The 144,179-nt window shown below is 44.4% G+C and overlaps 1 protein-coding gene across 2 annotated transcripts; it reads right to left on the bottom strand.

The window, feature by feature from the left end:
* Positions 1-38,565: 38,565 nt before the first annotated feature.
* On the bottom strand, positions 38,566-99,303 carry ddo (D-aspartate oxidase). 2 transcript variants are annotated; one of them, XM_059982942.1, is made up of 5 exons: positions 99,116-99,303; positions 86,320-86,494; positions 79,010-79,118; positions 71,707-71,883; positions 38,566-39,515 (listed from the first exon to the last, which is right to left on the bottom strand). In XM_059982942.1, the coding sequence occupies exons 2-5, from the start codon at positions 86,489-86,491 to the stop codon at positions 38,942-38,944; spliced, it is 1,032 nt and encodes a 343-aa protein (XP_059838925.1). In that variant the 5' UTR covers positions 86,492-86,494; positions 99,116-99,303; the 3' UTR covers positions 38,566-38,941. The 2 variants fall into 2 exon arrangements, with proteins under 2 accessions (XP_059838925.1, XP_059838924.1); XM_059982941.1 differs by lacking the exon at positions 99,116-99,303 and adding an exon at positions 98,814-99,109.
* Positions 99,304-144,179: the final 44,876 nt, after the last annotated feature.

Below are 144,179 nucleotides of genomic sequence, written 5' to 3'. Positions count from 1 at the left end.
GTGTGTCTCAGGGGTAGCGTGCCAACCCCTCTCTGTTGGGACGTTGTTGGGTGAAATTCAGACCAAGTTCTTCTGTCTATCATCGGTGATTTCTGTTCATCAAGATTCTGCACGGCTTGTCTGAGCTCCTGTTAGCTTTTCGGGTTAATTTATGTAATAACTCTTCAGTTTTGTTTGAATTGCCGCAGTCTCTGTGATTCCCGCGCTTGAGAGTTCGCGAGTGGTCCTCACAGCGTGCTTGAAATGCTCCTGCTTGGGTTGAGGTTCCTTATGGACAAGAGGTGAGATTGGGCAGCACAGTGGTACAGCTCCAGTGACCCAGGTTCGACCCTGTCCGTACGGTGTTTGCACTGAGTTTCTCCACGTGCTCCAGTAGCCTCCCGCATCTCAAAGATGTGAAGGCTGGTAGATTAATTGGCCCTGGTGTTTCAGCGACTGGTGGAATCTGCAGGGAAGTTGAGAAGATTCTGGAGAGAACAAAACATTAGAAAACTATCATCCCAGACCTGCTGACTGAAGGCCCCTTTTCTCTCCTGCATGACTCTGTGGTGATGAGTCTATGACAAAGATTAGGTCAGTGACAATTATTTTCTTCTCATTCACACTTGTGTGCTGAAAATAACATTAAGCATTCGTGAATCTAGAACTGAGCATGTCTCTGTACACATGAGCCCAAGGTCCAGCGTCGGCAGTGGGAAATGGCACTTCTTCCAATGAACTGATGGAAGGCTGATCTGGGAAGTTTAGCAACTCATCCCAGTGGAAACCAGTTAAGTAAATTTAATCCACAGTTAGCAGATGAACTTTATCAGCTTGTTTTATGAGTCAACGCCGCCGTTTGAATTGACTGTGAGTATTTGCTTGTGAACGTTTGCAAAAATGAGATCATAGAGACAAAATGCTTCTCATGTTAAAATAATTCTTGGCCAGTGGTTTGACCCTGATAGCAAATTCAAACAAAGCTATAGAGAAACATAGTGAGGTAGGATTTCTGTTCATCCAATTCAGAGTCTAATGTCGTTCCCCATTGCACTACAACCATTTGAAACTTTCAGCAGAGAGAGTTTGTATAGAGATTGTCAGAGCAAGGGGGCCACTGTGAGTGCATGCAAGTTAATCACCTGGAACTTCTTTTTCCTTTTAGTGTGAAGCACCGATGCCCAACTAGAAAAACACAATTCATGGCAGAAGGATTATCTCTGGACAGTGATAATTCTACCACTGCATTAGAACTGCAGTCAACCTCTCCATTCCCATCTGATTAAAACAAGTTCAATGGTTTCAACAGCTCTGCCTAGTAGGTCAATATGCAAGCTGTTTATTGAATGAATCCACCTTGGGCTGTGTATGCGACAAATCCTTACCACTTCTGAAATATATATAAAATATAAATTCTCAGGATGGAGATGATGCTGGTGCAGCTACGTGGAGTGTCCTACCGGATGGAATGAACATCTATTTCTCAAACTTCTGGTAATTGTCCTCCTCCTCTCCTTCACCATTCCCCATTCTTGTTTCCATCTCACCCCTCCTCTTCTTACCCACCCATCACCTCCCTCTGGTGCTCCAACCCCCTTTCATTTTTTTCCTTGGTCTTCTGTCCTCTCCTGTCAGATTCCCCCTTCTCCAGCCCTTTATCTCTTTCACCTCTCAACTTCCCAGCTCTTTACTTCACTCCCTCCTCCTCTCCTGCTTTCACCTCTCTCCTGCCATCTTGTATTTCTTCCTTGCTTCCCCCCCCCCCACCTTCTTAATTTTGACTCCTTTCCCCCTTCCTTTCCAGTGCTGGTGAAGGGTCTCGGTCCAAAACGTCGACTGTTTATCCCCTTCCATTGGCCTGCTGAGCTCCTCCAGCTCATTGTGTGTGTTGCTCTAGATTTCCAGCATCTGCAGTACCTCCTTGTGTCTATAAGCTACATGTACAGCTTCCTTCTGGTACAGATAGAGGTGATGGCTTCTCAGCAGTCTGCAGTGGAGATGCCTCTGCAAGAGTGCGAGTTGCAGGAATACAGCCAGTGATGTTAAAGGAAGACCTGTAGATGAACGAGTTAATCTTAGGTGCTGGTTGGAGAGGAGCTTGGCTTTCCTCAGACATTGGCCCTTTTACCCCTCTTAATGGCAAAATCCACAGGAAAGAGAGAGGCCCTCAAAATAACTGCAACTCCAAAACAGAAAAAGCAGGGCGCACTCAGGAGATAAGGTATTGACAGAGAACCAGGGTTTCAAGCCAATGACCCTCCATCAGAACACATGAAGGACCATCAACCTGAAACATCTCTCTGCTTCTCACTTCACAGACGCTGCTTATCCTGACGAGTATTTCCAGAATTCTCAGATTTTGCTCCAGATCAGCAGCATCTGCAATTGTTATGCCCCAACTCAAAATAACCACTTGGAACTGCAAAGGCGGATCGTGTACACGGTACGTGCATTAATACCTGGATACTATTTTATACGTAGTAACCAAAACAGAAATGCTTCAGGGTGGCCCGGTGACACGGCTGTTGGATCTGCTGCTCACAGTGCCAGAGTCCTAGGTTTAATTAAACCAAAGGCGACGTCTACATGGGGTTTGCACATTCTCTCTGTGACTGTGTCGGATTCCTCTCGATCTACAGACCCCTCGGTTACTGGTATGTTTCCATGGCATTAAAAAGGTTGGCAACACCTGCTCTAGATGGTCCGGTTACCTCCTACATCCCCAAAGGCACCAAGATCAGTAGGTAATTGGACAGCTGTGACTTTCCCCAAGCGTGTGGGTGAATGGGAGAACCTTGGGGGTGAGGCGGGCAAAATTGAGAAACGTGTCAGGAGAATAAAAATGGGATTAGTGAAGGATTAGTGTAAACATGTCCTGACGAAGGGTCTCGGCCCGAAACGTCGACAGTGCTTCTCCTTATAGATGCTGCCTGGCCTGCTGTGTTCCACCAGCATTTTGTGTGTGTTGTCTGAATTTCCAGCATCTGCAGATTTCCTCGTGTTTGTGTTTTCTGTGGTTGGTTTGCAGCTGATGGACTACAAAGCCAGTTCCTATGCTGTGTCTCTCTACAGCTCCATGACACTAACTCAACCAATCACACATCTGTGGGAAAAGAAACCAGTTATCATTCTGGGTCAGCGATTCTTCCCCAGAACCCGGGGAAGAGTGGAGTTGTGTCAGTTTTCTAAACAGAGCTTGGCCAAAGGAGTAAGGTGTAAGACAAAAGACAAATCAGATGAAAGGAAGTGAGAAGACTAACTGTTAGCAAAGCACTTTATAGTCATCAAAGTCTTGGACCTGCAGAGTCATGTCAATCGGTTTTGATCAATTGACAACTCGGTTTGGTATTTTTCTCAGAGGGAAGCCGAACGGCTCCTTGAACCCAACTTCAGCTCCAGGCAATGTAAGTAATATGTCCTGTTGGGTACTATAAACTGATAAAACGATGTGAATGAGTACAGGGCATCTCAGATGGGTGAAGGTTACATTCTCAACCCCATGTGCACCTCCATCAGTCAGGGAAAAGAGAAACTTGCGGTGTGCCTGAAGGCAGCAAGTGCTTAGTTACTCACTGATCTGCTGGAAAGCCTTTGCCGCAGATCTATTCCCAGACTGCACAAGCATGTTTCAGGAAAGGAGCTCAGATGTATTATACATCAGAAGCACACAATAAATAATTAGTATACTTCATGCGAGCAGACTTTGCTCACTCTCGTTCTCCAGCTGCCTGCGTTTGAGCAGGATTGGGCAATAAATCCCATTTGTCTATAAGCCAGCTTCACAATCAGGTGGTTTTAGTAAAATTCACTCCGACCACTGATCATTATTTTATTGCCTTCTCATCCTCCTCGTTGAATCAGAGAAGCACTGGGAAAGGAAAGCCAGGCTGAATTAGAGTAGATCTGCACTTTGCTAGTCTTTTCATCCGTTTAATTAACCTCTTGGGATAGCTGAAAACCTGAGTCTCCAGACCTCCTGCAGCTTCTGACCCCCAGACCCGTCTGTGTGGAAATCTCCCTGTGACCACATGGGTTGTATTGAAGGTGGAGGTTGATAGCTTCTTGATTTATCAGGGGAGAAGGCAGGAGAAAGGGTTTGAGAGGCAAAACGTATCAGCCATGATGAGATGGCAGAACACACTTGATGGGCCAAATGGCCTAATCATGCTCCTATCTCTTATGGGTTTCTTCTGGTTTCACCCATTTCCTTCCACTTCCCAAAAGTATGGGGGCTGGTGGGTTAATTGGTCACTGTAAATTATCCCTAGTGCATAGATGGGTAGTAGAGCCTAGGGGAAGTTGATGGGAATGTAGAGTGAATACAAAAGTGGAAGATTAGAGTTAATGGGTGTTTCATGGTTAGCATGAACTCAGTGCACCAAAGGGACTGGTTCTGTGCTGAATATTCCATGATTTTATAACAATACCCTGACATCTAAAACTTTGACAAACTTCTATAGATGTGTAGTGGAGAGTTTATTGACTGGTTAGATCGCAGCCTGGTATGGAAACACCAATGCCCTTGCACAGAAAATCCTACAAAAAGTATGGATATAGTCCAGTCCATCACCGGTAAAAGCGTCCTCATCACTGAGCACATCTACATGAAGTGCTGTTGTAGGAAAGTAACATCCTTCATCAGTGATCCTCACCACCCAGGCCAAGCTCTTCTTTTTTCACTGTTACCATCATGTAAAAGGTACAAGAACCTCAGGAATCGCACGACCAGGTCCAAGAACAGCTACTACCCCACAACCATCAGGCTCTTGAACAAAGAGGGCAACTATACTTATTTGCCCATCCATTGAGATGCTCTCACAACCAATGATCTCACTTTAAGGACTCTTTATCTTGTTATCTCATGTTATTGCTATCTATTTATATTTGTATTTGCACAGTTTGTTGTCTTCTGCAGGAGATTCTAGACTGGGCTTTGGCAAGCAAAGATATTGTTATCAGAGGTAATGTTGTGTGATTATTTTTAAGCCAGTCAAGTGGGCAGAATTGCTGATATCTTGAATGGTTTCTGTGCTGCATAAGATTAAAAAGATTGGGAAATTCAAGCCCACGGAACAATTGGAAAGCAAGGATGCAAGTTTTAAAGGCATTGTTTAATCAAGGACCAATGCAGGTTAGGAGGGACAGAGCTAAAGAGTGAACAGCTGGACGGGTAAGGGCAGGTGACAGCAGCAGTGTAATGGATGACTTTATTTACAGAAAGTAGAACTAGGGCAGCCAGCCAAGAGTCGGCCAGGTGGAGAGAAAGCAGTTTGCTTTATTCATTTCTTCACATGAATTGAATTTCAGTGTCCAAAATGTCAAATATTGTCTTCCTCAAAGTGTGACTTAATCGAAGTTCACAGGGGTTGAGTTGGTTGATGCATGGCATTAGGTGATTTTCCTTCTCCCTCTAGAATCAGAACCAGGTTTAATATCAGCAGCATATTTCGTGAAATTTGTTGACTTTGCAGCAGCAGTACAATGCAATACATTTAAAAAAGTTATGAATTACAGTAAGTATATATGTTAATCAGTATCTGTCTCTCTCTATTCATACACATATAATAGTTAAATTAAATAAGTAGTTCATGGGTTCAATGCCCATTCAGAAATCAGATTGCAGCGGGGAAAAAACTATTCATGAATCATTGAGTGTGTGTGCTTTCAGGCTCCAGTACCCCTCCCTGATGGTAACAATGCAAAGGGGGCATGTCCTGGGTAATGGGGATCCTTAATTCTGGACACCGCCTTTTTGAGGCATCGCTCCTTGAAGATGTCCTGGATACTATGGAGGGGAGGCTTGTGCCCATGCTGGCGCTGACTAAGTTTACATCTCTCTGCAGCTTGCTTCGGTCCTGTTTGGTGGCCCCCTCCCCCACCATTCTGGACTGTAATACAGCCAGTTAGAACAACTGTAAGAACTTGCAACTGTTTTTGGTGACATACTGAATCGCCTCAAACTCCTGATGATATACACCTGCCGTCCTGCCTTCCTTGTAACTGCATCGATATGTTGGGATCTGATTAGATTCTCAGAGATACTGACACCCTGGAACTTAATATTGTTCACCCTTTCCACTTCTGATCCCTCTATAAGGACTGGCATGTCTTCCCTCGTCCTACCCTTCTTGAAGTCCACAATCAGTTCCTCAGTCTTACTGACATTGAGAACAAGGTTGTTGCCCCAACATCACTCGACTAGATGATATATCTCACTCCTGTACGCCTGCTCGTCACCATCTGAAATTCTGTCAACAAAATTGTTATCGTCAGCAGTGAGGAAGAGCAGCAGATGTTCAGACACCCAGACCACCAGGTTTTTCTTTTCGCCCTTGTTCCAAGGACACCTGTGTCGTGAAGGTTTGTCGCAAGATGTCAAAATCAGACTGGGTCTGGGAGCATGTTAGAGCTGGTGAGAGTCTATTTCAGAGTCAACCAGATTGCTGTGGATCTGGGTCACACACACAGCCTTGATTAGTAATGACACCTGATGTGCTCTACTGAAGGTTATTAATGAAGTAGATAGGAGTTTCCTATATTTTAACCATAATGGATAACAGCTTTATAATTGCAGATTTATGTCGTCACCGAATTTAAATTTCCCAGCTGCGTTGCTGGGACTCCCACTTACAGCTCTAGATGCTGGTGTCAGATGCTGCTTTTTCCCCATGTACATAGTTGACAATGTTGACATAGGGTGGGAGAACGCAGGACTGTAGAGACCACATTTTGCTCCAAAACAGCGGAGTAAAAAAATCCATGGTCTCTACACACGAACCACCCACTGTTCCTGAAATCTAAAAGGTACAGCACATTAAACATTTTTAGAATATTGCGAGCAATTTTGGGCCCCCAACCTAAGGAAGGATTTGCTGGCCCTGCAGAGGGTCCAGAGGAGGTCTAAAGGCTTAGAATACGAGGGGACAATTTACGATGACCAATTAACCCTCCAACTGGTACGTCTTTGGAAACCCGAACACCCAGAGGAAGCCCACGTGGTCACAGGGTGAACTTACAAACTCCATACAGGCCATGGAGGGAATCGAACATGATTCGCTGGTACTGTGAAGCATTATACTAACCACTACGCTACTGTGTCACTGCCATAATGAAGTACAGAAGGATGAAGGAGGATCTCATTAAACATACTGAATATTGAAAGGCCTGGATAAAGTGGACGTGGAGAGGATGCTTCCTGTATTTATTTATTTCTTTATAGAAATCGAGTGGGAGAGTCCAGGATCTGAAGGCATAGTCTCAGAATAAAGGAATGTCACTTTAAGAGTTAGATGAGAAGGAATTTCTTCTGCCAGGGGATGATAATTCTGTGGAATTTGTTGCCACAGAGGGCTATGCAGGCTGAGTCACTGGGTGTATTTAAAGTAGAGATAGATAGTGATATGTATTTAATATTTCAGTAATATTGTAAATACATTGTTTGATTAAGCATTCTTTGTTGTTAAATAATTAATTACGGGTTATATGTATGAAGTATGTGAACGGCTTACATCAACTTGCCCCCCCCCATTTCATAAGTGCATGCCTCGCTGAACATGAAAATGAAAAGACGTATTGTTCTTGGCTCCGTGTTTTTGCTTTCAATTAGCTTCTTGTTCTAGAGTTATGAAACACAACAGTGGTTATGAGTAAGTTTTAAAAAGAATCTGAGACAACTGCCTACCTGTTGAAATGCATTGAAAGTGCAGTTTGTTTTAAAAACAAAGGCTCAGCAAGACGGTTGAGATGTTCCTGCACGCAATTCCTGCAACTTGGTTGTGTCTTTCGGTGTCTGCAGTCCCTGCCTGCATCTTGCACCCTGCTACTCTGTGCTGGATGATTTCAGTGGATCCTTTGCAAAGTCTGCAGTTTGGGCCTTGTCTGGTGCAATGGCCCCCTGCTTCTATTGCTCCTGTGCTCAGCGCCCATTCTTGTGCCACCATGAGCAGCGACTCTGTGCTGTCCCTCAGCCCTGCCATTTCTGGCCATTGGCAGGACTTTCTTATGTCAGCCACCTCTGATATCTGGCGATGGTACATCCCGTACAGTGGCTTGTCCTGCCATGGCCTCTGGTCCTCTGGCTCTGCTTCACCCACTTCCACTTCCATGTCCCCTGCCTGCTGTCTGAGGTATTCTCCTAACAGGTCGTCCTTAGGGGCCATCTTCCTGACATACTCATGGATATTTCGCAATTCTTCCAGGACTGCGGCCTTGACACTTCCAAGTCCCCATCCTGTTTTATTCCATGTTTGTACAGTCACTCAATGTTGGACTTTGGGCACAATCCTCCATGTATTGTTAGTAGTTTCTGGGTCTTGACATCAGCAGCTTCCAGATCATTCCTTGGCCAGCACGCTATTGCAGCTGGGTATCAATTCCTTGGGAAGACGCTTTCAGCCCCGCCAAACTTGTGAGATTGAGGCAGCTCGTCCCGCCCCAAACCCTGGTTTGTGTGGATGCTGTGTAATTTGCTACCCTGTCACAAATTGGTGCCACAAAATAACAGACAGTACACTGCATACGATTAAAGGTATTATATTTATGAATCTTAACTAAAGGGTTAATAAAGAATAACAATAAGAAAGGGGCTCATTGTAATTAAACAGTCAAATGTGCACAAATTGGAGCTCATCTTGAACTTCTCTGTCACTCATGCACTGGGCCCTCGGTCAACGTAAAAGCCCACACCACCTCCTGAACGTCACTCACAATCCATCTCAAACAAACGGGTCTCCCACCGGATCATATCCTACGACTGGTTCTCCCCAGCGTCGTCTCTCTTCTCCTGCCGAACCAAACAAAAACACCAAGACCAACCTTAGTGTTCCTCACCTAGATAACCTCCCCCTAATTCTACCATCCTAATTGGAAGGTACACATTCCTATCTTCAACAATAACCCCAGCAGGCTGCCAGCAGAACAGACTGCTGTTACCGAACTGCCAAACGAAATACATACAGCATAACATTAAAATTATGAACCAGGGCATTACACTCTCTGCCCACCAAACTATTCATGTCCTCATGACTTGGAAATAATTTGTCATCCCATCATTAAAGCACAGCTTTCAAAGGGATTTCGTGGTCAGAACCTCCAATCCGGTGGTAGTGACATATCTCACTAAGGGGATAGTCATAGCACGTTGTAGCCCTGGTGCTACATAGGCCAGCCTATCTGGCTCTTTGAGACCTCCTTATCCCATCTTCTACTTCTTCAGTTTCAGACGCTGCTTGGGATACTTCTGGTCTACCTGGCGAGGCCTCCCCCCCCCCCCATCTATTAATCATGCCTTTCTGCCACTCGGCTGAGCCCAGCTTCATTCCCAGTTACTCCAGACCCCAGCTCCCCCTCCTCTTGTGGGCCAGTTGCAAACCTGCCTGTCCGCTGCTAGTCACTCCCCCAATTTCACCTGCCTCAGTGTGAGGAGGGTTGGGAATCTCTTCCCCAGTTAGGCAGCATATACCACACCCCCATTTCCTCGTCCTTTCATCCCCACTTTCTTCCCCAAGGGAGGATAACCGCACAGAAGTGGATTTAAAGGGTGACTCACTCCGATAGTACCTACAGAACCTAAGGAATGAATGCAAGGCACTCACAGTCTGAGGCCTTGGCCATGTGGTCACCGCCTCTATCTTAGACGGATCCATAGCTACTCCATTCTGTGAGACTATTGGCCCAACATAGTTGACAGACGTCTTGCAGAATTGTCCAGGGAAAGTTTTAACTCTCCAGCTTTCAGGTGGCCCAGCACCTTCAGCGAGTTTGCTTCATGTTCCTCCAAGGCGGACCCAAACACTGTGAGATCATCCAGGTACACCAATACCTCAAGCAAGTTCACATCCCCCACCATTTTCTCTATGACATGCTGGAAAAGGCTCCTGATATGCCTTGGGGTATCCTGTTGAACTGGAAGAATCCCAGTGGACATATGAATGCCGTTTCCTCTTTGTTGGCCTCATTCATGGGATCTGGTGATACCCACTCCTCAAGTCCAGCACACTGAACCACTTTGCACCACTTAGACAAGCCAGTGCATCCTTGATCCTCGGGACAGTATACTGGTCAGGGGCTGTACCCGGATAGTGTGGCGAGTACTCCTGGAACAACCAACAACAAACTTGTCAATAGAAAAGACATCTTCTCTATCAACCTCCAGGCACTGGGGAGTCATCAAAATGAATGACTTGGCAGTCAATGTTTCCCTTTTCAGAGAGAGTTTCTACCCTGCTTGTCTCACAGAGACACTAGACATTACCGTCACCATTGACATCCCCTGCCTGAGGGTGTCCTCCGCTCTGAGGTGTTCCTGACACTCACTGTCATCCTGTTCACCCGTTCAACCGAGGGCTTCAGCAGTCCGGGCCTCACCAGTACCCCAGCAGGTCAGCAGGACTTCCCACCAAGAGAGCCTCGGCATCAGGCATTCCTAGAAATTTGGGGTTCCCTGTCACTCTAGCCACTTCCCCAGGCCATAACTCGACCAGTTTGGACTGGGTGTGCCACACAGTCCCTCGTTTATGTCCATCATTCAGCCCAGTGCGGCCACACATTCCTCAAAAGGAGATCAGCACACAGAGTGAATGGACAATGTTTTCAGAAAGCTCTCTCCAACTTTCTCCTTGCAGGCTCCCACTTGCCTCCTCACAATAGGGCTGAAGCTTCATCCTTCCCAACCGGGTCTGGACAAGCCAACACTGGCGTATCAAGGACCTCAGCTACTCCCACGTCTGCCTCTGAAAACCAGCTTCGATGACAAGTAACCACTGTAAGGATAGATACACTGGAGCTTGGCCCCACTAAGCCTTCAGGAACAGGGTTTTTTTGCTTAAGGTGTTCCTTGGTATATTGTTGGTAACGTGTTGCTCCCGAGTTGCCAGGCCATTCCCTCACTGGCTCTCTCTGTTTCAGTACCCCGGGGTTTCCCATCCTTCACACTCCCGCCTGACGTGTCCCTCTTCACCACAGTTATAACAGACAATACCAGTCGTCACCCTTCTCGCAGGACCCCGTTCACTCGCAGCCCTCTGCTTCGTCCCTCCCCTCAGGGTGTCTGGCTCCCTCTTGGCTTTATTGTGCGAGGTGGCTGCACCCAGCCGATAACAACTGGGACATCAGACCTACACTCTGCCACGTGCTCCTTCACCACTCCCCAGGGTGGGTCATCCGTGGTCACTTCAGCCAAGGGGAGGGATCACTACCCAGGACTGTACCCCGATGACAGAGGCCTCCCATGCCTCCATCCCACTCTCCTCCTCTCTTGCTTCTCTGATCAGCTCGACAAACGGTGGGGAGGGGGCGCATCTTACGAGACAGTCAGAGACCCCAGGTGATCAGGTCTGGTGACTGGGCGCCTTTCGCCTCTTTGTCCATTCTAAACTGATTCACTTCAGCCGTTTGAGTGGCCTCCCTACGCCGCAAGCAACTCAGCTGCCCCTCGAGCCGAAAAATGTAGGTGGAAAGTTCCCCCACTTCTTCTGAAGCATGTTCTGAAACTCCATCATAAGCTCCATTGGGCTTCCCGTCACGCCAAATGCTTGCACGTAGCCCGCAGGGGTAGCAAAGGGGTTCTGTATCTTTAAGGATCTCCCTACATCAGCAGCCGGCCCCTTCAAACTTTCAACCAATCGCTCTTCCCCCTCGGGGGTGGGCTTTGCCCCAAGAACATTCTCAGCTAGGCCCCTCAGCCTGTGCACTGGGCCATTTATTTGCCAGAGAGGTAGTGGCTGGTACTAACTCGGAGTCCTCACTCCTCACTGGAGGACTCATTAGACATTTCAAATCAGACTCCTTCCCCTCACTCCGCAGAAACGAGGGCAACCTGTCTTTAAAGTCTCTGCCCCCCAGCTACGGGAGACTCGGCCTGCGATTCCGTGCGCTCGCCTACACTCCTCTCCTCCCAGAAAGTATGGACAGCCCACGGCCACCCCATCTCCCGGGGTCCCAGCGGTACCAGGCAGTTCCACTGCCCTTATGTCAGCACTAATCTGAACGAGAACAAAGCCTTTGCCTGCCATTTTATCCAAGCTCCGCACAACCCTGCAGCATCCATAACTACACACTGTAATCACTTTACCGGACAATAGTTTAACACAGACTTAAACACGCAACCCACTGGATCAATACTCGGCAATCACACAGCATCCAATGAAATCAATCCCAGATAATATCCCCACAATGAAACACCCCGGTTTCCTTGGCTGTCTAAGTCTGGGGAAGACAACCTTTGGCCCCCGCAAAACTCATGAAACTGAGATGGCCCATCCCACCCCAAACCCCAGTTTGTGTGGATCCTGTGTAATTCACCGCCCCGTGACAAATTAGTGCCACGAAATAACAGACAGTGCACTGCATACGATTAAAGGAATTATATTTATGAATCTTAACTAAAGGGTTAGTAAAGAATAACAAAAAGAAAAGGGCCCATTTTAATTAAAGTCAAATGTGCGCAAGTTGGAGCTCATCTTGAACTTCTCTGTCACTCAGGCGCTATGACCTTGGTCAGCATGAAAGCACACACCGCCTTCTGAACATCGCTCATATCCATCTTGAACAAACAGGTTTCCCACCAGATCATATCCTACAACCGGTTCTCCCCAGCGTCTTCTCCCTCAATCTCCCACCGAACCAAAAACATCCCAAGACCGACCTTAGTGTCTCTCACCAAGATAACCCTCTAATTCTACCATCCTAACTGGATGGCACACATTCCTATCTTCAACGATTACCCCAACAGGCTGCTCTAACAGAACTGCTAAATGAAATACATGCAGCATAACATTAAAACTATGAACCAGAGCATTACACACACATACACACACACATTTATATAAAAAGTTGAGATGCGATCTATATTGAGTTGGAATTTATAGCTCAGTAGGGAGGACTGTTATGTATTTACTATTTCAGCAATATTTGAATGATATTGTAAATATGTTGCTTGCTTAAGCATTCTTTGTAGTTTAAATAATTCATTACGAGTTATATATACAGAGTATGTGTATGGCATATGTTTTCATGCCACCACATCATATGTGCGTAGAAACAAAACTAAGATGCGTCATTCCTGGCTCTGGGTTTTTGTTTTCAATTATTTTCATGTTTTGGAGTTACAAAACGAAACAGATAGGTTTTTAATTGGGAGCAGGCTTGAAATGATTATCAACCATGATTGAATAATGGAACAGACTTGATGGGCCAAATGGCTTAATCCTCCTATATCCTATGGTCCTATGGTATAAGCTTAACTCATTTGGACTTTTAAAATTTTGAGGAGAAAATTTGAAGAAAAGTTACAAGGGTGTGCAAAGTAGTAATAATGAGGGACTACATTTTTGATTAAGATAGCAATAGCAAACATGGAAAAGGGGAGGGGGTGGTGTCTTTAAGTGTGTTCAAGAAGACAATTTTGATCAGTAAAAACAAAGAAGGCCCTTCTGTTGGACTTGACCCTGGAAAATGAGCCTGGTTAAGTGGAGTTAGCATCAGTAGAGAAGCATATCAGACAGTGAGAAAAATTTTGTAAGGCATGGAAGAATGTGGTAGGCCAGTCCAAGATAAAAATAGTCCATTGGTGATGGGCCAGTTTCAATGAGATGAGAACAGATCTGGCATTGAATAAACTGGAACTAGGTGAACAATGGCAGTCTTTATAAATGAGATGTTACACCGGCTGTGTGGGAAAACAGAAGGGAAATTAAAGCCAGAGCTCCTTAGATGATAGAAAAGAAAGAGCGAAAAATAAACTAAAGAGCAAGGCAAGGTAACGTCAGATAGATGGCAGTTGTTAACAAAAATTGAAACCAGACCGTAAAAGAGGTAAAGAGAGAGCATGAAAACAAGTACTGACAGCAAGCAGAAAGGTATCTGGAGTTGTCATATTGGCATGTGAACATCCAGCAGGCTGTAAGAGAAGAGATGGCACTGATTATTCACCAGAAGGGATATACACTCCCAGAGACAGAGAGCGTGGCAAATGATGACTTCAGAATCAGGTTTAATATCACTGGCATGTTGTGAAATTTTGCGGCAGCAATGCGATGAATTACTGTATATATACCAGATGCTGTTGCAACCAGTTAGAATGCTCTCCATGGTACACCTGTAGAAACTTGTGAGAGTCTTTGGTGACAAGTTAAGTCTCCTCAGACTCCTAATGAAACATAGCCACTGCCACGCCTTCTTTGTAACTGCATCGATATGTGGGTCCAGCATAGATCCTCAGAGATGTTGACATCCAGGAACTTGAATCTGTTCACCCTTTCTACTGCAGATCCCTGGGCTAAACATGCACATTTGGTGTGCGTCAATGCCGACTGAAGGAGGTGTTACTTCTGATTCACGCTGGTTGTGGTCTCCCGATGAGGAGGTCAAGGATTCAGCTGCAGAGGCAAGTACAGAACCCCAGGTTTTGGAGCTTGTTGATCAGTACTGAGGGTATGAATGAGATGAACGCGGAAGTTCAATCAATAACCAGCAGTCTGACATAGGTATTGCTATTATCCAGGTGATCCAAGGCCAAGTGGAGAGCCAGTGAGATTGCATCCACTGTAGACCTATTGTGGCGATAGGCAACTTGCAGCAAGCCCAGCAGTTTATACTGGCCATGACCAAACTCTCAAAGCACTTTGTCACAGTAGCTGTGAGTCCAACTGGGAGATACTCATTAAGACAGTTCACCCTGTCCTTCTTGGGCACTGAAGTTTGTCGCCCTTTTGAAGCAGATGGGAACCTCCGACCGCAACGCTGAGAGACTGAAGGTGCCTTTAATCCCTCCCACCGGTCGGTTGACACAGATTTATAGTGCCCTGTCAGGTACACAATCAGAGCCCGCTCAAAAGATGTTCTGACGTCAGCCTCCGACACGGACGTCACAGGATCACCAGATGCTGCAGGAATTCACACAGCTGTAGTTTTATTCTCCCTTTCAAAAGGTGCATAAAAGGCATTGAGCTCATCTGGGAGTGGAGCATCATAGCCATTCATAATGTTGGGTTACACACTATAGGAAGCAATGGCCAGCAAACCCTGCCAGAGCTAGCGTGTCTCTGATTCCGTCTCAAACTTCAACTGGAATCTTTACACTTTTAAGATAGTCTTCCATAGGTCATACTCTTGTATAGTTCTAGATCACCAGTGTTGAAAGTGATAAATCGAGCCCTCAGCAGACGATGAATCTCCTGGTTCATCCATGGCTTTTGGTTTGGATATGTCTGGCACGTTCTCAAAGGCACCCACTCATTGCTTTGCATCAAGTAGGAAGATGCTGCTGGAATGTCAGCTTAGGAGGAGGTCACTGTGATTCCTAGTAGAATAAAATATGGTAAAAGGAGAAATTAGGAAGTTCCACTTAAAAATGGAGAAATCACTGTGTCCAGATGGAATATGTTGTATGTTGCTGAGGGAATGAAGGGAGCAAATTGTAGAGGTCCTGAAGATTCAGACATTTAGAGATTCACTGAAAGTTGTTGCAGAGAGGAAACATTTCAAGTATTAGACCCTGAGGAGAGTGATACAGGAAATATAGTTGACATGGACTTCCAAAAGCCATTTGATGAGGTAACCATATAATAGGCTTGTCACCAAGATAGAAGGGGATGAAGCAGAACACTGAGAAAATTGGCCGGACAGTGTAGTGATGGAAAGTCATTTTCTGGATTGGATGGAACTATACAAAGGAGTTTCTCACGGGTTAGTACAGGGACCATTACTTGCCATGGTAATGACTTATATTTGAGTGTAGGGTGTAATTTCTATATTTTCATCTTACACCAAACTGGAGGCATAGTGAGGTGGAAAATAATATAATTCAACGTGGTAAAGATAAGCAGGTGCAATGGACATGTGTTTAGCAGATGAGAAATCAGAAGTGTAACATCTGAAAGAAAGAGTAAGTCAATTTTTAATAGTTCATTGGAAGTGACAGGACAAGTTGAGAAATTAGTTCAAAAAGTATTAAGTATTATGATTAGTAAGTTTGAAGGTGATTAAAATAAACGGGGCTATAGACATTGAAGATGGTTATCAGGAGCCGCCAGTAGGCAGGGTGGTGATGGAGGTTTTTGGCACGCTGGCTTTCATCAGTCAGTACACTCAGTCTAGAGGTTGGGATGTTACGTTGCAGCTGTACAAGACATTGGTGAGGTCTCAGTTGGAATCTTGTGTTTCATCATGGTCACTCTACTAGAGGAAAAACGCTATTAAGCTGGAAACTGTGCAGAGGAGATTTAAAAGGATGTTGCTGGAACTTGAGGTCCTGAGGCTCCTGTACCTTCTTAACATTTTAGCCTTGGTAGAACTTGATAGTAAAAATCACACAACTCCTGTCACCTTTAGAAACTTGTTAAGATCTGGGATATATTGCTGGAAATAATAGTAACAGATTCTGCTGTAGATCTTTAAAGGAAGCTGGCTAAAGGAAAAGAACCCAGAGAGTATGAGAAGCAGGCAGGGAGTGGAGAGTTCTGTATTTTAATTACATAGACTATATACGATAGACTGAATGGCTTCCAGTTTGTGATCATTTTATGATACTGTGAATTTGGTTGTCAGAATGAGTGTACTACTTATAAGAGAGTTCCGTGAGGGAATAAAGATATTCATTGACAACGAGAATAAAATATCAAAGGAGTTCTGCATTGACAGTGACCGAAACAAGGCACTTCAACACACATCTCCTATACTTTGTGAAAAATCGATCAAACTGGTCGAATTTTGTTCAACGTTGGAAGATTTTGGAGAACCATTTCCTCTCCTCGTAGATGAGTCCATATTGGTCTCTAGCTCACATGAAGAATTGCAATTCATGACGAACAAGTTTTGATGCAAACATCACATACAGCATCACAATGAGCATTGTAAAACCAGTTGAATTGCCTCTTGGATGAATATGCCACATGAAACCTCAATTATGGAATGCTGGAACACCAGTCCACCCAACATTGATAAAGATCTTCATACAAAAAAATCATCAAAATTCCTGTTCCATTGGAAACTCACTCTCCATTGCTGAAGGAACAAGTTACTAACACTGAAATTCTGGAGTCCAATGATCAGGCTTATGTTTGCCACTCCTTTTCTAAGGCTGAGGAACCTAAATCACATATTCCAAACAGAAATACCAATTGAATAGCTACTAATCTCAACAGAACACTTGGAGTCACTTTGAATCAACAAGATCTTTGACAGAACTGGCTTGACGTCAACACAGAATGTTCTGAACACTTCTTGGCTCAGTTAGTATGGCAAGCCAGTGGTGGTTGGAACCAGGCCTTGCGTTTGTTAATGAATGGTCAACTCAAGACCCAGCCAAAGCCCTGATGTGCAGCCAAGTCAAGGAACATCACAAAGCGGTTTAGTGTTTTCCTCTGCTGCTGGGAGAGGCCCAACAACCGATCACCACTGCTCAGTCTGGTCACGACTTGGCCAGTTACTGTAAAGATCCACCAGAGGGCCAGGATGAGGACAAAGTCAAAAGTAAAATTGATTATTAAAGTACATACGTGTTACCACAAACTACATTGAGATTCATTTTCTTTCTGACATTTGCAGAAAAATAAAGAAATACAACAGAATTTATGAAAAACTGTACATAAACAAAGACCGACGAACAACCAATGTGCAAAAGAAGACAAATTGTGTAATTAATAAATAATACTGAGAACGTAAGTTGTAAATTCTTGAAAGTGAGTCTTCAGATTGTAGAAGGAAGAGTTGTGGGAAGTGACTAATTTGCTCTATTGGTAATTGGTGTATATAATGAGGGCTTAGAAAGGGTAAATGCAAGCAAGCTTTTTCCACTGAGGTTGGGTGGGACTACAAGTAGAGATCATGGTTTAAGGGCGAAAGATAAGAAGTTTAAGAGGAATATGAGGAGAAACTTCTTCACTCAGAGGGTCGCGAGAGTGTGGAATGAGCTGCCAGTACAAGTGGTGCATGTGAGCTAAATTTCAACAATTAAGCAAAGTTTGGGTAGATGCATGGATAGTAGGGATATGGAAGGCTATGGTCCCAGTGCAGGTCGATGAGAGTAGGCAGTTTAAATGTTTTCTGCATGGACTGGGTGGGCCGATGGGCCTGCTTCTGTGCAGTACTACCCTATGACTCTATTGTCATTGTACTGAGAAACAGTGAAAATCGTCATTTGCATGCCATCTACACAGACCTTTTCATAACATAAGTACATATAGGTACTACACAGGGAAGGGCAATAGCAGAAAGCAGATTATAGTGTTACAGGGAAAACGAATAAGGTGCAAGGGGTGCATGAGGTAAATTGACAGAACAAGAGATGATTTAAATTGTAAAAGAAGTTTAGCCAGGAGTCCTATTACAGCAGGATAGAAAGTGTTCCGGAACCTGGCAGAGTATGTTTGCAAGCTTTTGAGTCTCCTACCCCACGGAAGCAGAGGCGATGGGAAAATGATCGTGGAGGGAGGGGCCATTGTTTATGTCAGATGTTTTCCTGAGGCAAATGGGACCATAGACAAAATCGGGTGAGGGTGCGGCCGGACTTCATGAAGGACAGGGCTGGGATCACAACTCACTGCAGCCCTTGGAGGTCTTGGGCAGAGCAGCTGCCATACCAAGCTGTGAAACATCTCGACAGGATGCTTTCTGTGATGTATCTCCAAAAGTTTTTCAGAGTTAATGGGGGGGGGGGGGAGGAAGGGCTGAATTTCCTTCTGTGGCGGGCTTTCTGCAGCCTCTGCCACTATAGGGACGATCACTGCACCAATGTTAGATTCCCCATTTATATCACTGCCAGGCCCCACTGACTGGTTTTTATTTACTGTGACACAGCGTGGAATAGGCCTTCATTGAGCCACGCTGCCCAGCAATACCCTGATTAAATTGGCCTAATCACGGGACAATTTACAATGATCAATTAGCCTGCTGACAGGTATGTTTTTGGTTGGTGGGAGGACACCCACGTAGTCACGGGGAGGACATACAAACTCTTCATGAGCAGTGGTGGGAATTGAATCAGGGCTTTCTCTGCTGTGAAGAGTTGTGCTAACCAGCACACTACCACACCTCACCTTTCACTGACCCAGTTCCCTCAAAAAGCCAAGTTAACACAAAACATAGAACAGTACAGCTCAGAAAAAGACACTTCATCCTACAATGTCTATATCAAATATAATGCCAGATTGAGCTAGATCTCTTTTGCCGAAATGTGATCCATATCTTTCTACTCCCTGTACATATGCATCTCTATCTAACAGATACTTCAACATCACCGTCATGTCTATTTCCAGCACACATTGCCCCAACCCACACAACCTCCAGCAGCCCATTCCAGGCCCTGCCATCTCCTGTGTTTCAAAAAAACTTGCTCGGCACGTCTCCTTTAAGCTTTCCCCCTCTCTCCTTAAATACGTATCCTCCTGTGTTTGACATTTCTACCCCAGGAAAAGGATTCCGAACGCTGTAGTCTTATTCAGCCTTGGGATACTGAATTGGATCCACAGAACCATGCGGTCAAGCATCACAGAAACAATCGCTTCAAGATGCCAGGTCAATTTATGTGGTCTACTAACCCAATCTGAGCTCAGCCTAACCCAAACCCATCTCGACAATTCCCATTCACCAGCCCTTTCTGCAGGACGTGGGCAATTCAAGCCTTCATATACAGAAGGTACTTGTTAAATTGGAGAACCACAGACACCACCCACCATCTCAGAACATTGCTAACACCATCCCCCCCCCGGCCTATTCCAAACTCCACTCCCCCCCCCAGTATATTCCAAACTCTAACCCCCACCCCCTTGCCTGATGTCAGAGAGGCTGTGGGTGCCTTGTAATTCATAGCAAAACCTGACATGACATGGTTCATGTTATTTGGGAGATTAGCATCATCCAGGGAAGGTAAAGAAATTTGAAGCCATTATTCAGCTGGACAAGGGAGCTTATATGTCACATTGTGCTGGAATTCATAACCATCAGTTCAGAAGGTACAAGAGCCTCGGGACTTGCACCACCAGGTCCAAGGACAGTTGCTACCTCACAACCATTGAGCTCTTGAACAAATGGGACTACTGCAAACGTTTGCCCGTCCATTAATATGTTCCCACAACTAATGATCTCACTTTAAGGACTCTTCATCCTATCATCTCATGTTTTTATTATTTTCTGCTATTTTTTTATTTGCTCAGTTTGTTGTCTTCTGCACTCTGGTTGATCGTTCATTGATCCTGATATAGTTGCTATTCTATAGATTTGCTGAGTATGCCCACAGGAAAACAAACCTCTGTGTTGTTTATGGTGACAGATATGTACTTTGATAATAAAATCTACTTTAAACTTTTTTGAACTTTGAGATCTGCAAGAATTAGAGAATGCTGTCTCAGTCTACTAAATCTCTCCATGCGTTATCTAATCCCTCACTATCTACCAAATTCTCTCGTTTGTAAACAAAAGTAGACAATCGGACATTATATCATACCTCTGATCTCACTGCCCACTTATTTAGCTTGTCTTGAAGCCCTTTACATCACATCCCACCCTCCCTATACACAGCCATGCCAAGTCACCTTGGAAATAAGCCAAATCATAAACATAGTGAGTAACTCACATTCACATCAACCCCTAGTCACAGCCTGCCGACCTAACAATTATTACCGCTCTTTGTTTGCTGTCTGATAACTGATTCTGTACCAGTATCGATATATTATCGGTATTTCCAGGTGCTCGAACCTCACTGACCAACATATCCATCTGACAATCTAAGTAAACCACAGCCAAGGACCCCCCCCCCATGAATTCAACTAGTCATATCAACAAAAAGCTCAAACATGGTTTTCCTTTCATAATCCATGCTGACAGTTCAATCTAATGTTCTTTTTGAGATGACCTATAAACACATCTTTCATCATAGATTCCAACATTTTGCCTACTTTTAGCTTTAGACTAACAGGTCATTGGTTCACAGCTTTTTCTCTTCTGCCTTTCTTGAAGTCCCATTAGTCACCTTCCAATCTGCTGGAGTCACCGCACAATCTGTAATATTTAGAACGAAACCCACAGCGTCCACCTCCTTCAAATCTCTGGGATGTAGAATATTGGGATCCTGGAATCTATCAGCTTTCAGTCTCAACAAATTTTACTCACTGTTTTCTTTTTCCATGAAGCAGACACAAAATATTTCTTTAATTTCCCTGCATGTTCCTTTTCCCCATTATGAATTCTCCCGTCTCTGTCCATAAGATACCTACATTTGATCTCGCTGTCTTTTTCTCTCTCTCCACACCTACAGAAGGTCTTACTCTCTGCTGAACATTAACAGTCCCTCCGTAGAGATCATTAAGAGCACCAAATTTCTTGGTGTTCACCTGGTGGAGAATCTCACCTGGTCCCTCAATACCAGCTCCATAGCAAAGAAAGCCCAGCAGTGTCTCTGCTTTCTGCGAAGGCTGAGAGAAGTCCATCCCCTGCCCCCCCCAACCAATCCCCACCACATTCTACAGAGGACGTGTTGAGAGCATTCTGAGCAGCTGCATCACTGCCTGGTTTGGGAATTGTACTGTCTTGGATCGCAAGACCCTGCAGTGGATAGTGAGGTCAGCTGAGAATATCGTCTTCCCACTATAACAGACATTTACACCACGCGCTGCACCTGCAAAGCTAACAGCATTGTGAAGGACCCCACGCACCCCTCACATAAACTCTTCTCCCTCCTGCCATCTGGGAAAAGGTACCAAAGCATTTGGGCTGTCACAATCAGTCTGTGCAACAGTTTCTTCCCCCAAGCCATCAGACTCCTCAATATCCAGAGTCCAGAGAGATATCTATATCATTTATTATTACAATATTGTAATTTGTCCTCTACTGTGCCTATTGTCTTGTTTATATAATTATTGTACTGCCCTGCACTGTTTTGTGCACTTTACATAGTCCTGTGCAGGTCTGTAGTCCAGTGTAGCCTTGTGCTGTCTAGTGTAGTTTTGTGTTTCATGTAGCACCAGGGTCCTGGAGGAACGTTGTTTTGTTTTTACTGTGTACTGTACCAGCAGTTTATGGTCGAAATGACAATAAACTTGACTTACGGCCTATAGTCTAAGACCACAGTGATGATCTGCCGCCGTGAACCAATGCAGTCCCATAGATGAGACACAAACCAACATACCCACTGCGCAGAGTAATTAGAACCATCAGAATGTGCGAGACGACCGTTCTGGGGAAAGTGGAGTTCAACTCCTTCTGAACCTGAGAGGTGAAGCCAGGAACAGCACTCGTTTCAGACAGGGACTAGTTTACTAGTGATTTTAGGAAAGATTTTCCTGGCTGCAGAAACTGGCTATCGAAGCTGTTATTACTTTGTGAATTCCACCTTGATTCTGGAGCACTCTGCATCTTGAGATCCTCAATTTAAGAGCCAAGGTACAAAGGAATCAGATTCAGAGTCGGGTCTAATATCACTGACATTAGTCGTGATAACTTTGCGGCAGCAGTAAAATGCAACACGTGATAAGTATGGAATAAAACTAAATTACAGTAATTATATATATATGTATTTTACATAGTTAAGTTAAAATAAGTAGTGCAAAAATAGAAATAAGTTTTAAAAAAGTAGGGAGGTGGTGTTCATGGGTTCAATGTCCATTTAGGAAATGGATGGAAGGGACGTTCCAAGTCACTGAGTGTGTGCCTTCAGGCTTCTATACCTCCTTCCTGATGGTAATCGCGAGAAGGGGACATGTCCTGGGTGGTGAGGGTCCTTAATGTTGGGCGCTGCCTTCCTAAGGCACCACTCCTCGAAGATGTCTTGGATACTACGGCTCGTACCCATGATGGAGCTGACTAAATTTATTACAACTTTCTGCAACATTCTTCAATCCTGCGCACTAACCACCCCCTCCCCCAACCATACTGAACGGTGATGCAGTCTCCGCAGAGCATCACGGGAATGCGAAAGCCTAACAAAACGGAAGCCTCAGGTCCAGGTGAAACTACACACGTGTAAAGCGGTCACCAGCTGGCTTGAGAATCACCGGATTACTTTAGTAAGCTGGGGTAATGATGAAATCTGGTGGATATCGCGCCGATCCATTTTCTTATGAAGAAAAACACCATTGCAGCACTAACACAGCTGAAAATGAGCTCCCGTTCCATGTGCATGGTACAGAGTGGCTAGCGGTCTTCAAACCTGACCTGACAGTGCACCTCAGCAACTGAATTGAGACTAATGACACTTTCTGCCTCTGGTTTCTGACTTTCCAGCTCAGCCATTTCCATTTTCATTAAGTGCAGTGCTCCATCCATCAAAACCATGCACTACCACTGTCATTTTCAGACCGTGGTAACAATGAGGGGTCTCCTGCAGTGCAGACAAGTCTGGCAGCATCTTACATGTTTACATTTATCTAGATTAATTGATTTGATTTTTGCTGTTATTTTACTGCAGGCTGAAGTTTGCACAGAAGTTGTGCTTGGGAATTGCTTTGTTAAACTTAACAACCGAAAAGTCACCAGATTTTCCTTGGGATTAATATATTCTATAAGAGCAAGACTATAAAATATAGGAGTATTTGGCCATCTGAATTTGTTCAGCTGATTTTTTTTTAGAAACACAGAAAACCTACAGCACAATACAGGCCCTTTGGCCCACAAAGCTGTGCCAAACACGTTCTTACCTTAGAACTACCCAGGCTTACCCATGATCCTCTATTTTTCTAAGCTCCCCGTACCTATCCAGGAGTCTCTTAAAACCTATTGTTTCCGCCTCCACCACAGGCCCATTCCAGGCACTCACCACTCTCTGCGTAAAAACCTACCCCTGACATCTCCTTTGTACCTAATTCCAAGCACCTTAAAACTGTGTCCTCTCATGCTAGCCATTTCAGCCCTGGGAAAAAGCCTCTGACTATCCACCTGATCGATGCCTCTCAATATCTTGTACACCTCTATCAGGTCACCTCTCGTCCTCCATCGCTCCAAGGAGAAGAGGCCGAGTTCACTCAACCTATAAGGCATGCTCCCCAATCCAGGAAACATCCTTGTAAATCTCCTCTGCACCCTTTCTATGGTTTCCACGTCCTTCCTGTAATGAGGCGACCAGAATTGAGCACAGTACTCCAAGTGGGGTCCAACCAGGGTCCTATGTAGCTGCAACATTACCTCTCAGCTCTTAAATTCAATCCCATAGTTGATGAAGGCCAATACACCGTATGCCTTCTTAACCACAGAGTCAACCTGCACAGCAGCTTTGAATGTCCTATGGACTCAGACCCATCGATCCCTTTGATCCTCCACACTGCCAAGAGTCTTACCATTAATGCTATATTCTGCCATCATATTTGACCTACCAAAATGAACCACCTCACACTTATCTGGGTTGAACTCCATCTGCCACTTCTCAGCCCAGTTTTGCATCCTATCAATGTCCCACTGTAACCTTTGACAGCCCTCCACACTATCCACAAACTTCGTGTCATCAGCATATTTACTAACCCATCCCTCCACTTCCCCATCCAGGTCATTTATAAAAATCACAAAGAGAAGGGGTCCCAGAACAGATCCCTGAGGCACCCCACTGGTCACCGACATCCATGCAGAATATGAGCCATCTACAACCACTCCTTGTCTTCTGTTGGCAAGCCAGTTCTAGATCCACAAAACAATGTCCTCTTGGATCCCATGCCTCCTTACTTTCTCAATAAGCCTTGCATGGGATACCTTATCAAATGCCTTGCTCAAATCCATATACACTACATCTACTGCTCTACCTTCATCAATGTGTTTAGTCACATCCTCAAAAAATTCAATCAGACTCATAAGGCATGTCAAGGCCATGCTGACTATTCCTAATCATATTATACCTCTCCAAATGTTCATAAGTCCTGCCTCTCAGGATTTTCTCCATCAACTTACCAACCACTGAAGTAAGATTTGCTGGTCTATAATTTCCTGGGCTATCTCTACTCCATTTCTTGAATAAGGGAACAACATTCGCATTCCTCCAATCTTCTGGAACCTCTCCCGACCTCATTGATGATGCAAAGATCATCACCAGAGTCTCAGCAGTCTCCTCCCTCACCACCCACAGTAGCCTGGGGTACATCTCATCTGGTCCTGGTGACTTATCCAATTTGATGCTTTCCGAAAGCTCTAGCACATCCTCTTCCTTAATATCTACTGTACATGCTCAAGCTTTTCAGTCCATTGCAAGTCATTCCTACAATCGCCAAGATCCTTTTCCATAGTGAATACTGAAGCAAAGTATTCATTAAGTACCTCTGCTATCTCCTCCAGTTCCACACACACTTTTCCACTGTCACACTTGATTGGTCCTATTCTCTCACGTCTTATCCTCTTGCTCTACACATACTTGTAGAATGCCTTGGGGTTTTCCTTAATCCTGTCCACGTAGGTCTTCTCATGGCCCCTTCTGGTTTTCCTAATTTCCTTCTTAAGATCCTTCATGCTAGCCTTATAATCTTCTAGATCTCTATCATTACCTAGTTTTTTGAAATTTTCATAAGCCCTTATTTTCTCCTTGACTAGATTTACAACAGCCTTTGTACACCATGGTTCCTGTGCCCTATCATCCTTTCCCTGTCTCACTGGAACATACCTATGCAGAACTCCACACAAATATCCCCGAACATTTGTCACTTTTCTTCCGTACGTTTCCCTGAGAATATCTGTTTCCAATTTAAGCTTCCAAGTTCCTGCCTGATAGCCTCATATTTCCCCTTGCTCCAATTAAACGTTTCCCTAACTTGTCTGTTCCTATCCCTCTCCAATGCTATGGTAAAGGAGATAGAATTGTGATCACTGTCTCCAAAATGCTCTCCCACTGAGAGACCTGACACCTGACTGGGTTCATTTCCTAATACCAGATCAAGTACAGCCTCTCCTCTTGTAGGCTTATCTACATATTGTGTCAAGAAACCTTACTGAACACACCTAACAAACTCCACCCCATCTGAACCCCTCTCTCTAGGAAGATGCCAATCAATATTTGGGAAATTAAAATTTCCCACCACAACAACCCTGTTATTATTACACCTTTGCAGCTAAACCTATCAATCTCTGCTTAAACACACCCAGCGATCTGGTCTCAGCGATCTGGTCTCTGCAATCCTCCATGACAACAAATTCCACAGATTCACCACCCTCGGTTCTAAAGGGGTCTCTCTCCCCCTGCGCCCCCCCCCCAGGCTGTGCACACAGATCCTAGACCCTCCTACTCAATGGGAACATTCTCTCAACATCACTCTCCCCACTCCATTCAGTACTTTCCGGATGAAGAAATAAAGTAGAATGAGCTTGAGGCTCAGTTGGAAATTGGCAAGTACAATGTTGTGGGAACAACTGAGACATGGCTTCAAACGGACAGGGCCTGGGAAATTAATATTCAGGGATATACATCTTATCGAAAGGACAGACTGACTGGCAGAGGGGGTGGGGTGGCTCTGTTGGTGAGGAATGATATTCAGTCTCTTGCGAGGGGGGACATAGAATCTGGAGATGTAGAGTCAGTATGGATAGAACTGAGATATTCTAAGGGTAGAAAGACCCTAATGGGAGTTATCTACAGGCCCCCAAACAGCAGTCTGGATGTAGGGTGTAAGTTGAATGAAGAGTTAAAATTGGCATGTCGCAAAGGTAATGATACCGTTGTCATGGGGGATTTCAAAGTGCAGGTAGACTGGGAGAATCAGAATGGTACTGGACCCAAAGAAAGGGAGTTTGTGGAGTGCCTCTGAGATGGATTCTTAGAACAGTTTGTACTGGAGCCTACCAGGGAGAAGGCAATTCTAGATTTAGTATTGTGCAATGAACTGGATTTGCTCAGGGACCTCGAGGTAAAGGAACCATTAGGAGGTAGTGACCATAATATGATATGTTTTAACCTGCAATTTGAGTAGAAGAATAAGGGAAAATCGGATGTGTCAGTATTACAGTTGAACAAAGGGAACTATGGAGCTATGAGGGAGGAGCTGGCCAAAGTTCAATGGAACAATACCCTAGCAGGGAAGACAGTGGAACAGCAATGGCAGGTATTTCTGGGAATAATGCAGAAGGTGCAGAATCGGTTCATTCCAAAGAGGAAGAAAGATCCTAAGGGGAGTTAAGGGGTGGCCGTGGCTGACAAGGGAAGTAAAGGGCAGTATAAAAATAAAAGAGAAGAAGTATAACATAGCAAAGATGAGCGGAAACCGGAGGACTGGGAAGCTTTTAAAGAACAACAGAAGATAACTAAAAAGGCCAAGAAAAAATGAGGTACGAAGGTAAACTAGCCAAGAATATAAAGGAAGATAGTAAAAGCTTCTTTAGGTATGTGAATAGCAAAAAAATAGTTAAGACCAAAATTGGGCCATTGAAGACAGAAACGGGTGAATTTATTATGGGGAACAAGGAAATGGCAGATGAGTTGAACAGGTACTTTGGATCTGTCTTCACTAGCGAAGACACAAACAATCTCCCAGATGTAATAGTGGCCAAAGGAACTAGGGTAAAGGATGAACTGAAGGAAATTTATATTAGGCAAGAAACGGTGTTGGATAGACTGTTGAGTCTGAAGGCTGATAAGTCCCCGGGACCTGATGGTCTGCATCCCAGGGTACTTAAAGAGGTGGCTCTAGAAATTATGGATACATTGGTAATCATTTTCCAATGTTCTATAGATTCAGGAACAGTTCCTGCTGATTGGAGGGTGGCTAATATTGTCCCACTTTTCAAGAAAGGAGGGAGAGAGAAAACAGGGAATTATAGACCGGTTAGCCTGACATCAGTGGTAGGAAAGATGCTGGAGTCAATTATAAAAGAGGAAATTACGACACATTTGGATAGCAGTAGAAGGATCAGTCCGAGTCAGCATGGATTTATGAAGGGTAATCATGCTTGACTAATCTTCTGGAGTTTTTTAAGGATATAACTATGAAAATGGACAAGGGAGAGCCAGTGGATGTAGTGTACCTGGACTTCCAGAAAGCTTTTGATAAAGTCCCACATAGGAGATTAGTGGGCAAAATTAGGGCACATGGTATTGGGGGCAGAGTACTGACATGGATTGAAAATTGGCTGGCTGACAGGAAACAAAGAGTAGTGATTAATGGGTCCCTTACGGAATGGCAGGCTGTGACCAGTGGGGTACCGCAAGTTTTGGTGCTGGGACCGCAGCTGTTTACAATATACATTAATTATTTAGATGAAGGGATTAAAAGTAACATTAGCAAATTTGCTGATGACACAAAGCTGGGTGGCAGTGTGAAATGTCAGGAGGATGTTATGAGAATGCAGGGTGAGTTGGACAGGTTGGGTGAGTGGGCAAATGTATGGCAGATGCAGTTTAATGTGGATAAATGTGAGATTATCCACTTTGGTGGCAAGAACAGGAAGGCAGATTACTATCTAAATGGAGTCAAGTTAGGAAAAGGGGAAGTACAACGAGATCTAGGTGTTCTTGTATATCAGTCAATGAAAGCAAGCCTGCAGGTACAGCAGTGAGTGAAGAAAGCTAATGGCATGCTGGCCTTTATAACAAGAGGAATTGAGTATAGGAATAAAGAGGTCCTTCTGCAGCTGTACAGAGCCCTGGTGAGACCCCACCTGGAGTATTGTGTGCAGTTTTGGTCTCCAAATTTGAGGAAGGACATTCTTGCTATTGTGCAAGAATTACAGTGTAGGTTCACAAGGTTAATTCCCGGAATGGCGGGACTGTCATATGTTGAAAGATTGGAGCGATTGGGCTTGGGATTGAAACATATAAGATTAAGGGATTGGACACGCTGGAGGCAGGAAGCATGTTCCTGCTGATGGGTGAGTCCAGAACTAGAGGCCACAGTTTAAGAATAAGGGGTAGGCCATTTAGAACAGAGATGCGGAAAAACTTTTTCACCCAGGGAGTGGTGGATATGTGGAATGCTCTGCCCCAGAAGGCAGTGGAGGCCAAGTCTCTGGATGCATTCAAGAGAGAGTTAGATAGAGCTCTTATAGATCGCGGGGTCAAGGGATAGGGGGAGAGGGCAGGAACGGGGTACTGATTGTGGATGATCAGCCATGATCACAGTGAATGGCGGTGCTGGCTAGAAGGGCCGAATGGCCTACTCCTGCACCTACTGTCCATTGTCTATTGATTTCAACCGTTGTGTGGAAAGAACTTTGCACCCACGGAGTTCAGAGGAATAAATCTCATTAAGCAGAGTAGCTGTTACTTGGAAAAACCAAAATTCGGTGAAGTTCCAGAGAAATCACGGCTGCATGACGCCCTCCCGGATAACAAAAGTTCCAAACTGAAAGGGACGCTCAATCCTTCATTCTGAAACCAGCAAAGTCGAACGATCGTACCGTGATTTTTTAAAAAAAAACTAACCCAATCAAAATTAGCGAGATAGCTATCTTAGTTCAAATTAGCGTAACGAAGCGGTCTAATTGGCGATATAACAGCGATACTCCGCGGCATGATTAGCATAATAAGCATTCCAATTATCTAAGCGTTGAGGTTATCAATCGAGTTAGTGGTAAACAAATACCATTCCCTCTGCACTAGACTAAACAGCTAAAGCCAAGCGTAAATACCGAACTACACAACCCACGTGACAGATTACCAAAATAAGCGCGCCACAGAAAGTACTTGGCTCTTACTGACGGAAAAAAAATAGATGGTTGGCTCCTATAATTAGCAGTTGGAGGATGATTGATAGGGGAGATGCTGAGAATTTGCCTCCTATGCTTGGAACATTTAGAACGGAGTGCCAAAGTCCCAGGATAATATTGCAATGAATTGCGGAGAAGATTGGATCAGCGGAGGGATTACCGGATCAGAAGGGGGAGAGTTAGTGGCAACACAAGAGGCTGTTGATACCGGAATCTCACTGGAGCAACAAGCATTCTGCTACAGGAACTCAGTAGCAACATCCATCGGGATGTTTTGAGGGTTTTGACCTCAAATATTGGCAATTCTATTCTCCCCGCCACCCTCCCCTAGTGCTGCATAAATTCATGCAAGTATGGAGTAAATGGGGAGGAGTTATTTCCCTCAGTCCATTTGTTATGTGCCACGTTGTTCTACATGGACGACTGCGGACTTTCCGTGAATGCTCTCGGAAGGTTTTTCCATGGGAGTGGTTTGCCATTGCCTTCTTCTGGGCAGTGTCTTTGCAAGACGGGTGACCCCAGCCGTTGCCAATGCTCTTCAGAAACTGTCTGCCTGGCGTCAGTGGTCGCAAAACCAGAACTTGTGATGTGCACCAGCCACCGTCTGCCCCCACTGCTTCATGTGATCCTGATCGGGGGTGGGGGGGGGTTAAGCACCTTTCCCAAATGTGACCGGCTGGCTAGCGGAGGGAAGGACCTCTTTTGGTAGAGGTGTATCTCCACCATCCCATTTCCCTCAGTAGATGGGTCAAAAGGCCAAGATTTATAGAAGACATATCCTCATTTCTCTTTACTAAAAAGAGCAATGAGGATATGTCTGGTGCTCAGAAGACGGCAAAAGCAGATTCCCTCATCACACTTACGGCAGATCTCACTTGAAGCGCTGTGACCTGCAGGGCTGGACCCCTGGCACTGGAAGGTGGGATTAGACTTGGTACCATCAACATGATTAAACGAATGGCCTTCATCTTTTGGCATATGTCTCTCAACCGGCAGGATTGCAAACCTTTGGTATTCTGAACTCCGGGGCACTGAAGCTTATTTTCCAGGCCAATGCTGCTGGAATTTTGGATGCTGAGGTATTCATTAGATAAAGTATTGGCTTGAGTTACTGAAAGGTGGAGTACGTTTGAGAGGCATTGTGCCTATACTTTGAATACAGGAGCAGGGATGTGATGCTGAGGCTTTATGAGGTACTGGAGAGGCCTCACCTTGAGTGTTGTGAACAGTTTTGGGCCCCTCATCTTAGGAAAGATGTGCTGGCAATGGAGAGGGTCCAGAGGAGGTTCACAAGGATGATTCCAGGAATGAAAAGGTTGTCATACGAGGAACGTTGGATAGTTCTGGGTCTGTACTCGCTGGAATTTAGAATTTAGAGGGGGGAGCTCATTGAAACCTTCTGGATGTTGAAAGGCCTCGACAGAGTAGATGTGGAAAGGATGTTTCCCATGGCGGGAGAGTCTAGGACAATAGGGCACAGCCTCAGGATAGAGAGGAGTCCATTCAAAACAGAGATGCGTCGAAATTTCCTTAGACAGAAGGTGGTGAATTTGTTGCCACATGCAGCTGTGGAGGCAGGTCGTTGGGTGTATTTAAGGCAGAGATTGATAGGTTCTTGATTGGACATGGTATCAAAGGTTATAGGAAGAAGGCCGGGGAATGGGACTGAGGAGGAAAAAAAAGTTCAGCCATGATTGAATGGCAGAGCAGATTCCATGGCCTAATTCTGCTCCTATGTCATATGTGTACAATGCCCTGTGTATGTTACTCAAAATGGCTTCTTTGGTTTGTTACAAACAGGAATGCTTCTTTGTCGGATAAGTGTTTCTCTCGCTGTTGTTTCGCTTTATGGTAATATGGTAATTGTATTCATTTGTTAATCAATGGGGAATGTTATTGTGTCTTGTGATGCTGGGAACTTGGGGGAGGGGTTTTCGCGGGTTTTTGGTGTGAGGGGGAGGCCGAGGAAGGTGGACGTGTGCTGGACTGCTCGTAAGACCACCAGGGTGGTCCCAGGTGCAACGGCGTGGCGGTCGGATGGGTCGATTGGTTCGTTGATTGAGCTCCAACGAGTGCACTAAACAGACTGAACTTTGATAAGTTGGCGCCTTTTGTTTTTTTTCTATATATATATATGTCTACTACTCTTTTAATTTTAGTAAACTCTTTAAAGTGTATTTCATAATGGTATTTGTTGTGGATTTGATATTGTTGGCGGGCGCAAGGCATAAACTCGATTCTCACAGCACCTGCATGTACAGGAGGTGGGTTGGTGAGTTGCTGGAACTCCGTTTCCCCTAGACATATACCAGCCTTTTGGGTAAGTGTTACATATGGTCTTATGGACATCAATGAGGATGAGAGTGGAAGGCGAACGGGTGTTCAACGCCACCTGCCTGCATTTGACTGGTCTTTCTCCCTCTCCCTCCTGTCAGAGGAAGGTGCCGGAGTCTTGGGTAAGATTTAATCAGTATGGTTTGTGGATTAGACTCGTTTTTAGAGGATTCCACAGTTTACGCTGTATGCATTTCTGGTTACTCTTTTTGATTGCTATTTTGCGCGATTCTGATCAGGGTGGAGTGGCTCTGTGGCCTACAGTTAATGAACAGCACAGCGTTAAATTGAACTGAACTAAACTGAACATTCCTAGACTGACTCAAGGACTCTGCGGTTTGTTGTTTAATATTCTGTGTGTTATTTGCTCATTTTTTCCCGTTTACATGATTTGTTTTTTTGCACTTTGGGTTTTTTAAACAGATACCATGGTGTCTCTTTGTTTCATGGCTGTCTGCAGGAAGACAAATCTCAGGGATGTATACTGCAAGCATACTTTGATAATAAATACACTTTCAATTTTAATCCCATTGAGTCATAAGGGGTTGTGGGTAGGCTGGGACTGTTCTCCCTGGGGTGAAGGAGGGTGAGCAGACAATAGGATAGACGGTCAGAATCTGTGCCCCAGGATAGGGAAGTTTAAAACTAGACAGCTCTGGTTTAAAGTGAGAGGACACAAATTTAAAGGGGATCTGAAAGGGGGCAAGCTCTTACACACAGAGTGTGGTGGATACATGGGATAAGCTGCTGGAGAAAGTGGTAGAGGCAAGTATAATTGCAACGTTTAAAAAAGACATTTGGACAGGTACATAGGTAGGAACGGTGGCAAAAGTGAGGTTAGCACGGATAAGCACTTTGGTTGGCTTGGACAAATTTAACCAAAGGGCCTGTTGCTGTGTATTTATTTATTACTGGGCCCTTAAACATTTAAATACTTCAACAATTTGATGAATAAGTATTAAAGGGAAAACACGAGGAAATCTGCAGATGCTGGAAATTCAAACAATACACACAAAATGCTGGTGGAACGCAGCAGATCAGGCAGCATCTATAAGGAGAAGCACTGTCGCCGTTTCGGGCCGAGTCCTGACGAAGGGTCTCGGCCCGAAACGTTGACGGTGCTTCTCCTTATAAGTATTAAAGGGCAACTGCTCCAGGGAGGTCAGTTCCTGTCTAGAGGCAACACTATAAAATGAAAAGTGTGACATCCTGCTCTTTCATCGGTTTGAAGCCAGAGCTAACGGCGTACATCGACCTACAGTATGAGTGTTGCTGTTGTGTCTCAGCAACAAGTCCTGCGCCTGGGGGGATGATTACCCATTGGTAGCAACCACACTTATTAGCATCCTGTCCCTAAAATAACAAGAGCAAGCAGTGGCCGTATGGTCCCCATTAATCATAGAGTGATATGTAATGGAGACAGTCCTTTCAGCCCACAAAGGTAGTACTGACCATCAACCACCCTGTACCGATCCTACTTTAATCCCAGTTTATTCTCCCCACTGTCTAATCTGCTCCCCCAGTTTCTACCACTCATTTCCACAATCGGGAAATTCACCATAGTCGATTAGTCTTAACAATTTGCTCGTGGATGTTGTCTACAGAAGCTTTAGGCAGGCTTTTGACAAGGTCCCCCATGGGAAGTCGGTCAGGAAGTTTCAGTCGCTCGGGTTTCAGAACGAGGCAGTGAATTGGATTAGACATTGGCTCTGTGGGAGAAGCCAGAGAGTGGTAGTGGAGTGTTGTCTCTCTGACTGGAGGCCTACCGTCTGATTGGTGCTGGGCCCTTTGTTGTTTGCCAACTGTATCAATGATCTGGATGAGAATATGATTAACTGGATTAGCATATTTGTGAATGACCCCAACCTTGGGGGGTGTAGTATCAGTGAGCAAGGCTATCGTGGCTTGCAGAGGGATCTGCATCAGCAGGAAAAATGGGCTGAAAAATGACAGGTGGAATTTAATGCAGACAAGTGCGAGATTTTGCACTTCGGTAGGACCAACCAGGATAGGTCTTACACAGTAGATGGTAGGGCACTGAGGAGCGTGGTAAAACAAAGGGATCTAGGAATACAGGCACACAAAGAGGCGTCACTTAGATAGAGTTGTAATGACAGCTTTTGGCACATTGGCATTCATGAATCAAAGTATTGAGTACAGAAGACGAGATGTTACGTTTGGGTTGTTTAAGACGGTGGTGAGGCCTGATTTGTGGTATTGTGTGCATTTTTAGTCACCTACCTACTGCACAGATGGAAACACAGCTGAAAGTGTGCAGAGAAAATTCACAAGAGTGTTGCCAGGTCTGGAGGACCTGAGTTTTAAAGAAAGATTGTATAGGTTAGGACTGCATTCTTCAGAACATAGAAAATTGAGAGGAGATTTGAGATACAAAATGATGAGGGGTACAGATAGGTGAAGTCCAAGCAGGTTTTTCCTGCTGAGGTTGGGTGAGTCAGGACTGAACCTGGATCACTGTGGAGAGGCGGCTCTGCTAGTCACACCCTGTGTGCGACCATGGTGAGAACACGGGTAAACCTTTACAGCAGCTTCACCCAGAGGACGAATCTCAGCTCACAGAAGCTGCTTGCATGGTGGAATATTGTTGCTTTACTTATTTTTCGGCATCTGGACATGGCTTGGGAAGCTTTATATCCCCTTCCTAACTACCCTTGGGAAAGCGGTGGTGAGCCACCTTGAACTCCTGCACGCCTCCCCCCGGAGAAGGTGCATTGCCGTTTGGTAGAAATCCAGTAACGATGCAGTTCACTGGAAGGAAACCTGCAGGTGGTGAAGAACTTCTTGTTGTTGTTTTTTTTACGATGGTCGCCAGCAGACTGGACCCAGATGCGGAGGAGCGGCAGACAGAGCATCAGAGGCCTGACTGCAGAACCCCGCGTGACACATCATTCTCCACAAACACAAGGACTCCGCGAACTGCTCTGATCGAGAGTCCGAATTCAATCATTGTAGAAAGTGGAATCCAGTACCAGTCACAATAAACAGGAAGCACCAGGGCTTAACAACTTTAGTTAAGAGAATAATTAGTGCCCAACACTCTGTGTTATGCTCCAGAGGTACGTAGGGGCTCATTACATGTTTGGTGGCTGAGGGCTTGTGGTGTGCTGCTAAAGAACCCTCGGCAAGTTGCCTCAGTGCTTCTTGTAAGGCAGTGCAGCCACAGGGGGTGTAGGGAGAGTGATTGTTTGGAATGATGGATTGAGAACCAATTAAGAAGGTTGCTTTGGCCTGGACGGTGTTGGTGTTGGTGTTGGAGCTGCACTAACCAAAGCAGTAAGTATGCTGGAGTCGTTGGAGATGCACCAACAACAACACCCAGGCAATAGCCGGGTGGGACTGGGGGTATTTCCAGGCCGGGCTTCAACCTTTACTTTCCAATCCTAACATCTTCAGTCAATCAGAGAGGAAGCACCTGGCGTGACTAAGAGTAGGAGAGCTTCCACCTGCTAATTAAAAGGATAAGTTTCAGCTAACAGCCAGGATCCAGACCTCGACAGCCTCAGCGTCTCTGTAGTCTGAAAGTGTGTGAAATAACCACCATCGGTTAGCAGGAGAAACCTGTCATGTGACCAGTCAATCCCTTTCCCCACCCCAATATTTCAACCAGCCCCTGTTTTGGATTCATTAATTCTCCAAGAGAAATTTTAAAAAATGAATTTCAGGGGTGTGTGTGGAGAAGATTACAACCTTTCACTATCCAACACTGTGTGGCTGTTTAAAGCGTTGATGTTTGGCGTGGAGAATACAGTCACTTTCATTTTCCCCTGACAAGATTCATGAGGTCATAAACCCAACTTTAGCATAGATGGCCATGAGATGATGGAGGCCCAGTACAGGCTGGAAGCATCCCCCGAAACCACGGCACTGAGGAAGTAGTTAGTCATGGTACAAAACAACTCCACTGTGTCAGCTCCCATGCAGACGTCTGACCACGCTGAGAATCAGCAGATTTTTACATATTTAGCAACACTGTACCACCAACCCTAACCTAATCACGGGACCAATTTACCTACCCGGAACATCTTTGGACGGTGAGAGGAAACCGGAGCGCCTGGAGGAAAAAACCCTCTCGCGTTCCAGGGGGAGGACGTGTGAGACTCTTTACGGAACGGCAGCGGAATTGAACTCCAAACTCCGGAACACCCTGAGCTGCAAGTCTTGCACCAACCACTACACTACCACGGCACCCAGATGCAGAACAGCTGAGAGCCCGCATAGACAACGGTTTGAAAATCGTCACATTTGATGTCATATGGAAGCACGCAGAGTCCTGAAATGGAGCCACATGATCACCACAATCTAAAAGGGAGCCACTTGGCCCGTTGTGATCACGTGCCTAACTAGTCCTTGGTCCTAATCTTGCCCGATTTCTCTCCTTGAGATAAATAACACAATTGCAGTTCAGCAGACTCCTCATAAGGCCCATAGAACATCCCCCACCAAATGCAGAATCCAGCCTCCCAGCTCATCATAAACAGAGGAGATCCTGCAGATGCTGGGAATTTCAGCAACCACAAAATACCGGGGGAGCCCTGCAAGTCAGGCAGCATCTGTGGAGGGGAATAAACAGTCGACATTTGGGATCAAGGCCCTTCATGAGGGCTGGAAAAGAAGGAGGCAGAAGCCAGGATAAGGTGGTGGGGGAGAAGGAAGGGATAGGTAAGAGCAGCTGAGGGGAAAGGTGTGTGGGTGAGGGAGGGGAGGGGAATGGTGGAAGAGTTAAAGGGCTGGAGATGAAGGAATCTAATACGAGAGGAGGACAGAGGACCATGTAGGAAAGGGAAAGAGGAGGTGAACCAGAGGATGGACAGGTGAGGAGAAGGGGTAAGAGGGTAACCAGAATAGGGAATGGGAAAAAGAGAGCGGGGGAAGAAATTACCAGAAGTTGGAAAAATCAATATTCATGACATCAGGTTGGCAGCTACTCAGACAGAACATGAAGAGTTGTTCCCCGCACCTGAATTTGGCCTCATCGTGGCAGTAGAGGAGTCCATGAACGGGCATGTCAGAATGGAATGGGAAGTTGAACTGAAACGGGTAGCCACCAGGAGATCCTGCCTTTTACCGCAAACAGAGTGATTGTTTCCCCAATCACAAGAGACAGAGCTCCTGGGCAGGACTCAACAAGTGAAACAACTACAAACAATTGCATCAAACACACTGCAAGGATTCACTGTAAGGTCGAAATGGCCAGTACTGGAAGATATCCCGATGTTATTTTGGCAAAGGTGAAGTTACCTTAAATGTGGGTAAACATTGCTGTAATATTGTACTTCAATGGAGAGCCTGCTTTATTTGGCAAGGGCTACAGTTGTGTCTTGGATGTTCTTGGCTCTGGACCCAATCACAGATGCTTTATGAAAAGCTCTTTGTGCAGAGGAATTTTCTGTCTCCTGACCGGACACATCCTTACCTATATTTTGTTTCATGTCTTCCCCTACCAGCTCCAGGAGGGGACACACTACAAGCTGCGATGACTGTGATGGAATCCTGGCCAGGGCTGGAGGTCTTTGAATATTCTTAGGGCAAACTTTGATGATTCTTGATAAAGGTGAAAAGTTGTAAGGCTAGAATCTAATTAAGCATGATCATATTAAGTGGCAGACAAGGTTTGATGGGCAAGTGGCCTACTCCTCCTCCTGATTCATATACTTACAGCTACAGCTAATTAACTTAACTAATGGGCAAACAAGTTCCAACCTTAAATTAAAATGGAAACAACCATGTCCAACAGGGGCTGATAAGTGCAACAGCAGGGCTCCAGTGTTCTCACCCAGGCACTGGGGAATATTGTGTTTATAAAAAAAAAAGCAGAAAGACAGCATTCAATTCTGGTAAGAACAGGTAACTTTCCAATTTCTGGTAACCTGCCCTCTCCCACTGCCAATGTTCTCCTCTCACCCACAATCATCCATCCATCTTGGCTTCTTTTCCTTAGTTCGTCTTTCCCATCCCCTCTGCAACCTGGTTTCATTTACTGATCATCCCCTCTCCACCGGGTTCCACCCATCACCTCCGGACTCTGTCCCAGCCTCTTCCTTGTTCCACCTTCCTGCCTCCCTCTCCACCCTGATCAACTTAGAACTTCTGCCTCCACAGACGCTGCTCAACTCATTTCCAATATTCAGTCTTGTTACCATTCCAGGTTCCAGCAAACGCAGTCTCTTTTGTTTTCATGTTGAATTCTTTGACGCCATGAAGCTCTGAACTCGGGTACAGAGGTGTAAAATCAAGCGAGTGCACACAAAATGCCGGAGGAACTCGGCAGGTCAGGCAGCGTCTATAGAGATGAACAAACTGTCGACGTTTTGGGCCGGGACCCAACATTAGGACTGAAACGTCGACCGTTTGTTCATTTCCGTGGATGATGCCTGACCTGCTGAGATACTCCAGAATTTTGGGTGTGTTGCTTTGGATTTCCAGCATCTGCAGGCTTTGAGTAAATACAAACAATGCTTTTCCACTGCCTGATACTGAACTAACTTCAGCAGGTACACAAGTCATTGAGGCTGGGTATTAGGATGCCAGCCTTCAGAGTTACCTCTGTTCTAGGCTCCCCGATTTGAGGTACATCGAAGCCACCACCAAAAGAAGACAAAGATCACACCTTACCAACAAAGATGACCATGGATGGAATTTTCAATTCTCATCTTTCCAGATGGTAGTTTATTACATTCTTTACATTGCCAACTCTCACCAGGAGAGAACGATTAAAATAATGAGGCGGAAAATACCAATCAGCAATGTGCAACTTCTAATCACAGTCAGTAACATTAATCATTAAGAAAATTAGACAATATAAGGCACCAGTCTGTGAAGCGTATATACCAGTTGATCTGTACATTTAAACTCTATTACTTATTCAGCGATACAGTGCAAAACAGACCCTTCCAGCCCTTTGAGCTGCGCCAACCGTCAAACCCAATTAACCCTAACCTAATCACAGGGCAATTTATGATGACCGATGCGGTGCAGGAAAGTGATGCTGCAGATTTCAGTCCTTCCCGGCTCACAGTTTCGACGTAGCACGAAAGGGTCGACGCCCTACTTCAAGTATGATCTCCCTCACCAGCTGAGCCGCTTCCTTTGCTGTTCCCCAGTGGAAACCAACCCCGGCCCCGCCGTGGCCATAGTTGTGGACCACAAACATCCGACGGCCGCCTCGTTCCAGCCTCTCCTTCTCCAGTCTCAGAACGTCCCTGGTTGGCCTCAGACCGACCCCTTCGGAAAGCTTCTGACAGTGCCTGAGACTCGGCTCAAATGCACAGCAGTTCTCGAAAATGGTCTTGCTGTCCAACGGGTCAACTGACATCCGCCAATCTCCTCTTTGTCTTGTTCCACCCAAGGTAACGCTGTTGATTCCTGGGTAGATATAAATGGTTCCATCATCTGTACGGACAAAGTGTTTCAGCCAAGGAGCGTGAACTTTATGGACCTGGCCCCTCACTGGATATACTTCCATGTCCCCTGTGAGTGCCCTGGCCCCAATACCCGAACAGTTCACAACAACGTCATACTTCCCATCCAGCTCCCAGAAATCCATGACCTTCCCCACCTGTATCCGGCCTCCTGCCTCCTTTAACCTGCAATTAACAATACAGTCTTTGTTAATACACAGCTTTTATAGAACAACAAAACTTTGATTATTAAAAGGAGCATCACAATTCCATATACAATCCCACAAGAACTGTTAATGACAGGATCTGTGACTCTCCCCACTTTAGTGCTTTACATCGAGGAAAATTTTATCTCCCACCTGTAAACTGTTGCCAATTCTCTCATCCTGTCTCCCCCACCTCTCCTTATCTCTCTTTCTCTGGTGCTTCCTGTGTCATGTCCGGACTTTATTCCTTTGAGCATAGGAAGAGAATGAGGGGTGATGACGATCAGAAGCACAGAAAGGGTTAATACATACAGACCTTTCCTCCAGGGGTTGGGCATCAAGAACTACAGGATATTCTGCAGGTTTAGTGTGCGAGGAGAGAGATTTAAAAGATAACGGGGGGGGGGGGGGGGGAAGCAACGTTTTCTACCAAGAGGGTGGTCAGTATATGGGATGAGTTGTCACGGGAAGTGAATGAGGCAAGTACATTAACAGTATTTGGGCAGGTACGTGGATAGGATGGGAGTTCCCAGCCTGGGATCCATGGCCCCCTTGCTTAATGGTATTGGTCCTTGGCTTAAAAAAAGGTTTAGAGGGATATGGGTCAAACACAGATAAATGGAACTAGCTTAGATTGGAGTCTTGATCAGCACGGAGCAGTTGAGGCCCAAGAGCCTGTTTCTGTGCTTTATGAGGAAGATGAGGTTAACTTATTAGTAGCCCCAGCTGCAGGATATTAATACATAGACAGTCTGATTCCCATAGGGCTGCAGGGCAGTCAAATTCACGTGATTAAACCTGGAAGGCAAGTCTGTGTCTCATAAATAAAGCTCAAAGTAAAATTTATTATCAGAGTACATAGATGTCACCACATACAACCCTGAGATTCTTTTTCTGAGGGCATACCGAGCAAATCTATAGAATAGTGACTGTAAACAAACTGTGCAAATGCAGATAATAAATAAACAGCGACAAATAACAAGCATGAAGTAACAAGATCAAAGAGTCCTTAAATGAGTGTAGTTATCTCCTTTTGTTCAAGAGCATGGTGGTTGAGGGGTAGTAGCTGTTCTTGAACCTGATGATGTGAATCCTGAGGCTCCTGTACCTTCTACCTGATGGCAGCAACGAGAAGAGAGCACGGCCTGGGTGCTGAGGATCTTTGATGATGGGTCCTGCTTTTCTATGACAATATTTCATGTAGATGTGCTCAATGGTTGGGAGGGTTTTACCCATGATGTAGTTGGCTAAATCCGTTACCTTTTGTAGAATTTTCTGCTCAAAGGCATTGGTGTTCCCGTTCCCGTAATGCAACCAGTCAGCACACTTTCCACCACACCTCTATAGAAGTTTGCTAAAGTTTTTGATGACATGCCAAATCTCCGCAGATTCCTGAGGAAATACAGGCACTGTTGTGCTTTATTTGCAATTATATTTATATGATGGGTCCAGGACAGGACCTCTGAGATAGTGACACTCAGGAATTTAAGGTTACTTAACCTTTCCACCTCTGATCCTCCAATGATTACTGGCTCATAGACCCCTGGTTTCCCTTTCCTGAAGTCTGTTAACAGCTCCTTGGTCTTACTGACATTGAGAAAGAAGTTGTTGTTATTACACCACTCAGCCAAATTTTCAATCTCCCTCCTGTATGCTGATTGATCACCACCTTTGATTCAGCCCACAACAGTGGTGTCATCAGCAAACCTGTAAATGGTGTTGGAGCTGTACATATCCACAAATTCATAGGTATAAAGTGAGTAGGTGTCAAAAACATTACACTGTAATTTATTTTAGGATCAATAAAGTATATCTATCTATCTATCCATCCATCTAGAGCAGGAGGCTCCCGTGCTGGTGGAGATTTTGGAGATGTTTTTGCCAATCCAATCCAGGATCCAAATGCACAAGAGGGTATTGAGGCCCAGGTCTTGAAGTTTACTGATTAGTTTAGAGGGTATTATGGTGTTAAGTGCTGAGCTGTAACCTTTGCCATCCAGATATTCCAGGGTTGAGTGAAGAGCCAATGAGATGACATCTGCTGTGGACCTGCTGCTTCGGTAGATGTATTGGAGTGGATCCAAATTGGCACTCAGGCAGGAATATGTCATCATTAAATTCATTAATTTACTTAAATTTTGATTCACTGTCTCCCTTCCTTCCTCCATCTGACCTCCAGACCCACGACAGTATAGTTGACTCCAAACAGCCCTTAGTTCAAACACAATAGGGTTGTACACCAAATACCACATTTGCTTGTGCCTGAATTAAAAGCAAAACACAACCATTCACAGTGAAGTGCAGAAGGTAAAGGTACCTCAAAGGAGGCAAAAGGTATCTGAACTCCACATTATCAGAAATGAGTCAAGCCTAGACCCTGAAGTTATACAAGACACTGGTGAGGCCCAATTTGGAGTACTGGGTGCAGTTCTAGTAACCTGCTTACAGCAAAGGTATCAATAAAATTGAAAGAGTGCAGAGAAATTTTGCAAGGATGTTGCCCAAGTTATAGGGAAAGATTGAATAGGACTTTATTCCCTGGAGCCTAGGAGAATGAGGGGAGATTTGATAAAAGTACACACAATTATGAGAGGTATAGAATGTAAACAGACCTTTTACACTGAAATTGGGTGAGTCTAGAATTAGGGGTGGTGGGTGAAGGGTGAAATATTTAAGGGGAACATGAGGGGAAACTTCTTCACTCAGAGGGTGTGAGAGTGTGGAATGAGGTGCTAGCGGAGTTGGTGAATGTGGGTTAAATTTCAACATTTAAGAGAAGTACATGGATAAGAGGGGTGTGGTCCAAGTGCAGTTTGATGGGACTAGGCAAAATAACTGCTTCCTCCAGTGCCCTTTCCACATCATCTCTCCATGTTCCCCACAAACTTTTCTGATTTGTTGCCCATTCACGGGCTCATCAATGTCATAAAGCCACATCTTTCCTCTCCGTTTAAGGAAACGATCCCCTTTCTCTCAGATAAGTGTTTCTGGAATAAGACAGCTACTTTTATTGCCTCAGCCAGATGCAAGATAGTGAGGCCTGAGAAGCAGTCTTAAATGTTTGAAACATACATCTTCAGTGCCTGGTCCATTAATGCATGACCCCTTCTTGGATATGCCATAAACATAGCACTTAAAACTTAATTTAATCAATAAATCTTCACTGCGAACAAAAAACCCCAATAAAAACAGTCAAAGCCTCCATCTTTTATAAATCTATAACAAAAGGGGGAGAAAAGAAACTGGAAAGACACAAAATAACTTTGAACTAAAGTTAATAATATAAAGGTATTAGAAACAGAAGCTAAAGTGGGCCATTCATTAACCTACCAACCTGCTTTGCCATTCGGTAACGTCAATAAGCTAATCTTTCACCTGAATGACATGTAACGACCCCTATTTATATCCTGGTATCCTTAATATACACCAATCTAGTGATCTTTCCCCTAAATGTAGTGACTGAGCCTCCACAACCCTCTTGGGTAGAGAATGTGTAACATTCAGAAACCTCTTGATAAAGGAAGGTTCGTCTCCTCCAACCCATCTGGTTGAACCCCATAATATTAGACTCGATCTGAAAGGCAACATAGCAATAACATACTGCTCCGATCAAACGGAAAAAAAATCCGATCAAACGGAAAAAAATATTCAAAGTATTCAATAGAATGAATGCCAATGTTATTTTTGTTTAGGAGACTCATGTAAGGAAGGTGGATAGTCAACGGTTTTTTAGGTTTTGGAAGGGCCAACAGTATCACGCAAACTCGCAAGCCGAAGTAAGAGGTATTTCTATTTTTATAGACTCATCAACTTCTTTTATACATCATGAAACAATTTCAGATCCACAAGGTAGATTTTTGCTTATTACTGGTCTACTTTTTAATCAAAAAGTTGTTTTTTTTAGTTAGCAACAACATACTGTGACAGCTGTTAGGCTTGGGAAGAGAAGGAAACATTAACATCAAATGCTGTTGGAATCTGCACTTTGAGCAGCCGAGCATCAAGCATTAACCATCTCGCCCCACATCTCAACCACCCCAGAATGAGAAAGATGAGCTTTATAGCCACAGCTCCAGACAAGGGCAGGCCGGGAGGTCTCGTGCTTACATACTGTAACCCTTTCTGCATCTCACTATTTCCAAAATGCTTCGCAGCCATGTAGAGTTCTAAAACACTGTTGGTTTGTAGAACATCCAGTTGGTTCATTTTACATACCCCAAGCTGCCACAAATGACATCAGGATAATTTACCAAGCATCAGTTCAATATCAGACCATATTCATCAGTGACCATATTCATCAGTGACCATATTCATCAGATTACACATTGCAACTTCACAGGCTGACTCAATACTAAACTATGAGTAAGTTGAAATGCTCCGTTTCAAAATGCACAACAATGCTCATTTGCTCGTACTTGTGATGCACTGTCCATTTTCCCCATTTCTAATGCACATCACACAGGAGAGGGTCTCTCACCTTTATTTGGTAACAGCAACAATGAAAGGCTAGTCAAATCCCTCCCAGCGTTGCAGTGGGTCAATTGTGTCCACCGTCAAAATTCAAGATCATTTAATCTCGTTTCCAGTACGCAAGTGTAAAGGGGAACAAAATAATTGCTACTCCAGATCATATTCTGTGCAAAAAATTGAATCAGTGGTTGGAGATGTTGGTCAGCTTTACTGCTTGGGGAGAGTAACTGTTGTTGAGTCTGGTAGCCCAGGCGTGAACGCTACATAGTCTCCACCCTAATGGGAATGGGACATGAGCAGGACAGGACTCGGTGCATTTAACTCTCAGGAATGCAGGTACGGCATTGTTAAGCGGGTAAAGATACATCGCCATGGTTGGAAGAGAGGTCAATGGGGAGGACTCCTTGTTAGCAGATGTACAGCCAGTGAAGAACAGGCATGATTGCTGTTCCGGAGGGAAATGAGGGATTGTTGCATTCTGTGTTTCACGGAGACATTGCTCACTCAACACACGATGGAGACGGTGGTCCAGCCTGAGAAGTTCTCAATCTACTGGACCGATCGATCAGAGGAACATTTGGGGAAGGCGGGGGTCAGTGTTCTATGATAAACTCTTCACGGTGCTAGGACGTAGTGGTCTTGTCACACTCGTGTTCTCATGATCTGGAACGTTGAGTGATTAAGTGCCATCCAGTCTACTTATCCTGATCCTGACCTTAGTTTACAAATTACCAAAGGCAGATGTTAAGCACTCGAGCACTTCCTGGTTGTTGTTAATTGGTGTTGATCAAGACAAGCTTAGGACTCCTTTGAATCAGTGGACTGGACTTAATACGGGGATTCATCTTCGAATCTAGATGAGTATGCTGCAGTTGTTACCGACTTCATTAAAACCTATGTGGGTGTGACTTATTATACATTGCCAAACCAAAAGCCATGGATGAACCAGGAGGAACGTTGTCTGCTGAAGTTTAGATCTGAGGCATTCAAGTCTAGCAACCCAGGCCTGTACCAGGAAACCAGGTATAATTTATGGAGGGCTATTTCGAGGGCAAAGAGACAATTTCAAATGAGTTTGGAGGCGATATCAGATGCACAGCAACTCTGGCAGGGTTTTCAAGACATTACGTCCTACAAAGAGAAACCCAATAGCATGAATGGCAGTGATGCTTCACTACCAGATGAACTCAAGGCCTTCTTTGCGCGCTTTGAAAGGGAGAACACAACTACAGCTGTGAAGATCCCTGCTGCACCTGATGACCCTGTGATCTCCGTCTCAGAGGCAGATGTCAGGCTGTCTTTAAAGAGGTGAACCCTTTCAAGGTGGGAGGTCCCAATGGAATACCTGGTAGGGCTCTGAAAACCTGTGCCAACCAACTAGCAGGAGTATTCAAGGACATTTTCTACCTCTCACTGCTACGGGCAGAAGTTCCCACTTGCTTCAAAAAGGCAACAATTATACCAGGGCCAAAGAAGAATAATGTGAGCTGCCTTAATGACTATTGCACAGTATCTACAGTGATGAAAGGTTTTGAGAGGTTGGTCATGACTAGACTGAACTCTTGCCTCAGCAAGGACCTGGACCCATTGCAATTTGCCTATCACCACAATAGGTCAATTGGCAGATCCAATCTCAATGGCTCTTCAAATGGCTTTCGACCACCTGGACAACACAAACAGCCACGTCAGGATGCTGTTCATCGACTATAGCTCAGCATTTAACACCATCATTCCCATAATCCTGATTGAGATGTTGCAGAACCTGGGCCTCTGTACCTCCCTCTGCAATTGGATCCTCAACTTCCTAACTGGAAGATCACAATCTGTGTGGATTGGTGTTAACATATCCTCCTCGCTGATGATCAACACTGGTACACCTCAAGGGTGTGTGCTTAGCCCACTGTTCTACTCTCTCTACACCCATGACTATGTGGCTAGGCATAGCTCAAATACCATCTGTAAATTTGCTGATGATATAACCATTGTTGGTAGAATCTCAGGTGGTGACGAGAGGGCGTACAGGAGTGAGATATGCCATCTAGTGGCGAGGTGTCACAGCAACAACCTGGCATTCAGCGTCAGTAAGACGAAAGAGTTGATTGTGGACTTCAGGAAGGTAAGACGAAGGAACACATACCAATCCTCATAGAGGGATCAGAAGTGGAGAGAGTGAGCAGCTTCAAGTTCCTGGGTGTCAGGATCTCTGAGGATCTAACCTGGTCCCAATATATTGATGTAATGATAAAGAAGGCAAGTCAGTGGCTATACTTCATTGGGAGTTTTAAGAGATTTGGCATGTCAACAAATACACACAAAAACTTTAATAGAGCATTCGGAAAGGCTTCATCATTGTCTGGTATGGGGGGGGGAGGGGGCTACTGCACAGGACCGAAAGAAGCTGCAGAGGGCTGTAAATTTAGTCGACTCCATCTTGGGTACTAGCCTACAAAGTACCCAGGACATATTCAAGGAGCAGTGTCTCAGAAAGGCAGCGTCCATTATTAAGGACCCCCAGCACCTAGGACATGCCCTTTTCTCACTGTTACCGTCAGGTAGGTGATGTAGTAGGCCTCCGTTAGTCTCGATAGACCACGGATTTGCACCTTGGGAAGTTTCCAGGGCGCAAGCCTGGGCAAGGTTTTTTTTATGGAAGACCGGCAGTTGCCCAAGCTGCAAATCTCCCCTCTCCACGCCACCGATGTTGCCCAAGGGAAGGGCATTAGAGGTAGGAGATACAGAAGACTGAAGGCACACACTCAGCGATTCAGGAACAGCTTTGAACACTAACTCACATTTTTAATATATGTTATTTCTGTTTTTGTACAATTTTTAATCTATTCAATATACATATACTGCAACTTATTTACTTATTTTCTTCTAGATTATGTGTTGCATTGAACTGCTAAGTTAACAAATGTCATGACACATGCCGGTGATAGTAAACCTGGTTCTGACTTCTCTTTCCTCGTCACTGATGTTTGCAGACGTTGTCTGAAACAAACCCACGAGTGACATCCCACCCCCACGCCCCAAACAAGTTGCACGTTATAAAGACAGGAACACAACGGAGTTCAGGCAGTGCCTGTGAAAAGGGAAGCAGAGCTAATAAAAAGTCATGGGCTCAGCCTGCTGTTGAAACATTTCCAGGCCTGCAAGAAAATCTCTGACTGAACTCCCAGTTCTAATCTACCCTACACCCCACTCCCAACATGTCCCCAGCTGTCATCCCAGAATGGACCGTCCAACCTCACTCAGCCCACCGATTTCTTTCTGCTGCTCAGTTGTGAGCATGAGTATCGACTCCACGGAAAGTTTTGTCTGGCCACTCTCATCTCTGGCCTAACCTACTGCTGTTGGTGCTCAGTCTGTTCTTTCCCCCGGCCGTCTCCACGTCCACCTAAGCAGCTTCATCTGGCACCACTTACAAATACCTGTCACAAGTCGGTTTCCTTTCAGATTGCAGACACTCCAGATTGCCTGAGGGAAGTTACCATGGTTACATACCTAATTGGCTGACATTGAGCATGAACATGCAGGTACTTAATTCAACTCTGCTCAATTTTACGTAAATGAAACTGTGTACCAAACAGAATCTGTTCATTTACTCTCATCTTTTTCTTGTTAAAATTGCTCCTCTTTACCAGATACGCACTCAGTCCTACACACATGTTGCAATTCTGAATGCATTAGCTGGACAGTGTGAAGAGAATATGTCTACAACGTATCCCTATAATTCAACTGAGGTGCTTAACAGTGATCTGGAATTGTGACCCAGGTTATTGGGTCCATATGTAGGACCCCTTAGTAACTCAAAGCATGTTCTTGTGGTATTTGGCTAACCACTTTAATAGAAATTAGCAATCTTAGGGTCATTCAACATGGAAATAGGGTCTCGTCTTACTCAATTTTGGTTTGATTAGACCGCAACACCTTCTTCCAGCTGACTTCAGATTCTCCCACGTGTCTTCTGGCAAACTCCAGCTGAAATTTCATGTGAGCTTTTTCAACAGTGGCTTTCTCTTTGCCACTCTCCCATAAAGTTGTGACCAGTGAAGCACCCGGGCAACTGTTGTTGTACGCACAGTCTCTCCCATCTCAGCCACTGAAGCTTGTAACTCCCCCAGGCCTCTTGGTGGCCTCCCTCACTAGCACGGTCACTCAGTTTTTGAGGACGGCCTGCTCCAGGTAGATTTACAGCTGTGCCATTTCTTGATGATCGACTTCACTGTACTCCAAGGGATATTCGGTGACTTGGAAATGTTCTTGTATCCATCTCATCCCTTGTGCTGTTCAATAACCTTTTCACAGAGTTGCTTGGAGTGTTCTTCTGTCTTCACGGTGTAGTTTTTGCCAGGATACTGACTCACCAGCAGTTGGACCTTCCAGACACAGGTGTATTTTTACTCCAATCAACTGAAACACCGCGACTGCACACAGGTGATCTCCATTTAACTAATTATGTGACTTCTAAACCCAACTGGCTGCACCAGTGATGATTTGGTGTCATATTGAAGGGGGTGAATTCTTACACAATCAACTATTTTGTGTTTTTATATTTGTAAGTAATTTAGATCATTTTGTAGAGATCTGTTTTCACTTCGACACGAAAGCGTCTTTTTCTGTTGATCACTGTCAAAAAAGCCAAATTAAATCCACTGTGACTCAGCGTTGTAAAACAATAAAACAGGAAAACTTCTGGGGTGGGGGGAAATACTTTTCATAGGTGCTGTAAATTAACCCTACACTACTCCCATTTTATTCACCACCCACAACCAATTTTCATCAATTCCACTCGAATTCTAACACTCACCTGCACACCAAGTGAAGATCGGTAGCTACTTAACCAATCAAACTGCACGTCTTTAAGACATGGAGGGAAACCAAATCACCAAGTAAAATCCATGTGACCACAGGAAGCACATACAAACTCTTACACAGACAACAGACGAGGTCAGGATCGAACTAGGATACGGTCCTGTGCAAAAATCTTAGGTACATTATATATAGCTAGGGTGCCTAAGACTTTTGGACTGTACTGTAATTTTATGTATTGCGCAGTACAACTGCTGTAAACAAGATCAAATTTCATGAAATATGTGAGCGATGATAAACTGGATTCTGATATGGGTCTCTGTTGTGGACTGAGAGTGGGAAGGGGGCAGGGAGAGGGGGATCAGGGATGGGAAAAGGGGAAAGGAGAGGGGAGGGAGGGGGAAGCACCAGAGAGACATTCTGTAATGGTCAATAAACCAATTGCTTAGAATCAGGTGACCTCGCCTGGTGTCCCAGGGCTGGGTGTGTCTGCAGCTGTGCCAACTCTGCTGCCCCAGCTCTTCTCTGCCACCTGTCCCACACCCCTCCCGTGGCACTCCACCCTCACCGTTCCCAACATCCTTTGCTCCCGCCAGCTTTACAAACTCGCTCTCTGTCCCATGTTGACAACTACAGTACCTTAGGAACCCCAGCTATATATCTGTGGCTAAGAGGTTTGCACAGTACAGTCAGAGGCTGCAACTCTACCAGTTGTGGCATCATGCTCTTATCCACTGAGCCCTCACTGGGCTTCTGTAAAAAGACAGGGAAATGCAGAATCCTAATTATTTATCTTCCATTTGAATGTGCAAATGAAATAGGGTGACACAACGACAGATCGCAGCTTCAATGACCCAAGTTCCGTCCTGACCTCCGGAACGGGCACGCTCCATGCCCACGCAGACCCCCCGGGTTTCCGCTCACATCCCAGAGTCTCGCTGATCAGTGGGTTAACTGTAAATTACCCCAATATGCAATACTGGTAGGAAAACACAGGGCAAGTTAATGGGCACGTGGGAGAGAAAAGCAATCAAGGGTATTGGGATTGAACTGAGGATTGGCATGCAGTGGGCTGAGAGGCTTTCCACCTAACTGTGCCAATCCCGTGTACCCTTCTATGCCCTGCCCATTCAAGTACCTGCCCCGGACGCTTATGAGATGTCCTCACCATTCCTGACTCCACTCGCAGCTCATTCCAGATATCAACTACTCTTTGTGTGAAACATTTACTTGTCGGGCCTCCTTTAAATGCCCCCTCTCTCACATTCAACCTTTGCTTTCCAGTTTTAGCACGGGAAACAGAGGCTGAGGGGTGACCAGACAGCCAAACTCCTCGACTCCAGGGAAATCAGACCTTGCTTGCCCAACCTCAAGCACTTCATTCCGGGTAACGCCCTGTAAATCTTTTCTGCACCCTCTCTCTAGTTTAATGCCATCCACATGCTGGGGGAGGGGGGAAAAAGTCACCTTACATATTATTTATTTATAAGATTACATTTCTATGTCACCGAAAAATCAAGAAGATTTGGATTTATTGTTCTCTTTCAAGTAACCCATGGACCTTCAGCGATGTGGTGGTAGAGACACTATGTGATTCGACAGAGCAGCTCAGGTCTGGGATTTAAATCCCAGAGTGAAAGATGGGAATTAAGTTTCTGTGAAGGTGACTATGGAAACTATTGAACATAGTTTTGCCCTTTAGGAGAAAAATCGACGCGATAGGTGTCTTAGACTCAAATGAGATTTGTCTCTCCATTGCCCTCTGCAGCATATCCAGAGCATTACTGCTGAAGACTAGGTCCTGCTCTCCAACCTTTATAAAATAATAAAAGTCATTTCTGATTGGGAGGAGCATTTGCAACGTGGGAGAGCTGGAAGAGTTTTATACAGGCACAAAAAGCGTCCAAAATTGGAATCTGGTTCAATGAAGAGAAACTCAGTGGCAGCATCTGTGGGGGAGAAATGGGGGAACCCTGAATCAGGACCCAGGGAGCATTGACAATCCCTTTCCCTCCACAGATGCTGCTTGACCCACTGAGTTCTTCCAGCAGATTATTTGTTGCACTGCATCTTATTAAATTTGAAAGCTCTGGCGCTCTCTCAGTAGTCTCTCTAGCTACGTGGGGCTTTTTTTTTTTGGGAACTGGTTCAGAGGATGCCCTGCAAATGCTCCGATATCCCAACGAGCAGGCCAAATGCCTCCCGTAACGGACACTGCACTCCAAGGAAAAACAAGAGAAAAGCTATAGGTGCTGGAAATCCAAGCAACACACACAAAATGCTGAGGGAACTCAGCGGGCCAGGGAAAAGAGGACAGTCGGCGTTTCAGGCCTGGCCTGCTGAGTTCCTCCAGCATTTCGTGTGCGTTAATCTACTCCAAGCTCTGTCACAGGAAGAGGTCAGCAGAGGAAACAAAATTCAAGGAGATGTGGCATCCCCAGTGACCCTGGGAATTACTGGCCCAAGACAGTTCACCGAGGGGTAAGGCCACTTAGGAGGGTGTTGAGAAGTCTGAAGCCACACGTCTGTGCAACAGAGAATCACAGTGAACGCAAGGAAGAGCACCTCTTCACCGCCACTGCCCCTTCAAACCCCTCCTGCCCCGTCTATGGAAGTGACTTCAGTTCCCATTTTGGCTTCAGCAACAACCTCAGAACCCACAAAATTAAGAGAGGCAGCAAGCGATCCTCAGTCCCAAAGGAATGCCCAGGAAGATGCTATGGACCCCAGTTACTGTTCATTTCACGGGACATTCTGATTACAACCCAAATCTTTAAGAGTTTAGAACTCTATGACCACTTTGATCGCTCTGCACTGAAATGGTCTTTTCGTTTTGTTCTTATCGTGTTCCTTCTTGCAAAGGTTGTTTAATTCACATCTAACTTGTGTCTTTCTTGTAAATGCTACGTGTGTGATGCTATCTGCAAGTAAGTTTATATTCTGCTATCTGCCTAATTTGCTGCTGTAAAAGTAAGTCTTTCCAAATTCAAAGTAAATTTATTGTCAAAGTACATATATGCCACCATATACGACCCTGAGATTCATTTTCTTGTGGGCATACTCAGTAAATCCATAATAGAATAATAACTGTAACAGAATCAGTAAAAGACCACACCAACTTGGGCGTTCAACTGGGGTGCAAAAAACACCAAATTGCAAACATAAAAATGGAAGAATAATAATAATAAATGAATAAGCAATAAATATTTATAACATGAGATGAAGAGTCCATGAAAGTGAATTTATTGGTTGTGGGAGCACTTCAATGACGAGGTGAGTGAAGTTATCTCACCCGTGAATACAGGTACATGTGCATAGGACAATAAAACTCAACTTTGACTTTGACACTGTGGGGAGGGGCCGAAAGTGCTCGTCCCGAGACTACCCAACAAACAGCTGTGCAGAAGCACATTAAGGCAAGTGGAGTATTTCTTTTCTTTAATATTATTTATTTATTAATTTTTTGAAATTACAAAGAATATATGTGGTAATAAAATAGTAAGAAAAATAATATTGACCCTCCCCCCTCCCCTTAACCCTCCCCCCCCCTTAAACCTTATCTAAAGAAAGAAAAAAAAGGAAAGAAAGGAGAAAGATTGCCTGGGTATCGGAGGATCCTCACATGCTCCATGGAGTTCAAAATAATTTTGATATTTATTTTTACTTTCCCCAATTACTATAATTTTATCTTCAAAGGACCTATGTATTTAATCCTATTTTTTGTAAGTATGGGAACCAAATTTTCAAAAAATATATCATATTCATTTCTTAGATTATACGTAATTTTTTAAAGTGGAATACAACTATGTATTTCATTATTCCAACGATCCATAGTTAAATATAGATCAGATTTCCAAGGAACTGCGATAACTTTTTTGGCTACTGCCAATGAAGTGGAGTATTTCTGATGTAAAAATAAAGAAACATGGAACAGCACAACACTGGGCAGGCCATTTGGCCCATCACGTCGTGCTGACCTTGATCCAATTTACACGAAACACCTTCTTCTTGTGGATCATCCATAAATCCCTCCATTCCCTTCACATTCATGTATCCAAAAGACAGTTCTTTAAACTTTGCTAAAAAGCACTTTATTATAACTGCAGAGCGTACTGTCGCGAGCAAGGACTGTGAGGCAGGTCATTAAACACAACGCTGGGAATGAATACCACAAAGTAACGTTGCATCTTGCATCTCGTTATTTGGTCTTTCTTTAAACCTATCTTGGGCTAGATAAAGGAATTGCAGCTTCATGTATCAGTAAACCCTTCCTTAAACAGGTTGCAGCCTATTCTTTCTGAATCAACTCCGAGTGCAATTAAGTGCTGAACAATTCTAAAGGAAGCACACCAGTCTCCTTGTCACTTATCTGGGTTCGCGCACGGTCAGCAAGACTGCAGTCACAGCTGTCACAGCCAAATCTGCTCGATGTCTGTCCTGAAGCCACCTCTGCTGAAATCTCTTAGTTTTTCTTAATCGGCACCCTTCTCTGCATTCCAGACTTGAAACAGTGCAGGCTGCACAATGCTGAGACAAAGTAGACAGCGATGTCCCGGTAAATCGGAAAGAAGCTGTAATGATTCTCCCATGCCAAGCTCTGCCTCGAATGTAATATGCTTAGTCCTCAGTTCTGATGAAGGATTCAGTGACCTGTTGTCACCTCAGCTCCTTACGGACGGTGACTGAGCCATCTGCAGCCTCCGCCGCAAATTTCATGTCCCAGCTGCTGCAGCTCCTTCTCATGAACCTTGTCAGAAAAGCTCTTGCTTGCACACTGGCTCAGAGGAGATCCCCGGCAGAGCGAAGAGACAGCAGGGCCTTCAGTCCCGAAGATCACTCACCAAGTAAATGGGCAGACAGTTCAGCTTTTCTCAGCTGCCCTTGGCTGGTGGATTACACTGATGAAATAAGGCAGCAAGACAGACACCAGAAAACCATTGCGCTGGCTACAAAGGGCAATGCTCTACTTTCTGGGATACCATCAGAATCAGATTTAATATCACTGGCATATATCGCGATATTTGTTAACTTAATCGCAGCCATACTATTCAATAATAAATAAATATAGAATTAAAAATGAGTTACATTAAGTATAATATGTCCATTAAATAGTTAAATTAAAATAAGTATTGCAAAAAGCAGAAATAGAAAAAGTAGTGAGCTAGTGTCCAAGGGTTCAATGTCCATTTAGGAATCGGATGGCAGAGGGGAAGAAGCTGTTCCTGAATCGCTGAGTGTGTGCCTTCAGGCTTCTGTACCTCCTCCCTGATGGTAACAGTGAGAAAAAGGCATGCCTGGGTGCTGAGGGTCCTTAATAATGGACGCTGCCTTTCTGAGACACCGCTCCCTGAAGATGTCTTGGATACTACGGAGGCTAGTACCCCGATGGACATCAACATTCACCTGAGGAGAACAGAGGTCACAAGGTGTGCTGTTGTGGGTTCAGGAGTAATTAGTAATGGCGCTCAGCACTACTGGAATAATGTGAGAGGGCAAGTTAGAACACCAATATTATCTGCTGTCTTCATATGGCTTTACTTCCTGAAACCCTACCCGGTATTTCTGAGCTGGAGCTTTTATTAGCTCTTTGCAGGTAGTTGGAATTGGTTAATGAAATACCTGGTGTCTTAGATTTTCATAAGTGTAAAATGCAAATAAAGTTACACTGACCCTCTTAATGGCACAGGCTAAAGCACCGCGTCCAATTGTGGCAATTCCAAACCCCTTTATGTACTCAGTGTGTGGGGGTAAAGGCTTCAGAGGGACTTCAGGTAAGATTCACTAGAGTGGTGCTGGGGATGAGAGAACCTACTTAGGTGAAATGACAGAAGAAATAGTACTCGGTACAGCACAGGCAGTTAAAACCAATAGCTTGCGCTTAGATTAAAAATGAAACGTGTTTCTCTAGTATCAGAGACGAGTGGCAAAAAACAAAATTGAGAAGCAGAACCTATTTTAAAGTAATTTCGTTGCAATGGACTTCCTAACAGCAATTTAAAAATAGAATTGAATTATATACCTGAGGAGGGAAAAAAAGCCACAATATTGCGGAGAAAACTGGGGAAGTGAAGCTGACTGGAAGCCAGCAGATGAATATCGATCATATGAACGATAGCCAGAGTGACAGTGGTTGTGGATTAAAAGGCTGTGGGACATCTGCACTAATGCCACGTACACGGGAACAAAGTTATCCCACGAAAACGGGTGCGGTGAACGTTCCAAGACGGCACAGCTGTGTAGAGGTCACGATTCAATTCCCACCACCGCCTGTAAGGAGATTGTACGTTCTCCCCGTGACCGTACGGGTTTCCTCCCGCAGTCCAAAGACGTTCAGATCAGAGCTGGTAAGTTGTGGGCATGCTGTGTTGTTACTGGAAGTGTGGTGACTCTTGATGTGCCTCTGCCTCTTGCTGAGCCCATCCTCATTTTGGATATAGTTTCTACTGCTCAGACCACCAACCTGGTAAAATCCACCCTACCGGCTGTCGATGCTAGACTCAACCACGCCTGTTTTTGTTCTGTTCATGCCCAAACGCTACATGTACTGCCATTCGGGGGGGGGGGGCAAAGACACTTTCCTCCTACCCTCCCAGCCCAGCCATACACCTTAGCTGAATGCTGGGTTTTAACTTTCCCACCCTTGATCCCCAAATACAAGGGATTTGTTTAATTTACTCTTTGCCACTGAGCAGCTTTCAATAGCACAGCCACTTCCTCTTTCCTCTCCTCTCCACAATCCAGCCACCTCTAATTAGTGCCTTCAGATGTGCTGATCCAATTTTCCAGTTTAGCTCCCCCATTCATTTCCATAATCTCCTTTCCCTGTTGCTATAAAATCTGCCTCAGCTTGTCTTCCCTGTCGGCCTTATTCTTAAAATAATTCCAGCACCCGGCCCAAAGCTCTCACTTCTATTTCCCGCACGGTGTGAATTGGTTCCGCAACACGAAACTTCATCCGTTTCTCTCTGTCTCGTGCATCTTAATCCTGTCAAAGTCTTTCCGTTACCTTGCCGGAGCACCGTTCAAGAGAACATTCTGCAAGTCCCTTCACTGTGAAAAGCACATTTTGTCGTCTGTGTAAAAATACATTGGGGATATCGAGCAGTTACAATCACTGAGCGGACCCCTATCCCACCAGAGCATGTTTCCAACAGAACGAGGAGGAACTGTGATCGAAGTGACTTGGACCACGCTGGTGCCAGACAGGGTGACCGGAGCATCTCAGAAACTGCTGATCTCTGGGGACACAACAGTCTCTAGAGTTTACAGAGAATGGTATGAGAAAACAAAGCTCTTGGCAGTTCTGAGGGCAAGAAAGCCCCATTCATGAGGGGGGTCAGACTGGTTTTCAAGCTGACGGGAGGGCAACAGAAACTCAAATAGCCACAGTGGTGTGCAGAAGAGCATTTCTGAACATACGACACATCAGTCTTTGAACAGTAACACACACAAAATGCTGGTGGGACACAGCAGCAGGCCAGGCAGCATCTATAGGGAGAAGCACTGTCGACATTTCGGGCCGAGACCCTTCGTCAGGATCTTTGAACAGGATGGGTTATGGCGGCAGAAGACTACGCTGGCTTTTACCCCTGAGGTCACTTTACTTGCTCCATTCCTATAACCATTAAAACAGCCACTGAGTGTTTGTCACCATATGCCACCCTGAGATTCATTTTCTTGCAGGCATTCACAGTGGAACAAAGAAATGCGACAGAGTCAATGAAAAGCCTCTCATGAAGACTGATGACCAACCCATGTGCAAACGATGGCAGTCTGTGCAAATACAAAATAATAAATAATGAAGAGCTGACGAGTCCTCCAACACGAGCCCATAGGTTGTGCAATCAGTTAATTGCTGAGGTGAGTGAAGCTGTCCACACCGGTCCAGGAGCCTGATGGTTGAGGGGTAATACCAGTGCCCGAACCTGATAGCGTGGGGCCCATGGCTCCTGTACCCCCTTCCTGATGGCAGCAGCGAGAAGAGAGCATGGCCTAGATGGTGGGGGTCCCTGATGATGGGTACTTTCTTATGGCAGTGCTCCCTATAGATGTGCTCCGTGATGGGGAGGGCTTTGCCTGTGACGGACTGCCGCGTGTCCACTACCTGCTTTACACTTAAGACAGTGCGGCTAATCACACCTTCAACGCCAGAGTTAAGTTTGCTGGCAGCACCACTGCTGCCGGCCACTTCAAAGATGGTGACAAATCAGCGTATAGTAGGAAGATTGAAAATCTATCTGAGTGGTGCCACAACAACAACTCGTATTTAATGTCAGTAAGATCAAGGAGCTGATTATTGACTTCAGGAAGAAGTCGTCTATGAGCCAGTCCTCACTGGGGAGTCAGAGGTGGAGAGGGTCAGCAATTTAAATTCCCTGGCGTTATGATCTCGGAGGACCAAGATGTAAGTGCCATTATGAAGAAAGACCCCGCTTCCTTAGAAGTGTGCAAAGATTTGGCACGACATCTCAAACTTTGACAAGCTTCTGTAGACGTGTGGTGGAAAGTACACCGACTGGCTGCGTCACAGCCTGGTACGGAAGCAGCAACGCCCAGTCCGTCGCGGGTAAAGCCATCCCCACGGCTGAGCACATCGACTCGGAGCAGCAACCGTCATTGGACCCCCTCTCCTTGCTACTACCGTCGGGAAGGAGGTACAGGAGCCTCAGGACATACTACCAGGTCCAGGAACTGTCCATCAGGCTCCTGAACCAGAGGGGATAACTTCACTTGCCCCATCACTGAACTATGGTCTCACTTTCATGGACTCTTCGCCTCACGTTCACAATACTTACTGCTTATTTATTTATTATTCTCATTTCTTTTTTCTTTTTGAATTTGCAGCTTGTTGTCTTTTACACACTGGTTGTCCACCCTGTTGGAGCGGTCTTTCATCGATTCTATTATGATTATTGGATTTATTGTGTTTGCCTGCAAGAAAATGAATCTCAGTGTTGTATGTGGTGACATATATGTATATTGATAATAGATTTACTTTGAACTTTTGCAGGCTTTTCCAGTCTTGGGCATTGGTGCTTCCATACCAGACCATGACGGGACCAATCTCCACTGTACATCCATGTATACAGGATTTTCTCCACTATCCCCACAAAGTATCTGCTGCCCCACCTGCTTGGGGGCTACAAATCCCACACCGAGCTCATTGGCCTCTTCAGAAATCCATTGGAAGTAGGTCATCGTTTCCTCTGTGGGGAAGGCTCAGGAAGAAACTGATATATTTCTTTCATTTCATTATTTCCTTAAGAGTTGGAAGGAGGCCATTTCTGGCTCCCAGAGCAATTCTGTTCCCCCACTAATTTCCCCTGGGACGCATGTTCCCATCTCCTCATCGCTTTCTTCCAGCCCCAAACCTTCAACCCCTCACCTACACACTTGGGATGATTTACAGCAGTCAATTATGGTACCAACCTGGACATCTTTAGGAATGTGCAGGAAACCTTAGCACCTAGACAAAACCCATGTGTTCCCAGGGAAAACGTGCAAACTTCACCCCGGCCGAGCAGGAGATCAGGATGGAACTGTGAGGCATCGGATCTAGTTGTTCACCATTGTGCTGCCCGCTCAACACCACAACCACTTGTCCACCCAGGAACTATTCAACAAGTAAAGTTGTGTCAATGAGACAAGTAAAGATGCACCATGACCTGGTACTACACTGGAATTCAGATGACGGACTGCAAGTATCAGAGCTCACTTTGAACTAGTCCTCACTTGACTGCCCAAGTAGTATTACCTGATAAACTCTTGTCCAAAGATACCAATTACACGAGGCTCAAAGTAACAAGTGAGAGAAGTCCACATAATCCCCCAAGTCTGCTCGATCACCAGTTATATCACGGCTGACCCTCTCCCTCTGGTTAACAAACTGCACAATATCTTGACAAAATTATAGTTGTTTAAAACGGCAGCTTGTATGTTAAATACATTCAGAAATCAGCTACAGTTCTTGGTCATGTGAATGGTTCAGCAGCACCACTGCCAAATATTGTTTGCACCCATTGGGGCAGCTCAGTGGCACAGCTGGTAGAGCTACTGCCTCACAGTGCCAGCGGCCTGTATTCAGTCCTAACCTCTGTGAAGGGTCTCGGCCCGAAACGTCGACTGTACTTCTCCCTGTAGACGCTGCCTGGCCTGCTGCGTTCCACCAGCATTTTGTGTGTGTTGCTTAAATTTCCAGCATCTGCAGATTTCCTCGTGTTTGGATGGTTTGTGCTTGGATGGTTTGTGCGTCTTTGCCATCAGTGAGGCACGAGTGCGACACCATGTGGCAGAGGAGTGGCACTGCAAGTACACGAAGATTCACATTCCAAGTACATTCATTATCAAAGTATGTATAAATGATACAACCTTGGAGATTCTTCTGCTTACAGGCAGCCATAAAGCTAGAAACCCAAAAGAACCCAATTTTTTTTTTTAAAAAAGACCAATCTGCAGCAAAACAGAAAAAAAAACACAAAGCATGCAAACAATAGAAGCAAGCACAGCATTCCAAACCCAATTGAGTCCATCGACCCGAAGTCCAAGATCAGTCTGCTCACCGACTCCGAACTGCAAAGCCTCACCATAGCCATGTAATTCCACAAAATGTGAGTCTTCAGAGGTAACCCACCCCCCCCCCCACCCACACCCACAGGATGTTGTGCCTCTTTCTTCAGCAGAACCATTAAATAGTCGTTTTTAAAATCAAGCCTGTCACTGCAATCAAACTTGTTAATTCAGCAATGAATGTCATTTATATCTGAATTTTATGAGTTACCAGCCCTCAGCAGTGAGCTGCTGAAATCTTCACACTTCACTTTGCATTTCAGCTCATCCAAAATAACCATCAGAACCAAGATTTGTTAGAAAAGGAAAGTTTAATTAAAAATTTATGATTTTAGCGCACAGCTTAGGATACAAATCACTCATTGATGTGCAGCATCTAAAGGTTTCATTTACTTTTTATGGCCCCAGTTAGCCACAGAAACTAATGAACTCAAGATATTTAATGGCATCCATAAACACGAAGCAAGGAGTTTCTTCCCAGAAATTGACATGTGTCTTTGTGATTTAACCTGACTGCTCAGAAACAGCACCAGCTTTCTGTCGAATTGCCAGTCATGCTTCCCCTAACGCAATGGTGCGGGGAGTACAGCTGTTCCTTCACAACCTGGGTTCAATCCTAACCTGCCGCTGACATCCAGGGGGAGTTTGCACATTCACTGTGTGTTTCCTCTGTGTGCTCTGGTTTCCTCTCACAGCTTAAAGACGCGTAGCTTGGTAGGTCAATTGTTCACTGTGAATTGCTCCGAGTAAGTATCTGAACCATAGAATTTGGGGGAAGTATTTACAAATTATGTAAATATAACGTACAGGGAAAATTAGTGGGGTGTGGGACTGCTCTGTGGGCTGACAGAGCTGGCCTCCTCTAAATCAAAGAAATTTAGAAATATAGAAACATTGGGAACATTATGATTTATTAAAGACAGAATTCTTCCCAGAAAATCTAACTGTATCAATTCTTAATTATATAAAAATGCTTACAATTTTCAGACATCATAATTGGAACAAATTGGACATTTGGAAAACTCAATTCCTCAAGGCATCAGCTACAGTATTAGCTGTTATTAATTAAGAGCATCAACTAATTAAGTCCAGCAACTCATTTGTATATAGAGTCCAGATCAGCATTAGTACACCTTTTCCACCCTCTAGTCAGCTACTCCATCTCAACCAGGGGTTCTCAACCTTTTTTGTGCCAGGGACCCTTACCATTAACCAAGAGGTCCGTGGACCCCAGGTTGGTTTAGATCAGGGATTCCCATTACCCAGAGAAATGTGGCCATGAACAAACTGTATTTATTTAATGATGTTGGGTTGAGATTTACTGGATGAAAGCATCAGTCATGTACAACAATCACCTCAAGTAAACGTGACTTAAGCAGACTTCTTGTGATTCATTTCTTTTGAAATCTTTACTAAGTCTTTTTTTTCTTTTTTAATTTTTTTGATAAAGGGAAAAAAAACCCACTAACTAAACTGAAACAAAAAACAAAAAAAAAAGAGGAAAAAAGAAAAGACAAAGAAAGATTGGGTAGTCCAATTGAGGATAAAATTAGAAAAAACAGAGAGAATGAAAAAAAACACATCCTTCCAGTCATCTCCGATCCTTCATGGATAAGGATTTTCGCCAAAGTGAATAAAGAAAATTAAATTGGAAAAAATAAATAACTAAAAATAAATTAAATCATGTGAAAATATTGAATAAAGGGTCGCCAGACTTGTTCAAAATTAAAGGATGTATGAAATGTCAGGCTTCTGATTTTCTCCAAGCTTAGACATGACATAATGGAGGAGAGCCAATAGAAAACAGTAGGTGTGTTAGAGTCTTTCCAGTGTAGCAAGATAGCTCTGCTAGCCAGTAAAGTTGAAAAAGCTATCACATGTTGGGCGGAAGCAGACACTTTGCTTGCTTCCTCTGGAATAATCCCAAAGATTGCTGTAAGTGGATTAGGTTGAACATCCACATCTATAACTTTAGATAATATTCCAAACACATCCTTCCAAAAATTGTTTAAACTTACACATGACCAAAACATATGGGTTAGAGTAGCCACTTCTGTGTTACATCTGTCACAAATAGGGCTTATATTAGGAAAAATATGCGCCAATTTATCTTTGGACATATGGGCCCTGTGTACTATCTTAAACTGAATTAAGATATGGCATGTGCAGATAAATGAATTATTGACTAAATAATAAATTTTACTCCACTGACTATCTAAAAGTGAATGTTGAAGTTCTACTTCCCAGGTACGTTGAACCCTATCATTAGGCGACATGCAAGCATTCATTAACTGTTTATAAATGATAGCTATTAATTGTTTTTGAAAAGGTTTACTGTAACAATTAAATATCTTCCAATCGAATCAGTAGTAGTCTTAAGGTGTACAAAAGGGATTTTGGGGCTAAGAAATATAGAAACGCCTCTTGTTTTACTATCCGACAGCGAGTGAAATAAAGGCCCTTTCCAAAAGCGAAAAAACCTCTTCTCATCCTGTTTTTGTATATGATTTTCTTGCGCAAAAATAATATCAGCATTAAGTGTTTTTAATTTCTTAAAAATCTTTTTACGCTTAATGGGATGATTGACACCATTCCAATTCCAAGCTATTATATTGATTTTATTAACATTCATGTTTAAAATTGAGTTTAATATTGTATAAAAGAAATGTTACGCAAGTACAGATTAAACCAAAAGGCGCGGGTACAACCAGAAGGAGTGACGCATTTACGAAAGAGAAATCCATCAAAAGAACTGCCCAATCAAGAAAAGAACCTACTCTAATAGACCCCTCCCCCCTCCCACCAACCAATAGATAGAAATGAAGGAACCAATAGGCTGGTCCCATGCTAACTAATAACCTTTGACCCTGTTCTCCATCTTGCAGCTCCATATAATTAAAAAAAAGCAAAAATCCCACGGAAAATAGCCATAATAAAAGGCACAAACAGAATTCAACTACTATAGTGTTACATCTAACATTAATAAAAGCATAATCAACAACAGCCATCTTAGAATCAGCTAAAGTAGCTTAAACATATATTTAAAAGAAGGAATAAATCCGGGCAAATAATGTTATAAACAATATTCTGTCGAAAAAGAAAAGCGAAGGTGAGTACACACACACAGACACACACACACACACACACACACACACACAGACACACACACACACACACACACACACACACACACACACACCCACACACACACACACACACACACACACACCAGACCTAAAACTATAAGTGTTGAAGTAAATAAAAGAAATAAGAAGGTTAATACACAACAGGTCCTACACGGACCACTAAAGTACAATACTATAAAGGTTCCCTGCAAGACCGTTATATATGTACTCATTATTAATAAGATAAGGAAGAAATTAAATGGACCACGTCCCATACCAGAGAATGAAAAGGTATAACATGTACTTAACTGAAAAGCTCCATAAACAACTCATACAGCAGATACTTCAAAATTGCCTATTGAGTAATCGGAGTAACTTTAATATTTTATCCAGTAGGCTTAACTTTAAGGTTTTTAATGTACCCCCATCCCACCTGAGGAGAGTAGATTCTCAATGATTGAGATTTTTTAGGAAAAATTATCAGCTTTGCTGGAAAGCGAAGGGAGGAATTTAAATTTAATTTATACATTTCACTCATAACTTCTCGATATTTCTCCCTTTCAGCAAAGATTTCATGTCGATAATCTTAGACTATACGAATTTGTGTTGAATTGAAGAATAATTTCCGTTTCTTTCCGGCTTCTCGAAGAACAGCTTCTTTAGTCGTATCATAATGCAAAGAAAGTACAACTGCTCGAGGATGTAATTTGGCTGAACGCCGAAAAAATGGAATTCTGTGAGCTCTGTAAATTAAGGGGCTAGTTTCGAGGGTCTCATTGAAAAGTGAGTACAGCATATCTGAAAAGAATTTTAACAGATCAGCAGCTTCAGTATTTTCAGGCAGTCCCAGGATACACAGATTCCTCCGACGCCCTCTACTATCTAAATCAACCATTCCTTTCTTCGTTTTAGATAGTTCCGAGTTAACTTCATTAATTTTCTTTTCCATTGAAGATATCTTCATTCCTTGATCTTTAATAGTTTGCTTGAATAGATCATGCTCACTCTCGATTCGGGTTGTAGTCTGCTGGAGTGTTTGAAGTTGAGAGTCCACGTTTTCCAGAGAGTCTTGAATCGTAGAAATAGCTTTCTCGCGCTTCGCGTTTGAACCGGCCAGCTTATCAATTTTAATATTAAGCGATCCGAATTCCGACTTCATGTCTTGTGTTGAAGAAAATATTCCCGCTAGTGTAACAGGTTCCTCCGTTTTCTTGGTTTGTCCCGTTCGCTCCATTTCGGGGAAAGACTTGCCGCTTCTCAGTTCAATAAAAGAACGACTTTTTTTGGCCATTGTAATTAAGTTGTGAATCCTTCAGTAAAAATAACGAAATCCTTCAGTAGAAGTAGTAAATCATCAAAACTAAAAGGGATCTGTTAGTGGGATATAAAATACAGTAAAAGAGAGAAAGCCGCTAGGAATGCGACCTACTCCATGTGCTACAAGGTGGAGAATCTCCTGCTCAGTCTTAACACGAAGCTTTGGGGTTATCTTGCTGCTGCGGAAGCCATGGTATAGTTTAGGTGCTTATTTTTGCAGTAATCTCCTTCAGCATTTACATTGCTTCCCTTGCAATTTCCCAGTGGGGGTAAACTCCAACAACACCATGGCAATAATTGTACTGTATATCAAAAATCTCAAAATATATAGTGCTATGCAGAAGTCTTATGTGTACACACACCCCCTTACCTGGTGCCCCAGGGCTGTGTGTGTCTGCACCTGCACCCCCCCCCCACCCCCGCTGCCGGTACTCCTTCTCGGCCACCCGTCCCACACCCCTTCCGCAGCGCACCACCCTCGCCATTACCAACGCCCTTTGCTCCCGCCAGATTTACAAACTCACTCTCTGCTCCGCGTTGCACTGTGCAAAAGTCTTAGGCGCCCTAGCTATATACACTGCCGATAAAAAATATTCAAACCCCCACCCCCAGAGTGTCCATGCTTTATTGTTTTACAACATTGAATCACAGTGGATTTAATTTGGCTTTTTTGGACACTGATCAACAGAGAAAGACTCTTTTGTGCCAAAGTGAAAGCAGATCTCTACAAAGTGATCTAAATTAATGACAAATGTAAAACACAAAATAATTGATAGTATAAGTATTCACCCCCCCCCCTTTAATATGACACACCAAATCATCACTGGTGCAGCCAGTTGGGTTTAGAAGTCACATAATTAGTTAAATTGAGATCACCTGTGTGCAGTCAAGGTGTTTCAGTTGATTGGAGTAAAAATACACCTGTGTCTGGAAGGTCTGCCTGCTGGTGAGTCAGTATCCTGGCAAAAACTACACCGTGAAGACAAAAGAACACTCCAAACAACTCTATGAAAAGGTTATAGAACAGCACAAGTCAGGAGAAGGATACAAGAAAATTTCCAAGTCACTGAATATCCCTTGGAGTACAGTTAATTCAATCATCAAGAAATAGAAAGAATATGGGACAGCTGTAAATCTGCCCAGAGCAGGCCATCCTCAAAGACTGAGTGACTGTGAAAGAAGGAACTAGTGAGGGAGGCCACCAAGAGACTTATGACAACTCTGGAGGAGCTCCAAGTTTCAGTGGCTGAGATGGAAGAGACAGCATATACTACAACTGTTTCTCAAGTGGTCATAGCTTGATGGGAGAGAAAGCCACTGCTGGAGAAAGAAAAACTCACATGAAATCTCAGCTAGAGTTTGCCAGAAAACGTGGGAGACTATGAAGTCAGCTGGGAGAAGGTTCTATGGTCTGATCAAACCAAAATTGAGTTTTCTGGCTATCAGACTAAACGCTATGTTTGATGTAAGCCGAACACCGCACATCATCAAAATCACACCATCCCTAGCGTGAAGCATAGCGATGACTAAATCATGCTGTGGGGATGCTTCACTGCAACAGGCCCTGGAGCACTTGTGAGCATAGAGGGTAAAATGATTGCAGCAAAATACAGGGAAGAGGAAGACCTGATGCAGGCTGCAAGAGAACTGTGACTTGGGAGATCGGTTTTCCAACAAGACAATCACCCCAAGCATAAAGTCAAGCATACACAGGAATAGCTTAAAAACAACAAAGTTACTGTCCTGGAGTGGTCAAGTCAGAGTCCAGACCTCAATCCAATTGCGAATTTGTGGCTGGACTTGAAAAGGGCTGTTTATTTATAAGCCTCATGCAATCTGACACAGCTTGAGCAGTTTTCTAAAGAAGAATGGGCAAAATTTGTAGTGTCCAGATGTGCAAAGCTGATCAAGACCTAACCACACAGACTCAAGGCTGTAATTGCCTGTAAAAACCGACTTGAAGGGGGTGAGTAATTAATTATTTTGTGTTTTACATTTGTAATTAACTTAGATCACTTCGTAGAGATCTGTTTTTACTTTGATGTGAAAGAGTCTTTTTCTGTTGAACAGTGTCAAAAAAGCCTATTTTTATTATAGCTGTAAGACACGTGCACAGTACTGTATCTGGCTGGCCTCAGACTGACCCTCTTAGAAAGCTTCCGAAGTTTAAGGCTCGGTTCGTGTACAGAGTGCATCTCAAAGTGGGTTTTGTTATTTAGTGGATTTACTGACATCTGCCAATCATCTTGGTCTTGCTCTACCCCAGGTAGCATCACTGATCCTTCCATAGACAGAGTGCTTCAGCCAAATAACATAAAAATTATAGCCCACCCCAGACTGGATTTCTTCATACTTGGAAAAAGCACTGGAAACCTTTCAATATTTCAGTAATATTGTAAATATATTTGATTAAGCATTCTTTGTTTACATAATTCCTTATGGGTTCTTTGCAGGCAGTACATTAATGGCATACATCATCATGCTGCCACATTATATTTAAGTGCCTCACTAAATAAAACCTACACATTTTTCCCAGTAGCTGGGTTTTTCTTTCAATTCATTTCTGGAGTTACAAAGCATAATACCTACAAGCTGACTATCTACCTGTTGAAGCACTGCATGTTTACTTTGGAAGGGGAGAGAGAGATGTTAAGAGTTTTTTTAAAAAAGGCAGAAAATAGACAACATTCATTGGTTAATGAACAGTGAGTACTGAGTGATGATGATAATAAATATTAAAGAAGCAGAAACGGCTGGCTACATTGAAAAGACTGATGTGTTCAATTGCACAACAGATAAACGGATGATGTACAGTACACTGAACAAATTGAGCAGTATCTTGAAGCAAATGAAATAGCCGATGAAAATAGCTAGTGTTACTGAGTACAATAGTTAGATAAGCATAGTTTGCTTAGAAGTTTGACTGATCCAACCAAACCAGCTGAAATGAGCTTTGCTGATATCATGAATGTAATCCAGGAACATTTAGAACCAAAACCATTGCTGACTGCAGAATGCTTTAGGTTTTATAAGCAAAATCAAAAGGAAGGAGAGTCCATTTCAGCTTATGTGGCTGCTTTGAAGATGTTGTCCAAGCATTGTCAGATCAGTGTTGGGCTTAATGATGCACTGAGAGATCATTTAGTTTTTGTCAAATCTTACGAGAGAGCATTCAGAGAAACTGGCCATTACTGAAGCACAACTCAAATTGAAAAGAGCAATTGTAATCGCTGTATCAGTGGAAACAGCAGCCAGAGACATAATTGAGTTGCAGTCAGAAATGTAAGTGAGTGTGAACAAAATTATAATGCCTAAACAAAATCTTACCTGACCAAACAAATTGTGTTATAGTTGCAGCCGGAACTCACATACACCAGACCAATGCAGGTTTATAGGTGAAACTTGCAGAACATGCAACAAAGTAGGACACACACAAGGAGCTTGTTGGGCGCACAAAAATAAATGGGTTGCACAGGGAAGAGAGAACAGAGTCAACTGAAAGTGAATTAAGAAAGGTACGGGATGATGCCACAGCTGTGTTCAGTGATGGCACTGCAAAACTCAAACATATCAAGGGTAAAATAATGTTAAATGAAAATGCCAGAACTAAGGTTTTCAAAGCCCATCCGGTTCCTTGTACCATCCATGATAAAATAGCCAGTGGCTGAAGAAATTCTTTCCGAGACTGAGTGGAGCCCATGAGCTATGCCAATGGTCTCAGTAGCCAAGAATTGGTCTGTTAGGGTCTGTGGTGATTTTAAGGTCATCATCTAACCAGTACTGAAAGTAGCTCAATACCCTCTGCCCAGGATAGAGGATATCTTTGCAAATATTTCTGGAGGAAAACACTTCAGCAAAGTGGAATTAGCTGAGGGCTACCTACAGGTGGAGAAGGAAGAAAAGTCCAAAGTCTTTCTCACCATGAACACCACGAGCTTTATCACTATAATAGGTTTACTTTTGGAGTAGCTTCGGCACCTGCACTCTGGCAGAAAGCTATGGACAGGTGCTGCAAGGCTGCCCAGGTAGTTGGCGTTACCTGGCTGACAAGGAACATCTCCAAAATCTCAAGACAGTGAGGATCTCAAAAAGATTAGAAGGATATTGGCTTAGAGCATGAAACAACAAGTATGAATTGGTTAAACCAAGCATCACTTGCTGAGTTCACACCATTTTCGCACAAGGATCACGCAAATGTGCAGAGAAAATTCAAGCAGTGGTAGATGCCCCAAGGTCAAAGGATGTGTCATAGTTGCAGTCCTTGTTAGGACTGGTCAATTACTATATAGGTTCCTGCTAAACTTGGCTATGATACCCTACCTCTTGAACTCATTACTACATATCAGGAATAAATGGCAATGGACAAAGCAATGTGAGGTGGTTTTCCAGAAGACAAAGGAAATGGTGATGTTAGAGACTGTACTGACACATTATGATCCACATCGTCCAGTGAAGCTTGTCTGTGACGCCTCACCTTACGGTAATGGTGCAGTCATGTCACATGTTACAAGTGGTGGAAATAAACACCCCATCGCCTTTGTAACACATTCCCTACCGATGCAGAGAAACATTACACACGGATTGAAAGAGAGGCCTTGAGTCCAGTTTGAGGTGTAAAATGTTTCAGCCAGTACTTGTATGGGAGAGGGTTTGCCCTCATTACCGATCATCAACCATCAGTGTCCATTTTCAATCCACAGAAGGGTGCTCCACTAACGGAGCTCTGCACAAATGCAGAGATGGACTCCGTTTCTTGGAGGGCACAATTACAAAATGGAATTCAAAAGGATAACTAATTATGGAAAGGCTGATGGATTGTCTCAATAACCTCAAAATAACTGAAAAATTTACTAAGGAGGATACTCCTCTTGATGCACTCTCCCCAATGCAAATCAAGCTTCTCCCTGTTATGGCAGAGATGATCCAAAAGGAATCTACATAGCAAACCAAAATGAGCGGCAGAAAATCCAGAAAATCCAGTCCCCACCCACCTCATTTTTACCAGCGCTGGGATGAACTTGCCCTTGTTGGGGTTTGCCTTCTCTGGGGATTGAGAGTTATTGTACCATCCAAGCTGAGAACTAGAGTGTGGAGGAGCCCTGTGCTGGTCATCTAGGGGTGGTTAAGATAAAAACATTGGCTTGAGGCTTTGTCTGGTGGCCTAGGGTAGATGAGTGGATCAAGCAGCTTGCCATGCATTGTTCAGGATACCAAGAGCAGTGTCTTTCCATCTCGGGGACTGGCTTGCATTGTCTTGGCGGGGGGTGGGGGGGGGGGTTAATGCGTATTTGGCCAAATCTTTCATGGGTGCAGATTTCTTGGTAGTAGCGGACACAGCTATAAACCAGACTGTCACAGTCACCACATGGATCTGAACTGAATGTGGTTCAAGGTGCCAGGCACCTTCTTCACATTCCACATTGAAGAATCCACATTCTTCAAGATGGCCATGTCATGTTTACAGGTGCAGCTCTCTAATGTACCATCAGGAGCAAGGACCACTTCTGTCCCACTGTTGTAAGACTCTTGAATAGACGTCTTGTACAATAGAGCAGATTACTCAGTCTATTTCATTGTAGCCCTTGCCCCTTAACCCTACTTGCACGTTCTCTGCAACTGTAACACTATGTTTACACTACCATAACATGTGTATTGTATGGCATACAAAAGTTTTTCCCTGTATCTCAGTACACATGACAGTAATAAACCAATTACTAATTACCCCCAGGGTAACGTCTTCAGCATCGAGAACCTAGTTGACATCGTTATGCAGCTGACGTTTGCATTGCTGACACTGGCCTCCGCGAACACCATTCCAAGCTCTGTTAGACGGATAGAGAAGAAATACAACACCCACACTGACCCCCGAAATCGCTGGCCTACGTCCGCTGACCAGGTGGGGAATGAATATTCTTGGGTGGCATGGTAGTGTCGAGTCTGGACCCAAATCACTAAACGGAATAAGCTTTACAAGTAACTAAGCACAGGAATTTCAGGTACTGTTTCAGATAAAGAGAAACACACACCGGGGGCGTCGACTGCAAACAAGCCCCGACTAACAACGTCACTGCTGACAGGCTACGAGCTAGCTGCCAAATGAAATTAACGCATGGGTTTGTTAAAATGACACTAGTGCTTCACTGCAAGTCTTCAAAATTATTGGGCCAACTTTAGAATTCTGACTTTGACAAGTTACTACAGTTTAAAAAGGGTTCTGAAATTGATGAGGTCCCAATGTGCCACTGGGCAGCAGGTTTCTTCGTGATTTAATCGGTCAATTCCAATACCGTCTGACTGCCTCATGCACCAATTTGGAAACTCGAAGACTGCGGTACTGAAAACTGAATGGTTTATATGCCTAATCAAGAAAAGAAGTACCAAATCATGTCATTTGCACTCCTCATGTCGTGAGGACTCATAGCTACTCCTGTCTCAAGATGAAGATGACACATTTAACCTGGTGATGAAGGTGGCAGCAGTTCCCTGCAGTCACAGAGTTATGGAACAAAGAAGACCTTTCAGCCTGAATTATCCATGCAACCAGGTCGAGGACAGACAGCAGGCCATTGAAAATGTACAGTCGATGGCTCTTGAGACCATTCTTCGCTCGTTAATAAAGGAAGTACCCATGTCCAATGGTCACAAAGAGGTCCAAAGTGCTGTATTACTTCGTCTGTTGACGATGGCACAGTCGGGCAACAACAATTAAGAAATTTAGTGGAATTTATCACAGTAGTGACTTTTCATTAATGTGATGAGAAGCATCACAGATTCCGGCACTCGGGGAAAAAAAGTCTGAATCTAAACATGCTTAGCAAATGCAAGAGGGATGCGGTTAGTTACACTCGTTCGATGCCTTTTCTCTCCCTCTCGATGATCGTACATTCATCATCATGCGTGACCCTTAAGTGACAACTTTCATTACACCATCAAAAGTTCAAAAGAGAAATACGGGGTTTCTCTGTACCTGTATTGACAGACTTGCGTCTTCTGCGATCGGGTAGGGTTCTGCGATCGGGTAGGGTTCTGCGATCGGGTAGGGTTCTGCGATCGAGTCGGGTTCAGCGATCGAGTCGGGTTCTGCGATCGGGTAGGGTTCTGCGATCGAGTAGGGTTCAGCGATCGGGTCAGATTCTGCGATCGGGTAGGGTTCTGCGATCGAGTCGGGTTCAGCGATCGAGTCGGGTTCAGCGATCGAGTCGGGTTCTGCGATCGGGTAGGGTTCTGCGATCGGGTAGGGTTCAGCGATCGAGTCAGGTTCAGCGATCGAGTCGGGTTCTGCGATCGAGTCGGGTTCTGCGATCGGGTAGGGTTCTGCGATCAGGTAGGGTTCTGCGATCGAGTCGGGTTCTGCGATCGGGTAGGGTTCTGCGATCGAGTCAGGTTCAGCGATCGAGTCGGGTTCTGCGATCGAGTAGGGTTCTGCGATCAGGTCGGGTTCTGCGATCGAGTCGGGTTCTGCGATCGGGTAGGGTTCTGCGATCGAGTAGGGTTCAGCGATCGGGTCAGATTCTGCGACCGGGTAGGGTTCTGCGATCGAGTCGGGTTCAGCGATCGAGTCGGGTTCTGCGATCGGGTAGGGTTCTGCGATCGAGTCGGGTTCTGCGATCGAGTCGGGTTCAGCGACCGGGTAGGGTTCAGCGATCGAGTAGGGTTCAGCGATCGGGTCGGGTTCAGCGATCGAGTCGGGTTCTGCGATCGAGTCGGGTTCTGCGATCGAGTCGGGTTCAGCGATCGAGGAGGATTCTGCGATCGATTCGGGTTCAGCGATCGAGGAGGATTCTGCGATCGAGTAGGGTTCTGCGATCGAGTCGGGTTCAGCGATCGAGGAGGATTCTGCGATCGAGTCGGGTTCCTCTCTACGGGTGATGAAAGACTAACCTTTTCCACAACCAAGGTAGGTACTGAGTACCTTCACACTGCAGAGTGGTATATGCCCAACCAAACGTGGCCTGTGGAAACCTCTTCAGCTCCAAATCATTCATAACACGAAACGCCAACACAATATCAGACCAAAACGGCATCCTTTCCTCAGGAGGCTCCTTAAAAAGCTCCCACCTTGAAAGGTAAAGAAAGTAGAACTTTTAATTATACATCGCATGTATTCACTCTCTTAGTCTAGGGTGCCATGCCACGTTATTAGCCGTCTTAAAAACTTAATCAAGCTTTAATTGCCTGTCCTGATAGTTTGTGACTGGTTTCAAATTTTGTCCTGCTTTTGGGATATATTCAGCTCAGGTATGTAACTAGCTTGAGTATTGGACCCACAAGCCTTAGCTTGAATTAGTTTGGACTCTGTCCCTTTGCCTTAACCTTGCTTTTAAATTGGTAAGTTTTCATAACACAGTATAAGAATTGTACTGTGTTACAGAGAAAGGCCCTTTGGGGGAAAAAAAAGATTCCAGTCCCTCTCCCTTCTCTTTCCTTGTTGCTTGGTGATCTTCTGTTCAATTAGTCCAAGTTGATGCTGAATCGTCTGTCTTTCTGTGATCACCTTATCCTAGATTCTTTAGTTCAGATGAAGATGGTTCTTCACTACATTCTGATACACGATGGTGCGTAGATCATAGTTTTTCTTGGCAGGGCCATTTGGCGCATCAAATGGCCTACAATGTAGAACCCAGTACTAAACTCTTCAAATACCAGTACCATATAGCTAGCACATACGTACTTTCAAAATAAAACCTTAACTGCATTCAGACGCCAATATTTGGAGGATCAACTTGAGTTTTCGGTGATGCATATTGGCAGCAGGATTCAGCAGGCCACACCTAGTCCAGGTCACAAACATCAGCACTGTCTTCTTTAAAGATTTTTAATGAAAAAAAATCTTTGAACCAAATACTTATCTCTCCCCCTCCCCCAAAAGACAGGGGCTGCTCAAGCTGGTGAGTAATTCCAGCATTTTAGAGTCCGAGTCATAGACCAACACATCAGGGAGCCCAGAGAGTCCATGTCGACAATGGTGCTCACCCAGCCCGTTTCACTTTCCTGCGTTTGGCCCTTATCCCTCTAGGATCCGCCCTTTCATGAACCTACCTAAGTGCAGCTTAAAGGGGACTGCTGGAACCGGCCTCAACCACTTCCGGCAGCTCATACCATATCCTCACCACATGGAAAACTTGCCCCCTAGATCCCTTTCCCCTCTCATTCTAAAACTGTGCCCCTTAGTTTAAGATTCCTCTATCCTGAGGAAACGACTGTTACCATCCACTTTATCTACGCCTCTCATAAATTTATATGATCTATAAAGGTCACCCCTCACTCTTTTTATTTAAATATAACCATTCCAAGGAATAAAGACTTAGCCCAACCAACCTCTCCCTATAATTCAGGCTCCCTTGTCCTGGCAACATCCTCATAGATCTTTCCAGATTAACCACATCTTTCCCATAAACCAAGACCGGGGATACAGTCTCAGAATAGAGGGGTGTCCATTTCGAACAGAGATGAGGAGGACTTTGTTCAGCCAGGAAGTGGTGGATCTGTGGAATTCATTGCCACAGGTGGCTGTGGAGGCCAAGTCTTTACGTATATTTAAGGCAGAGGTTGATAAGATTCTTGATTAGATGGAGCATGAATAGATACCGGGTGAAGACAGGAGATTGGGGCCGAGAGGGAAAATGGATCAGCCATGATAAAATGGCAGAGCAGACTTGACAGGCCATGTGACCTAGTTCTGCTCCTATGTCTTATGGTCTTATAACAGGGCGAACAAAACTGTACATAGTTCTCCAAGTGCAACCTCACCAATGTTCCAATTCCTACACTCGGTGTTCTGACTGATGAAGGTCACTGTTTCACCATCCTGCCTACCTGTCACCCCACTTTCAACAAGCTACGCACTTGCACTCCCTTTGTCTCTTTACACTCTCAAGTTCCCTACCATTCGCAGCACAAATCCTACACTGATCTGACTTCTCAAACTGCATCAGAATCAGATTGTTACTGGCATTTGATGTAAAGTGTGTTATTTTGCTGCATCAGTACACTGCAAGGACAGATCTCTGAATTAGCAAACTCAATAGTGCAGAATAAAAGGACTAACAGTTCGTTGTTCATGGACCATTCAGAGATCCGATGACAGAGGGGAAGAAGCTGTTGTATTGTGCCGTAGTTTTTCTATGTTTCCTCTCACCTAACACTTAACTAGACTGAAATCCATTTGCCGCTCCTTAACCCACTTCCCTAACTGATCCACTCCCAGAGTAATCTACAGAAACCTTTCTGAATCAATAACACCTCATAATTTTGTGTCATCTGCAAACTTGCTGATTACCTTCTACATTTGCATCCAGATCATTTATATAAATAATGAATAATTTAACATAGAAGAAACATAGAAAACCTACAGCAAAATACAGGCCCTTCGGCCCACAAAGCTGTGCAGAACATGTCCTTAGAGATTACCTAAGGTTACCCATAGCCCTCTTCTCCTGAGCTCCATGTACCTGTCCAGAACTCTCTTAAAAGACCCTATCATATCCGCCTCCACCACCGTCACCCCATTCCACGCACTCACCACTCTCTGCAAAGAAAAACTTACTCCTGGTAGCTCCTCTGTACCTACTTCCAAGCACCTTAAAACTGTGCCCTCTCGTGCTAGCCATTTCAGCCCCGGGGAAAAGCCTCTGATTATCCACATGATCAATGCCCCTCATCACCTTACACACCTCTATCAGGTCACCTCTCATCCTCCGTCACTCCAAGGAGAAAAGGCTGAGTTCACTCAACCAAACATAAATTTAATAAATAATTCATATAAACAAATAAATTATATAAATAATGAATTGGCCCAACACCAACCCCCACAGAACATCATGTCACCAGCCCCCATTCCAAGGAAAACCTTTAACCACCACCCTCTGTTTCCTATTGGTGAGCCAGTGGTGATTGTACCCAACCAGCTCTTCCTGGATTCCATCAGACCTCACCTTCAAGGCCAGCCGACCAGACGAGAGCTTATCAAAGGCCTCGTTACAGTCCAAACAGACAAACCACTGCTCTACCCTCACCTACCTTTCCAGTCACCTCCTCAAAACTGTAAAAGGCTTGTCAAGCATGATTTCCATGCAAAAAGCCAAGTTTTCTCCTCCAAAACAGATGGTCTATCCAACTGCTGGTAACTCGTGTCCCTCAGCACTCCCTCCAGTAACCTCCCCACTACTGAAGTCTGACTGGCCTGCAGCTCTTGTTTTGTCCTTTCTAACTGCCGCCAAAGGTCGCGAGGACAGCTCCAGGACCTCCAGTCTAAGATGGCGCTACTGAAAACGTGCGTCAGCTCGCTGGTGGTTCATAAACAAGAGATACAACTAAATACTCCATTATTAACACTACTTCTGTAGAAAAAGTGTGGTAAATGATTACCCACAAACAACAAAGAGGCGAGCGAAGTTGAGGCTGACTCGAGGGTCGAGGCATGCGGACATGATGCGAGGCGTGCTCGAGGGGAAGTGGTCGGAGTGAAGTCGAGACATGGTCGAGTTGGAGTCGGCATGTGAAGCGGAGAAAAGTCAGAGCAGAGGAGTTTCGGAGCCTGTCCACCTAAACCGAGAGGCAGCTGTACTGCTGCCGTAGAGGTAACAAATTTTATGACATACGCCAGTGATATGAAACCTGATCCTGACTCCAGAGAAAACAGCCCGAACTCTCTAATCCAGCATCCCAGTAGACCTCTTCTGCACTCGTTTCGTAGCCCCCACATCCTAAACTTGTGTCCTCTTGAAGTAACAAACAAAATGCTGCCTGATCTTGTTTGGGTCTTTGGTCTCCTAACCTGAAGGAGGATGTTCTTGCTGTGGAAGGAGTGGAGCACAGGACCACCAAACATCGCCAGAATTCAGGTCTGCTGCATAGAGAGAGACTGGGACAACTGAGTTTATATCTGCAAGTTTAAAAGACGAAAAGGGACGGCATTGTAGCTTTTAATGGGATGGGGCAGACTAGATGGAGAAAGGGCGGTCCTGATGGTGAGGAGCATCCAAGATGTAGAGATAGAATCTGATGAGGAGAAAGTTCTTCACTAGGAGAGATGTGAACCTGTAGGATTCTCTACCACAGAAGGCAGTTAAAGCCAGATCAGGAAATTTATTGGAGGAGGAGTTGGATATAGTCCTAAATGCTGAAGGCAGGAACAAGGTATGAATGTGGATGACCAGCCGTGATCATATGTACTAAATATCAGAGAAGACTCAAAGGGTCGAGTGCCTACTCCTGCTTCTACTTTCGACATTTTTTTCCTGTGATCTGCTAAGTTTTCTCACTTTTCATTTTATTTTAAGCTTATGGCCTCAGGTTCTCTTCAGATCCACAAACGGGGCATCTTCCTTTTACCTACTTTACTGTGACCATCCCTGATGTTCTTCATTTGCAGAGAGAACACCCCAGGCTGCCAGGTTGGAACCTCCCAGTTGTGGGATCACCTTGGGTGACCTGGTCATCCCAGGGCCTTGACAGGTCACACTGCCACATACACACCATGGTATTAAAAAAAAACACACAAAATACTGGAGGAGCTCAGCAAGTTAGGCACCATCGGCCAAGACCCTTCACCAGAACTGTGTGAGTTGCTCAAGATTCCCAGCATCTACGGGATCTCTTGTATCTACGCTCCATGCAGTAGATGGCAGTGTGTCTGCTTGTTGGAGATCTACAATGCAGCTAGCAATCGCTGTTGTAGCCTGCTGCTTGCAAGGTGAATGGAGGAGAAGAAGAACACAACAACGGAGCAACTAGCATGTTAAAAATATTTTGCTCATTGTGAAGCGTGAAGAATGCTGTTTAAATGCAAAAACTCTCTTTTTGAAAAGACGCTGCTAGAGGTTTCATGCAGTTTGCACGGTCGTTTAAAGACAGGCTTGCTTTGCCCACACGTACATTGAAATGCATCAACCAACACAGTCCACAACTTGCCAGTGTTGCCACACTTCCGGTCACCAACGTAGCATGCCCACAACTCTCTAATCCGTACATCTTTGGAAAGCACGAGGAAACCCGCACAGTCACAGGGATCATGTACGAGCCACCCGATCTTAGAGCTGCCCCTGTAAAGGCATTGCACGAACCACTACACTATCACACCACCTGACAATCCCGGCAAAACCATAGGTTAACCAGGACTAAATCTGACTTCAGAACACTAATTGTTAACAGCACTCCTGGCAAACAAATATTGTTATTTAGAAACTAGCACAGGTTGTCACTTCAGGTTTATACATTCCTCGTGGTGGTTTTCAATGTTGCAGATTACGTACTCCATTCACAGTCACCCATTTGGTTATTGTTACTTCGAAGTACGTACATGTCACCCTGAGATTTGTTATCTTGTGGGCATACTTGGTAAATCCCTCGGAGAATAACCTTAACAGAACCAATGAAAGCCCACACCAACTAGGGCATTCAACCAGTGTGCGAAAGACAACAAACTGCAAATACAAAAGGAAAAAATAAGAAGAAATAAGTTAATAAATATTGAGAACATAAGATGAAGGGTCCTTGAAAGTCAGCCTGTTGGTTATGGGAACATTTTAATGATGGAGGAAGGTGAAGTTGAGTGGCTATCCTCTTTCATTCAAGAGCCTGATGGTCAAGGGGTAATAACTGCTCCTGAACCTGGTGGTGTGAGTCCTGAGGCTCCCGTACCTTCTTCCTGATGGCAGAAGTGAGAAGAGAGCATGGCCTGGGTGGTGGGGGCCCCTGATGATGGTTGCTGCTCTCCTGCATGTGCTCAGTGGTGGGGAGGGCTTTACCCATGATACTAGGCTGTATCCACTGATTTTTTTTGGTAGGATTTGAGCTCCCTAATGTGACCAGAAACCTCCAACATTCTCAATCATAGCATGGGTCAACACCAGGAAAAGCCGAAGGTCACCGACTCTCTGTGGAATGGGATAGCCTCAAAATGCATATCAGATATAGTTGTTCCCAAATCTGCCTACCTCCATCCACAGACATAGGAACAGAATTAGGCCATTTGGCCCATCGAGTCTGCTCTGCCATTTCATCATGGCTGATCCATTTCCCTTTCAATAAGTTTTTGTGTCCTTACTAATCAAAAACCTATCAATCTCTGCCTTAAGTGCACCCAGTTACCTGGCCTCCACAGGTGTATGTGGCAACAAATTCCACAGGTTCACCACCCCATGGCTAAAGAAATTCCCCCTCATCTCTGTTCTAAATGGACGTCCCTCTATTTTGAGGCCATTTCCTCAGGTCCTAGACACCCCCACCAAAGGAAACATCCCCTTCATATCTGCTCTATCTCGGCCTTTCAACATCCGATAGGTTTCAATGAGGCCCCCCCCCCCACTCATTCGTCCAAATTCTAGTGAGTACAGGCCCAGAGTCTTCAATCACTGCTCCTATGATAACCCTTTCGTTCCCGGAATCATTCTTGTAAATCTTCTCTGAACCCTCTCCAATGTCAGCTGATCCTTTCTTAAATAAGGGTCTCAAAACTGCTCACAATACTCCAAGTGAGGCCTCATAGGAGTATCTCACAGCAGTCAGCACCACACATTGCTTTCAAGATATCCTGCCTCCATTTCTATGTCAAGCAGCTTGAAATGAACAAACATCAACAGAACTTGCCCGCGCATTTACGGTACTTTTGAAAGTATTACATTTATAAGCATGAAGCCAGCAGGTAAAACACTTTGGCTAATCAATACACACATTGCTCTGGTTGAGGGTGCGATATTGGCCAAAGCACCGGCCTTCTGTTCTTTAACTATTATGTACAATGGAGTAAACATTGAAAAGTTGTGGCCACTGACAGGGTTCAAGAAAATAAGTTAAAATTTAGTTGTTGGTGAGGGGAGGGAGTGTGGAGCTGGGGTTGGATGCAAAGAATTTCCTTTAAATTCAGCGAGTTGCTATGATCTGAAATGCTCTATCAAGAAACAGAGAGAAAAAAATCATCAGGAACACTCAGAAAAGGAGGAAAAGAAATCTTCAGGGCCGAGGGAGAAGAGGAAGGAAAGCAATGGGACTGACTGGATAGCTCCTTCAAAAACAGACACCAGGGGCCAAAATGTCTACCCTGGGCCTTCTCATTCTACGAGAGAGATGGGAAGCATTCAAAAACTTGTCTTCAAATTTCATTGGACAGGTGAGAGCTCAAAAGGTGACCATACGTAGAGAAGCTGCAGCAAGTTACATAACGTAATGAAAATTGCCTCCTTACCCAGACACAAACTGCACACCAACATCAGGGGCCTCTTCAGACTGGGCAATGGAGTAGACGTGGGCATAGGTGTCCTCAAACCAGCGCCTCTGACGACTAATCGGAGTCTCTGAAGTCAACAAGGTAATAAATATTTTTAAAAAGCAGGATCAGTCAAACCCAAGCATCCCTCCATGTTCCGCAGTCACAAATGTGTGTCTTGTCACTTGGGAAAAGGCCAGGATCTATGACGGTGGACAAAAGCCAATGATAATCCAAAGCAGAGAATACTGGGAAAAACTCAACACACCAGCCAACCTCAGTGAAGATCCCCACTTCCCTTTCCTGAATAAAGATACCACAGTTAATCTGACACCTCACCTGCAGCCAGCAAAGACTAAAAATCTCTCAGAGCCCGGCAATTTCCCCTCTGACACCTGTGAGCCTGGGATTCATCTCATCAGCCCTGGGGATTTACCCACCCTCAACCCAACATACTGGATCTAGAAGCTTGGTTAGATACATATTTAAAAATACCAGGTCTCTTGGCCCTTTCACATTGTGGGGATCCCTCCTAATGACTTTTGAATCTCCGATTTATCCACACATCAGCCCTTTCTTCCACTGGCTTTTACAAGTGCTCTAGTACACCCTCAGCAGCGTGCCTGCCTCCATTTTGTTCAGAAGCTCTCGTCACAAGACCTCATCTGCTCAGAAGATGTCGGTATATGGAATGAGCTGTCAGAGGCAGATACGTTAACAACGTTTAAAAGGCATTTGGCCAGGTACATGGATAGGAATGGTTCAGGGGCGTACAAGCAAATGGAAATCTTGGTCAGCATGGGCATTGGGGGCTGAATGGCCTGTTTCTGCACTGTACAACTTTATAACCCTAAAATGGAAAACCATTCAGTTATATCCCGAACAGATGCAGACCGCAGAATTATCAGAAACATAATAAACAGCAAATTCTGACCATCTTGCCATCATTACAAAGCCCAATCTTTTCAAAAATAGACATTCTTCATTAATGAATGTAACTCTGTCACCACTCTGTCTTGGAATTCTATAGAAGCGGAAACGCAAGTTTCAAAAGTTAACAGTTTTCACTAAATTGCGCAATGTCTTGGACTGGCTAAATTTACTTGCCAATGGCATCTGATTTTCATTTTAACATCTTATGACAGGGTGAAAGGTGAAACTGAATGCAAAGTTCATGGTAGGTACAGTTAGATATAAACCAGCAAGACCAATAAGACCAAAGAAATGTTTGTAAACAATCTATTCAGTAACGTTATTTGTGAATTATTCAAAACAATAAAACCATGATTAATCTGGCATCCAAAGTTCAGAAGTCCTGCTGGCTTACTCATTACTCTTAAATGACAGCTGGGGGTCTAGAAGGTGCAGAAGATGTGTGGCGAGAGCTGAAGGTTCACAATGTGCTGCAGGCAGGAGTTGCAATTACACTGGCCAACAAAGATTTTGCTTCCTGAATACTTTTAGGTGTATCATATGAATTTTGTGCTACTGATCATGAAAATCACCATGAAATTTCCCTATCACGCAACAGTTTTAAATAAACATGTTTATTATTTCAATTCATAATTCAAGTCCATTAAAATGTTGCCTACAATGTAAGCTGGAAAGTTTCCCATCTTGTCCAGGCATGCTTGGACACACTTGGGCTGCCGCATGGCAGGACAGGTTTTAGTAACAATTATTGGGTTCAGGGCTGTAAGGATGGAATCTGCTATCACCAGGCACAAAAATTTCTATGAAGGGTTTTCATATTTGAGACAGATGCTTCCCAGAATGACTGATGCCAAGATTAAGGAAAGCATTTTTGTTGGTCCACAAATCAGACAGGCAATTTGAAGAATTTCCAGTGGGACCGGAGAAAATCACACGGAAGGCATTCAAGGAAGTTGTTGAAATTCTTCCTCGGCATCTACAGAGCACTAAACTACATGCAGCTGGTTGAAAGCATGCTTCAAGCATATAAAACCAACATGTCACTAAAGATTCATTTTCTGCATTCCCATTTAGACTTCTTCCCTGTAAATCTTAGTGATGTTAGTGACGAGCACGGTGAAAGGTTTCACCAGGACATTGCGATCATGGAGAAAAGATACTAGGACAACTAGAATCCATCAATGCTGGCGAATTATTGTTGGACACTTAAACGAGAAGCCTCAGACACTGAGTACAAATGAAAAACATTAACAAAATATTTTTAACTTAGTTGAACTATTGCAAAGCATCAGCACCATTATGCAATTAAACACATTATATTCAATAGAAGTTAATTTGTTGTTTCTCCAAATTCCTACGTGATACAAGTAGTCTGAAATTATATCTGTGTTCATCTTCAAGCAGTCTATCATAAACATTAAAAAAAATTCTGAGGAAGCAACACTTCTGAAAACAATTTGTTGTCCAGTGTTATGGGTCAGGTTACAGCCAGAATCCCGAATGGGATTCCCGAATGCTTGTGTCAGAAACGTGGATAGGTTTGCCAAAGTCAGGGTCCAAAGAACTTGTATGTTTCCCAACTCCATTTAAACTTGCAGAGCTCCCTAGGAAATTGCATTACTGCATAACATGAAAAACAAGAGGAAAGTGTGCTTGAGTGTTAATAAGAGTAACATCCAATAGTTTTAAAATCTACAGGTCCAGAACCAAACTCCAGTTGCTGGATTATTGCCTTGTATCTTTGCAACAACATCCTCCCTGCATTACAAATAATTTTGTTTAATTTAGGCACATTGACTGTCTATCTCGATTAACCCCAACCTAATCAGGGGACAATTTACAATGACCAGTTAGCCCACCTGATATCCCTTTGGAAACTGGAGCACCCGGGGAAAAGCAATGCATTCCACGGCGAGGACTCCCTACAGACCAGCACCGGAATTGAACTCCGAACTCTGGAACGCCCCGAGCCGTAACAACGTCGCGCTAACCACCACGCTACCATGGTGAGTAGGTGGCAGAGAAATCAGTGTTGGAACGGGAGAAGTAGGATTGCCCTGAGAACTGCACAGTCTTGATGGACTGAATGGTCACCTGACGTCATGAGCAGATATAAGAACACGATCTTTGTTTTCTGTCATCAGCTCAGTTTCCCAGTTCTGTCCCTTTCCTTGTCAGAAGTAGAAGGAAGTCACTTTAATCTAGTACAAGAGGCTTGCATTAGATGACTCCAATTTAAAACCATGGAATTTGGACGATTTTTACAGGCAGTTAATTACTCCGAAAAGTGACTACTTGGGCTCCGCACTTCACTTGCTGTTGTAAAGTTGTCCCTGGTGGGCAGCCACAAGGCACACTCTCCTGGGTGGCACACTCGTGACACGCCAGTCCTTCTGAATACCTCCTTTCAGAGCAGCCATGTTCCCTCGTCGTCTGATTTATATAGACAAACCCTCCCATGGCCTTGACTGCTCCTCCCTTCCAATAATCTTCTGAGATCAATTCTGGCATCTTGAGCAATCTGATTTCCATTTCCGTGTCTTTGGCTATGGTGACCCAAAGTTCTGGGGTTTCAGTCCTGTGTCACCCTTGTTCCAATGCCCCTAAAACCTCCAATCGGGCGACCAGTCACAATAATAGACTGGCCATCATCGTGGTGCACAGACATGCTGGTTCTGTCTGAGTCCCGCTCACCCGGCCTGGAACACCAAGTGGTCAAGTGCCGTCCATTTTATCCGCTGAGGGCGTTTTCCGCCATCATCCTGGTAGGGGTGTACCGATGCCAGGCGGGCACTGGAGGAGCTGAGCACCGTGATCAGCAGTCACAAAACAGCTCGCCCCCCCCCCACCCACCCGATGCCACCCTTATCACCACAGGGGATTTTCAACCAGGCCAGCTTGAAGAAGACTCTGAACAACTACCACCAACGCATCACCTGTGCAACCAGAGGAGCCAGCACACTTGACCTCTGTTACACCACCATCAAGAACGCTTACCGTGCTATTCCACAGCGGCACTTTGCCAGGTCTGACCACATGGCTGTACTTCTACTCCCAGCGTACAGGCAGAGACCGAGGTCTGCAGCGCAAGTGGTGAGGACAAAGGTCAAGGGAGGCGGAGAAGACCCTGCAGAACTTCTTTGAGTTTGGTGGACTGGAAATATTCGGGGATTCGATTTTGGATCTGAAGGAATACACCACAGGTGTCACCAGCTTCATCAAGACCTGCACGGACGAGTGTGTGCTTCTGAAAACATACCCAACGTACTCAAAACAAAAACCGTGGATGAACCAGGAGGTTCAGAACCTGCTGAGATTTAGATCGGTGGCATTCAACGCTGGTAATCCAGAACCACAAGAAGTCCAGGTACCACCTACGGAAGGCTGTTTTCAGTGCAAAAATAAAATAATTCCAATTGAAGTTAGAGACGGAATTGATCTACGTGAGCCCTGGCAAGGTTTGCTGGCCAGCACTTCCTGTAAGGCAAAACTTAACACCATGAATGGCAGTGATGCTTCACTCCCAGATGGGCTCAACGCCTGTTATACACATTTTGAAAGTTGAGAATAAAGCCACGCCTATGCAAATCCCTGCAGCATCTGGCGACCGTCTTGGAGGCTGGCGTCAAAACATCTTGCGTGAGGGTGTTAACCCTCGCAAGGCATCAGCTCCTGATGGCACACCTGCCAGGGCACTGAAACCCCGTGCCAACCAACTGGCAGGAGTGTTCAATTACATTTTGTGTATCTCACTACTGCAGTCAGAGGTTCCCATCTGCTTCAAATGGGTGACAATCATACCAGTGCCCAAGAAGAGGGGGGCAAGATGCCTCAATGACTATTGCCCAGATGCACTAACATCTGCTTTGATGAAGTGCTTTGACAGGTTGGTCATGGTCAGAATCAACTCCTGCCTAAGCAACTGCCTGAATCTGCTGCAATTTGCCGATCCCCACAATGGACCCACAGCAATCTCACTGGCTCGCCAAAAAGCCTTGCACTCAAAATCAGTGAGACTGAGGAACTGATCGTGGACTTCAGGAAGTGAAAATCAAAGGAACACACACCAGTCTTCATCGTGGGTTCACCACTGGAAAGGGTGAGCAGTTCCAAGTTCCCGGGCGTCAACATCCTGGGCCCAATATATTGATGCAATTAGAAAGAAGGCACAACAGCAGCTATATTTCTTCAGGAGTTTGAGGAGTTTTGGTATGTCACCTGTTACGAAGGTGAAGCAACTCTGAGGGGCCGAAGGGTACAAAGTCGCCCCCTCCTTTTTGAGAATCGCAACATTGCTATTATTTCAGGTCTGGGACCCAGGAAATGAGAGAGAGAGACACCCAGAATACACAAGGTTTGGAATGTGTCCTGACATCAGCGGAACGGAACCACTGATAACGGCCATTGTCTCTTGGAGGTGGAATTGTGTATTGAGCACTGTACTATTCATTGAAACCCCTCAGGGGACGACCAGAGTGGGCTGGTTGAGGGATTGCATCATCCCAACCTGATTGACATCTGAGACCCCGTGAGTAAGGATAAAAGAGGGTCTGGGGAACAGCCCCCTCAGACGCACCAGGAGAAACGCTAGAAATCCCGTGACAGCGTTTTATAGCGAAAGCCGGTGGGGGCTCATGTGCGTCCTCCCTTGCCTGGGTGGCGGGCTCACCACGGAAGAACGGTTTAGCTAAAGGAGAGGCCACAAGTGAACGGTCACGACAACGAGACACCTGACAGATCAAAATCATAAAGGAAAGCCGGCAAGTTTTTCTCCAAATCTCTCTCTCCCTCCAACAATTGAAACACAGCGGTCCCCAACAGCTGCAGCCTGGATGAACTGAACGAACTATATATTTCCATCGGACAATACATTATCCCCTAGACAACGATAGAGCTTATTTCTTATTATTATACCCATACTTTTAGGTTTAGTATTAACGATGTATATTATCTGTATGTTTGCATTGATATTATTTTTGTGTATTTTTACTAATAAATACTGTTAAAATAGTATCACCAGACTCCAACGGACGCCTCTAACTTTGCTGGTAAGACACCCAGTTACAGGGTTTGTAAAACACCGAAGACTCGCAAATTTCCACAGATGTACCGTGGAGAGCTTTCTAACCGGTTGCATCACCTCCCGGTATGGAGGGGTCACTTCACGAGATCGGAAAAAGCTTCAGAAAGTTGCAAACTCAGTCAGCTCCATTGCGGACAATAGCCTCCCCAGCATCAAGGACACCTTCAAAAAGTGATGCCTCAAAAAGACACCATCCATCATTGAGGACCACCATCCCCCAGTATATGCCCTCTTCTCATGCTACCATCGAGGAGGAGGTACGGGAGCTTGAAGACAGACACTCAATGTTTCAGGAAAAGCTTTTCTCCCCCCTTTCCACCGTCAGACTTCTGAATGAACAATGAATCCATGGACACAACCTCAAATTTTTTTCTTATTTTGCTGTCTTACTGCACTACAGGTGTCCCCCGTTTACGACAACACGCTGTTACAAAAGACCTACATTAGTTCCTGATTTCGCTAACCAAAGAGGATTTTCACTTTTATGAAAAAAAGACGCCCACTTTATACGTGTGTTTACCCCGAGAAAGACTACAATGACCATGAAGCCTTATGCGGGCAGTTGTTTGTGCATGTGTGTACGTGCGTGTGTAGGCGTGTACGTGCTTTTCTTTTTCCTGAAATCGATTTTGGCTCACTGTCTTCCCAATATTGATAAGTGAAACTACACCGTACCTACAATATTTCTACTTTATATAGGGTGTATATTTATCATATCATTCCTGCTTTTACTATATGTTAGTGTTATTTTAGGTTTTATGTGTTATTTGGTTTGATTTGGTAGGTTATTTTTTGGGTCTGGGAATGCTCAAAAATTTTCCCATATAAATGAATGGTAGTTGCTTCTTCGCTTTACGGCATTTCAGTTTACAAACGGTTTCATAGGAACGCTCCACCTTCAGATAGCGGGGGAAGCCTGTACTTATTTAATTTTTAAATATACATTTCCTTTTGTAATTTTCATTTTATGTATTGCACTCTACTGCTGTCACAAAACAACATATTTCATGACATATGCCAGTGACAATAAACCCGATTCACCTTTCCTAATACTTGCTTAGATAGCTCAGTGTTAAATTTTATTCAGCAGTCCCCTCTGCTCTGGATTATTTTTTAAGATGTTCAAGGCAGTACACAGATGTAGTTTGTGGCAGCTGTTCCCTTATGCAACCACACAGATTATTCAGTTCCTAGGAAATCTACCATTTCTTAACTCGCATCAATTGCTTTGCACCAAAACCCAGCGGTTCGGACTCGTTCCTTGTGAACTCACCGGGAGAGAAGTGTGGGCTGAGGACTCCTGCAGCCAAGTCACTGGTCGTGTGTGGAGAGAACTCTTCTGCAATCACAGTGACAGAGCAGTTAGAGACGGCCTTGGCAACACACAACGCAGTAGACATTCCGATTACACCGGCTCCAATCACAGCAACCTGGACGTTATCCATGACCTGGGGATGGGGGGTGGGAGGAAGCAAACCACAGCATAAATATTCCCCGCAAGAATCAGAGTTACAATTCCAGTAAGAATAAAAGCAATCCAATAATAAATTGCAAATCTGAAACATGAATTCGTTCAACAATCTAATTGATCTCTGGCTCCAGTTACTGACTAGATTTTATTCAATGCCCTGATCTATTTAATATTTTTAGTTCTTGACCATTGATCAAGGTATTGTTATTCCTTCAAAGTACATTTACTTTTATTATCAAAGTACATATAAATTATACACATTGAGATTTGTCAGTTCACAGGCAGCCACAAAGCAAGAAATCTGAAAGAACCCAATTTTTAAAAAAAGACCCATACATAATGTGCAGAGAAAAATCGCAGATCATGCTAGGAAAAGAAGTGAGTAACAGCATTCCGAACCAAATGGAGTCCTTAGATCCGAAAGCCCAGAGAAGGCCCAAAGCCTTGGCCTCAGTTCATCATATCAGTGGAGCAAATCGCCACAAAGCGCGCAGACATGAAGCACAGCAGCCAGGGCAGTCTCAGACCCTCAGTGCTGCGGAGGGAGGATTGAACATAGCAGGAGAACAAGTGAAATTGGCCCAACTTCACAGGCAGCCCGCTTCCATTCTGTGCCTTCTGAAGCAATTGATACAGTCAATATGGTCGCCACAGACTCCCTCATAGTTGGGGGCAAAGTGCTGGGTGGAAAGGTTGTTGGTGAGGTGGTACATTCCTTTCGCTACACAACAACCTCAATGCGTGCTCCAAAATACATATATCTATGAGCCCACTAACTTACTGTGCCCCTAATGTGGGGTGAAATTACTTCAAACAGTTGCACCATTCACTTGATCATGGTGTACGGTAAAAAAGCAGGGCATTTGTGAAAGCACTGAATGACAGCAAACACACGAAACAGAAGCAGGTCATTCGGAAAACTGTTCCAGCATCCTCAAGTTCTGCCATAGCCTCAGCTCATAGAAGTGAACACTTCCAGCTTTCTCATTAACCACCCTTTTCAACCTGCCATCATACTTTTAAGGACGTGTGGACGTCTATTCTGTTCCTCCACGTATTGCCTCACCTTTTCCAGCCTTAGTGCATTTCCTCAACTACACTCACTCACACACTTCTCCAGACTGAATCTCATTGGCTACTCTGCTGCCAAACTCTCCACATCTTCTTGAGGACAGAGGGCGAGGAGTAATGTTGGAGCATGAATCCGTGATCGGCTCCAATTCTCGACCGACCTGCCGGGCAAGATTGACATCAATGAGGACGGGAGCAGAAGGCGAGCAGGTGTTCAGTGCCGTCCGAATCTTTGAATCTCCGTCTTGCTCCGTCTCGCCCTCCCTCCCTCTCACTCGCTGCTGCCAGAGGAAGGTATAGGAGTCTTGGGGAAGGTGTCATCGCCACGATTTGCGGTCTGGGCTCGTACTTAGAGGACTCTGCAGTTCATGTTATGTGTTCCTGGTTATTGTTTAAAAATTGCTATTTTGCGCAATTTTCCAGGGCGGGTGAGCTCTGCGGCCTGCAGTCAAGGAATGACACTGCCCTAAGTTGAACTGAACTACACTGAACATTCCTGGACTGTTTCAAGGACTCTGCTGTTTGACGTTTAATATTCTGGGTGTCATCCGCTTGTTTTTTTTCTTTGCTATTTGCGTGATTTGTGCTTCCTTTTGCACATTGGGTTTTTGACGGTTACTTTGAACGGGTTTCATGGCGTTTCTTGGCTGTCTCCAGGAAGATAAATCTCAGATTTGTACACTGCGTACAGACTTTGATAATAAATATACTTTGAACTTTGAGTCTCCCTGTAATATAAAGCTTTTATCTTGTCATGTCTCTATCATTTCACCGTGCCTGCACAACAAAACAACTAATCTATAATATGTAAGGGCCAGAGGACTGAGTTTCATGGAACTTCACTAGCAGTAATAAAAAGTGTCAACCATTATCTTTTGCTTCCTGTCACCGAGTCAACTTCGGATCCAACCTGTTACACCCCACTGGCTCCAATGGTCTTTATTTTATTTAAACAGCCTGCCATGTTGGACCTCAAAAGCCTTTTTAAAATCCACACACACTACATCAAAAGTAGAGCTCTCATTGACTATTCTGCCTCTAGAGGCGACGTTTGTTTTGTACAAACATCACTTTCTATTCGTAGGGTGTTTACATCACTTTTTACTTCATTCCTGCGCAGATTATTTTGGATTTTGACCTGGAGCAAACACGGTGGAAAGATATCCATCGCCACCCACTCTTTATTTGCCCTTGAAACAGCGATACTTGTGAGCCTTAAGCTTCCTCGATGTTGGTAAACATCCTTCAGTCCCTCTGAAGGAAGTATCACGTTCATCATTATTGCTATTAAGTCATCGCTGTGCCACAAGCTCATTCTGGGCTACAAGGCATAGTTATGGAATGTCGCATGTGCTTATTACCTCGGTTAACACTGATCATGAGAATCATCGATAGTGTTAGTATATTCAGGTGCAGAACGATTCTGCCCGAGTTACGGTGAAAGGTTGACCGTGTTGGTGAGCTGGAGAATGAGGGATGACCACAGAAGTTTATAAAAAACATGAGGTGTCTTTTCCCCAGGATACACATACAAAAATAAGATCAAAGAGATTTAAAACTCCTTGCACTTCTCTCAGAAGAGAATGGCAAACCACTTTGGTAGAAAAATTTGCCAGAACAACCCTGGTGATGGAACAACCATAACCGCCCGTGTTATACGACTCAACAACAAAAAACACAAACTTCTGTGTAACTTGTTTACACAGAGAATAGTGGGTAGCTGGAATGAGCTGCCTGTGGAAGCAGTAGAGGCAGGTTCAATTGCAACACTGAAGAGGTGTTTGCAGAGATGCATAGAGGACAGAGGCTTGGAGGGTCATGGGCCAAACATGAGCAACCATTAGTAAGGAGAGCAGGACTAGTCAGAAGGTCCCATTTTCATGCTATATATTCTATAATACATTAATATTTCTGGTCTGTGTAACAACTTGTGAATGGCAAGAGAGAGAGACCTGACCAAGCAGACTAAACTCGCTCCAATGATGACAAACTTCACATGAATGACTCTGAATTGTCTTCCTCCATCCTGAACCATGACATCCCCCCTGCAGAGCCCTTGACCGAGCCTCGTTGATTTCCCCCAACTCTGTCCTCACCCATTCTCCCTCAGGCAGAACAAGAACAGGAGGCAGAGGTTCCCTAGTCCTTGCCATCGATATCAACTGCCTCAGCATTCAACAGGTCATCTTTGGCAATTTCCACAAGCTCCAGTAAGGTTCCACTATTAGATCCCTTCCCCTTTCAAAACCTCACAGGAATCACTCCGTTCACGGCTCTGTCATCTGCTCTTATCCCTCCCTATCAATATGCGGCATTTTCCATGAGATGCCAACTTTGTCCTTCTACCTCTTCCTTCCCACAAACATTCCTTCCAGGCAAAGCAGCAATGTACTTGTGCCTCTTCCAGCCCAGGATAATTCAGTATTCACAAAATGCCCTCCTCTCCCCTGGAGAAGACAAATGTAGACTGGGTGATCGCTCCCTGGAGCTCCTTCACGCAGACCGTAGAAATGACCCTGAACTTCCTGTTGACCTGATCTTACTATGTCATTTCCTGCACTGCTACACCAAGATCCTAAAGCAAACTCAAGAAACATCACCTCGAAGCCTTCCAGACTTGATATTGAATTTGCTGTAACTTTAGATATGCTCCATCTTTCGGTCTAAATAACAACCAAGATGAGGCAACCCCATGGATGGAGGTACAACTCCTTATATTCCGTCTGGGTAGCTTCCAACCTGATGGCATGAATATCAATTTCTCTTCCTGCTACAAAAAATTTTCCCTCTTCTATTCCCCACTCTGGGATCTTACCTCTTCGCACCTGCCTATCACCTCCCCCTGGGTCCCCTCCACCTTCCCTTTCTCCTATGGTCCACTCTCCTCTCCTATCAAATTCCTTTCTCTCCAGCCTTTATCTTTTCTACCCACCTTGCTTCATGTATCACCTTCTAACTAGCCTCCTTCCCCTCCCCCAACTTTTTTTATAAATTTCCTCTTCCTTTCCAGTCCTGAAGAAGGGTCTCGGCCCAAAGTGTTGACTGTTTATTCATTTCTATAGATGCTGCCTGACCTGCTGAGTTCCTCCAGCATTTTGCACGTGTTGCTCTGGATTTCCAGCATCTTTCTCGTGTATATAGCCACCGTATTTTTGTCTGTCTGCCTTCTTTCTTCCCCTCTCTGTGCCTGCTGGGCATGTCGCTGTATACCAGAACCACATTAGTAACATATTACACAGGCCTAGCAGTTGAACCTTATCCCACCTACCTCGGAGAAATTCCTTGGGTTTCACCCACATTTCTCCATTATCTAGATTAACATTTCTCTCTCAGCTCTGATGGAAGGTCCCGCATCCGAAGTGGTGAGTTACTTCTATTTCCACTTATGCTGCTTCACCATTGAAGCATTTAAAATTTTCCAGTATTTTTGATTTTCCAGCATTTTTTCCCCAATCGGAGTTTTCTTGTATTCATGTTGGCCGAGTTTTTTTCTCATCCCAAGCCCAGTGCGCCAAGCCAGAGGCACCAGCTCACCATTAACAACTCGTTACACAGCCAAGAAGCCCTATATGCTGATGATCATCACCATTGTGACAGACACCCCCTTGCATTCCCGTATCGATTCCTCCAACTTCAGTAATTGCCCCCACCCCTTCATCTCCCTACCTGCCCATAACCTCCTTCCCTCTCCTATCAGATTCCCCCTTCTCCAGCCTTTTATCTCTTTTACCAATCAACTTCCCAGCTCTTTACAGACACTCCTTTTGTTATGCACACACCCCTTCTCCACCTCCTTTAGCTCATGAAGTTTCCAAAGTTCTGACAAAGGAACGCAGATCAGAAAAGTTGACCATTTATTTTTCGTACAGGTGCTGCCTGATCTACTGAGTTTTTCCAGCATTTTATGCTTTAGTCAGACGTGACCGTCCCTGAACAAATTCATGCTGACTCCTACAATTATCTGTACCTTTAGCAATAAAGCATTATACTGTTCCCTTTGAATTGAATCCAACGATTTTATGGTTCATCTAACTAGCCTGCAATTTCTCCATTTATCCTTATCACCTTCAAACAAAACATTCCCAGTACTAAAATCCTCTGGCACCATTCCTGCAGCTTGGAAGGATTGAAACTTGATGGCCAGGGCTCTTTCCCTGTCTTCATCTAACAGCCTGGGACACTTTTCATTTGGACTCAGTGACTAATCAACTTTTAAAAGACTCTTACTTATCCAAAGCTTCCCTCCACCACAATACTGTGACAAATAAGGCTAATCTTCATTTCTTACTTTCCATCCCGACCTTGATGAGGAGTCCCATTACCACATGGGCTTCAGAATCAGGTTTATTATCACTGGAATATGTTGTGAAATTTGTTGTTAAGTAGCAGGAATACATTGCAATACATAACAAAAACATTATAAATTACAGCACACATACACAAATATATTTAAAAACTTAAATAAGTGTTACAAAAAAAGAGGGAAAGAAAGTGAGGTAGTGTTCATAGGTTCGATGTCCATTAAGAAATCAGAATGCAGAGGGGAAGAAGCTGTTCCTGAATCTGAGTGTGTGCCTTCAGGCTCCTATACCTCCTCCCTGATGGTAACAATGAGAAGAGGGCATGTCCTGGGTGATGGGGGTCCTTAACAAAGGATGGCACCTTTTTGAGGCATCACCCCTTCAAAGATGTCCTGGGTGCTGGGACATCTTCCAGGTGATCCAATTTCAACCCACATCCCGAAGCCCTGCTAAGTTACCATAAATTTCAACATTTGATAGCTTTCAATGAGATTCCCCCCCCCCCGCCCATTCTTTTAGATTCCAGTGAGTAAAGGGTAAACCATCAGGGTAACTGGGAGAGCTGTGTGATAAGAGATTTACATTCACATTACAGTATTCTTATAATAAACAAAGACAGATGGATTAGCTGAAGTTCACTTGGCCCATTTCTGACACCTCCCTTACCTTTTTCAATCTCACTACCTCCATCCCTGGAGGCAAACTGTCAACCTACAACTTTTATAAACCTACTGATTCCCACGGTTATCATGACGATACCTCTTCCCGTCCTGTCTCCAATAAAAATACAATTACTTTTTCTCAGTTCCTTCTTCTGCACGCATCAGCTCTCAGGATGTGGCTTTCCTTACCAGGACATCAGAAACGTCCTCTTTCTACAAAAGAAAAATGGGGGTTCCCTTCCTCCACCACATCTTAGCACTATCTCACTTTTTTTTTAAGTATGTTTTTGCACTTTTTAAGATCTATTCAATATATACGTAATTGATTTACTTGTTTTTTTATTTATTATTGTTATTTTTCTCTCTCTGCTAGATTACGTATTGCATTGAACTGCCGCTGCCAATTTAACAAATTTCACATCACATGCCGGTGATAATAAACCTGATTCTGATTCCATTTCCTACACATCCACACTCACCCCATCTTCCCGCTGCCTTAACAGTGACAGTTCCTCTTGTCCTCCACTACCACCCCCATGAGCCCCTACATCCAACACATCACCCTCTACAAGCTCCACCATCTCCAAAGGGATCCAACCACCAAACACGCCTTTACCTCCTCCACTCTCGCTCCCTCAGTCCTCATCCATTCATCCCTTCCCACTAATCTCACTCCTGATAATTACCCGTTAGCAGCCTAACTGAATTGAATTGACTTTATTACTTACATCCTTCATACACGAGTAAAAATCTTTACATTATGTCTGCCTAAATGGTAATTAATAATAAACAGTATGTACAACAGGATAGTCACTAAAACATAGAAATACAGTTGTGTCTGCATGAGTTAAAGTAATCTGTTGGCCACGGAGCCTGTTGGTCCTGGCTTTATGCTATGGTACTGTTTCTCGGATGGTAGCAGCTGGAACAGTTTGTGGTTGGGGTGACCCGGGTCCTCAATAAGCCTTTGAGCCTTTTTTTCACACCTGTCCTTGTAAATGTCCTGAATCATGTGAAGTTCACACCTACAGATGCGCTGGGCTGTCCGCACCACTCTCTGCCGAGTCCTGTGATTGAGGGAGGTACAGTTCCCATACCTGGCAGTGATGCAGCCAGTCAGGATGCTCTCAATTGTGCCCCTGTAGAAAGTCCTTAGGATTTGGGGGTCCATACCAAACTTCCTCAATCGTCTGAGGTAAAAGAGGCGCTGTTGTGCCTTTTACCCCACACAGCCATTACGTACAGACCATGTGAGGTCCTCGCTGATGTTTATGCTGAGGAACTTAAAGCTGTTCACCCTCTCAACCCCAAATCCATTGATGTCAATAGGGGTTAGCCTGTCTCCATTCCTCCTGTAATCCACAACCAGCTCCTTTGTTTTTACAACAGTGAGGGAGAGGTTATTTTCTTGACACCACTGTGACAGGGTGATGACTCCTTCTCTGTAGGCTGTCTCATTATTATTTGAGATTAGGCCAATCAATGTAGTGTCGTCAGCAAATTTAATTAGCAGATTGGAGCTGTGGGTGGTGACACAGTCAGGGGTATACAGGGAGTAAAGGAGGGGCTTAGTACACCTATACCTGCCTGTTCACATCCTCCTTCAGCTCCACTCAGGGCCCCACACAGTCCCAGAATGTCAGCAACACTTCACCTGCGAATCTGCTGGCGTCATATACTGTGTCCGGTGCTCCCCATGCAGACTCCTCTGCATTGGTGACACCACAAAGACTGGTCGTAAATTGTGGGACTGCTTCATCAAGCACCTCCACTCCATCCTCAAGAAGCAGAACTTCCCCGTGGCCAAACATTTTAATTCCCATTCCCATTCCCATTCCAACATGTCAGTCCATGGCCTCCTCTTGTGCCAAGATGAGGCCACTCTCAGGGTGCCAGAGCAACACCTCGTTTTCCACCCTTGTAGTCTCGGCCCGAAATGTTTTTTTTAAATTTTTTTATTAGTTTTTCAAAACATTTTACAAATTGAAAACCCCAAATCCCAATGAGGAACATTAAAACAGTGCAAAATTAAGCATACAATAACAATATGCTACAAAGGAAGAGAATTTAGCAAAAAAAAAAGCACCTAAATTAAAGACAAGTAAGCTTAGTGTCCTCCCCAAGCCCCACAACACAAGAAAAAACAACAGCAACTCCAGACCAACCACAACACAATATAGAGAGTATAAGTCAGGACAGCCAAGCTCCCAGACTGTGAATACACTCAGCAACAGAGGGTAATAATGCCTTCTACCAGAAAAAAAAAGGAGCTGAAAGCAAGGGACCGAAAAGAAAAAAAAACCCTAGTCAAGAGGAAGGTTATGAAAGTACTCGATAAAAGGTCCCCAGACCTTATGGAACTTTAGATCCGAATTGAGAACTGAATAATGAATTTTTTCGAGGTCCAAACAGGCCATGATGTCGTTAAGCCATTGAGCATGAGTGGGCGGGACAGCATCTCTCCATCTGAGGAGGATCAAGCGTCTAGCCAGGAGAGAGGCAAAGGATAATATTCGGCATTTGATCGGACCCAGACATAAATCTGTCTCGCCCCAAAAACCGAACAGAGCAATTAAGGGGTTTGGTTCTAGGTGCTGATTCAGAATACACGATAACGTAGTGAAGACATCTTTCCAGAATTTCTCCAAGCTAAGACAGAACCAATACATATGGATGAGAGAGGCCACGCCCCTCTTGCATTTATCACAGAGCGGACTAACGCTAGGGTAGAATCGAGATAGTTTAGATTTAGACATATGGGCTCTATGAACAATCTTAAACTGTAAGAGGCAGTGGCGAGCACAAAGAGAGGTTGAGTTGACCGATTTGAGAACTGAGTCCCAGCTCTCCTCAGATAAGGAGATATTTAAATCCTGCTCCCAGGCCATTTTGATTTTATCCATGGGGGCCCGTCGTAAGGCCGCTAGTTTATCTCGGATGATTGATATTAAGCCTTTACCTAGTGGATTCATGGAAAGAAATAGGTCCATAGCATTTTTCGCAGGCATTTCAGGGAAGTTAGGAATTAAAGGAGCAATAAAGTGTCGGATTTGGAGATATCTGAAAAAATGAGCATTGGGCAGATTGAACTTAACAGAGAGCTGCTGAAAAGATGCAAAGCGATTATCAATGAAAAGATCTTCAAAATGTCTAATGCCCTTCCTATACCAAACCTGGAATGCTGAATCGTATGTAGTAGGTAAAAAAAGGTGATTATGAGCAATAGGGCTGGAAACGGAAAACCCCTGGAAACCATAGCATTTCCTGATCTAAGCCCATATACGCAAAATGTGTCTAACACGAGGATTAGCTATTGATCTGGGCAGACTACTAGGGAGTGCAGAGCCAAGAAGTGCAGAGATAGATAATTCTTTAGTGGAGCTCAGCTCCATCGCCACCCAGTTAGGGCACTCGGGTTGGCCATGGAAGAAAGACCAGAAGGTAGCACAACGTATATTAGCTGCCCAATAATATAAACAAAAGTTAGGTAAAGCCATGCCACCCTCTTTTTTAGATTTTTGGAGATGGATTTTATTAATTCTAGGGCGCTTATTCTGCCACAGATATGACAAAATAATAGAGTCTAAGGAATCAAAAAAAGATTTAGGAATAAAAATTGGGATAGATTGAAATAGGTATAAAAATTTGGGGAGAACATACATTTTAACAACATTAATACGACCTGCCAAAGACATAGATAGAGGTGACCATTGTACCAGACTCTGTTTTATAGCATATGAAAGGTTGGCAAAGTTTTCACGAAAGAGATCTTTAAACTTCCTTGTGACTGTAATTCCAAGATAAGTAAATTGATTATGGACTACTTTAAAAGGGAGATCATGAAATGTTAGTTCTTGTGCTTCTTTATTAATTGGGAGAAGTTCACTCTTATGTAAATTAAGTTTATAGCCAGAGATCTGGCTAAACTGGTCAAGAAGTGAAAACATTGGAGGTAAGGATGTAGACGGATTTGAGAGAAAGAGTAATAAGTCATCAGCATAGAGAGAAACTTTATGCTCAACACCCCCTCTCCAAATCCCAGTCAATTCAGGGCAGTTTCGAAATGCTATCGCCAGAGGTTCCATAGCCAAATCAAAGAGAAAGGGACTTAAGGGGCATCCCTGGCGGGTGCCACGTTTGAGATTAAATACTTGGGATTTCTGAAAATTGGTTAAAACAGAGGCAGTAGGACACAGGTACAGCAATTGGATCCAAAAGATGAAACTTTGGCCAAGGTCAAATTTTTCTAAAACTGCAAAAAGGTAGTTCCACTCTATACGATCAGATGCTTTCTCTGCATCGAGGGAAATAACACATTCAGGAATCCCAGTTGGAGGTGAGTATAAGATATTAAATAAACGCTGAATGTTAAAAAAAGGGAAACGGTTTTTAATAAAGCCTGTTTGGTCATCAGAGATAATGGAGGGAATGACAGTTTCTAATCTATGAGCCAAAACTTTAGCTAAGATCTTTACATCAACATTGAACAGAGAGATCGGCCTATACGAGGAACACTCTGTTGGGTCTTTGCCCTTTTTTAAAAGAAGAATAATAGATGCCTCACTGGAAGAGGGTGGCAGTTTGCCGGAATTAAACGAGTCAGATAATACTGAAAGTAACTGAGGAGAAAGAAGAGAAGAGAATGATTTGTAAAATTCTACAGGGAACCCATCAGGTCCAGGAGATTTCCCTGAGGACAGTGCAGAAATTGCAGTAGATATTTCTTCTAATGACATAGGCGCATTGAGTTTGGCTTTGAAATCAGATGAGAGTGAGGGGATATTCAGATTCTGTAAGAATTGATCAACAGAGATATTGTCATTCAGAGATTCAGAGGAATAACGCCGAGAATAAAAATTTTTAAATGCGTCATTAATTTCTAAATGATCCGATGTAATGACGGTGCTTCTCCCTATAGATGCTGCCTGGCCTGCTGCGCTCCATGGCATGAAAAAGGTTGGGAACCCCTGGTCTAGGGCCTTCACTAACAGGAAGGGGAGGAAACACACATTTTGTGTGTGCTGTTTGAATTTCCAACATCTGCAGATTTCCTCGTGTTTACCTCGTATTCCATCTGGGTACCATCCAACCTGATGGCATGAATATAAATTTCTCCTCCCCAGTAAAAAAAAATCACCCCTCCCCTCTTCTTCTATTACCCACTCTGAACTCTTCTCACCTTTACCCCCCCCCCTTCCCGTTCCCTTCCTCCTATGGTCTATTCCCCTCTCCTGTCAGATTCCTTCTTCTCCAGCTCTTTATCTTCTCTACCCATCTGACTTCACCTTTTACCCTCCAGCTAGCCTCCTTCCCCACCCCCCCCCCAACCATCTTATTCTGGCATCTTCCTTTCCAGTCCTGAAGAAGGGTCTCAGCCCAAAACGTCGACATTTCTATAGATGCTGCCTGACCTGCTGAGTTCCTCCAGCATTCTTGAGTGTGTTACTATAGTTAGACCAGGAACTTCGCAAATGGTCTTGTCTTTGCACCAGATCTGCAACCTGTATCAAAAGCTTTTGCTTGAGAGGAACTGACTTGGGAAGGGAAAAAATCGGTAACATGACATTAACACGTTCTGTCTAAAACTATCTACTTTTTGAGATATGTATTCTATAACGGTAAAAGGCAACTTCAAATTAAGTTGGCCGCCCGGTGGGCCAATTACAGTCAGCAGCTATCATTTGGTGTTAACTTGGGAAAGGTACACAGAGATCCTATTAATGTGCGATAGTTCGCAAAACAAAAAAATGACACCTTCCCTTCGGTAATTTAATATGACATCACATCATTGGTAATATTTAAAAACAAGCTGGATGGACTCAGCAGGTCGGGCAGCATCCCGTTGAAATGAATACTTGTTATTAGTAACAATTGTATTTATAAGCACCAGAGATTCTGCACAGAACACGCGCAAAGTGCTGGAGGAACTCAGCAGGCCAAGCAACATCTGTGGTAAAGAGTAAACAGTTGACTTTCAGGCCAAAACCCTTCTTCGGGACGGGAGAGGAAGAGGGGCGATGCTAGAGTGGGGGGTAGGGGCGGGGACGGAGAAGGAGACCCTTCAACGGGATTGAACTGAGACTCTCCGTGGGGGGGGGCGTGTCTTGTGTTTATATAATATTGTTTGTGGCAATGTGGCCAGGTTTTAATAAACTGCTTAAAAGAAAATAAAGTATTCTGGGGTTTTCCTGCTCTGATCGACTTTTTCATATCTGGACTAGTTCGCAACTTTAAAAGAGAAACTATAGGAGAAACCACATACCGTACACAGCAGCGATGCAGAGTTCACCAGCGACTTTGCTACCACCTTGAACACCTGACGTCTCAAACTCTCGCCAACTCCGAGAAGACCCCGACACACAGGTCACAAATAAACCAGCATTAACTGCTTTGAACACGAAGAGACGCTTGACAATAATTGTTAATTCAAATTAAGGAGGCGATGTGGGATGCATTGATAATGTAAACAGTGGAATTTGGAGAGGTTTAGCTCAGTTCCTCTAATGCATTTAATTTCTGACTGCACACTCTTCTCTGTACCCCGCCAACCAGGAGAGAACCAACCTCGAAGCTTCCACAGGCGCCCCTCTCTCGGCAGACGAATGGATCCCGGCTCCAGCGAAAGTTCCCGAGTTCCGCTGTTCCTTCTCGCCGAACTTCCGCTGATGGCGGTTTTATTACTTTGCTCCCGGCGCCAAGCTGCCCTGCTGTGCCTCAGCTCATCCCATTTATGGTTCCTGGAGGTCTGGCACGGCTGTGCGGCTATGTCATGTGCCTTTGACTGTCGCCGCAGTCACAGGCGACGTGTGCAGGCCCTTCGGCTCATCTAGTGTGTGCTGACCTATTCACACTAAACCCATTTTATTCTCCCCACACTCCCATCAACATCCCTCCAGTTTTCTCCACTCACCTATGTTGTTCGAATTGAATTTAAATTGACTATTACTTACATCCTTCATAACTTGAGTAAAAAATATTTACATTACGTCTCCATCCAAATGTGCAATTTATAGTAATTTATAATATATAGTATGTACAACAGGATAGTCAGTATAACATAGAAATACAGTTGTGTCTGCATGAGTTAATCAGTCTGACGGCCTGGTGGAAGAAGCTGTCCCAGAGCCTGTTGGTCCTGGCTTTTATGCTGTGGTACCGTTTCCCAGATGGTAGCAGCTGGAACAGTTTGTGGTTGGGGTGACTGGGGTCCCCAATGATCCTTCAGGCCCTTTTTACACACCTGTCTTTGTAAATGCCCTGGATCATGGGAAGTTCACAACTACTGATGCGCTGGGCTGTCCACACCACTCTCTGCAGAGTCCTGCGATTGAGGGAGGTTCAGTTCCCATACCAGGCAGTGATGCAGCCAGTCAGGATGCTCTCAATTGTGCCCCCATAGAAAGTCCTTAGGATTTGGGGGCCCGCACCAAACTTCCTCAACCGTCTGAGGTGAAAGAGGTGCTGTTGTGCCTTTTTCACCACACAGCTGGTGTGTACAGACCACGTGAGGTCCTCGGTGATGTTTATGCTGAGGAATTTAAATCTGTTCACCCTCTCATCCCCAGATCCATTGATGTCAATAGGGGTTAGCCTGTCTCCATTACTCCTGTAATCCACAACCAGCTCCTTTGTTTTAGTGACATTGAGGGAGAGGTTGTTTTCTTGACACCACTGTGTCAGGGTGATGACTCCTTCTCTGTAGGCTGTCTCATTATTATTTGAGATTAGGCCAATCAATGTAGTGTCGTCAGCAAGTTTAATTAGCAGATTGGAGCTGTGGGTGGCGACACAGTCAGGGGTATACAGAGAGTAAAGGAGGGGGCTTAGTACACAGCCCTGAGGGGCACCTGTGTTGAGGGTCAGAAGGGCAGAGGTGAGGGAGCCCACTCTTACCACCTACCAGAGATCTGACAAGAAGTCCAGGATCCAGCTATTACAGTACTCAGATATTATTGAAATATTTAATATTGTAAGTATATTGTTTCAGCCTTTCTTTCTTTATGTAATTCATTATGGGTTTGTTACGAACCCCGTAACTGGGTGTCTTACCAGCAAAGATAGAGAGGTCCGTTGAAGTCTGATGGTACTATTTTTAACAGTATTTATTAGTAAAAATACACAAAAATAATATCAAATCAAATATACAGATAATATACGTCATCAATACTAAACCTAAAAGTGCGGGTATAATAATCATCAATAAGAAATAAGCTCCATCGTTGTCTGGGGGATAATGAATTGTCCGATGGAAATATAAAGTTCAGTTCAGTTCATGCAGGCTGCAGTAGTTGTTGTACGCAGTGTTGCAATTGTTGGAGAGAGAGAAAGAGAGAGAGAATAACAGCTATTAACTTGCTGACTTTCCTTTTACGATCTTGATCCGTATCTGTCCTTTAGCTAGACTGTTCCATGGTGGACTCGTCACCCAGGCAAGGGTGGACACACACACAAGTCCCCACCGGTCTCGTAGCGTCTCTCCTGGTGCATCTGAGGGGTGTTCCCCAGACCCTACTTTTATCCCCACTCACGGGGTCTCAGGTGTCAATAAGGTTGGGATGATGCAATCCCTCAACCAGACCACTCTGGCTGCCCCCTGAGGGGTTTCAATGAATAGAACAGTACTCAATACACAATTCCTCCTTCAAGAGACAACAGCAGTAATCTCTCTCTTTGTCAATAGGAGACATTCCACCTTGTGTATTCTGGTGTTGTCTCTCTCTCATTACTGACATGCTGTGAATCTCTCTCATTTCCTGGATATCAGACCCAAAATAATAGCGATTTTGCGATTCTCAAAAAGGAGGGGGGGTGACTTTGCAATTCTGTACCGTTCTGCCCATCAGAGTTGCTCCTCATTCGTAACACCCCCATCCTTCTAAGAATTTTTACCACAGGGAAAAATTAACTAATACAGAGTCTTACAGAATTTCAGAATCTAACACAATACAAAAGAGTTTTTCACTACAGAGTAATACAGTTATACATTCAATTTAGCATCTAAACATTTAGCGATTACATTGTCACTTCCTTTAATAGCTTAATATCTTGTACCTTAATAAATTCCTGTAGTGTCAGACTACAATTTAATAACCACCTACTTTTATTCCTTTTCTTCAGCAAAACAAAACTAAAGAGTTGTGATCTTAGCTTATGTCTTTATTACAAAAGTTTATGCAAATACTAATCTTTATTTTACTTTCAAACTTAACAGTCAATCTTCCATGGTGTTGTCTTTTTTATTTACATGCTTTGTCGAAATCCCTTAAAACCAGATCCAGTTATTTAAAGTGGCATTTTTCAACCTTCGCCTCTTTTCCACTTAACTCTCACGTGGTTAGCTTGCTCACCAGTGTGGAATAGGCTTTCACATACTCCTTTCATAGGAGTTATTTTATCAACAATGTTTTCCAAACTTAGCCCATCTTCTGAACTTCCACACAATTCTTTATTTTTAAGCAAGTCGTTAGTTTTATCTTCAGGACCCTTCGTTCTATTAGTTTTCAGTTTAATATCTGCAAGCGATCCCTCCTTGTCCAAACAGCATTTCAAATTCTGCCTCTTCACAGCACACTCTTGAATAACATTAGCGAGTGGGGCACCTTTACATTTCAAATCAAACTGTAATTGATTCACAGGCACCTTGTTAACAAGCCATTGTTCCTTCAGCCTGGTTACTGCTTCTGACACCAATCCAGACTTTAAATTTTCATTCAATTTAGGAACTACACTTTTCCCTTCTCCTTCAATAATAATATCCACATCACCACCTTTTATCTCCTCACTAACTTTTAACACACCTTCGAACACAAACAACTGGGAATTCTCACTTCCCACTAGTACCAAGGTTAACCCTTTCTTCACTAAACCAAGTCCAGCTGACCCAAAAAACTGTGTTTCTTTTCAACCAAATCAGATAACTCAGACTTTTCCTGAGTTTCATTACTAGGTTCAGTACCACGTGCATCCACATCTTGAACACACTCAAACAGGACATCTGCCTCTTCCAGGCTTACAATGCCTGTCCCCTTTTCAAATTCTAAGTTCCCCTGATACTCCCAGCTACTCTCTGGGCAACTCCCTTCGAGAGTAAACTCAACCCTGCGGGCTGAAACAACCTCATCTGCCAACCCAGCAGACTCCTTCAAGGTAATGGCATCCTTTTCATCTAGGACTGCCCTTATTTCATTATCGGGAACATCTTTAAATTTTTCAACTTCCTCAAACAGTTCTGTCAAGCCAGACAGATCATCCACGTCCAACCCTGGACCTTCTAACAGCCTTATCTGTTTCTCATTTTTACTCTGTTCCTCTATAAATTTCCTCCTGGCTAAGGGTAGGTCTACCTCCTCTCCTTTACTCTCTTTCACCTCCCTATTCTCTATTTTACCACCCTCTAACCTCTCTTGGTACAGGATCGGTAAAAACATCTCAGCCAAATCGATACAGGACTCATTTAAACTGGTCTCTTTCTCAGCTGCCTTTCTCGACATGCTGTGAGTGGTTGCACATGTGGGATAGATCTTGGACCCTAGGGGCGGGTCCTCAACACTTACAGGCTGGCTTGTCAGCTTCACTGCTGACCACACATCACCACTTGCTAAATCGTTACCCAGAAGGACGTCCACGCCTTCTCTCGGGAATTCTGATCGCACCCCTATTTCAACTGGTCCAGATACCAGATCACAATTTATAATGATCCTATGCAAAGGCACAGCTTCTGTCCCTTTTCCTATGCCTCTCAAAACTACCTCTCCCGTCTCAGGACCAAAATCTAGTACCTTACTGAGAATCAATGACTGCTCAGCTCCAGTATCTCTCCAGATCCGCACTGGAACTGGTGTGTCTCCCTCTTTCACAGACACGGTCCCTTCTGAAATAAATTTCTCACACCCCTCTCGTATTTTATCTACCTGGGGCTTTCTCGTCGATTTGCTGATCGACACAATACATCCTGCAGGGACTGCTGCTTTCCCTTTTCCTGTCTCCTTCCTCGGAGCAAAGCACTTAGATGCAATATGACCCACCTTTCCACAATTAAAACAGGTCAAGCCAGGACCCCTCCTGCCATCTTGCCTTTCTTCCTCCTTACTTTTACCACTAGCTCCCGGCTGAATTTCTGCCTCAGCTGGTGGGCTTTCTCTACCATTCCTATGGTCTTTCTGGTAACTCTTAGTCGAGGAAAACTTTGTCTTGTGGGTTAGGGCATATTCATCTGCGAACCTAGCAAATTCTGATATGGACTTATTCGGCTTCTTGTTCAAATACATCCGGATATCATCTGAAACACAACCTTTAAATTCCTCAATCAGAATTAACTCCCTGAGACGCCAAAAATCCTCTTCCACCATTTCTGCCACACACCAACAATCCAAGAGCACACCCTTCTCATAGGCAAACTCTGCATACATCTGATTCCACACTTTCTTTAAATCTCTGAACTTTTGTCTATAGGCTTCAGGTTCCAATTTGTAGGCTCGAAGAATGGCCTGTTTTATTTTCTCATAATTCTCATACTCCTCCTCTTCCACAGACAATACTGCATATGCCCATTGTGCCTTCCCTTTTAACACACGTTGTAACAACGCCACCCACTGATCTCTGGGCCACTTCTGATTCACTGCCACCTTTTCAAAATGCAAGAAATAACTATCAACATCCGTCTCCCCGAACGGAGGTACTAACCTAAACTCCCTACTAACATTAAACCTCTCCTCTCAGTCTGCCCCTTGAGCTCTTTGCTCTTGCCTTAACTTCTCCATGTCCAGCTCATGCTGCCTCTGTTTCTCCTTCTCTTCATACTCCCTCTGTTTTCCAGCTCCTTCCTTCTCCTTTTCAGCTGTTTCCAACTGTTTTAACCTAATTTCATGCTCCCTCTGCTTTTCTTCCATGTCTAGCCTCAATTTTTCCAACTCTAACTGAACCGTCCCACTAGCTGGTACCTTTTCAGGGGTAGGATCCACTACCACAGCCTAAGACACCTCCTTATTAACATAATACTGAGCTATGGCCCTCTGTATCTCCCACTTTTTCATTGATGACTTCACCTCTGTGAGTTTTAGTCCTTTCGCAATATTTACCAAGTCCGACTTTGTGGCATCCTCTACCGCCTCCGGAGTCGGGTTTTTTGTAAATTGATCTACGTCCATCTTTGCTGGTTTCCCGCGCAACCAGATCCAAATCTGGACTTAAAAGCCCGATTTACTGGCCCTCCAATTTGGTATCAAATCTCGAGACGAGGCCCCAAGTTGTTACGAACCCCATAACTGGGTGTCTTACCAGCAAAGATAGTATCCGTTGAAGTCTGATGATACTATTTTAATGGTATTTATTAGTAAAAATACACAAAAATATTATCAATGCAAATATACAGATAATATATGTCATCAATACTAAACCTAAAAGTGCGGGTATAATAATCATCAATAAGAAATAAGCTCTATCGTTGTCTGGGGGATAATGAATTGTCCGATGGAAATATAAAGTTCAGTTCAGTTCATGCAGGCTGCAGTAGTTGTTGTACACAGTGTTGCAATTGTTGGAGAGAGAGAAAGAGAGAGAGAATAACAGCTATTAACTTGCTGACTTTCCTTTTACGATCTTGATCCATATCCGTCCTTTAGCTAGACTGTTCCATGGAGGACTCATCACCCAGGCAAGGGTGGACACACACACAAGCCCCCACCAGTCTCGTAGCGTCTCTCCTGGTGCATCTGAGGGGTGTTCCCCAGACCCTACTTTTATCCCCACTCACGGGGTCTCAGGTGTCAATAAGGTTGGGATGATGCAATCCCTCAACCAGACCACTCTGGCTGCCCCCTGAGGGGTTTCAATGAATAGAACAGTACTCAATACACAATTCCTTCTTCAAGAGACAACAGCAGTAATCTCTCTCTTTGTTAATAGGAGACATTCCACCTTTGTGTATCCCTGTGTTGTCTCTCTCTCATTATTGACATGCTGTGTATCTCTCTCATTTCCTGGGTATCAGACCCGAAATAATAGCGATTTTGTGATTCTCAAAAAGGGGGGGGGGCGACTTTGTGATTCTGTACCCTTCTGCCCATCAGAGTTGCTCCTCATTCATAACAGGTTATATGTAAAAGTACTTAGTTATGCCACTACATCAAAAGTGAACACCTGGCTAAAGTAAAAGCAGAGTACACATTATCCTCGGGCTCCATGTTTTTCTTTCGATTAGAAAAAAAGAGGCAAACATAACAAAAGTACAAATGGCTACATTAGGAAGATAGACATATTCAACTGCACAAGAGACAACTGGATGTTGTATACTGAGTGAACTAAACAGAATTTTGAAGCTAATGAAAGATGGGAGCCAGTCCTGCTGAGTGCAATGGCTGGAAAAGGATACAGTTTGCTCAGGCTACTCCAAGCAATCCAACCGAAAAGAGCTTTGTTGGTATCATGTAAGCAACGCAGACATATTTAGAGCTGGAGCCATTGTTGATGACAGAACACTTGCCGTTTCATAAGCAGAATCAAAAAGAAGGGGAGTCCATTCCATTGCACGTGTCTGAATTGAACGAGTTGTCTGAGCATTGTCAGTTCAGTAATGATGCACTGAGATATTGTTTAGTTTATGGAATCATACAAGAAAGCATTCAAAATGGCTCCTAACAGAAGCACAACTCACACTTAAAAGAGCAGTTGAAATAGCTGTATCAATGGAAAAGGCAGACAGAGATGAAAGTGAGATGCAGTCAGGAACGAAAGTGAGCATGGACAAAACTACAGCATGTAAACAGTGTTACGAATGTTCACAACTCTGAGGGGCCGAAGGGTACAAAGTAGCCCCCTCCTTTGTGAGAATCGCAAGATCGCTATTAATTCGGGTCTGGGACCCAGGAAATGAGAGAGAGAGACACGCAGAATCCCCAAGGTTTTGGAATGTGTCCTGGCCTCAGCGAAAACAAAGCCACTGATAACGGCCATTGTCTCTTGGAGACCGAATTGAGTATTGAGTACTGTACTATTCATTGAAGCCCTCAGGGGACGACCAGAGTGGGCTGGTTGAGGGATTACATCATCCCAACCTGATTGACATCTGAGACCCCGTGAGAAAGGATAAAAGAGGGTCTGGGGAACAACCCCTTTAGACGCACCAGGAGAAACGTATGAGACCGGTGGGGGCTTGTGTGTGTGTCCATCCTTGCCCGGATGACAAGTCCTCCACGGAACGGCCTCGCTAAAGGACGAATACGGATCAAGAGCGGATAAAGGAAAGCCGGCAAGTTTCTTTTCTCAAAACCCCTCTCTCTCTCCAACAATTCCAAACCCAGCGGTCCCCAAAGGCTGAAGGCTGTGTGAACTGAAGTGAACTTTACATTTCCATCGGACAATACATTATCCCCTAGACAACAATAGAGCTATTTCTTATTGATTATTATTATACCCGCACTTTTAGATTTAGTATTGATGATGCATATTATCTGTATGTTTGATATTGATATTATTTTGTGTATTTTTACTAATAAATACTGTTAAAAATAGTACCATCAGACTTCAACGGACCTCTCTATCTTTGCTGGTAAGTAAACCAGTTACGGGGTTCGTAAAAACAGAAACCAGCCAGGCTGAATAAATTGTGTTACCACCGTGGCAGGGGCTCATGTACACCCGACCAATGCAGGTTTAAAGGTGAAACTTTCAGAAAATGCAACAAAATAGGATGCATATATAGAGCATGTCGGGCAGAGAAAGATTAATGCACTGCACAGGGAAGTGAAAAAGATAAAACGTCAAGTTGTTGTTTCAAAAAGAGCACTAATTGGCATGCTGCTGATGAAAAATCTGACAATGATGAGAGTGACACAGGACTTGAGCTACACAATGTGAAAACTAGCAAGAGACCATCATGGCTTACACCAAAAATGAACGGCAAATTAATTAAAATGGAATTAGATACTGGTTCGGCTGCTTCAGCCATTCCACAAAATGTGTTTGAAAGGCATTTCAAAAGACACTGAAATGAAGCCTGCAGATATCCAACTGAGAACTTATAATGAAGAAAAGATAACTCCCGTAGGAATGACATTCATACCAGTGAAATACAACAACCAACAAGCCACATTGGGCTTGTATGTGGTTAAAAACAGGTGGGCCACTAATGTGGGGCCGTGATTTGCTGAGACAACTATAGCTTGATTGGAGATCCATCCAGCGTTTCCATGTCACATCCCCTGCAGTGGAGTCAACTGAAAGTGACTTAAGAAAGGTACTGGATGAAACCACAGGAGTGTCGAAGGATGACACCAAAAAACTCAAACATATTAAGGGTCTTATAAGAATCAGTTCAAGTAATAATGATCAGTGAGGCACCGAGAATCTGTATTCACCAACAAGGAGCCTTTATTGCCTCAACTAGAAGCATGCGGGTTCACAGACCAGCTATCTTTGGGCAGCCCACTAGAATCTCTGGGCCTCCATGAACAGTGAATGAAGAGAAAACGTATTGCTCGGGAAAGGAGTCTATGCTGGCCAGGCATTTCCCATAGTCCTGATCTCCACATATCTGTGGGGTCCTCCTTATCCGCAATGGTTGGTCTCTGGTTGTTGGAGAGTATTTGGAGCTCCTGACTCTTCTTGTGTTCCCTATCAATTGAACTGGTGGATCTCCATCCTATTGGCTCAAGACCAGCTGACCTAACTAGATCACCTTCTTACTCATCTAACCAACATTGCAAAGACAGCTGGTTTGTCTGCATTTCCTGCCCTTGAGTCATCAAGTCAAGTACAGTCTATTTGTAGACTGTAGTTTCTTCTAGCCAACAAGGATAACATAGTGTCAAATGAAGATGCCGCACCCAAGTTCTACAAAGCCCACCCAGTTCTTTATACCATCTGTGATAAGGCGGTCAGTGACCACATGGAGGTGGAAGGGACTTCTTTCAAAGTTAAGTGGAGCCCATGGGCAACACTAGTGGTCCCACTAGTTAAGGCAAATGGGTCTGGGAGGTTCTGTGGTGGTCACCATCAACCCAGTACTGAGGGTAGAGCAATGCACTCTGCCCCAGCATAGAAGGTAGCTTTGCAAACCTAGCTGAGGCTGACTTACAGATGGAAATGGATGAAGAGTCCAACGTGCTTCTCACCATAAACACTCACAAAGGGCTTTATTGCTATAATAGGTTTATTTTTGGAACAGTGTCTGCACCTGCACTCTGGCAGAAAGCTATGGACCAGGTGCTATAAGACTGCCCAGTGTTACCTGGATGACTTCATTGTTACTAGTGAGGATCACAAGGACCATCTCCAAAATCACAAGATGGTGTTAAAAAGATTAAAATCTTATGGCCTTAGAGCATGATGCAATAATTGTGAATTCTGTAAGCCAAGCATCACTTGCTGGGGTTACACCATTGACGCACAAGAATTACGCAAGTGTGCTGAGAAAATTCAAGCAGTGATGGATGCCTCCAGGCCAAAGGACATGTCACAGTTGTAGTCCTTTTTAGGATTTGTCCCACTAAACTTGGCGACTGTACTCTACTCTTTGAACTCATTTCCACAGATTGGGAAGAAATAGCAATGGGCAAAGCGGTGTGAGGTGTTCTCAAAAAGGAAAGGAAATGGTGATGTCAGACACTGTACTCACACATTATGATGCACATCATCCAGTGAAGCTTGTCTGTGACGCCTCACCTTACGGTAATGGTGCAGTCATGTCACACGTTATGCATGATGAAAGTAAATGGTCCATAGCCTTTGCAAACACTGCCTTACCATTACAGAGAAAGAAATACACACAGAATGGCAGAATGACCTTAAGTCTGATTTGGAGTGTAGAACATTTCAACCAGTACTTGTCTTGGGAGAGAGTTTACCCTCATTACTGATCACCAATCACTGGTGTCCATTTTCATTCCACAGAAGGGTGTCTCGCTAACCAAACAACATAAATGCAGAGATGGGCTCTGTTTCTTGGAGGACACAATCACAAGATGGAATTCAAGAGGACGACTAGTCATGGGAATGCTGATGGATTGTCCTGTTTATCATTGGGAAAGGCAATAACGTATTCTCCCTAACGCAAATCAAGATTCTCCCTGCTACAGCAGAGGTAATCCAAAGGAAAACCAGAAAAGACTCCACACTGTCTCAGGTCTATGTAGCAACCCAAAATGGCTGAAATGTGCAGCAGAAATCCCATTTTTACCAGTACCAGGATGAACTTGCCCTTGATGGGAGTTGCCTTATGTGGGGATTGAGAGTTGCTGTACCAACCAAGCTGAGAGCCAGAGTGTTGAAGGAGCCACATGAAGGTCATCTAGGGGTGGTCAAAATGAAAGCGTTGGCTTGTAGCTTTGTCTGATGGCCTGGGATAGATGACAGACTGAGCAGCTTGCCCTGCACTGTTTGGGATGCCAACATGTCCAGAAGATGCCAGGAGTAGTGCCTCTAGAGGCAGAGGATTCATATGGATTTATGCCATGAGCATAGATCTCGAGGTAGCAGGTGATGCAGCTACAAAACGGCCAGAAGAGTTTCCCAGTGACCTCCACTACAGCCTCGCACACTGCTGACGTGCTGAGAAGCCTCCTCATCAAGGTCTTGTGTTACAGAACATTTAATCACTGACAATAGACCACAGTTTGTGGGAGAACAGTTTCAGTTGTTCCTGAAAATGAATGAAAGAAGACGTATTACACGTGCACCATACCACCCAGCTACTGATGGCTTGGAGGAAAGATTTGTCCAAAGACTAAAAGAACAAATGCAAGCATGTCAGAGAGCACACTACATTGAGGCCGAATCAGAAGGTCACCAATTTCCTCCTTGCATATCGCAATGCAGCACACTCCACAACCAACAACTCACTAGCTATGCTGTTCCTGGATCATCCCTTGCAGTCATACTGGGATCTTCTCAAAGCCAATCTTAGAAGGAATATGCAGGATAATCAGCTGAGAGAAATTGAGGGGTCCTCAAACAAGGAGGTTCTATATTTCACTCTTGGACAAACATTCCTGGCAAGGGACTACAGAGGGGATTAAAAGTGGGTACTTGGAAAGATGAAGTGCAGTAATGGACCACTATCCTACACAATGGGGACAGCACTTGATGTCATCCGGAGACAAGACATCGATCAGCTGAGGAGAGTGGAGTCAATCTTAGAGAAGATGGGTGTCCAAAGTCAACTCCAACAACCAGCATGGTGGAGGCCCTAGAATCTGAGATTGTTTCACAGCCACAAGTCACACCTGCCGAACAGTGATACCCCCGGCCCCCACCTGTCCGGAAAGAAGTTATCCCACAAGGGTAAGAAATCCTCCACAGGGCCTACACCTTTAGGCCTAAATGGGACAATTGAAAATTGACCATGCTGTGGATGTCCATATAGTAGCTGTATTACATAGTATACTGTGTGTATACAGTATATCGATACATACCACACACCCTATATATAAGCTGAGATGCATTCTATATTGAGTTCGAGTTCAGAGCTAAGAAGGGTGTCGTGTTGTGTATTTAGAAGTATTGAGGCCATGATCACCCAGCGTCAGTTGCAGTGGCTGAGGCACATGATAAGGATGCCCCCATGTCGGCTACCCCGCAGTGTTATACGACCAGTTATATCATGGTCGATGCTCAGCTGGAGGGCCGAAGAAGCTCTATGAGGATCAGATGAAGAACGCTTTAAGGAAGTGCAAGATCAGACCTGAGGATCTGGAGGATGCTGCTGCTGACCGTATCACTTGGCGACAGCTGTGTAGGGACGGGGCTCGTGGTCTGGAGATGGAAAGAACAACCAGAAGACAGCAGAAGAGAGCCAGGAGAAATGCAGCCGTGGTTGCCGTCACTACCACCACTACCACATATACATGTCCCACCTGCAATAGAGCTTGTGGGTCTGGGATAGGACTGTATAGTCATCAAAGATCTCACCGTTAAAGGAGTGGATGTCGTCATTGGATTCCGATGGACAACCGAAGAAGAAGAAGGTTTAGCATTTGAATAATATTGCAAATATATTGTTTGATTAAGCATCCTTTGTTTGTTTAGATAATTCATTGTGGGTTATAGGTGAATTATACGTGAATGCCATCCGTCAGCACCTCACTAAAGCATAAACGGAGCATCACGTTATCCCCAAACTCCCGTGTCTTTCTTTTGATTAGGTGTGTGCTTTGGAGTTACAAATTATAAGAACCTGCACACTAGGGACAATCTCAGTGGCTGACTAACCTACTGTAATTCTAGGTCTAAGTTACCCCTCTACCTAGTCTTTCAGGCAGGCTGCCAAAGGAAGCTTATCATCGATATTTATTGCTTATTTATTTATTTATTGTTACTATTATCATCTCTTTTTTGCACAGTTTGTTGTCTTTTGCACACTGGTTGAACACCCAATTTGGAGCGGTCTTTCATTGATTCTATTATGATTATTATTCTAGTATGGATTTATTACGCATGCCTGCAAGAAAATTAATCTCAGGGTTGTATATGGTGACTTGAATAATATACTTACTTTGAACATTGAGAGGCAATTTATCTCTGCCTTTGATCAGAATTCACACACATTCTCTTTTTGTTAGAAGCATTCTCCCCTTTCTCCATTTTGGCAATATAATTTAATGCCACCACTTTCCTTAAATTCCTTTCATGTCCTGAAAATAGTGTTCAGAAGTAGAAGATTACCTCAAAACATAGATTCATATAACTTGTTTGACTTTATTGTAAAAATATTATTCAAACTCAATGTCACTAATCATTTCTTTCTGTCCTTTTTTATGGCTTAGACTGAGAAATAGTTTTCCTGGATTCCTGGTTTGTTTTAATCAGCAGGGAGGAAAATGCCTGGACAAGATAACATACCCTGGCTGGAATCATGAAACTACTGAAAATCCTTCTCTTTATATTCAACTGACTTGTCAAGCATTGTCGAATCATTAAGTGAAATAAAAGTTAGTTTTAGGTGGAAGAGACCCCCATTTTTTGCCCTACTTAAACTAACTTGTGTTCTTTGTTTCCCAGTTATGATGAAGGATTCCCAGACTCAAAATATTAACACTATTTTTCTTTCCTTCTAAGCTGACTAACCAGCTTAGTGTTTCCAGCGTTTTAATCTTTTGTCTAAGTTTTATTATGAAAAAAGTGTTGATGATTAAAGCAGAGGAGCAGGAGGCAATCACCTCCATAGTAAAAATTACAGTTTTACACCTTGTTTAAGATTTTGGACAGAACCCAAGGTGGAGAATGAGGGAAGAGCCGATAGACATTTATAGGATTAGATGGTATCCTTTCCCTGGAGTCAAATACTAGAGAGCATGTGAGAGCATAGCTCAAATGCCATCTATAAATTTTCTGATTGTTGGCAGAATTTCAGACGGACACGAGAGGGCGTACAGGAGCAACTTATACCAACTTAGTGGAGTGGTGTCACAGCAACAACCATGCACTCATTGTCAGTAAGTTCAAAGAGCTGATTGTGGGCTTCAGAAAGCGGAAGATGAGGGAGCGCATACCAATCCTCATAGAGGGATCAGAAGTGGAAAGAGTGAGCAATTTCAAGTTCCTGGGGGTGTCAATATGTCTGAGTACCTAACCTGGTCCCAGCATATTGATGCAGCTATAAAGAAGGCAAGGCAGTGGCTATATTTCTTTAGGAGTTTGAGGAGATTTCATTTGTCACCTAAAACACTTGAAAACTGCTACAGATGTACCTCAGAGAGCATTCTGACAGGCTGCATCTCTGTCCGGTATGAGGGGAGGGTCTACTGCACAGGACCAAAGCAAGCTGCAGAGAGTTGTAAAATTATTCAGCTTCACCATGCGTACTAGCCCACATAGTATCCAAGACATCTTCAAGGAGGGGTGCCTCAGAAAAGAGGTTTTCATCAACGAGGACCCTCACCACCCAGGATATGCCCACATCTCACTGTTACCATCAGGGAGGAGGTACAGAAGCCTGAAGGCACACACTCAGCCATTCAGGAACAACTTCTTCCCTCTGCCATCTGATTCCTAAATGAACATCAAGCCCGTGAACACTAACTCACTACTTTTTTTGTAATTTCTGCTTTTGCACTTAACTTAATTGAGATATTTAATATGCATACCGGATATATACTTCCTGTAATTCAGGTTCGATGGTTTATTTATCATGTATTGCATTGAATTGTTGCCGCAAAGTTAACAAATTTCATGACACATGCTGGTGATATTAAACCTGATTCTGATTTAAAGTGAGTGGGGGGGAAGGGGGTTCAGAAGAGATGTGTAGGGCAAGTTTTGTTTGAAAAGAGTGGCGCATTTTAGAGGCTCTTAGATAAGGCCCATGAATGTGCAAGCAACGGAGGGATATGGACTTTGTGTCAGCAGAAAGATTAAATATCCTTAGCTTAATTAGTTTGGCACAAGATCAAGGGTCGAAGGTACTGTATTGATCTATGTTTTATGATATCAGTGTCACATTGAAAGCCAGCATGTAGCAGTTCTGACTGAAATGATCTGAACAGAAATGACAATGTGAGTCATGGAAACTTACAATAAAAGGAGTGAAAATTCTGCTAATATGGGAGGTTTAGTACATTTTTGATGAAGATCTGGACTGCATTTTCAGAGAATATGATGAAGGGATTCCTTCCTATGTTTTAAAGCCTGGCAATTTTCATTTCATATTCTCATTTAGTTGTAGATGAATAGCAAAACAATGACATAAGCCACCACACATCATGCCGCGGGATGGTCACTGTCAAAGCAACACACAAACACACAAAATGTTGGAGGAACTCAGCAGATTCAAGATTCAGGATTGCTAAATGTCATTTCCATTCAGCAAGTGTAAAGAAGAACAAAATAATCATTACCCTGGATCCAATACAAAGAACACAATCAAAATAGACACTAAAAATATCAATACTTAAGACGGATTATATACGTAGGTTGATTATATGTCCAAATAGCGATTCCAGGTGCTAGATAAGGTGACGGATGAGAGATATTAAATCAGAGGTGGAAGGTGTTGATCAGCTTTACTGCTTGGGGATTGTAACTGATTTTGAGGCTGGTGGTCCTGGTGTGGATGCTGCATGCCCTCTTCCCCGATGGGAGTGGGACAAACAGTCCATGAGCAGGGTGGGCGGGATCCTTTATGACGTTACTGGCTTTTTCCGGCATTTTTCTGAACATATGTCCTTGATGGCGGGTAAGCTGGTGCCAGTGATGCGTTGGGCGGTTTTGACCACCCGTTGTAGAGCCCTCCTGTCTGCCGCAGTGCAGTTTCCGTTCCGAGCTGTGATGCCTCTTCACACCTGCAGAATAACATGAGTGTGGATGTGCCAAATCCTGCTTGTTTCAGCCTCCTTACAAAGTAGAGGTGTTGGTGATCTTTCTGAACTGCGTTCTGGGAACATACGTGAGATTCGCACTCCCAGGAGTTTGAAACTGCTGTGCCGCTGATGTAAAGGGGGGGGGGTGTGAATGGTGTGAAGTCCATAACCATCTCCTTTGTCTTGCTGACAGTAAGGAAGAGGCCATTTTCCTGGCACCCAGGCCTCAATCTCTTCCTGCTCCTCTCTGTAGGCCAGCTCATCGTTGTTGGCGATGGGGCCCACCACCAGCGAACTGGGCAATGTGATTGCTCAGGTGTTTGGCCATCCAGTGGCGCGTGAGCAGAGCGTACGGCAGCCGGCTCAGCACCCTTCTTATTTCTGAGCTGAACCAGCGTAGCTCTGCTAAACGAGCCCACCAAGATGTCTTCCCTAACTGCAGCTGTGACAGTCTCCCCGTTCGGCAATACAACTCCCCACCTATTTTATATCCCTCTCTCTCAACCTGTTAGATTTTCCCTGCTCCAGCCTAGTTTCTGTAAAGGCTACAACATCATACTTCCGTATGCTAATCCAGGTTCTAAACTCATCTCTCTTCCTAGTTGACTTAATCTCCAGCTTCTCCTCAACCTCTCCATCTGGCACCCAACCACTGCCGCATTAGTTAAACCCTCGAGTAGCAGTAGCAAACTCCCCCGCAAGGATTTTGGTGCCCCCTCCTGAGGTGCAACTGGTCTTTCTATCCTGGGAGAGAGCCCAATGATTGAGATATCTGAAGCCCTACCTCCTGCACCATTTCTTCAGCCACACGTTCAACTGCTCTGTTGTTCTAGTTCTTATCCCACGTGGCATGGCGAGTAAGCCTAAGGTTTGTAACCTTCAGCCTCCTTATATTCGTTTTGTGTGACCTCATCTCTCTTCCTGCCTTTGTTGTTAGCACTAATATGAACGGAGGACTCTAGATGCTCACTCTGCCCCTTTCTGAACGTCAGATGCCCACTCAGAGACATAGTTCCCCCTGGCTCCATGGAGGCAACACACCATGCTGGAGGCTGGCTCACCTCCGCAGAGCCCCAGTGGTCATACGGTGACCTGTCGCTGTGGCTTGTTGAGGTTTCTGCACAGCAGAGCCAGCCATGGTGCTATTAATCTAGCTGCTACTGTTCTTCCCCGAGAGGCCTTCGCCTCCAGCATATCCAGAGTGGTACAGACACAGGGGCCTCCTTACACTGTGACCATCGCCCTGCAACGCCCGTCTGTAACACTCACAGACTCCGGGCCGCTCTTCAGTGAGTCTAACTGCCACTTCCGAAGGTCTGCGCCGTCTGTGACGAGCTGCCGCTGGACGCACCTCCCGACAGACGGCGTTGCCTCAGACACTTCGCGTTCCGTGATCCCCCCACGTCTCACAGGAGGGGCAGACTGCCTGTGCTGCCCCTGTAAGAACTTGTGGATTAAAAGTAAACACCTTGCCTTAAAGCTGCACGCCCAAAGCCTGCACTTTGACCCCTAAACTTCTCCCACCCACGTCCTTGATCAACTGTCTTTCAAACGTTATAAATGTACCAGCTCCTTCACTTCCTCTGGCAGCTCGTACCATACAGCCACCATGCTTTGTGTGAAAAGCTTGTCTTCCAGGACCTTTTAAAAGTGTCCCTTCTTGCCTTAAACCTATGTCCTCCCCTACCCTGGGGAAAAGCTGTGACAATTCACCTTGTCTATGACCCTCATGATTTTACAGTTCTGTGCAAAACTACATATATATGGCTAAGGAGCCTAAGACTTTTGCACAGTACTGCAATAATTTTACATATTGCACTGCACTTCTGCCACAAAAAAAAACAAATTTCATGACATGAGTGAGTGACAACCAACCTGATTCTGATAGGGGTTTCTACTGGGAACTGAGAGAGGGAAGGGGACAGGGAGAGGGGAATCATGGTTGGGACAAGGGAAGGGAATAGGAAGAATCCGAGAGACATTCTGTACTGGTCAATGAACCAGTTGCCTGGAATCAAATGGCCTTGCCTGGTGTTTGATGTTGCCATGTTTCCCGAGCTTGGTAACTGGCTTGCTGACATTTGCCAAGCTCGCTGAACACCATGACATCAAACGCCTCAGACCGAGCTACTGATATTCACGACCATCCTCGCCTGTTGTCTCAGGTCTGTGTGCGTCTGCATCCATGCACCTCCCCGGCACTCCTCTGCCACCCGTCCCACACCCCTCTCTTGGTGCGCCACCCCCTGCCAGATTTGCAAACTCGCTCTCCGCTCCACATTGACAAATACAGTTCTGTGCAAAAGCCTCGGGCACCCTAGCTCTACATATGGGCCTAAGACATTTGCACAGCACTGTATACACCTCTACAGAGTCACCTCTCAGCTTCTTACATTCCAGGGAGAAATAGCCCAGCTGATATCGTCTTCCCTTCATAGCTTATGCCCTCCAGTTCCAGGAACTCCCTGTATGTCTTTCCTGTACCTCGGTGACCAGAACTGCACAGCGCTTTCAGTGCAGTCTCACCAACATCTTCTGCGGCTATAATACAAAGTCTTAATTCCCGTACTTAATGCCCTGACTGGTGAAGGCAAGCACGAGAAACACCTACTTCACCACTCTCACTTACCTGTGTCTCAGGGAACAACCTGCTTACTCCCCTTAGTCCCTTTGTTCTACAACACTCCCTAGAGCTCGAGCATTGCTTCCGTAAGTCCTGCCCTGGTTTACCTGTCCAAAGTGCAATACCTTGCACTTTTTCCAGGTAAATTCCGTTTGCCTTTCTCTGGCCCGCTTCCCAGTTGGTGTAACTCCCAAACTTATTCTAAATTTAGATAGCCCCCTTCACAGTCCTCAACATCAGCGATTTTGGTGAACATTATGAGCAATGTTCACAACATGGTTGTTGTTAATATAGATGTCAAACAGCGGTAAAGCCAGCGCCAATCCCTGCAGCACACCAACGGTCTGCACTTCTGCTTGTATCTAACTGTGAGTGCCTCATCTTTAACATTTGCTTGAGGGCCCTGTCATCACCAGCATGGGCTGCATCTTTGGGTGTCTTGAACTTCAGAAATGTCAGTCTTTCTTTGAATCCGTTTTCTATCTTTAGAAAATGGACTTGAAGAAATCCATTTCTTCTCCCAGGATTCCTGTCTGCTGACTCCCTCCCCTGAGGTTTCCTGCCTACTTGCCTCTCTCATCCCAGGTTTCCTGCTCTAGGTCCAGTCCTGGCTCACTCTCCAGTTTCCTGCCATCTTATCCACCTTTCTAACATCCCTGTCTAGACATTGTCCGTCCCTCTCTGAACATTGTCCATCCTGTCTAACCATTATCTATCCCTGTCTGTAAAGTACACATTCTTTACCACAAAAGGCATATGAGACTATTGGCCATTTCCTTGATACAATAAGATGGAGTCAGCACCATGATGTAGCTTGTTCTGGCCTTGCACTTTACACCTATCTGTACTCCACTTTCTCTGTACTGTGGAACTTTGTTCTGATACTGTTATACCTTGCACTACCTCAATAGATAATACAAGGTAAAACAATAACAGAATAAAGTGTCGTTCTGTTAATACCTTGTAAACTTATCTGTACAGATGGCATGCAAGACAACCTTTTCACTGAACAGTATGTGTGACAAGAACAAGCCAATTCTCCAACTTATTCCACCTGACCTCTCTAAGTAAATAGATCAAATCTCTGCGGCTTCCACGTACCTTGCTTTCTATTCAGTTGCACTGTGTATTCCTGCACCTTCACTCTCATTAATGGTAAACCCTTCAGCCAGCTCTCATGGACTTCCTGCAAAATCGCCCTCTCCATATCTCTGAAACTATCTACGAAATCTGTTTTCACTTCTCCGCAAACTCTCCTCACCCAGTTCGAGAGTTGGTTTATCTTTTTCACGGTTTGCAGCTGGGAATACTTTCCACATTAAAGGCACAATGCAGGTGCAAGTTGAAGTCAGTTTTTCATATCATGGACCGACAGGCACTGGGACAGTTTCTTCCACCAGGCCAACGGACTGATTAATTCACACTGACACAGTTGTACTATGCTGTACTGACTGTCCCATTGTACATACTATTTGTTATAAATTATTGCAAATTGCACATTGCACATTTAGACAGGTGTAACATAAAAAATTTTTACTCCTCATGTATGTGAAGGATTTAAGAAATAAATTCAATTCAACTCTGAGACAGTGCTTCTTTAAAACCAGCCGTCAGGGAAATCAATATGTACCCACAATTAAGCGAATATTCCAAGCCAGTGAAAATTCAAAGGATTCATAACGCGTTACATTTGTTTCTTCTACAGTCATGTTCAACTGGTCTCAGAAGGAAGAAAGAAATGGCAAGTTGGTGTGTTAATCCCTGTGTCTATTTAATCACGGGAAGATTTTAGCACGTTCTCTCTCTTTGATTCAGAGCCGATGGAAGGCGTTCTGAATGGCAAAGGCTCAAGCATTGAAACATTGATCTGAACTTGGCTAACTCTTGGGGTGGCGCTGTAGTTCAATTCCCGCTGCTGCCTGCAAGGGGCTTGCACATTCCCCCCGTGACCTTGTGGGTTTCCTCCGACAGTCCAAAGACATACAGGTTTGGAGGCGAATTGGTCATTGAAAATTGTCCCATGATTAGGCTCGGATTGAATCGGAGGATTACTGGGCGATGAGGCTCGAAGGACCAGAAAGACCTGCTCCGCATTGTATCTCAATAAAAAAAGGTAATAGTTCCATTTTACGTAATTGATTACTTAATTCACATATTGAAATTATGCTGTCATAATTAAATGTCTTTTGTAACCGAGTGACCATCGAATGCTATTCATTATCGTTAAAAAGTGTACTCAGGCATTCATCCGGGTAATGCTAGAATAGTTGTCTGTGCCTATGGTGACGACATTACGCACACGCGGGATAGCGGGGAGACCATTTTGTTTTCTGCTGCAGGAGCTGGTGGGGCGTTGGAATCAAGTTCCCCCAGAGGTACTGGGCTTGGTGAGGAAAGGTGAGCATTAATTGACGATATCCATGTGAATTCATTTATGCTTGTTGGCGAATCGGGAATATCAGTAATTTGACATGTTTTAAGTGTGGATGCTTTAGATTTTCACGAGTAAAGAACCCGACGCTGGATAGCGTGGCTTGCAAAGTTCCTCACCGGCCAAGTAGGTCAGTCTTCCTGTAATTTGACTACCAGGCAATATCTTGTAAAAGTTGTGCCAAAGTGTACCTTCTGCCTAACTTTACTGTATCATGACTGATTGTGCATGTAACCGCATAATGTGAGTGTTTAGTCTCCGTTCGGGGGTTCAGCACGTGTGTACTAAAGAGTATTCGACGTCTTAGATGAGATGTATTCACTTACATTTTTTGTTGCTATGTGTAAGGTACAGGGTTGGGGGGATTCTAATGTTGTTTGTATTGTGTTCCTTCAGAATTGCCACCACCGTATTAGTACTATATTAGTTTTTCTTTGTATTTTTATACTGCATACGCAATTGGTTGATACACAAGTGTGTGGATCGAAGGTTAAACGGAGATTGTAATGGCAGGTCCTGATTGTAAAGTCTTTCGTTTTGTTTTTGATGCACCATCAATAACTCTTGGAGACGGGAGGCGAACGATAAGCTTTTATTAGCAGCGAAACGGAGCACAGCATCTCGGAGACTGAGGGAGAAGCAGTGCCTCCAATCGCCTTTATACAGGGGTCTGTGGGAGGAGCCACAGGAGCAGTCAGCAGAGGGGCGTGTCCAGACAGGTATACATAGTTTACCACAGTTTTAAGACCCTCTTCTGGCACTTAAGCATCTAAAACACATAAAGGAATTAAAACCCGAAAAAGCAGCTGTTGTCCTGAGTGTGTACTCCCCCCCCCCCCCGGGCTACAACATTATGATTGCAAGAATCATTAAGAATTTAAAGTACAGCAGGTCTACCCCATCAGTGAGTTGTTCACTGGCGGAGAAACTGAAGGAGTTGGACTTGGTGCGTCGGAGAGGCATCACAGGAATCAGTGCTCCAAGACGCTGTGCCATCTAACGCTAAGAGACTGTCCTAGTCGCTTTCCTTGTGATCACAAGACCCTGCTGGACATTGTTAATGTGGAATACTGCAAGTCTAATTCACTGATTTATTGGCGGATGGCAGGTGAGCTGTGTGACCTCTGTAGAATGAGGAATAGGCCTCAAGCCGCAGTGTCACCTGTTACAGCCACCCAAAACAGAGCTGTTGGAGCTGATAAGTTCTACCAGAGGCGGTGGGGCACAGCATCCAAGCTGGTGCCGATGCTGCCCCCTAGTGTTCGTTCAGCAGAAGACATGCTGCATAATATTTGTGGACTGCAGCAACATTAAAAAATTCAGGGTCTTGGACTATTTTTTTGTGTGTGACCTCATTTTACTGATCTCTTACATGTGCTATATGTGCTTTGTGCTGTGTTTCGCACCATGGTCCTGGAGTAACTCAGCTTCGTTTGGCTATACTCATAGGTATTCATGTATGGCTGAATGAGAATTCAATGTGAACTTGACTTGAATGCAAAGCAGCAGCCTGGATTTTGGTCAATAATGTGCAACAAGCTGAAGGGGTGTGGTCCTTCATATTTCCAACTTTATAAAAATCAAATTATACTTCATTCACTATTTAAAAATTACAAGAAAAAGCCATGCAATGCCTTTGCAATCTTGTGGGAGAGGTTTCACTGCTGACGTAATGGTCTTTCTGTAGAAGCAGTGTTTGGGTTATGGTGAGAGATAACGGGTGCTTTGGAATGTGAGCTGGGTCCTTCGTTTGGTGGGGGATGAAGAGAGAAGACACTGCAGAGAACCGGTTGTAGGATTCGATCGGTGGGGAACCGGGATTCAATGGAGGAAGGTGCCACAGTCGACTGCAGATGGGTGAATATGCATGAATTTTGGAAAAGTTGAGCCCCAACTTGTGCAAGTTTGACTGTTTAATTATAATAGGCCCTTTTTGGGTTTTTTAAATTTCTTTTCTTTACTATCCCTTTAGGTAAATTGAGATTCGTAAATACAATTCCTCTGATTGTATGCAGTGTGCTGCCTGTTATTTCTTGGCACTGAGCAAATTACACAGCATCCAGGGTTTGGGGTGGGAGAGCAGTCTCAATCTCACAGGTTTGATGGGAGCAGGGTGTGTATTCCCTAGATTTATGCAGCCAAGGAAACCAGGTGGGTTTCACTTACATTCAGAATCAACGCTTTATGTCGTGTCCTATTACATTATTTTAAAACCAGTAGGTCTATTGCCCCTCATGTGGCCCCTAGGATGGTATAATATTGCAGTAATTGTGGGTCTTCCTCACCCAATCCAGCCCCTCCCTCTCCAGTCACTGAAGAGCCCTATATTGAGTGGGTCCTCCCCCACCAGGCCCTGCACCAGGCTGCAGTGTCTCAGCATACGCCTGTACTCCTGCAGTCTGTCAGCCGCATTCCTCTGCTGACATCTCAATGTGCTGGCAGGCCAATGAGTTTCAGACAGACCAAAGGTGTCTGTCACTGAGCTGTTGATTTGGCAGCAGCACTCAATGTCTGTGTGTGTCCCTGGTAACAGCTTGTAGATCAAAGAGTCCTCTGTCTTACAACCGCTCGGGGTGAACTGTGGCACGGGCCCCGGTACCTTTCTCCACACCCTCTTCGCAAACCCTCAGTCGGCGAAGAGGTGAGCAGCCATCTCGTCCCCACTAAAGTCCTCCTGGGGGGCAACTTGCGGTGGCGTGATGGCCCAGAAATGCAGGAGGGACCTGACTGGGAGGGCCGCTCTCACTGCCTGTTGGCGAGGCCTGGCGATGAGTCATCTGCCAGATAGTCTTGACTGTCTGCTCAGGGAACCACCCTACCCTGTCCGACAAATCATTTTCCTGAAGTGTCTGCGGGAATCTCTGTGCTGACCACTGTCTGGGAGACTTGTGGTCAAAGGTGTTGGTCCGGAAGAGCTATTCCATGAAAGACGGGTAGTGTGTCAGCATCCAGCTGTCTGGGACGTTGCACGGCAACAGGGCCAGAACCACTCTTGTAGATAAAAACAACACACACAAAATGCTGGAGGAACTCAGCAGGCCAGGCAGCACCTACGGAAAAAAGTACAGTCGACGTTTTGAGCCGAAATCCATCGGCAGGACTGGAAAAAAAATGCTGAGGAGTAGATTTAAAAGGTGGTGGGGGTGGGGGGAGGAGAGAAACACCAGGACACAAGATGATAGGTGAAACCTCGAGTGGGGGGAATGAAGTAAAGAGCTGAGAAGTCGATTGGTGAAAGAGACAGAAGGCCGTGGAAGAAAGAAAGAGGGAGGGGGAACACCAGAGGGAGGTGATGGGCAGGCAAGGAAATAAGGTGAGAGAGGGAAAAGGGAATGGGAAATGGTGAAGGGAGGGCATTACCGAAAGTTTAAGAAGTCAATGTTCATGCCATCAGGTTGGAGGCTACCCAAACAGAATATAAATTGTTGTTCCTCCAATCTCAGTGTGTCCTCATCACAACAGTGGAGAAGACCATGGATGGACTTATTGGAATGGGAATGGGAAGTGGAATTAAAATGGGTGGCCCCTTAGAGATCATAGGTAAAACCTTGGCACATGGTGGTACTTGGTCCCCATGTGTTTAGGTTCCACACACACACACACAGCCTGATGCAGTTGCAGGTGGACATCAGGGGAGGGTGATGTTGTGCACCTTTTTACCTGTTTCCATTGTCCAGGAGTTTCTGCACAGTAACCTGTCTGACCCTCTTCATACGAGATCCCCAGATGAATCTCAAGGCGACTCGGGTGAATCCCAACCTGGAGGAGCAGGGGACGGGCCACACCAGCACCAAGTACAGCAGATCTAAGAGCAACTCACACCTGATGACCAGGTTCTTCCCACGATCCTCAGTCCCAAAGGTGTTTTACCTTCCCAATCCACTCCAGCCAATTCTTGTTGCAACCCTCAGCCCCTCCGAATCAGAACCCTTCGGGTTATTAGAGCTGCTGGTGAAAGGGACACCGGATTGGTTGGGCCAGCTGCCGAACAGCAGGGCCACGCTCTTCATGCGGTTGATATGGGTGGCCACTGGGATAGAACCTTGGCACTTGGTGACCCTGATGCCGTTCAATCTGTGGACCGACCTCTGATCTGAGCAGAAGATGGTGACATCCATATATGGGGAGTTTTTCACTCCAGTCACTGCACTACCCAGCAATGTCACCCCTCCATTCTTTCTGAATGCTTCGGCAAAGGGTTCTATACAGCACACAAACAAGATGGGAGAGTGGACAACCCTGCCTGACACCCGACTAGATGGGGAGGCTACCGTATCTGTTTCCCACCCATTGATTTGGACTGCACAACAGATATTTGTGTAGAGCAGTGCGATCCAATTCCTTTTCCCTTCCCCAAAGCCCATTTTGGAGAGCATGTCCCTCTCGTACTGTACATGTGTGATATCTTGCCGAAGGTTTTCTCCTGGCCAAGCAGTGTCCACGCCCTGTCCTTCGCGTGGGTGATGGTATCACTGAGCAGTGTGAGGCTGTTAAAGACCTTCCCGCCAGGCACAGCATAGGCTCGACAGCCCCAGGGCAGACTTGATCCTGTTGGTGACGGCCTTGGACAGGACCTTCTGATCTACATTCAATTCCTGAAGATGTCCCTGTTCCCAGTCTGCTCGTAGACGAGGGTAATGATGCCCCTCATGATGGAGTCTGACATGCTGCCACCGGGGCTGGATGGACACTCAGGTGGGCAGCAGACGATTTGTTCTGTTTTATAAACAGTAGCTTGTTCACTTCATCGTTGTAGAATCAATGAAAAGCACAACACAGAAACAGGCCCTGCCACCTATCTCATCCATGCTAACCATGATGTCAGTCTACACTAATCCCATGTGCCCACATTAAGCCCACGTCCCTCAACATCTTTTCTATCCAAGTACTCGTCTTAAAATGTTGCAATTGTATCCACTTTACCACCTCCTCTGGTAGCAGATACTTCTGAGTGAAGTGCTTACCCCTCAGATTTCCTTTAAACTTCTCCCCACTCTCTTTAAACCTGTGCTCTCTAAATCTATTCTTCCCATTCCTGGGGGGCGGGGGGGGGCATGTGGAGAAAGATGATCTACCCTCTCTATGACCCTCATAATTTTATCAAGCTCAGTAAGGTCACCCCTTAGCCTCCTACATTCCATGGGAATAAAGCCAGTTTATCCAATCTCTCCTTATAACTAAAGCCCTCGATTCTCTTCCCCACCGTCCCTATTGCCATCACTTCCCACCTGTAGTGTGGCCACCAGAAATGTAGATAAAACTCTTAAGTGCAGTCTCAGCAATATTTAATACAACCATCACATGATTTCCCAATTCTTATAACCAATCCCTTGGCCTCTGAAGCCAAGCACACAAAATGCCTTTTTCACTATCCTATCCTTGTTGAAGTGGGCTAACGTTAGAGTGGTCAGGATTCGGCTCAACAGGCTTCAGCGAGAACAAGTGAGGTAAGTGTGGAACTCAAAGGTAAGGTTTCCTTATTGTCTGTAAATCCTTAGTCCTTAGGCAGATGGTTTATGGGGTGGAATGCTCCTCCTGTGAGATGTGGGATTTCAGGGGCAGATTGTCACAACCATGGATTCGGCAGCACAGCAGGTACGGCAATGGTGCTCGTGAATATGCACGTGTCAGCTAATTATTACCATTGTGATAGTATGTAACTCCATTCATTCCATTGTAGTGCTTGTCGAGACTTGGACACAGCACAGCAACACTTCACTGCCTGCTTGCAATCGGCCTTGCCTGAAAATTTGGACTGTCGAGTCAAATAGATTCTGAAGACTAGCAGTATTTGTTTTATATTTAGTTATTCCTTTCAGCCACGGTGTAGGCTTTGTTTTCCATTTGAGAGTTTTAGTTAACAGCCCTGTTTGGCCTAGAGTCTTTTCCCCTTTAACTGTTCGCATTAAAGTCTGTGAACTATCAACCCATTTCGCTTTGCACTTGGGTCACTTTGGAATCCGGTGACACATATCCGGTAAGCTCCAAGAACTTGAACTCATTGCCATGACCAAAGATATTGGTCAGGACACCAGAAATCTCTTCAACTGCATCTCTCAATGACCTGCGGTATATCCCACTAGGCCCTGGGGAGTTATCCACCTAAATTCTCTTTAGGAGACCCAACATTACCTCCTCCTTTACTGAGAGTTGTCCTAGCACTCCGGGCACTGATCTCCCTATCCTCCACATCCTTCTCCTTAGTCAATACTGATGTAAAGCACTCACTAAGGACCTCACACTCAACTTTCACCTCCAAGCAAATGCTCCCCCTTTATCCTTGAGTGGTCCCACCTTCTCATTAGTTATTGTCTTGCTCTTAATGTATGTATAGAATGCCTTGGGATACCCTTTAATTCTACAGGTCAAGGAGTTTTTATGGCCTAATTCTCTACCTGAGTTATTTTCTGCCTGAGTTATTTTCTGGCTTCTTTGTAATCCTCCAGGGCTCTGTTTGAGTCTAATTTCCTAAGCTTTCACATACTTTTCCTTTTTCTTCTTGATTTAGCAGCAGCAGTTCAATGCAATACATAATCTAGCAGAGAGAAAAAAATTTAGAATAATAATAAATATAATTTAAAAAAATAATAAATAAACAAGCAAATCAATTGCATATATTGAATAGATTTTTAAAAGCATGCTGAAACAAAAATACTGTATATTAAAGAAGAGTGAGGTAGTAGCCAAAGATTCAATGTCCATTATGGAATCGGATGGCAGAGGGGAAGAAGCTGTCTCTGAATCACTGAGTGTGTGCCTTCAGGCTTCTGTACCTCCTCCCTGATGGTAACAGTGAAAAAAAGGCAGGCCCTGGGTGATAGCGGTCCTTAATAATGGACGCTGCCTTTCTGAGACACGGCTCCCTAAAGATGTCCTGGGTACTTTGTAGGCTGGTGCCCAGTGTGGAGTGGACTGGATTTACAACCTTCTGCAGCTTCTTTCAGTCCTGTGCAGTGGCCCCTCCATACCAGACAGTGATGCAGCCTGTCAGAATGCTCTCCACGGTATAACTATAGAAGTTTTTGAGTGTATATGAGCTTCAGTCAGAAGTTAAGATGCACGTCTGTGGTGAGTTGGCCATTTGGATTTAGAACTCCATAGAAGTCAAAGGGTAGCGGTCAAAGGGATGGATTCTAGCTGGGAGTCGGTGATTTGTGGTGTTCCACAGAGGTCTGAACTGGGACCTCTGCTGATTGTGATGTATACAAATTTACATGGGTGGGTTAGTAAGTTTGCAGATGATATGAAGATTGATGGTGTTGTGGGATATAAGTCAATTGCAAGATACGGACAGAGAATTGGCAGATGGAGTTTAACTTGGACAAATGAAAAGTGTTGCACCTCGGTAGGTCAAATTCAAAGTGACAGTGACAAATGTAAAAACACAAAAAGACAAGATGTTTCCCTCAACCGTGCTGATGAGCAGAGGGATGTTGGGGTCCAAGTTCACAGCTCCCTGAAAGTGGCTACACGGGTTGATGGGGTGGTTAGGAAGGCACATAGCTTGTTTGTCTTTATTAGTTGAGACATTGAGCTCAAAAGCCAGGAAGTTATATTGCAGCTTTATTAGGCAACATCTGGAGATTGCACACAGTTCTGGTCGCCCCATTATAGGAAGGATGTCCAGGCTTTGGAGAGGGTGCAGAAGAGATTAACCAGGATGCTGCCTGGATTAGAGTACACGTGCTATAACGGAAGATGGGACAAATCTTCTCTGGAATGGCAATGGCTGAGAGGAGATCTGATAGGTTTATAAAATTATGAGAAGTAAAGATAAAGCTGGATAGCTGGTATCTTTTTCCTAGGGCTGAAATGTCTAGTACTGGAGGGCATGCATTTAAAGTGAGAGAGGGTAATTTTAAAGGAGATGTGAGTGGCAAGTTGTTTACAAAGAGGGTGGGGGTGCCTGGAGTGGTGACAAATGCCAGGTATATTAGGGATAAGAGATGCTTAAATAGGCGCTAAGATATGAGGAAAATGGAGGGATATGAACATTGTGTAGGCATAAGGGGCTAGCTCAGTTGTCCATTTGATTGGTAATTTATTTGGTTCAGCACAACATTGTGGGCCAAAAGGCCTGTCCTATGTTGTACTCTTAATGTCGATGTTCAACCCACCTGTGTTGCCACCTCAGTAAGCTATAAGCACACTCTCTGTGTATTAATGCTCTGTACCAGTTACTCTAATATGGCCAACAAAATTTTACTTTCACTCTGTATCTGCTACCAGAGTTTGATTTCATAGACTTTTCCCCGTTGATCAGATATACCCCCCTAACTGAGCTCCTATGCAAACCTGGCTCCATAAGCCGGCTCTGCTAACAGCCATGGGGCTCAGCAGCGAGAAGGCCATCTTTCTTAAACAATATACGTCTAGAGTCGGTATGATTTGGGTCTAACCAAACAGGAAAATTAGGATGTTTCGATTAACGGAACCCCAACTTGAGCAATTGCTGTGTAAATGCTATCTATACACAATTATCTGTCAGCAAGAAATAACCAGTCATACACCACAAACAAATTTAAAGGAAGTGTATTTACTAATTTCAGCTTTATCAACCAGTTATTAAGAGGAAGGGAAAAAAGGGAAAAAATAAAAGGGGTCATTACAATTAAACCAGTCTAAATGTGCACATCATCAGAGCTCGTATTGTCCAAAAGCCGGGTATGACCGCAACTCACAGTGCTGAATTCTCATCACCAATCATCGGTAAAACTTCACATCTTGGAATCCTTCCTTGCAATCGCATCTTCCTGTCGGATTGAAGCCTATAGCTGTCTCTCCCAATTTTCTCCACTTTGCATCTGCCAAAAAGGCCATGAACCCCACCAGTGTCCATCACAAATCTCCCTCTGCCCAGCTTTCTCTAGAACCTTCTCCCAATTCCACCATCCTGATTGGTTGAGACAACATTCCCAAGTTGAATATCATAGCCCCTTAAGTTTAGCCACAACCCAAATGTGCTGTCAGCAGGACACACTGCTTTTGCAAAAAGCTATGCAATGAAATACCCTACAGCATTAGCAGTAAGAATCTTAACCAGGGCATTACAAGATAACAGAAAACAAATAAGAGAAAATCTGCAGATGCTGGAAATCTGAGCAACACACACAAAGGGTTTCAGCCCGAAACATCAACTGTACTCTTTTCCAAAAAGAAACAACTGTTCTTATTTTTATGGACGTGATTGAAAGGCTTTCTCCAAATACATTTACTACAATTCAATGTAGGAAATAAAATCTTTGTTAAGCAACAAACTAAATTAGTTGTCAGGCCTGCACCTCCCAGCTCTTCTGCCGCTGTTTTCAGGTCATCTCCTGCAACCTATTTAAACCCAGCTCTTATCCACAGTCACAAACAAGAGAACATCTGCAGATGCTGGAAATCCAAGTAACACACATAAAATGCTGGAGGAACGTCAGAAAGCCAGGCAGCAACTATGCAAAAGAGTACATTTGACGTTTTGGTCTGAGGTCCTTCAGCAGGACTTATCCACAGTCCTTTGTTCACCCATTCAACCAGCTAGCCTCAACCAGTTTGCTCCAGGCCTTCAATTACCTTGTTGTGTTATGTTTGTTCTCTCTTGTTTTGTGGCCCCTTGTGGCTTGTTATTTTGCAGTTTATTAGTAAAATATCGTTTACTGCTCTCTGTCAAGCCTCCTCTACTTTCCCTGACAGGTTGGGTGACCCAGCAGAGTACACTCACCTAAAGGAGGTCATCCATCAAAAGGACGGTATGGTAAAAAAGCAGCAGGAAACCACTGACCATCTGCTCACCCCTCTCAACCAACTCTCCATCTCAATACAGCAGCCCCGCACCAGTCAGCCTCCTCCCTCAGAGCCCCAGATAAACAGTGCCCAAATGCTTCCATGGATCCCCAGCCCAACGCTGCAGATTCCTCTCACGGTACATCTTGCACTTCTACAGACTGAGCCAAGATTGCCTTCATCATCTCTCTCCTGACTGGGCGAGCTATGTCCTGGAACAATAAAACTATTATTGGCAACAAATATGGGAATTTAATGCTGAGATGCGCCATCCAGGAAGTAGAAGGGGTATGGGGGGGGGGGGCAGTGGATCGGATACTTCACCTGCATCAAGATGCATTTAGTGCTAGGTGATACCATGGAATTCAAGACCCTCATGGCAGAGTGTAGCTGGGATGTGAAAGCACTGCTGGCCCATTGCCATCTTGGCCTCTTAGAGTGCTTTAAAGACGATCTGCCCGCCTGGGAGATGCCCTCTGACCTCAAAACCTTGGCCCTTCAATTGACAAGCGTCTCTTGGAGCGATCCTCCAGATCACCGGCCAGAACCCCAGTTCCATTTCCAGAACCAGTTCAGGGTGCAGGACCCACATCGTCTACACCTCCAGAACCCATGCAGGTATGGAGAGGTCCCTTAACTCCCCAACAGTGTGAGCAGTGGTGGAGAAACATCCTGAGTGCTTTCTGTGGAACCGTTAGTCACTCATGCATCAAATGCCCACTGCAGAGATGAAGGACCTTCTATCTAGTAAGCGCCACCTGGCCTCTCGTTCCAGTATCATGACCGAGTCATTCTCTCTGTCCCCCTCCACACCCCAACAGCTACACACACAGGAGGTTCTGTTGGATTCCAGTGAAGTGGGCAACTTTCTGGATTGGACTCTGTCTGTGCAGCTTGGACTCTCTACTGAGCCTTTTACTCACTGTGGAAGACACCAACAACATGCCAGAAATTCGGGGGCGTCGGGGGGCAGAAGGGAGTGTAGTCGCTATTACTAAGGAGAAGATGCATGGGAAACTGGAAGGTCTGAAGGTAGATAGGTCACCTGGACCAGATGGACTACACCCTAGGGTTCTAATAGAGGTGGCAAAAGAGATTGAGGAGACATTAAGTGATCTTCCAAGAATCACTAGTATTGGAGGACTAGAAAATTGCAAATGCACTCCTCATTTTAAGAAGGGAGAGGGACAAAAGACATGAGGCTGCTCAACAAGGTATGAGCCCATGGTATTACAGGAATGATATCAGCATGGACTGGAGTTTGGCTGACTGTCAGAAGGCAAAGACTGGAGTAAAGGGACCTTTTCTGTTTGGCTGGTGTTCCACAGATGTTGATGTCGGGTCCGTCTCTCTTCACGTTATGTGTTTATAAACTGAGTTGATGGGATCGATGGCTTTGTGGCCAAGTTAGCAGGTGGAGGGGCTTATAATATTGAGAGAGCAGGGAGTCTGCAGAAGAACTTGGACAGATTGGGAGAATGGGCAAAGAACTAACAGATGGAATACAGTACAGGGAAGTGTATGGTTATGCATTTTGCTAGAAGGAATAAAGGCATACACTATTGTCTAAATGGGGGAGGACATTCAGAAATTGTTATGCTATTTTTATGTTATGTTGTTACATTTCCCTTTTGGGAAGACCTCATTAAGACTGTACAGAATTCCTAGTATTCAAGAATTTAGCCTTTGTTTACATTTTGCTTAGCAGTAAGTCCGTATAATTAATTACAAGTATAAGTGGGAGTTGAATGTTCGAGGAGTGACGAATGGCAGAGAATTGATGACTGTGTCACTGGGGAGTCCTCCAGCAAAGGGCAGTGACCATGAAATAAATTCTCTGGACACAGCAAACTATTTGCACCTTGCTAGTCACAAGAAAAAAAATTAAGAATGTAAGAATAAAGGTGCTTGGTGGCATTTTGGTTAAATAACTGTCAGAGTTCAGGACCTTGAGTTTGGCAACTGGGGAATTTAAATTCAAGTAATTAAATCTGGAATTAAAGATGATCTAATAAATGTTAACCAGGAAACCACTGGAAAGTCGTTTGAGAAACAATCTACCGATCTTCAGGGAAGGAAATCTGCCATCCTCACCCAATTTGGCTATAAATATATAAAAATCCAGTGCCAGCAACGTATAAGCAAGTTCGAAGTAAATTTATTACCAAAGTACATATATGTCACGATATACAACCCTGAGGTTCATTTTCTTGTAGACATCCTCAATAAATCTGTAGAATAACTATAACAGAATCAATGAAAGACCGCCGAACTTGAATGTTCAACCAGAGTGCAGACCGGTGTAAATAATAAATAAACAAGCAATAAGTTTTGAGAACATGAGATGAAGAGTCCTTTGAAGTGAGTCCATTGGTTGTGTGAAGATTTCAGTGATGTGGCAAGTGAAGTTGAGTGCAGTTATCCCCTTTGGTTCAAGAGCCTGATGGTTGAGGGATAATAACTGTTCCTGAACCTGGTGGTGTGAGACTTGGGGATCCTGTACCTTATTCCATATGGCAGTAGAGAAAAGAGAGCACATCCTGGGTGATGGGGTCCCTGATGATGGATTCTGCTTTCCTGTGTTTCATGTAGATATGTTCAATGGTGGGGAGGGCTTTACCCGTGATGGACTTGGCCATATCCACTACTTTTTGTAGGATTCTCCATTCAAGGGCATTGGTGTTTCCATACCAGACTGTGACGAGCAGTCAACATACACTCCACTACATATCTATAGAAGTTTGTCTAAGTTTTAGATGTCATGCCAAATCTCCGCAAACTCCTTAGGAAGGAGAGGCGCTGCTGTGCTTTCTTCATAATTGCACTTACATACCAGGCCCAGGCAGGTCCTCTGAAATAATAACACAGAGAAATTTGAAGTTACTGACCCTCTTCACCTCTGATCCTCCAATGAGGACTGGCTCATGGACCTCCAGTTTCCTTCTCCTGAAGTCAATAATCAGCTCATTGGTCTTGCTGACAATGAGAGAGAGGTTGTTGTCATGTGGCCCATAGTGTGGGTAATGTGAGCCACGACCTTCAACAGAGATGCAGAAACATTCTGACCTGTTCACATTTCCGCAGGACAACAGCACCACCTATATTTCTCAGCTCACTTGCTCTGGAAGACCCGTTCAGTAAGAATATGTGTCCTGTGCTAGTTTGTTCCATCTGCAGGCAAGAGGATTTTTTTTTGGAGGCCATGTGGCATGTTGTTTAAGCAAACATTTACTGAGTCAGTCTTCCTTGGCTCATTTACCTGAAATGGATTTTGGAAAGCTGACAGAGAGTCAAGGTCAGATATTGCAAGCAGAAAGAACATCTTAGCTGAGTGGTTGTAACATTTCACTGTCTAACACAAACCATAAAATCTCCTCACATCTCCTGTTCTTCATTTCCAGGTGAACTTAAAACCTGCCAGGTCCCTTTCCACTTCAAAGCATATTAACGACTTTGAAATAATTTAATCATATGCTTTCAGGTGCCTTGACGATATTGCAAAGATAATTATTTCATTTCAAGAGAATTAGAATTTAAAGCAAGGATGTAATACTGTGATATTATATGGCGGTGGTCAGACCACTCTTGGAGTGAGTGGTCTGGGCCCCTTATCTAAGAAAGCATGTACTGGCGCTGGAGAAGGTCCAGAGGAAGTTTATGAGTGTTATCTTGAGAATGAAAGAGTTAATAAATGAGGAGTGTTTGATGGTTCTGGGCCTGAACTCGCTGGAGTTTAGAAGAATGAGGGGGGAATATTATTGAAACGCATCAAAATATTGAAAGGCTTTTATAGAGTGGACTTTGAGAGGATGTTTACAATAGTGGGAGAGTCTAGGACCAGAGGGAAATGCCCAGACTTGGAGGGCACCCCTTTAGAACAGAGATGAGGAGGAATTTCTTTAGCCAGACGGTGGAGAATCTGTAGAATTCATTGCCACAGGCGACTGTGGAGGATAAGTCATTGAGTATATTTAAAGTGGAGGTTAACAGGTTCTTGATTAGTAAGGGTTTCAAAGGTTACAGGAGGAGGCATGAGAATGGGGTTGAGAGGGATATTAATTCAGCCATGATGGAATGGTGGAGCAGACTCGATGGGCTGAATGGCCTAATTTTGCTCCCATGTCTTGTGCTCTTATTTATAGAAATCCCATTTACCTGCACTCGGTCCATTGCCTTCAATACTTTGGTGATTAAAGTGCTCATCTAGATGCTTCTTAGAAGTTGTGGGAGTATCTCAGAAGTTATCTCAGAAGTTACTGTGCCGGGGTGACATGGCACTGTAATGGTTAGCACAACACTTTGCAGTACCAGCGAACTGAGTTCAATTCCCACCACTGCCTTGTACACCTCCCTGTGACTGCGTGGGTTTCCTCTGGGTGCTCAGGTTCCCACCCACAGTACAAAAACGCACCATTCGGTAGGTTAATTGGGCATTGTAAATTGCTAGGATTAAATCAAGGGATCGCTGGGCAGCATGACTTGAAGGGTTGGAAGGGCCCATTCCACAATGTATCTCAATAAATAAGTAAATGTCACCATGTACAACCCTCTTAGTGTGTCCCAGATTTCAACAGCCATCAAATCCCCTCTAAACCTTTTCCTCATTACCATAACCCTATACCTTTTGGTCTAAGGCACTGCTGCTATGAAGAAAAATTTCTCAGTATCTATGATTCTCATAATTTTGTAAACCACAAAAACCACATTCAGATTTCTGAATGGACAATGAAACCATGTACATGATCTCAATATTTTTGTTCTGCTTTCTTGCTCCCTTTTTGCACTAGTTATTTAAGTTTAAATTGTAGTTATATTATATTATTATATATAGATGTATATCTCGTTTCTTATTGTAATTTATAGATTTTTATTATATGAATTGCAATGTACCACTGCCAGATAACAACGAATTTCATGACACATGCCAGTGATATTAAACCTGATTCTAATTCTGAGAATTAAGGGGACAAAGAATTATTCAAAATGATGAAAAGGTTTCGCAGGACATATTGTGAAAGGTTATTTCCAATGGAACCAAAGGTCTAGAATTTGTGGAATAGTTATCCATTAACCCGAAGCTTGGCAGTGATGCAACTTTGCTGTTCCCATATTTTGATCGCGACTCTAATCTTTGTCCAAACACTTTGCTTAAGATTAAACCAACAGCAATGAACATGATTGGACAGTTACAAAGTGAGTACGATGCCAACCATTTTTCCTACAAGGCAAAGGATTAAAACAAACAATGTACTTGCAGTGCAGATATCAAAGTGATGCCATATTGCAGATATATGGTAATCATCTAAGTGACTTTCCAGTTGCTTACTTCAGAATCCAGCTGCATCCGCAGTCTAATTGGCCGCTGATGGGCTTAAAGGGCTCTTGGGTAGGTGCATCAATGACCTATCAATGATGGAGGGACAAGGACATTGTGTGGGCCGAAAGGATTAGTTTAGTTAATTTTGCACAACATTGTGGGCTGAAGGGCCGGTTTGTGTGCTGTACTGTCTATGGTCTATGTATGTACCTGTGGGGTCCCCTGATGATTCAGCAGTATATTGCCAGCCCTCCGCAGTAACTGCAGCTCCCTACCTCACAGTGCTGTGCAAGCTTTTTCTTCCCCACCAGCACCAGCAGCACAGCAGCGGTCCCGGATGGTAGCTGTCACCACTTTTCAAGGGCAAATGGGGTTGAGCAAGAAATGCTTATCTTGCTATTGATGCCCAGCTGTGTAAAAAAATGAAGTTTAAAAAGGACTTTAAAAAGTTCATTAATTCCTCAGTTAATGAAATAGTAAATATAAGCACAAGAGCAGAATTAGTAGCACCCGATTATTGGGATGGTAAATCCTAGACAATACAAACCACAAGCAGCTTGAGGCTCTAACAGTGGTCTTCACTGGCATTCTTCAATGGCATTGCCATCACTCCGTTCCTCTTGACCTTTGCCATCACTGGCCAGAAGCTTAGCTACATTACGTCTTTGAGGAGAAAGTTCTTTTAACGCAGAAACTGGTTGATATCTGGGCTGCTAGAAAAATTCGCCAAGTACAATCGTGGTCATGACCATGATTGTCCACGTCATGCAACATAGCATGTGCTGATGTTGATGATGGTAGGTGAGGTTGTGAAATGGGATTCAGCCTCTGCATTTAAGGGACATTTAGGTAGACATAGAAGGATACAGGCCTAGTGCAGGCATCCACTCAAAGCCTCCACAACCTTCCTAGAGTATGCACACAATAGTCCAAATGTGGCCAACCAAAGTTTCATGCAGATGCAACTTGAGTTCCTAATGTTACGAACCCTGTAACTGGGTGTCTTACCAGCAAAGATAGGAGTAGCTGTTGAAGTCTGATGATACTATTTTTAACAGTATTTATTAGTAAAAATACACAAAAATAATATAATGCAAATATACAGATAATATACGTCATCAATACAAAACCTAAAAGTGCGGGTATAATAATCATCAATAAGAAATAAGCTCTATCGATGTCTAGGGGATAATGAATTGTCCGATGGAAATATAAAGTTTGTTTCAGTTCACACAGGCTGTGGTGTTGGTTTGTCGCTGTGTTGCAATTGTTGGAGAGAGAGAGGAACAGTTACTGCCATTGTTTTTGCCAACCTTCCTTTATGATTTTGATCCGTCCGTGTCTCATTGTTGTGGCCGTTTAAGTATGACCTCTCCGCCCTTTTAGCTAAACCGTTCTTCCGTGGTGAGCCCGCCACCCAGGCAAGGGAGGACGCACACGAGCTCCCACCGGTTTTCGCTATAAAACGCTGTCACTGGATTTCTAGCATTTCTCCTGGTGCGTCTGAGGGGTGTTACCCCAGACCCCTCTTTTATCCTCACTCACAGGGTCTCAGATGTCAATCAGGTTGGGATGATGCAATCCCTCAACCAGACCACTCTGGCTGCCCCCTGAGGGGTTTCAATGAATAGAACAGTACTCAATGTACAATTCCTTCTTCAAGAGACAATAGCAGTAATCTCTCTCTTTGTTAATAGGAGATATTCCACCTTGGTGTATCTCTGCGTTGTCTCTCTCTCATTATTGACATGCTGTGTATCGCTCTCATTTCCTGGGTCTCAGACCCGAAATAATAGCGATCTTGCGATTCTCAAAAAGGAGGGGGCGACTTTGCACCCTTCGGCCCCTCAGAGTTGCTCCACATTCGTAACACTTAATGTTCTGACTGATAAAGGCAAGCATGCTGCATACCTTCTTTACCAGCCTGTACAGTTTTGTCCCCACCTTCAGGGAGTTATGAGCTTGCTTCTCAAGACCACTCCGTCCGCTAATCCTCCTTGCAGCCTCCTTGGCCTGTTAGCTGTTGACTGCAGCACTTTTATCTGAGAGATCACTTATCTATTGCTTGCAGATTTTATTGAGATGAGTCTTGTTGGGCCTCACCTTCAGGTACACTTGGAACTCCTCCCGGCATGTCCCCCTCACTCCTCATTGTAGCAGGTTTATCCTCTGACTAGGGGTAATGTAAGTGTGAGGGATATGTTGGTGTGGTGAACTACATATACCTGTCTGGACATGCCCCCCCCAACCCCTGCTGACTGCTCCTGTGGCTCCTCCCACAGACCCCGGTATAAAGGCGATCGAGGCCTAAGCCCGGCCTCTCAGTCTCCAGGATGTAGTATGGTGGTCAACCACTGCTTGTTCCTTCTTCCAGTCAATAAAAGCCGATATCTCGCCTTTACGTCTCAGAGAGAGTTATTGATGGTGCATCAGTTGGGACGTGAGCTTACATTTTTACGGTTGCTGCTGGTGCTTCATGTAACCTGTCTTGTGCTTCCAGGGGGGCTCTGAGTCTACCCCATTAGCATATACATTGTGTACCACACAACATAACAGGCGGGGGAGAGGTTGTTCTCATTGCGAAGATGAGACTTTGTTTCCAGAAGAATGTCCAACACTAACACTGATACACTGGTGGACGTTACATCTGCTGTGAGCACCTCAGGACTCAGCCATATCAGTCGGTGATTTTACTGAGCACTGGACACAAGCGTTGGGCTTGGACATCTCCTATATTTAGAACAGAAATGCAGAAAAACTTTCTCACCCAGAGAGTGGTGGATATGTGGAATGCTCTGCCCCAGAAGGCAGTGGAGGCCAAGCCTCTGGATGCATTCAAGAGAGAGTTAGATAGAGCTCTTATAGATAGCAGGGTCAAGGGATATGGGGAGAGGGCAGGAACGGGGTACTGATTGTGGATAATCAGCCATGATCACAGTGAATGGGGGTGCTGGCTAGAAGGGCCGAATGGCCTACTCCTGCACCTATTGTCTACTGTCTATTGTGACCCTGCTTCTCTCATCGTGCTGTTCTCTCAGATTTTCTGACCTAAGAGGCTTTTCAATTATCTCATTTTTTTTTACCATGACGTATTACTACTTATGCAGGTGGGGCTCACAGAAACATAAAAATATAGTGGACAGGAAGAGGAACAGATGTACGGTTTATTACTGCAGGAAATCAGAATCAGAATCAGGTTTAATATCTCTAGCAGCCGCAGTACATTACATTACAAAATAATAATTACTGTAAGGCATCAAGGCAGCATTTAACCGAGTATGGCATCTAGCTAAAATGGAGTCAAAGGGAATTAGGGGGAAACCCTCTGCTGGTTAGAATCATACTTAACACAAGTGAAGATGGCTGTGGTGGTTGGAGATCAATCATCTCATCCTCAGGACATCACTGCAGGAGTTCCTCAGGGAAGTACCCTAGGACCAACCATCTTCAGTTCCTTCAACAATGACCTTCCTTCAGTCATAAGGTCAGAAGTGGAGAAGTTTGTAGATGACTGCACAATGTTCTGCACCATTCGTGACTTCTCAGATAGTGAAGCAGTTCATACTCAAATGCACCAGGACCTGGACAATATCCAGGCTTGGGCTGACAAGGAGCAAGTAACATTCGAGCCACACGAGTGCCAGGCAATGCCCATCTCCAACAAGAGAGGCTCTAGCCATCATCCCTTGACATCCAGTGGCACCACCATCACTGAATCCCCTACTATCAACATCTTGGGGGTTACTATTGACAGAAAATTGAACTGGTTTAGCCATATAAACACCGTGGTTACCAGAGCAGGGATCCTGTGGCGCGTAACTCACCTCCTGACTCCCCAAAGCCTGTCCACCATCTACAAGGCTCCGGTCAGGAGAGTAATGGATACTCGCCACTCGCCTGGATGAGTGCAGATCCATCAACACTCAAGAAGCTCGACACCATCCAGTACAAGACAGCCCACTTGATTGGTATCTCTTCCACAAGCATCCAATCCCCCCACCATCGACGAACAGTTGCAGCAGTGTGTACTATCTACAAGATGCACTGCAACAACACAAAGTTCCTGAGGTAGCACCTTCCAGACCCACAACCACTACCATCTGGAAGGACAAGAACAGCAGATACCCGGGAACACCACTACTTGGAAATCCCCCTCCGAGTCACTCACCATCTTGACTTGGACACATATCTCCAACCCTTCATTGTCGCTGGGTCAAAATCATGGAATTCCCTCCCTAACAGCACTGTGGGTGTACCTACACCTCAGGGACTGTAGTGGTTCAAGAAGGCAGCTCATCACCACCTTCTCAAGGGCAACTAGGGATGGGCAATAAGTGCCGGCTTAGCTGGTGATGCCCACTTCCCGTAAATGAATAAATAAAAAAAGATGTATAAATATACATTAAAGTATATATTATATATATATATATATATATATATGTTAAATTAAATAAATAGTGCAAAAAAAAGAAAAAAGTCGTGAGGTAGTGTTCATGGGTTCAAAGTTCATTCAGAGATCTCTTGGCAGAGGGGAAGATGCAATTCCTGAATCATCGAGTGTGTGCTTTTGAGCTCCTGTACCTTTCTGGTAGCTCTGATGGTAGCAATGAGAAGAGGGCACATCTTGGGTGATGGGGGTCCTTAATGATGGGTGCCGCCTTTTTGAGGCATCGTACTTTGAAGATGTCCTGGACGTTGGTGAGGCTGGAGCCCGTGACAGAGCTAACTGTGTTGATTCACAACTTTCTGCAGCGTATTTTGATCCTGTGCAGTGCAAAACCCCCTCCATACCAGACGGTGATGCAGCCAGTCAGAATGCTCTCCACGGTACATCTGTAGAAATTTCCGAGTGTCTATGGTGGCATACCAAACCTGCACAAACGCCTAATGAAATATAGCCGCTGTCGTGCCTTCTTTGTAACTGCATCGATATGATGAGCCCAGGATAGATTGTCAGAGATGCTGACACCCAGGAACCTGAAATTGCTCACCCTTCCCACTTCTGATCCCTCGACGAGGATTGCTGTTCCCTCTCCTTACCCTTTCTGAAGTCCATAATCAGCTCTCCCTTTCTCAATCACAGGAGATGAGATGGCACGGCCAACACATAAAGATCTGGTTTGCAAGCACCTTAGGAACTAGAACAATCAGCACAGCCCAAGCTGCAGCCCTCTGAAACCCATAACGCCATAAGAATAAAACAGGAGGGCTACAATTGAGTGGCCTCCCCCCAACAAAGATCGGCTGATTTCAACGTTTGTTTTTTAACGATTTTTCTAGAAGATAATGCAAAACTATGTTTTTGGCATTTGTTTCCATTTTTTGTCAATTTGAAGTTTCAGGGCTGCATAAACCCGGTAGGGCGTGGTCAGACAATACATCAACCATTGTAAGCTCTTCACAGTCATTCGCCAGAATGAAAAAAGAACAGGCGCACATTACTCAGAAGTATAAATCTTACCTTTCTATCAGTGTGCTAATGTGTCAGTTATAACCCTCTGCAGCCTCTTGCAATCCTGTGCATTGGAGGCTCCATCCCAGGCAGTGATGCAACCAGTCACAATACTCCTCACCATGTATCTATCGTAATGTGCAAGAGTTTTTGAACACTTAGCAAATCTTCTCAAAATCCTAATGAAGCAGAGGTGATTGCATTAATGCATTAGTCTCAGAAATATCTCTCTGAGATGTTGGCACCCAGGAACTTGAAGCTGCTCACCCTTTCCACTGCTGACTCCTCGATGAGAACTACCACGTGTGTTCTCCCTTCCTGAGATCCTCTCTCAGTTCCTTGGTCTTGCTAAGTTCGAGGCTGTTGTTGCGACACCACTGAACTGGCAGATCCATTTCCCTTACGCCTCGTCACCATCTGAGGGTCTCCAAACGATAGTGACGTCACGGGCACACTTGTAGATGATCTCTGAGCTGTGTTTAGCCACGCAATCACGAGCGTAGAGGAAAGAAGAGCAGTGGGCTAAGCGCACATCCTTGCATTTGCGCCTGTGTTGACAATCAGCAAGGAGGAGATCTATCTGACCCATCTCACTGGATACTTAAAATTCTGTTCCTTTTCCAGTTTATTTAATCAATTTGAAATTTATTTATGATTCTATAATGCTAAGAGCAGATACCCGGTCATAATTAATAAAGCACTTCAAGGCCTGCAGGAAAGCACAACGGTTTGGCTCTTAAGAACTCCAGGCCAGGTTTTACTAATGGTTTGATGCATTGTTAACAAGTAAATAATCAGATACTTAGGACTCAAGGATTTCAGATTGACTAATGCAAAGTTTAATTTGGTAATACCTTGGAAGATTCCAGAGGGTTTGGGCCACATGGAGTGCCCATCCAAAACTTTGTGAAATGTGGAGATCACATGAGCATTTGAAGGTATTACTGGCAAATTTCCTTGAAGGTCAGCTCAGAACAGACTCTGCAAAGGCAAGAAGTAAGTATGTCCCCTTGTTTTACAAGTTCATTATGTTTGGTAGACTCTATTAAGTAGTGTTAAATAACATATTTGTAAGTTTTAAGCCATATTTAATGAAGCTTTGTGTACACCTAACCAGCGGCTTTACACATTCCTTATTTATGAAGTTATTATTGACCGGTAGTTTCCCAGTCCCATTGCTTCACCTCTAGTCTCACAGCCACAACTCCAGCAGAAGTATCAAACCTTTCCCTCGCTTGAAAACTTGTGCTTAAGTATAATCTTAATGCTATGGTCCTTTTCCTAACAGTTTACCAGCTAGTGTAAACAAATTTAATCTAATTCTTTACTTTCTAATTTCCTGTGGGTCTGCTAAACTCCATCCTGAACTGTTACAGTCTCCTTGTTATGAAACAAGAATCAGTTTTATTTGCCACACACATTTACATGGATTAGGCGTGTTGGTGCGACAGGCAACAAAAAGCGACAATATTCAACAATTATGATGAATTATATAAAAATGAAGTTAGAAGTATGGATATGGAATAAAATGTGCATAAGTATGTTCTTACTTGTATTCACAATGTAAACAGCACTATAAAAGGTGGTTTAATGTGTTTGCAGTAGAGTGCTGTGACTGGGGTAATAAAGGGGAGTGGTGAGGGCCAACTAGAGTGCTTGATCAGCTTAATTGCCTGGGGGAAATGGTGAGAAGTTGTTTTAATAGCTCTATCACACCTTACTGAAAGGAGCTCTCAGACCAAGGCTGCTTGCAGAATGGCTAGTGTCTGCAATGATTTTTCCTACCCACTTCTTTGTCCTGGACAGATAAAGGTCCTGCAGTGATGTAGTGACTGCAGCCAATGGCTTTTTCTGCTGATCTGACAGGTCTCTGTAGTTCTTGCATATTGTGAAAGGATGCTGCACCAAAACAGACAGAAATGGCTGATGTAGGAATGCTCTCTATGACTGCAGTGTACAATTGCATCCGTATGTTCTCAGGAAGATAGAATTTTATCAGCTGCCATAAGTAGTACATCCTCTGCTGAGCCTTTTTGTACATGAAGGAGATACAGTCCTCCCACGTGAAGTCCTGTGGAATAATGTTGCCTAGAAACCTGAAAATTGAAATGGAGCTAACTGTATAACTGTTGATGATGAGTGGGTGGAGTGCAGACACATTTCTTCAGAAATTGATAGGCATCGCCATGATAATCACTCCAGGGCACTAGTTTGTCCACACCCTGGTGGTACTTGAATTTGTCATTTCTGGTGATTCGTCCAATGGCAGTGGTGGCAACCACTAACTCCATCAGTCTAACTGGAGCGGCAATTAATGGTCGAGAGAGGAAAGAACACATTCCTGTGACACACCAGTGCTGAGTGAGCAGAATGTAGAGGTGTGCTTTGCTCGGGTCAGAGAGCAAGTCTGGGATCCACCTGCAGACCGGAGAGTTTCCCTTGCGTAGGATGATGACACTGGGGGCTGAACTGAAATGGGCAAAGAGAGTGCTGACGTGTACTGGAGGAGTCGATGAACTGTAGTGTGAAGCTCAGACTAATGCTAACTGCATCATCTGCAGGTGAACTGCAGTGGATCTGAAAACAAAACCAGCGATTACATGACCAGCCTCTCCAGAGTTTTCATCGTGACTGATGTGAGTGCAACTGCCCTGGACTCAATGAGACCTGTAATCTTTGAGTTTTCAGGGACTGGAATAATAACAGATATCTTGAAACACGCTAGAAGTGCACATTGAAAATATCTGTAAAGGCTGTAGACAGCTGGTTAGCAAAGTGTTTAAGGATGACAGGGGAAATAGACTGTAGGCCAGCCATCTCCTTGATATTTTGATTTTTGAACAGCTTTCTCACTGCTTCTTCCTTGACAACTAAGGATGGGGGCATTGGTTTGCTGAATGGGCACTAAAGGAGGTCTTAGGAATGTCACCTGTGAGTCAAATCTGCAGTTGAACTTGCTTAATTGATTTGTGACCAGTAGCTCTGGGTGAGATGTGCGGTCTGCTGAGGGCCAGATCAGAAGCATTCAAGTCTTGTGACCAAGAAAGTGTACCTGGACCTCTTGTAAATCTCCGGAAAGCCATCTCGCGGGCAAAGTGGCAATTCCGGACTAAATTTGAATCACTGAAGGATGGTCAACAGCTGTGACAGGACTTGACTGCTATCAACTCTTATAGAGTTAAATCAAGTGACGTAGGTGACAATAGTGCTTCCCTTCCAGATGAGCTCAATGCCCTGCTATGCTCACTTTGACCATCAAAACATGGGGCACCATCACAAACTCCCACAGTCTCCAACTGCTGCTTATTAACTCTAATCCCTACAGAAATCAACCCAAATCCTTGATTTTATTTTTTTTTCTCTCTAGCTTTGTGGTACAAATTTTAATGTTTAGTGTATTTGTTCTTCAAGATCTAGACTCCCTAAGGAAAGTGCAAAATCAACAACTGGATTTGTAGTTACGATTGGAGTTCGTTGTGCTGTGATATCAACTGTGGCTCAAAGGGTCACATTCTAATAACCTCTGACACCGAAGGCTGTGGGTTCAAGTCCCAGCCCAGACACTTGAGTACAAAATTCTAAGTTTGTACTTCAGTACCGCAGGGAGTGTCTCCTATAAGAGGAGATGTTATCCCACAGCAGTGTTACACTGAGACCCTGAAGTGTATGGAATGTCACCTAATATTTATTCTTCAATTAACTTGGCAATGTGATATTGCATGTGTTTTAAAAAAGCACCAGAGTGAGC

Source organism: Hypanus sabinus, chromosome 10 (genome assembly GCF_030144855.1).
Source record: "Hypanus sabinus isolate sHypSab1 chromosome 10, sHypSab1.hap1, whole genome shotgun sequence".
Lineage (NCBI taxonomy): Eukaryota > Metazoa > Chordata > Chondrichthyes > Myliobatiformes > Dasyatidae > Hypanus > Hypanus sabinus.
The sequence above is the reverse complement of the archived record's forward strand: the minus strand, read 5'-3'. Positions and strand labels throughout refer to the sequence as shown.

Excerpts from the sequence above, each read along its gene's own strand:
- ddo (XM_059982942.1), bottom strand. The coding sequence starts at position 86,491 with ATGGATAACGTCCAGGTTGCTGTGATTGGAGCCGGTGTAATCGGAATG. Across the intron at positions 79,119-86,319 it reads CAGCCCACACTTCTCTCCCG|AGACTCCGATTAGTCGTCAG; the intron begins GTGAGTTCACAA and ends TGTTGACTTCAG. Across the intron at positions 71,884-79,009 it reads GGTGTGCAGTTTGTGTCTGG|GTGGGAGCTTTTTAAGGAGC; the intron begins GTAAGGAGGCAA and ends TTACCTTTCAAG.